This window comes from Aquarana catesbeiana, linkage group LG02 (assembly GCF_042186555.1).
Source record: "Aquarana catesbeiana isolate 2022-GZ linkage group LG02, ASM4218655v1, whole genome shotgun sequence".
NCBI lineage: Eukaryota > Metazoa > Chordata > Amphibia > Anura > Ranidae > Aquarana > Aquarana catesbeiana.
The window spans coordinates 103,163,444-103,307,622 of NC_133325.1; the positions used below are offsets into that span (position 1 = coordinate 103,163,444).

Here is a 144,179-nt window from a genome sequence, read left to right on the forward strand (position 1 = left end):
GCCATAGAGATGTTTGGAGCCATTCTGGTCTCTGATCAGCTCTATGGTCAGCTGGCTGAATCACCGGCTGCATTTTCAGGTTCCCTGTTGGGACAGGAAAGCCAGAGAAAAACATGGAAGACGGTGGGGGAGGGGGGGCATTCCCTCCCACTGCTTGCAAAAGCAGTCTAGAGGCTAATTAGCCGCTAGGATTGCTTTTACATGAAAGCCGACCGCTGGCTGAAAAGAATGATACCAAGATGATACCTAAACCTGCAGGCATCATTCTGGTATAACCACTCAAAGTCCAGCAACATACCAGTACGTTGCTGGTCCTTGTTAGGCATATATTGTAAACTTTTTTTTCATGCAGCCTGTGGGCTGAACGAAAAAAAGATATTGATCGGTGGGTATGCCCACCATTAGAATACCTCCCTTCATCCACCCACTTCTAATGATGGGCATACATGCACCATTTATATATGCCGAAGCATAGGGGCATCCTCCCACAAAAGGCAGGAGCAAATTGCTCCTCCACCCACTGCTGCCCCCACGCTTCGGCATATATGCTGAAGTATGTAACTGTGGTGGTGAAATCACCTCCGACAGCGTTGGAGTCACGGCTTTATATATCGTGGGAGCAAACGCTGTTGCTGTCAAGATAAATAAATCTGCGCTGCAACTGAATGGCGTACCTGCTAAGCAAATGATGGTTAACAATAAAACAAAGCAACATTACAGTATAACAGTAAGACTTACCATACCTGCAAAGCAAATACAAAAAAAAAATAGTAAAAAATAAAACATTTAACGCAACCTGTGCCTAAAATATATATATGCCGAAGCATGGGGGCATCCTCCCGCAAAAGGCAGGAGCAAATCGCTCCTCCACCCACTTCTGCCCCCACGCTTCGGCATATATGCTGAAGTATGTAACTGTGGTGGTGAAATCACCTCCGACAGCGTTGGAGTCACGGCTTTATATATCGTGGGAGCAAACGCTGTTGCTGTCAAGATAAATAAATCCGCGCTGCAACTGAATGGCGTACCTGCTAAGCAAATGATGGTTAACAATAAAACAAAGCAACATTACAGTATAACAGTAAGACTTACCATACCTGCAAAGCAAATACAAAAAAAAAAATAGTAAAAAATAAAACATTTAACGCAACCTGTGCCTAAAATATATATATGCCGAAGCATGGGGGCATCCTCCCGCAAAAGGCAGGAGCAAATCGCTCCTCCACCCACTTCTGCCCCCACGCTTCGGCATATATGCTGAAGTATGTAACTGTGGTGGTGAAATCACCTCCGACAGCGTTGGAGTCACGGCTTTATATATCGTGGGAGCAAACGCTGTTGCTGTCAAGATAAATAAATCCGCGCTGCAACTGAATGGCGTACCTGAAAACAATAAAATGGTTACCAACAAAACACAGTAAACGGTAAAGTATGAAAAATCTGAAAAGGAAACATGGTAAAACATAATAACAATAAAACATTGCAGAATAGAATAGAGTAAAAAAGAGAAGAACAATAGAGAGAGAATAGAGAGAGAGAGAACAATAAAACAACAACTATTTTTGGTTTTTTTATTTTATATTTTTTTTTGTGTTTTTATTTTTTTTAATTTTTTTTTATTTTTTTTTTTACACTTTTTTTTAGTAACTTTTAACTTTTGTAACTTTTGTTCCAGGTTTGGGTCTCTCAAAATGCAATGGCATCTTGGGAGACCCTGTGTTAGTGTGCCTAGTCTGTGCAGTGCTGAACCCTACGCTAATACTCAACTAATGTATGGTAGCGTTCAAAGCATTCACCCATGCAAAGACCAGGATTGCCAGGACAGGAGGGACAATAAGTCCGGGTGTCACGCCTAAATCCGCGCTTGCTGCAGACACGACATCTTTTTTGGGGGGCTCGTTGGGTAGGGGTACTCGGGATGGCATAAATAAAATGCCGCTCATGCAGCCGGCTTACTGCATTTGGTTGGGGAAGGTGAGGTAGAGCACCGTCTGGAAACAGAAGGGCTCTGACGATCTCTTCCTGGAATTTAAGGAAGGATCCAGTCTGTCCTGAAGCTCTGTATAGCACATGAGCATTCAGCAAAGCCAATTGAAATAAGTATACAGACACTTTTTTGTACCAGCGTCTGGCCTTACGGGCAACTAAGTACGGCGCCAACAACTGGTCGTTGAGGTCCACCCCTCCCATATTAAGGTTGTATTCGTGGACACAGAGGGGTTTCTCCACAACACCAGTCGCCGTAGAAATTTGGGTCATCGTGTCTGCATGAAGGGAGGTGAGAACGAAAACATTCTTCTTATCCCTCCACTTCATAGCGAGCAAATTATTATACTTCAAGCAGGCTCTCTCCCCCAGCCTAAGACGGGAATCTACAAGCCGCTGGGGAAAGCCCCGGCGATTAGGTCGCACGGTGCCACATGCTCCAATCTGCTGATCAAACAAGTGACTAAAAAGTGGCACGCTCGTATAATAATTGTCCACGTACAAGTGGTACCCCTTTCCGAATAAGGGTGACACCAAGTCCCACACTATCTTGCCAGCGCTTCCTATGTAGTCAGGGCAGTTTGTCGGCTCTACGTGACTATCTCTTCCCTCGTAAACCATAAATCTACATGTATAGCCTGTGGCCCTGTCACAGAGCTTATACATCTTGACCCCGTATCTGGCACGCTTGCTGGGAAGGTACTGTTTGAATGACAAGCGGCCAGAAAACTTAATCAGGGACTCATCAACGCAGACAACTTGATGGGGGGTAAACAAGTCTGCAAAACGTTGGTTGAAGTGGTTTACGAGGGGCCGAATTTTGTAGAGCCGATCGTATCCAGGGTCTCCACGAGGACGACAGAGTTCATTGTCGTTGAAGTGCATGAACCGCAAAATCTGCTCGTATCGTGCCCTGGTCATGGAAGCAGAGAACAAGGGTGAATGGTAAATTGGGTCAGTGGACCAATATGACCGCAACTTACTCTTTTTATTCAACCCCATGAGGAGGGAAAGGCCCAGAAAGGTCTTAAATTCGGAGACCGTAATTGGTCTCCAATCTCTGGCAAGGGAGGACTGGGGATTAGCGGCGATGTGTTGACCAGCGTACAAATTGCTTTGGTCCACAATAGATCTATAGAGATCTTCGGTGAAAAACAGTGAATAAAAATCCAGTGGCATAAAGTCAACTGTTTCCACCTGAATTCCGGGTTGGCCAGTGAAAGGGGGAAGTACGGGTGCTGCAGAAGTGGAAGGTTCCCAATTCGGATTGGCCAATGCAGCAGGAAGGGCACTATGGGCACGACGGGCCTGTGTTCGTCTTCTTGGTGGCAGCGGGACACTACTACTGCTTGCCACCTCGCCAGCTTGAACTGCACTTATGGGACTCGCCACGTCACCACGTGATACTGCAGTGCTGGATGTACGACCAGGGTGTACTAGGCCGCTGGTGCTTGCCAGTTCACCAGAAGGAATAGCGGCGCTAGTACTGCTCTGCTCCATACGAGAGCCCTGCGGTTCTTGCACTTCAAGGACAGCATAAGTTCGGGGTCTGGTACGCCTGACTCTAGCAGGGACCACAACTCTGTCGTCAGAGCTATCTGTCATGGAGCCGCTGTCCTCTACAGGTTCGTATTCTGAGCCTGAACTTGACAGATGAGTGACTTCCTCTTCACTATCTGTCATGCTCAGAATCCTGTAGGCCTCTTCACTAGTGTACCTTGGATTTGCCATTTTGGCCTCTAAATTTAGGGGTACACTAGTGAGACTCACAGGCAAAAAAGCTCCTGACTGTTGGCGACTGTATCAAAACGCTACCAAAAAACTGTTAGCGATCGCAGGGATCAGGCCTGACTCTGCGACCGCTGCAGTTATGTGTGCTTAGTGTTTTGTAAGTGTCAGTAATCGATCGATACTGCACTTGGGTGGGCTGGGCAGGGCTGGGCCGAGGAGCAAAACGCAGGTGCTAGCAGGTATCTGGGCTGATCCCGCTAACACTGCGTTTCAGGGAACCCTAAACTGCTGGGGAGTATAGATCTGATCGGATCAGATATTGATCCGTTCAGATACTATAGCACTAAGGGAGGTGTATGCTGTGTGCGTGGGTTTTAGCGGTACTGGCGCTAACCTGACGCTGCCTGGGGCGACGCAGACCTTATCTGATCCTAAAAACTTAACTTCTATCACCGCCGGGCAATTAGGGGGTTAAACCTTTATAGGGTAATAAACGGCGGGTGCCCTAAAACTATAATAAACTGTAATAAACTACAAAAAACAAACTAGCTAACCAGCGTCACCCGTAACACTTATACGGTGATCGCTGTTGAAAGGGTTAACTAGGGGGCAATCAGGGGGTTAAAACCTTTAGCAGGTAGTATATGGGGGTCCCTGTCGCTATAAAACACTGACAGCGAACCTATATACTTACCTCCCTAACTAGCGTCACCTGTGTCACTAATACAGCGATCAGAAAAACGATCGCTTAGCGACACTGGTGACGGGGGGTAATCAAGGGGTTAACTTTTATTAGGGGGGGTTAGGGGGGTACCCTGGACCTAAGGGGGGGTACCCTAGACCTAAAGGGGGCTAACCTAACTGCCCTAAAACTTCTAACTGACACAAACTGACACCAATGCAAAAAAAAAAAAAAATGCTATTGGTGTCAGAGTGACAGGGGGTACAGGGGGGTGATCGGGGGGTGATCGGGGGGTGATCGGGGGTGACAAGTGTGCCTGGCGTGTTCTACTGAATGTGTAGTGTTGTGCAGACTTACTTGGATGTCTTCTCTCCTCGGCGCGGCGACGAAAAGACCGCTCGAGGAGAGATTACATCACTTCCTTTCCCTCTGTTTACATTACAGAGGGAAAGGAAGCATTTTCATTCGCCGGGAGCGATCGGGAGGGGGTGGCCAACAATGGATGGCCTCCCCCTCACCTCTCATCGCCCGGGAACAAATGGCGACCGCCTCGGGCACCGGGGGGGGGACCGATCGGACCCCCCACCCGCGGAAGGCAAATCACGTACCCTGTACGTGATTTTGCCTGTCAGTGCCACCTTGCCGACGTACATCGGCGTGAGGCGGTCGTCAAGTGGTTAAAGTAGTAAAGGCTTTTTTGTATTTATGCCTACAGGTAAGCCTATAATAAGGCTTACCTGTAGGTACAGTAAATATCTCCTACACATGCACAGTTTAGGAGATATTTAACTTAGCAGCGCCGGTGATGTCACCGGCCATTGAGAGAGCCTCAATAGCCGCAGCTCACAAACCCGGAAGGAAGAGCGGGTGAAGATGGAAGTGCCTTTAGCGGTGACAGCATGCCCCTGGAGGGTTTCATTTTCAGGTAAGTCTTTCAAGTCTTTCATAATGTGCTAGTATGTGATGCATACTAGCACAATATGACATTAACTGGCAGGGAGATTATTTTTTTTGTTTACTACCGCTTTAAATTTTTTTAGCAATCAAGAGTTTCTTAAAGTAGAACCGTGCTAGGACTTTTAAATACCTATATTTTTTTAGCGAGCAATAATATCGTTTTAAAACAACTTGCTGCTATAGCTGCAGGCACTGTGGAGAGGTTTATCCAATATTTTTACAGCAGAGATCCCTTACACTTACATTTCAGCAGTTTAGGAAATGGGGAACAGCTGAGTGCACAGACTTAAAGTAGTTCACTGCTTCTTTTGTGAACTTTGGGGCTGAATTAAGCATTTTTACTGCTTGTTAAGAAAAAGGCACATTTTGGAATGTTCATAGCCTGAGTTTTGGCAGGGCTTAAGGCGCCCTAAAGGAGAATTCTGGAACCTTTGCTTGCTAATGTACATCTAAGCAGGCGGAGGCCATGGTTATGAGAAATCTGCATTAAGGCATCACTCCAACTTAGAAGCGAGCACATGTCGTGGCACAATGTCTCTTCCACTTCACAGCGGCCTTACACTTGACTAACCGAGCACAGTCTTCCTTACGCGGTGCAGCACTTGTGAGGGGATACCGCAGAGCCTGAATCCCGCTCTTTAGCCTAGCTCTGATATCCTCTCACTCCCAGTGAAATGTTTGTAACCTTACATTATCGTGAGAAGTTTGCTGAGGTTCTGAACTTTTGAGAATCCTCCCTTCTAAATGCTTCCCGTGACTTGCAGACAAAATACATAGGCGCTCTGTGCCACGGTTCCAGCCCTGGATTTGGGGTTCCGGTTGCTAGGGAGGGGGTTACACTCAAGACCCTGCTCGCTGCCAAAGCACTCTGTCACCCCTGCCAAGTCACTCCACACTCTTTCCATCTGGAAGCTCTAGCAACAAAACTCCCCTGGTTATTCATGGCAAGGACAAGGCGATCCTTCTCCCTATGCAGCATTCACCACTTGTTACCCTTAGTAGTGTCCATCCCCTGAAACAAGCCCTGTCTTTAATGCACCTTGTATGCATCCCATTGCAGAAACCTCAGACCAGGCATTTTGTAGCTCAAAGAACATTTACTGAACTTGGGCAGCATAGGCGTGCTCAGGGGGTGTGCCGGGTGTGCCTGAGCACACTCTAATCACCCGTGCTATCTCCCGAGATCTGCCCCAAAATGTTGTGTGTAACCGCGGCTGCCCTACCCCTGCCCTACCCCTGCTAAGTCCAATCATTGGCTGGTGTTGATAGTCCCACTCATCCCTGGCATAACTGCTGAATTGTGATCTCTCTCCCTGCAAGTAATTACATTAGATGCTGACGGTTTCATACACCGAGCGGCTCTGGCAAGCCTCACTGTCCGTTGCATGGGAAATACCCCCTCTCCCCTGCCAGTGCCAATCAATGCTGCCTAACCTATCAGTGCAAATCACTGGTGCCTATAAGTGCCAACCAATGCTGCCTGTCAGTGCCCATCACTGCTGCCTATCAGTGCCAATCAGTGCCCATAAGTGATGCCAATCAAAACCCATCAGTGCTGCCTATCAGTGCCCATAAGTGCTGCCAATCAGAGCCCATCAGTGCTCCCTATCAGTGCCCATTAGTGCTGCCTATCAGTGCTGATAATCAGTGCCCATCAGTGCCCATCAGTGCTGCCTATCAGTGCCAATCAGTGCTGCCAGTCAGTGCCGCCTATCAGTGCCAAACAGTGCTGCCAGTCAGTGCCGCCAATTAGTGCTGCCTATTAGTGCCACCAATTAGTGCCCATTAATGCTGCCAATCATTGCTGCGAATCAGTGCAGCTTATCAGTGCTGCCAATCAGTGTCCATCAGTGCTGCCAATCAGTGCCAATCAGTGTCTATAAGTGCCCATCAGTGCTGCCTATCAGTGGACATCAGTGCTGCCTATCATTCCAAATTAATGCTGCCAATCAGTGCCCATCAGTGCTGCCAATTATTGCCACCTATCAGTGTCAATCAGGGGCAGCTATTAGTGCCCATCATTACTGCCAATCAGTGCCACCTATCAGTGCCAATCAGTGCTGCCAGCCAGTGCCTATCAGTGCCCATCAGTGCTGCTAATCAGTGCCCATCAGTGCACTGAGTGCAGGGATGAGGAGACAAACTCAGCAGCCAAGCACATTATCCATGGGGGGGGGGGGCACAACTGAAATCCGTTGATTTTTATTAATGCCACATGCTGATCTTTAGTATAATAGGTAATCACCAATACAATACAATATCACCAATAATAACAATAAACTACTGGAGGTAAAATAAAGAAGTGTCAGTAAAAGGCTTGCTGCTAAGCACTGTTATGTGTTCCCACACCAGAAAAAAAAAGTGCAGCGCTAACTTGCTAATCAATAACTTAACAATAATGGTGCAACCCTCTAATGTATATAAATCTTAATAAACTTCAATTACCACAATACCGCTCTCTGTGCTATGTACTGTAATTTCACATATAATACACATCAAACTGAAAACAAGACATAACAAATTAAACTTAGCAGGGATGGTGGAAACTCCTCTACAGATAATTGCAATACAAACTATCTAATTTCAACGTTTTAGTTGGGAGGTTTACTTAATTACAGCACTTTGTACTAATTTTTTTAGACATTTTTTTACATTTAATTTTATATGTTTTAGTTACTATTATAATGTGAATTATTACACTTGAAGTTAATTCTCCCCCACCCCTGCTAAGTCCATGTCTTTATGGACCTTGCTTTGTGCACTGGTGCGCAGTCATGTTGGAACAGGATGGGGCCATCCCCAAACTATTCCCACAAAGTTGGGAGCATGAAATTTTCCAAATGTCTTGGTTTGCTGATGCCTTAAGAGTTGCCTTCACTGGAACTAAGGGGCCAAGTCCAACCCCTGAAAGACAACCCCACACCATAATCCCCCCTCCACCAAATGATTTGGACCAGTGCACAAAGCAAGGTCCATAAAGACATGGATGAGTGCATTTGGGGTGGAGGAACTTGACTGGCCTGCACAGAGTCTTGACCTCAACCCAATAGAACACCTTTGGGATGAATTAGAGCAGAGACTGCGAGCCAGGCCTTCTCGTCCAACATCAGTGCCTGACCTGACAAATGCGCTTCTGGAAGAATGGTCAAACATTCCCACAGACACACTCCTAAACCTTGTGTACAACCTTCCTAGAAGAGTTGAAGCTGTTATAGCTGCAAGGGGGGGGCAACTCAATATTGAACCCTACAGACCAAGACTGGGATGCCATTGAAGTTCATGTGCGTGTAAAAGCAGATGTCCCAATACTTTTGACAATACAATGTGCGTGTGTGTGTGTGTATGTGTGTATATATATATATATATATATATATATATATATATATATATATATATATATATATACCTATGTTGGGCACCCTGTGACACAAAAACTCATCATTAACATAGACTTTATTACAACAAAGTGCAAATTAATAACATGGGGCAGTATACACCCCAACAGTAGGCACCTGTCTACATGAGGCTGGCGCGTTAGCCACTCTAGATAGTTGTTTTTGTTTTCTTTAAATGCCTTTAAACCAATGAGCAGTCCCTGGTAAACCCAGGCAAAATACTTACTAAACAATGTGTTGAAAAGCACTCTTGTGTTGGGTAAATACCAAATGTGCCATCAAAACAATTACAATTACTTGGGAATAATTTCTCCTGTCAGAAATTTTTATTCAGAAGGTTTGTTATGAAGAATAATTAGATATTTTTGCTATGTTTTTTAAAGAATAGTTTCACCTTTGGTAACATGTAACATGTCATGCCCTGTACACACGGTCGGACTTTGTTTGGACATTCCGACAACAAAATCCTAGGATTTTTTCCGACGGATGTTGGCTCAAACTTGTCTTGCATACACACGGTCACACAAAGTTGTCGGAAAATCCGATCGTTCTGAACGCGGTGACGTAAAACACGGACCTTGTTGTCGGAAATTCCGACTGTGTGTGGGCTCCATCACACATTTCCCATAGGAATTTCTGACACACAAAGTTTGAGAGCTTGCTATAAAATTTTCCGCCAACAAAATCCGTTGTCGGAATTTCCGATCGTGTGTACACAAATCCGATGCACAAAGTGCCACGCATGCTCAGAATAGAAAGAGACGAAAGCTATTGGCTACTGCCCTGTTTATAGTCCCGATGTACGTGTTTTACGTCACCGTGTTCAGAACGATCGGATTTTCCGACAACTTTGTGTGACTGTGTGTATGCAAGACAAGTTTGAGCCAACATCCGTCTGAAAAAATCCTAGGATTTTGTTGTCAGAATGTCCGATCAATGTCCGACCGTGTGTACAGGGCATTATAGGCAGAACTTGTTTTTTCCATTTTGGATAGAGCAAGGGAGGGTTATAACCCCTGTCAATTTTTTTTCGTCCGCTGTGTCCCATTTTGGAGATTTCCCTTCACTTCCTGTCCCATAGCCAAACAGGAAGTGACAGGAAATCCCTGCAAATTAAGGAAATTCCTTGGGGACCCCAGGTCACCAGAGTTATGCCCTGTACACACGGTCGGATTTTCCGATGGAAAATGTGTGATAGGACTTTGTTGTTGGAAATTCCAACTGTGTGTGGGTGTCATGAAGATCCTGCCAGTAATCGGCGCTCCAGGCGCACTGGAACACGGCCACGGGCACTAGCGCGCTCACGGGTGCTGTCACGCACGGGCATGCGCATGCGTGCTCTCGCTGGCGTCAGGCAGGCTATTTAAACCTGCCTGTCACACTCAATCCCCGCTGTCTGCTCTACAGCGTTCTGTGTGCCAAACCTGATCTGATCTGAACCCTTCTGTTATCTGACCCGGCTTCCTGTTGTGACTATCCAGCTATCTGCCTGCATCTGACACCCTTGGCTTGCCTGACCATTCTCCTGTTTAATCCCTGGTACCTCTGCTGTCTGCCTATTATATCGACCACCGGCTTGTTTGACCATTCCTCTGCCTGATACCAGTACCCAGTCTGTTACCTGCTGCTTGTTCCTGGTTCCAGTCCAGCATTCCAGTATCCAGTCTGTTACCTACTGCTTGTTCCTGGTTCCAGTCCAGCGCCCCAGTTTCCAGTCTGTTACTTGCTGCTTGTTCCTGGTTCCAGTCCAGCGCTCCAGTATCCAGTCTGTTACCTGCTGCTTGTTCCTGGTTCCAGTCCAGTGCCCCAGTATCCACTCTGTTACTTGCTGCTTGTTCCTGGTTCCAGTCCAGCGCTCCAGTATCCAGTCTGTTACCTGCTGCTTGTTCCTGGTTCCAGTCCAGCGCTCCAGTATCCAGTGTGTTACCTGCTGCTTGTTCCTGGTTTCAGTCCAGCACTGCAGTTCCTGCCTACTTACCTGCTGCGGTTCCTGGTTCAGTCTGCATTCCAGTCTCCAGTCTTCTCTTCAGTTCCCGGTTCCAGAGGTTTCCACCACTCCTGAACTTCTGGTGACTGTTGATCCTGCCAGGCACCCATACCACTCCTTACTCCTGTGTCCTCTGTCTCCATTCCAGAGGAACGAGAGTGGGAGCCGTAGGGGAGGTCTCTCTCTGCACTTCAGGCTCAAAACCTACCAGGTACGTGACAGTAGCAGACAGCCATGTCTGAGCCTGAGCAGGGAACCTCTCCCATGGAGGAACTATGCGCACACCTGGCAGGACTGACTGAAGCAGTCAAGAATCTGCTGCAAGGATACATCCGGCTGGAAGAACGGGTATTAACTCTGTCTAACCCTACCAGGGTCCAGGGAGTCCCTCCTGCTCCCGCTTCTTCAGCTGGGCCTTCCTCAACAGTGGTGATGCTCCCTCCAGAACCCAAAGTTCCAACACCTGAACGATTCTCCGGAGATCGACATAAATTCAGGGCCTTTCGCAATTCCTGTGAACTATTCTTTGCTCTTCAGCCACGTACCTTTTCCCTGGAGGCCACCAAGGTGGGCTATGTGATTTCCCTACTTACAGGCGACCCCCAAACCTGGGCCCATCGCATTTTGGAGCAAAAAGATGTATCCCTGACCAACCTCACCACCTTCTTCGACGCATTGGCCGCCGGGCACGCGCACCGGGTCCCGAGTGACACGGCGGGCGCGCGCCGCCGGCGGCGCGCGCGCGCCCCCTAGTGGCTCGGGAAGGCGAGGACGTCATATGACGTCCTCCCAGAATAACAGAAGCCTCGTCCAGCCGTCATATGACGGTGGGCGGTGGCTTAGTGGTTAAAGGATGAGTTGGCCAGGGTGGGTATACCACAGACTCTGAATGCTTTGATCGATCTAGCCATTCAGATCGATCGACGTTTAAGGGAACGTAGGGCAGAGAGAGCTATGGGACCTTCTCGCCCAACCTGGGTGCTTCCAAAAGTTCCTAATCATGCTTCACCAACACCACCTACCTCCACGTTTAACCCACCTGAACCCATGCAGTGGGGGTCCTTCGGCCTCCTCTTACCCAGGAGGAGCGTCAATGTCGTCGGATGAATAATTTGTGTCTGTACTGCGGGGAACCTGGACACTACGTCAGGAACTGCCCTCTTAAGCTCCGTAAGTGCCTATCCCTGTCCACTGACTATGTTGCACCTCTGGCCAAGAACACTTCTCACCTTGCTCTCTCTATCCTGTTACAGCTCCCAGGAGAGACTCTGCAAATAACCGCCATTATTGACTCTGGAGCTTGCAGCTGTTTCATGGACTCCCTTTTTGCTGCAAAACATCAGATTCCCTTGTTGCCTAAGGCCCATGGACTCTCCATTCATCTGGCTGATGGAACCGCCATCAAATCCGGCCCTGTCACTCAAGAGACTGTTCCTATACCTGTTTCTATACTCAACTCTCATCAAGAATTACTACGCCTGGATATCATCGCCTCACCCTTGTTCCCCATAATCCTTGGCATGCCTTGGTTGCAAGCTCACAACCCTGACATCAACTGGGCCACAGGAGAGGTTACCTTTTCCTCTTCATATTGTCAGCAGTTCTGCAGATTTCAGGACGTTCAGGAGGCCTCTACCTTGCTCTGCCTAGACACAGATTCCAGCCTACATCAATCCATTCCCGCAGCTTATCATGACTTCCTAGATGTGTCCAGTAAACAGGGGGCAGAGACCTTACCTCCCCACCGGGCCTATGACTGTCCTATCGAGTTACTCCCCGGAGCAGAGATTCCATTCGGAAGGATTTTTCCTTTGACTGAGATAGAACAAGGGGCATTAATGGAATATATCGATGAGAACTTAAAGAAGGGCTTCATTCGCCCGTCCACATCTCCAGCAGGTGCAGGCATCTTCTTTGTGCAGAAGAAGGATAATACTCTTAGGCCATGCGTGGATTACCGTGAACTAAATAAAATTACAGTAAAAAAAGTTATCCTCTTCCTCTGGTACCAGAATTATTCCAAAGACTTGGAACTGCCACTATATTTACTAAGCTTGACCTCCGCGGAGCCTACAATTTGGTCCGTATCAGGGGTGGAGACGAGTGGAAGACCGCCTTTCGTACCCGCTATGGGCATTTCGAATACCTGGTGATGCCCTTCGGTCTGTGCAATGCCCCTGCTACATTCCAATATTTCATCAATGATGTTTTGCGAGACTTTCTAGATCTGTTTGTTATCGTCTAGCTAGATGATATATTAATCTTCTCTTGTTCCCTTGAATCTCATCGCAGGCACGTCAGAAGTGTGTTGGGCCGGCTTCGACAACATGGCTTATATGCAAAGGCAGAGAAGTGTGAATTTGAACAGGAAAGTATTCCATTTTTGGGGTTAATCATTTCTAGTAAGGGCATTAAGATGGACCCTCAAAAGATCGCTGCAATTCTAGATTGGCCAGTTCTACAGACAAAAAGGGAATCCAACGATTCGTTGGATTTGACAATTTTTACCGAAAATTTATTAAGGGGTTCTCAGCCATTATTACACCCATCACCCAGTTAACTAAACAGGGAACACGCTTCCACTGGTCTGCTGAACCCCAAAGGGCTTTTGAGACTCTCAAGACCCTCTTTACTTCTGCTTCTGTATTAAAACATCCAGATTCCTCCCTGCCGTTCGTACTTGAGGTAGACGCATCTGAAATTGCAGTAGGGGCAGTGTTGTCCCAAAGACAGGAAACTAAGGCCCTGTTATATCCGGTGGCCTTCTTCTCTCATAAGTTGTCCACGGCAGAGAGAAATTATGATGTAGGTGACAGAGAGTTGTTAGCAATTAAATCAGTGTTAGAGGAGTGGCGCTATCTTCTGGAAGGAGCCGCTCATCCAGTCTTAATTTTTACAGATCATAAGAACCTGGAGTATTTGAGATTTGCAAAGAGGTTGAAGCCACGACAGGCCAGGTGGGCACTCTTTTTCTCCAGGTTCTCTTTTCATGTCACTTACCGCCCTGGCTCCAAGAACACTAAACCCGATGCCCTATCCAGGATGTTCCACAAAACCCAAGAAGTTTCCCCTCCGGACACCATCCTGTCCCCGGGGAATTTTCTCCTGCTTCAGGGGAACCTGCTTTCGCAAACTAAGCAGGCTTCCGCGGGATTAGGATCTTGAGGGCCAGAACTCCAAGTTAAGGATGGGTTACTTTGGCACGAGAATAGGATTTTTATACCTGAAGCTCTACGAGTACCTATAGTGGAGCTCTGTCATGATCATGCACTGGCTGGGCATTTTGGTGTAGCTAAAACCACTGATTTGGTACAGCGTACCTTCTGGTGGCCTCAGTTACGTGAGCATTGTAAGAGATTTGTAGAATCCTGTACCACCTGTATTAGGAACAAGGGTTACAAAACCAAGGCATGGGGATTACTAAGACCATTGCCTGTCCCAGACAGGCCATGGAAAATGTTATCCATAGACTTTATTGTTGAACTACCTCCGGCCGGGGGCTACACCTCGATCTTTGTAATAGTGGATCGGCTATAAAAAATGGCCCACTTTGTCCCAATGAAGGGTACCCCCTCAGCTACAGAAACGGCACAAATGTTCATTAAAGAAGTCATCAGACTCCACGGGGTGCCGGCCAATATTGTTTCAGATCGGGGGGTACAGTTTACCTCCCGATTCTGGAAGTCTCTATGCAAAACACTGAACATTGAGCTTTCATTTTCATCTGCCTACCATCCCCAGACTAATGGGCAAACAGAGAGAACAAACCAAACTCTTGAACAATACTTACGCTGTTTTTCTTCTTTTGCCCAAGATGATTGGATTTCTGTACTTCCATTGGCTGAATTTGCCTACAACAATTCCATTAATTCCGCTATCAAACAGACTCCATTTTTTGCAAATTACGGCTTCCACCCTTCATTTTTACCTAATTCTCTTCCAAAATGTACAGTACCCGCAGTTCAGGAGAAATTGAATTTCTTTTCTTCCAATAATCAAGTTTTGCAGGAGACCATGACCAGAACCCAGGAATACATTAAAACAACTTTCGATAAAAGAAGGCGAGGTGAACTGTTACTTGCACCCGGTGACCAGGTATGGTTGTCTACAATAAACCTCAGGTTGGCCTGCCCTTCAAGAAAATTGGGTCCCAAGTTTTTAGGACCATTCCCTGTCAAACAGAAAATTAATGAAGTGGCATATGAACTAGAACTCCCTGATTCGTTAAAGGTTCACCCAGTGTTCCATGTATCTCTGTTCAGACCTTCCATTGCCAATCCATTTCCAGGCCGAAGTACGGATCCTCCTGATCCAATTTTGGTAGATGGCGAGGAGGAATTCGAAGTGGAATCTATCTTGGACCATAGGAGGAGAGGTAATCGGAATCAATTCCTGATAAAATGTAAGGGGTTTGGACCCAAAGAGAATTCTTGGGAACCTGAGGATAATATTCATGCTGAAGATCTGTTACAATCTTTTAAAAGATCCCATCCAGAGAAATTTCCCCAAAAGGGCATCCGGAGGCTGCCCCTTGGGGGGGGCAATGTCATGAAGATCCTGCCAGTAATCGGCACTCCACGCATGCGCACGCGTTCACGGGTGCTGTCACGCACGGGCACGCACGCGCACTCCCGCTGGCATCAGGCAGGCTATTTAAACCTGCCTGTCACACTCAATCCCCGCTGTCTGCTCTACAGCGTTCTGTGTGCCAAACCTGATCTTATCTGAACCCTTCTGTTATCTGACCCGGCTTCCTGTTGTGACTATCCAGCTATCTGCCTGCATCTGACCCCCTTGGCTTGCCTGACCATTCTCCTGTTTAATCCCTGCTGTCTGCCCAATATTGACCACCGGCTTGTTTGACCATTCCTCTGCCTGATACCAGTATCCAGTTTGTTACCTGCTTGTTCCTGGTTCCAGTTCAGCGTTCCAGTATCCAGTCTGTTACCTGCTGCTTGTTCCTGGTTCCAGTCCAGCACTCCAGTATCTAGTCTGTTACCTGCTGCTTGTTCCTGGTTCCAGTCCAGTGCCCCAGTATCCAGTCTGTTACTTGCTGCTTGTTCCTGGTTCCAGTCCAGTGCCCCAGTATCCAGTCTGTTACTTGCTGCTTGTTCCTGGTTCCAGTCCAGCGCTCCAGTATCCAGTTTGTTACCTGCTGCTTGTTCCTGGTTTCAGTCCAGCACTCCAGGTCCTGCCTACTTACCTGCTGCGGTTCCTGGTTCAGTCTGCATTCCAGTCTCCAGTCTTCTCTTCAGTTCCCAGTTCCAGAGGTTTCCACCACTCCTGAACTTCTGGTGACTGTTGATCCTGCCAGGCACCCATACCACTCCTTACTCCTGTGTCCTCTGTCTCCATTCCAGAGGAACGAGAGTGGGAGCCGTAGGGGAGATCTCTCTCTGTACTTCAGGCTCAAAACCTACCAGGTACGTGACAGTGGGCTCCATCACACATTTTCCATAGGAATTTCCGACACACAAAGTTTGAGAGCTTGCTATAAAATTTTCTGACAACAAAATCCGTTGTCGGAAATTCCGATCGTGTGTACACAAATCCGACGCACAAAGTGCCACGCATGCTCAGAATAAATTAAGAGACGAAAGCTATTTGCTACTGCCCTGTTTATAGTCCCGACGTACGTGTTTTACGTCACCGCGTTCAGAACGATCAGATTTTCCGACAACTTTGTGTGACCGTGTGTATGCAAGACAAGTTTGAGCCAACATCCGTCGAAAAAAATCCATGGATTTTGTTGTCGGAATGTCCGATTAATGTCCGACCGTGTGTACAGGGCATAAGTGTCACAATAGAAAGCATTTCCTTCTATTACTTTTCTGGGGACAACCAAAAATTTTGGATTACCTACTACTTTTATTTTCAATGAATGGTAAACAGGACAAACAGAGAGGGTGAATCTCCTTAACGGGGGCACAGACAGCAATAAGCACTGGCAGTTCTAATCCATCTCCACTCTATCCAAAACTTTAAAAAAAGGTTTGCCTTTAGTTATACTTTAAGAACCCCCTTCAACCATGCAAACCACCATAACAGAAGGCAGAGTGTTCCTCTCCCCGCATCCGCTGTCACATTTTTAAAATGGCACAGCTGTGTGGGGCTCTGCCAACATAGCTGTGCCATTCATTCACAGAGATCTGTGAATGAAAAAACTACATGTCCCATCTTCCTCCATGGAAGATAGATGTGCAGTTTTAATGAACTGGGATGGGACATGTAGGATACCTTGTAGACAAAATGCTGCGTGATTTTGGTAAGAGGGATGGTTTGGGTTATTAGGTATGGTGTATGTGACCATGCTTCATATTCTACCCTGAATATGGGTGTGACATAAAACATGGACTGATATATTAATGATTTGATATATTAATACTTTATATGTGGACTAGACAGTGGTATTAGCAATGCTGATATAGTATCATACAGTATAACTGGGATAATATTTACAGAGAATGTGCTAATACTGTTATGACAATGCACTCAACTGAGTTAAATATAAAATTTAAAAAATGGTGCCCATATACGGGATAACAATTGAACAATCAGCTATCGTAATAAGCCGATTGTTCAATTTTTATCCCGTATATGGGCACCATTTTTTAAATTTTATATTTAACTCAGTTGACTAGGGGTACTTACATTGTAACTCACCCACTCTTATGATTACGTAATATTTTTATTTTCTGTACACACCAGTTTGTTTTAATAAACGTTTTAAAAGTACTCATGCATCAGAAAATGCGCCTTCTCTTTCTTCTTGTTGGACAGGTTGTCTATATCTTACAGTCTGACACTGGGCAGAAATTTTAGTTTTTCGGGGAGCGAATACAACTAAATAACAGCATACATTCTCATCCCTGAGAGGTAGTCCTATAATATAATAACAACTTACGGCCCACTCACACTGTTGCGCTTTTGATGTGTTCCCATTGACTTTCAATGGAAGGTGCCTTTTTGGTTTGCTTTTGAATAACTGCACCAAAGATGCAGCATGCAGGACTTTTCAAATTGCAACGCACTTGCAATGTGAACAGTTACATAGTTTTAATTCGCTTTATTGCTCTGGAAAAGCAACCAAAGCGCACCAATGTGAAAGGGGCCTTAAGAATAAAGTTTCAGATGTTTATAAATGCCCATTACTGATTGGTTAATTTAAATTTATGAAAAAATGACAAAATGTATATATTTACATTTATTTTTACAGTATGTAGCACAGACAATTAAAACATTTAACATGATATTTATACATTGGTGGAGATTGTCAAAGGCACAGGATTAAGATCCATTGCAAGGCATAAAGTACTGAGGAACACTATGAGGAAAGTGATTCATTTATCACACCAGTAGCATCAAGGGATGGCGCTGTCAAATATTACTATGGTTAGTGTGCTTTTCTGAACACTTTGTAACTGGCAGCTGAATTTAAAGGTTACAATTTGAAAAATAAATGATCATCATAATTCATTGTCAAGGAATCTATTAACCAGAATACCCTGTTTTTATTGAAACGCTCATGTATGCATGTTGATATCCATTCTGTCTGGAATTTTCATCATTTTGATTTACATTATCAAGCACTGCTTAAAGTGGACCTGAACTCAAGGAGTGAAGATTTACTATATAACAGAGAACATCTAGACATATTTAATTGTGCTTAAGTTTTACACTGAGGCTGGGTTCACATTATTACACTGCAGTAACACGCACATTACCACATCATGCATAAACACACATGTTGCTGCACTGTGGTGTCACATTGGTAACGGCAGCCCAATACCTTACCAAATGCATTGCAGCACATCAGAATGCATGGTATAACACTACTATGCATTTTTGTAAAGTCTGTTAGAAAGAATAGGGCATGCACCTTTTTTGGTGCATTAGGCAGCCTGTTCAAGTGAATGCAGCATAACACATGTTAAAGCATTGCAACAGTGCAAATCCAGCCTGAAGGATCTACCTTTTGCCTTGAATTACTCCTGAAAAATAGCTGTGCCCTCCCTGACATATGTGCCTAGTCCCTAGGCACTCTTGTCCTGTACCCTCATAGATCATCTAAGGCAGAGGTCTCCAAGTCCAAACTTTTTAAACAAAGGACTGGTTTAGTGTCCTTCACACTTTAGGGGGGCCGGACTGTGGCAATCGGGAGTATAAAATGTCCCATCATCAGTAGGACTATACAATCCCCCATCATTGGCGTCAGCGGGAGGAATTGTGCCCCATCATTGGTTTCATTGGGCCCCATTGTTGGTGTCATTGGGAGGAACTGTGCCCCATCGTTGATGTCATTGGTAGGAAATGTGTCCCATCATTGATGTCATTAGGAGGAATTGTGCCCTTCATGGTGTTAGCAAATAAAATAGCATCCCAAGGGCCAGATAAAAGCAAGCTAAGGGCTGCATCTGGCTCCTGGGCCACAGTTTGGAGACCACCACTAATCTAAGGCACTGCTGAGGGCCCACAGTGCAAAGATCTTGCTGCTTCTGCTTCATGAATTTTCTGGATGTGTGCACTCTAAACTTCAACACCTGCTTCTCTGATATTTCCCCATCAGTCATCAGATCATCAGTCATTGAGGGGGGGAAAGGGGATGGGGGCTTCCCTGCTCCTTACCAAGATGGTTGCCAGAGACACAGTATGGAGCAAGCCATGTAAGTTAGTACTGTGGAAAAGATCAGTTGCTTGAAGCCTACAGACAATACTGATTTAAATAGTTATTTTCCCTTTGTTTGCATTTTTGAGCACAACTTCCATTATACAAGTTCTCTTGTCCAAGCAAAAACATTTTTATAGTTTACATATGAAGAGCTATGTTAATCTTTACTTATAACATTTTAACAATTTTGTCTTTATTTTTGGAACTGGAAAGACAGTCGATACACAAATACACACTTTAAGATCATTGGTAGCTAGTGTGAGCCCAGATGTGTCTGTGACGGCCCTCATCATTGACAGCTGTTTTAAGAACATTAACTGAACTGGTCTATAATTTTAATAACAATTTGGGTCTTCAGTGCAGCAGAAAGAGCAAACCTACCCACAAGGGAATTCATCAGAGTTTCACCTCGGTGTGGTAAAATAAAATGGTTTTATCTGGCCTCATTATAAAGCAAAGAGCACATTTGCACAATGTTCGTTGCCTTTTTATCATAAAGGTCATTTGATGTTTGTTAAGCATTTCACATATTTATGGATGATTCCCGATAAGCCGTTTTGTTGCTCTATATGGTAGGTAAGTGCCATGCTTCTGGAATGAATGTTTTGAGAGGTTTTGTGAGGTTTGCTTTGTTACAGAATTGTGCTGTTTTTGGCCCACTCACACGATGGCTCCCTTTGGTCAACCTTGCAAGATAATTATTATAGGAAAAAAAGTGCTATTGATGACAGGGTTTGTTTGAGCTTTGGAGCATCCTATGACTTCTCTGTTGTTTGAGCATTTGGAGAATCTTCACTGACTTCATGCATGCTCTAAATATTTACTGATTTACCCACAAGGGCAAGAGTTGGCCAGAAAAGAGCAGATTAAAAAAAGTAATTAAAAACTGTAATTATTGTGCTTGTGTGCTGCCAACTCTTGCCAATGGGTGCCTTAAAGAGAATACAGTTCTGACTAGAGACATTATTTTATTCACAACCTTAACTGAATGGTCCAGTCAACCAAAAACTGATACTTTGGTTATGGGTGTGTTGTGTGTGTAGACTGATTTATAAACTGGCTTCAAATAGTGATCAGGTACTCTGCACAAGGACTTACTAGAAGTTTTGAGCATTGCCCACCATTCAAGTAAGAAGTGAACAATCCAGTAGATTAAAGCAATACCTACAACCCAGATAGCAAGGATAACTGGACACAAATTTGTGTTGAATTGTAAGTCTTTCAACATGCTGCACATTTACACTGGCCAGTTGTAAACTCGCAGAGCACTTGAAGCACAAGTTCTAGTTGACATTTTACCAATTTGTAGCAAATTTGCGTGGCAAGTCTCTAGCAAGAGCAAATTTGCAGTGGTCTACAGCAAGAGCTCTGCAAGTCTACAGCATGAAAATTCAGCCACAGTGACCCCTGTGGTGGAATGACTATTGCACAACTTAACAGAACCAGTATTTGCAGAATGTTTGCAAAGAAAGTTGATCTGGAGTCATGGAATGCAGACTTGCCTCAATTCTGCAACAAACTTGTGAAGCTTGGCAAGTCTAGCAATAGCTTAGCAAGTCGTTTTCAAACTTGCAGCTCAATTGCTTGCTATCTGGGAATCAGGGCTGATAAACAGGTTCAGCTAAGCCCAACAGCATTCATTTTGGCTGGACTGTCCCTTTAAGGGGAAAGATCATTTGGTTTGGTGATACACTATTGTGTTGCTTATGTTTAACAGCTTTTTGTACAGCCCATAGTAAATAAGCCAAATTACATCTCTCAAAGTAAAGTAAATAAATGTCATGCTCAAGTACATATACTACTCTTAAACCATTGCAACATATTGTTTTCATAGCTATCCCACAGGTAAGATGTAATACTTCAGTACACATATATATTATCCCACCTTTTACCTAAAAGTATGTTAAACTTGTGCTAGTTTGGCCCTTAAATATTGTGCATGCCAAAAAGAAAAAATATAATTAGAAATATTTATCTCAAAATAATCTCTTTAAAAGTAACAAATTTACAGATGACTAGTAAATGCAAGTATAATTGCCAAGTATGATAGACATACAACGTGTGGCAGGTTATGCGCAGGAGAAAAAGCACAGGTTGGTGTTTAGATCAAGAGTTCTATAATATGAAGGACTTTGATCTCCCAGAGGGTCCTGATTAGAGACAGTACATTTGCTTGATAAGTTCATTTAACATGAGAAACATTCACGTTGACTGAAACTGGGCACAGAGCAGACGAAACGAATAAATGACAAAAGCAAAATTGAGATAAAAAGCAGCATCATATCAAACAGAATAAGGAATGTATGTTCAGATTCAAAGGTGTTATCCACATGCAAGAATTTCAGATTTCCTGTCTTTAAGAATTCAGTTTAATCTCTTTTTATGAAGAAAGGTTAGAAAAAGAAGACCTCTGGGAAGAAATACTACAAACTTCTAAGTTAGTGAAGGAGCTCCCTGCGTCACTTGTGTATTCAGGATAAGATGACGTTGAGGATATGATATTTTTTAGTCTCTGAAGAGCTATAATTAGCAGCAAAAGAAGAAAGGCCAATAGGCTAAGAAAGATGGACACGTAGACGTAAACGTTTGATAAACGGTTGGGTGTTGATGATGAGGAATCCACTGAGGTTGAGAGAGAGGTAGGGAACAATTCCAAGAATGTTCCATTCCCGATGTCTTCTGGTAGAACTGCTGAAGGACCAAATCCAGACATGGTGGCATGGGCAATGTGTTGACTTTTCAAAAAGATTCAAGTCAGGACATCTTTGAAAGACACCAGTGAAGTTATAATTCAGTCATCCACTTTAGTATGGAAGATCAACCTGAAATATATAAGGCATTTTAATTGTATAATATATGCAGTGCTAAAGAAAACCTTTTGACATTTCACTATGTTGCTTTGATAAATGCTAAACGATAGGTACATTTTACCCAGAAGCTGTTGAATTGTTAATAAAAGATACACTGCAGGGCAAAGTGACAGTGTCTCTGCAAAGTGCCTCTATGATCTCCTTACAGTATGTTTACGTTGCTGTTGCTTCCTTACTTATCCTTCCTCAGTCATTACTGACACTTAAATCGGTAATATCAGCAACAAGGGGGTATGGTGATATCACTTCATTCATTATGTGACAGTGCTCAGCTCTAGCGATTGGCTGCTAAGCCCAAGCACTGTTACAGAGCAGGAAGTCATATGCTCCCCCATACCAAGGAGCACCAACAAAGAGCAAGGTGATGCTGGTAGGTGAGTATAAGTGGGTCATTAGGGGCATTTGCAGAGACCCTGTCTCCATGAACATGGTGACAGTTTCTCTTTACCCGCTTGAGCTTTTATCCAGTATACCTCATATTGCCCACAGAATTTTTTACATTTCTGATACAGTCTTAATATTTTGGCAATAACTTAGAATAGCAGGGTAATACATATATCTTTTTTGGTGGGCAAAACTAGTGTTACTGTATATAAAAAGTGTAAATTTTATTCTATAGTTTGTCCCCTTTAAAATGACACATAAATTATGTTTCTGGTCCAAAGCATGTTGTTATTCACAAACGAAATAATGTCTTTTTTTTTTTTTTAAATGTCATGTATTTTTGGAAATTTGTTGCTACATAAATAAATTAACAGTGCAAACAATGCAAAAAACATTAACAAAACAAACACAAATGAAACATATTAATGGTAAATAAATGAATAAAAATCAGCAAAAAAATAATAGCTCAAGGAAGATGGGATTGAGGGAGTTAATCAGGTGTATACTAGGCACACCAAAGATATTTGGTTGAAATTATCTTGGGCTTACCAGGTGCTGGTCCATAATTAGTTGATGCATATTTGGTTTCTTAATGTGAACCTGTTAAGTCCCAGAAAGAATCTAAACTAACAATATAGCAGGAAGCATGTAGGGCTTTGAAGCATCTATAGTGGACTTCAAATCAATTTGTGTGGACTTTTACTTGGACAGTATTCAAGGCCCAGTGTATTAAAGAAAGTGCTTATTACTAATCGTTAACAGCTCTTGCCAAATAGGTTACATTTAAAAAATTGTATCACCATTTCTTTTTTAGGTGAGTGTTTGAGGTTACAGTTTTTTATGTTCTTTTGAGTTTGAGCTTTATTTTATTTGAGTTTTATTTTGTTAGGGTCTTGTATTTATTTCATTTTTTTAGGGGGTCAGCAGCAGCATCAGTAGCATGAATCTGTTGGTGTTAACATAAGAGTTGGCCGTTGTTTCTAGCATAACACTGCAGATCATTGAGGTGCTGTTTACTGCACCAAAACACCACAATTTACAAGGAACCCAAGCTACATAGTTTACAGCGCACCAAAGCACCACTTATACCCCATACAACTCTTCTGATAGCTACAAATAAAAATAGGGAATAAGCCCCACACTATCAGCAACATCTGGCAGGCCTACAGAGAGGCAGAAGTTCCCATTCAGCAATAAGAAAGGTGAGCAGCCTCTGTGTCCACAGGCCAAAACCGCAGTCGTGGAAGTGGTCCATCATCTATATCCTTACTGACTCCAATCATAGGACCACTTTAGTTGGCTTCAAAAATGTTTCAGCAAGATGAATTCCGAAAACTAGTGCTGGAAACCACAGCCTTGGAAAATGCTTGCATATATGACTGAACTGTATTTACAAGCGAGGCAATCTTATGTGATGTCACACTGCTGCTTGGTAACATCAATGCCTTTCAAAATGGTTGCATGCTTTCTCTTGGAATACTATAAGATTTGCTCTTGCTCCTTATTTTGCTTGTGTTCATTTAAGTATATTTAGAGCCAAAATTTTTATTTTTTTATCATATTGGATAGAATCGGAAATGGTTAAAATCACTGCCGGGTTCTTATTTGCCATTTGGGGTGGTTTTACTTTATTGTCTGCGCCAAGTGGGCCAAGGATCCGCAATGGAACATTTCTAAGCAGTAGTGATATTTGACATTCTTTGTCAAACAAAAAATTAATTGGATCATGATTAACGATAAGATGACCTGAACTTTACATAACCACCAAACTTAATTTGATAATACTAAAATTGATAACTAAAATTGACTTCACTTATACTAACGACCCCCCCTTTTTTATCTTTTCTTTATTTTTATTTTTATTTTAGTTACATTTTATTATAACTGGACTTTGAAAAACCAAAATCTAAATTCATGATCATTTGAAGAAACCTTGATTTATAACGTCAAGCCTGTTTTGTATGATGTTCCTCTTACAATATCGCCAAACAACATATTAGCTCAATTATATATTTTTGCTATCATTTCTATATTTGCATTGGTCTCCTCCATAATGGTTATGTCCCTACAATTACTAGGGATATTACTCATCTATGGTCATATTAATGAATAATTTATCTTTGTTTGTTGTATATCCTGGATATGTTTTTGTGAATATGTTTTATTATTAATAATATGTTAATTATTTCCATATCTGTTATCATTTTTATATCTTTGTCCTATGACATGAAAACCAATAAAAAGATTAAATACAGAAGATTTCCCCATTATTCCAGTTGTAGGGACAACTTGAAATTCTGTATTTTTCCCTTACTTTCTGTCTCTGTGTCAATGGTCACCAGGATAAACTATAATATAGATAATAACGTGAACTTTCCCAGCAGGGACACAGGCAGCAATAAACATCTAACAAGAGTTCTTTCTCTTCCCAACTCTATCCAGAATTAAAAAGAAAACCTTTGGCTTTAGATATTCTTTAAATCCTTCATCATAACATTCTATCAGCTCCTCCGTATATTGAACTCTATTTACCAGTGCCTTACTAATACTAAAAAAATAATAACCATAATCATCATCACCATCATCATATCAAAGGTTATTATCAGTATAAACATAAATGATAACTAAAAAATGTTAAATGCTGTACTATAAAACCACAACGGCAAAAAAAAAAAAAAAAACTCCCTAAAGCTGGGTACACATAGGCCGAATGTCAGGAGACACTGGCAGGTTAAATAAAAACTGTCCGACATTCAGCCTGTGTGTATGTCAGTCTGTCCGGCCGGCCGACTTCTGTCGGATGTGCATGCCAACCAGCTCCCGATTAGCGCTCTCAGCCAATCGCAGAGAGTGCTGATCAGAGTGTTCTGGCAGGGGGGCCATTCCCCTGTCAGAACACAACAGCTCAGCAGAGGGGAGATCGCTGTATTATTGTTGGATGGTTAGTACAGCATCTCCGACCAGAGCTGACAGTTTTTTTTCATGGTGTATGTACTGTATGCTTATATAATTAGGTTATATCTTTTATGTGTGTAGCAATTGTGAAGGCTTGTCCAGAAAAGATAAGGAGTGTTAAATTAAAGATTTATTCATTAGAGAGGTATGAAGGAGGGTAGTCCTGTCCATTGGCTCTTGTAGACATTCTACTTTTGTAGATAAAGATAAAACTAAAACAAATGGAACTGTCAGAAATTGTATCAACCTAATTGGTGAAAAATGCTAAACATTTACAAAAAGATTGCAAACATTACACATTTTGAGCATTTTTCATTAATACAGTCTTATTTAAAACATCATTAAGCTATCATATTTTAGTTTTGTTTTTGGTCTAAGCTGCATAAAGCATTTTTTCAGCCAAGGAACAAAAAAATAAAAGTCAGCAGTTGCGAATACTATAAAAGGACACTTACCTATCCAAGGATCCAACGCCGTTTTCACTCGTGCCGGTTCTTCACTGGTCTTTGGGTCCCCGGAGCCAGGATGTTTACTGTGGGAAGCTGTGCTTTGTGAATGGTCCCGTAGTCTTCTGGGATCTGTGATATGTCCCAGAGGGTTGCAGGCAGGGGATAGGGTTAGGGGAACATTTGGTGGATCCACAACAGCAATCCAACCGAAAGTGGGAGCAGGTACCTGTCAAAACCAGATACTCGCTCCTCCCCAACTAAAAAAAAGTTCCAAAAATGGTAGGGGGGATAGGTGGCGGAAAAACAAAACTTTCCCTCTTGGATATGTCAAAATATATACATTTATTAAAGCTCTTTCAGCACTTAAAGTCCATTTCCAGTTCTGTAAAAGAGACTCCCTGGCCACACGCAGAGCCTTAAAGTATAACAAAAGGCAAAACTTTTTTTTTGTTTTGGATAGAGTGAAGAGGGATTTGAATACCTGTCAGTTTTTCTTGCTGTCTGTGCCCCCCGTTAAGGAGATCCCAAATATTGGGTTGTCCCCAGAAAAGTAATAGAGGGGAAATCTTCCAATGGGGGCACACTTTTTTGTTGACCTGGGGGTCCCCAAATAATTCCCTTAATTTGCAAGGATTTCCTCTCACTTCCTGTTTGGCTATGGGACAGGAAGTTAAGGGAAATCTCTCCAATAGGACACAGATGGCGAAAAAGTTTTGCCTATAGTTCTACTTTAAATCCAGCAGTCTAAGTGTCTGATGACAATTCATGTTCCTCATCTTCTTCTTCAGCAGTATATTGTCTTAACTGCTGCACAAAACTCACATAATGACATCTAAATGATGTACTGTGCTGCAGTATGGGAACCTAGATTGATGTGATGATGCACCATCAGGGTGTGCAGGTGGCAGCCTGGGCTCACAGGAAACATGAATGATGCTGGCCATCATTCAGTCTAAAAGAGGAGGGACATCTAGTGGCAGAGGGGGATTTCTGCAGGGGCAGAGGTATAAAAGAAGGACTCCTTTATTTAAAACTGTTCAGTCACTGAACCTTTTTGCTGTGCATCTAATCAGAAATCTTTAACTGAAGGCAAAGGCTGCTATATCCCACCTTCTGTAAACCTATTTGAAATGTATACATTTGTTATTGGTTTTGCAAGCCCTGAAATTCTCAGATGCAATTCCACAGCTATTTGTCTTTCACTCTGCAGGTCTCTGTGAGTTCACGGACTGCAGAATTTCCTTATTACGGCAGTCCTATCACATTGCTCACTTCATATTCTGGCAGCCTAAAGGCCAAACTCATCTTTTGTAGCAGTTGTCACTAGAACAAATTAAGTATTCATTGTGATGAGTCTGCATTCTATGGATGTGCTTCGAATTACAACTTCTATCTTTAGGGCTTCTAATGAAATTTTAGCAGGCTCCACATTCACTGCTACGCATTGTTTTTAGAATATCAATAAATAAAAATCTGAGTTATTATTTACACTATTTCAAAATTCTAAATGTAGCCAAACGGTAAATGAAAGTGGAACTTTTAGTAACAGCAAATGTTTGAATTATTAACTTCCTCATAACACAATTTACAACAACAGTGTTTTATTGTCTGTTTTTTTTTTTTAGTTTCAGTTTTTTCAATAAAGCACAATCCTTGAGCTCTTTCCAAATTACTTTTAAGCTGAGATGATGGCATCAGTCTGCTGCAGACAAGGGGAAGCGTTTCCTCAGTCTCCTTTTTCCCAGTGGTCAGACTATGAGGGCCGATTCACATCTGTTTGGTGCATTCGCACTTTTTTTTTTAAAAAAAATCACTTTTTTGAATAAAAAAATTAGACAGCAGTAAAGTTAGCCCATTTTTTTTTAATATTGTGAAATATAATGTTACGCCAAGTAAATCGATATCCAACATGTCATGCTTCAAAATTTCGCCCACTCGTGGAATGGCGTCAAACTTTTATCCTTAAAAATCTCCATAGGCGATGTTTAAAAAAATTCTACAGGTTGCATGTTTTACGTTACAGAGGAAGTCTAGGGCTAGAATTATTGCTCTCCCTCTACCGATCGCGGCAACACCTCACATGTGTGGTTTGACCACCGTTTTCATATGCGGGCGCTACTCACGTATGCGTTCACTTCTGCGCGCGAGCTTGTCAGGACAGGGCGCTTTAAAAAAAAAAAAAATTCTTATTTATTTTACTTTATTTTATTTCTTTTTACTGTTTTTTTTTTTTTTTTTTTTTTAAATTTGGATCACTTTTATTCCTATTACAAGGAATGTAAACATCCCTTGTAATAGAAAAAAGCGTGACAGGTCCTCTTAAATATGAGATCTGGGGTCAAAAAGTCCTCAGATCTCATATTTGGACTTTAATGCAAAAAAAAAAAAAAAAAGTCGTTTAAAAAAATGCCTTTAAGACAAATGGGCGGAGCTGACGTTATGACGTCACGTCCGCCCTCCTATGGTATGGAGACGGGTGGGGGCCATCTTAGCCTCACTCGTCTCCATACCTAGGAAGTGAGAGGACCGTGGGAGAGCGGCAGGAGGGGGGTGGAACCTCTCCCGCCGCCGATAACAGTGATCTCGCGGTGAACCCGCTGCAGAGACGACCATTATCGTGTACAGAACCGCCGGCCCCAAAGATGGATACCTCGGTTGTGGCAGCAGCTGCTGCCGTTACCGAAATATCCATCTTTAAAGTAATAACGTATATATACAGTGGCCGGTCGGTAAGTGGTTAAAGGCAAGCAGAAGTCAATATTTGGTGAAAAAAGTTTTATGATTTTCTTTTTTACATTTAAAGAACTCATTTTGTTCTTTTATTTGCTCCATTTATTTTGTCAGCAGGTCCTGGCAACTTCACTTGAGGTGACAGGTACAGCAGAAAAAGCCTTCAGGACTTGGAAACATTTGTACATATATTGAAAATTGACTTTATAGGCACACCCATACACATCAAGTTTCTTAAAATATAGTGTATACAGTCAGGCCCATAAATATTGGGACATTGACACAATTCTAATCTTTTTGGCTCTATACACCACCACAATGGATTTGAAATGAAACGAACAAGATGTGCTTTAACTGCATACTTTCAGCTTTAATTTTAGGGTATTTACATCCAAATCAGGTCAACGGTGTAGGAATTAAAATAGTTTGTATACGTGCCTTCCACTTTTTAAGAGACCAAAAGTAATGGGACAATTGGCTGCTCAGCTGTTCCATGGCCAGGTGTGTGTTATTCCTTCATTATCCCATTTACAAGGAGCAGATAAAAGGTCCAGAGTTCATTTCAAGTGTGCTATTTGCATTTGGAATCTGTTGCTGTCAACTCTCAATATGAGATCCAAAGAGCTGTCACTATCAGTGAAGCAAGCCATCATTAGGCTGAAAAAACAAAACAAACCCATCAGAGAGATAGCAAAAACATTAGGTGTGGCCAAATCAACTGCTTGGAACATCCTTAAAAAGAAAGAATGCATCGGTGAGCTCAGCAACACGAAAAGACCCGGAAGACCATGGAAAACAACTGTGGTGGATGACCGAAAAATTCTTTCCCTGGTGAAGAAAACACCCTTCACAACAGTAAATACAGAGGGTTCACCACAAGATGTAAACCATTGGTGAGCCTCAAAAACAGAAAGGCCAGATTAAATTTTGCCAAACAACATCTCAAAAAGCCTTCACAGTTCTGGAACAACATCCTATGGACAGATGAGACCAAGATCAACTTGTACCAGAGTGATGGGAAGAGAAGAGTATGGAGAAGGAAAGGAACTGCTCATGATCCAAAGCATACCACCTCATCAGTGAAGCATGGTGGTGGTAGTGTCATGGCGTGGGCATGTATGGCTGCCAATAGAACTGGTTCTCTCATATTTATTGATGATGTGGCGGCTGACAAAAGCAGCAGCATGAATTCTGAAGTGTTACGGGCAATATTATCTGCTCATATTCAGCAAAATGCTTCAGAACTCATTGGACGGCACTTCACAGTGCAGATGGACAATGACCCGAAGCATACTGCGAAAGCAACCAAAGGGTTTTTTAAGGGAAAGAAGTGGAATGTTATGCAATGGCCAAGTCAATCACCTGACCTGTATCGGATTGTGCATGCATTTCACTTGCTGAAGACAAAACTGAAGGGAAAATGTCCCAAGAACAAGCAGGAACTGAAGACAGTTGCAGTAGAGGCCTGGCAGAGCATCACCAGGGATGAAACCCAGCATCTGGTAATGTCTATGCGTTCCAGACTTCAGGCTGTAATTAACTGCAAAGGATTTGCAACCAAGTATTAAAAAGTGAAAGTTTGATGGATGATTGTTAATCTGTCCCATTACTTTTGGTCCCTTAAAAAGTGGGAGGCACATATACAAACTGTTGTAATTCCTACACCGTTCACCTGATTTGGATGTAAATACCCTCAAATTAAAGCTGAAAGTCTGCAGCACATCTTGTTCGTTTCATTTCAAATCTATTGTGGTGGTGTATAGAGCCAAATAGATTAGAATTGTGTCGATGTCCCAATATTTATGGACCTGACTGTATATAAGTCTCATGTACATATCCTTGCACAGCAGTGTGTGTTGTCAAGCACACAAAAGATTCACATGTTTGTGATATGGTCGCCTGGTCTTTACCTGGCTGCTGTCCCCGGTTTGGATGGGATTCCTCACCTCGGGGAGATCTTCATCCCTGTCCTTCGTCTTCCCTTGTATATAGGTTGAGCGTCGCTATTGGACCATTTTGTAAGTTATAGACCCCCCCCTTTTTTGAGAGGTGGTTCCCTTTTTAAAGGGTATCCTATATTTATAGATATGTTATTGATTTCATTTCAGAGCATCTTACTCCTGATGAGAGGCGTGAGCCATGAAACGTGTGTCGAGTACACTTTGAACTGATGCCCAGACAAGTTTGGCTCACTAAGAGCAAGTGCTTATGTTTATTATTGATGGATGAATGATCTATGAAATTGTACTGCTAATCATGTTGTATTTTACTTTGTATAATAATTGTATGTGTATACAAGTGAACTGTTATTTACAGTATATCATGTCTTTTACCAAAGATTACTGATACGTTTTAACTTGATTTGGAATTAATAAACAATTTAATGATAAATATAAACTAGATATTTATTCAGTGACATGCCTCATACAAAGTCCCATTCTTTCCTCTTCCTTTTTTGTTAAAAACATTTCTTCCCAACATCTTGAACTAAGAAACATAATGACCAATCACTGGCATGTTTTACAGGAAGATCCTACTGTAAGAAAATATATCGGCCAACGCCCAGAGATTATCTTTAGGCGAGCAAGATAACTGCATGATTAAACTTGTGTCTAGTCACTATTGTGGCACTTCCAACTCTTCTAGGCTTCCCAAAGGTATACACAGATGTGGCAAATGTACTTTTTGCCCCTGGATTAACCCAGGTACTAATTTTATACTCCCTAATGGAGAACGGTTCACCCAGGGGTGGAACTAACGCCATAGCGACCCACGCGGGCGCTATGGGGCACGCAGCCGAGTGGGGCCCGGTGAGGATGAGAGCACCACCGGCACAGTCTCCCAGCCAGGGGAAGAGAGAGGAGAGAAAGAGGCGAGCTGTCCGTATCAGCAGAGAGCGGAATTGCCCACTATAATAGCTTTCATGAGAACTTCCAGTGTTCCCAGGGCTCACGTCACATAGCTCCACCTCTTGGCCCGGCGCCTTTGATAGACAGAACGCCGGTCCAATGGGGGACGTGTGACGTCATCAAAAGCGTCGGGCCAAGAGGTGGGACTTTGTGACGATGAGCCCCGGGAAGGCAGGAAATTCAAATGAAAGCTATTACAGCAGGCAATCTGCTGATCCAGGCGACTTGCCTCTTCCTCTGCACAGGTGAGGCTGTATGGGGCACAGGCAGGCCAGGCTGTATTGGGCACAGGCAACGTTGTATTGGGCACAGGTCATGCTGCATTGGGCACAGGCAGGCCATGCTGTATTGGGCACAGGTCACGCTGTATGGGGCACAGGTCACGCTGTATGGGGCACAGGTTACACTGTATGGGGCACAGGTCACGCTGTATGGGGCACAGGTCATGCTGCATTGGGCATAGGTCACGCTGTATTGGGCACAGGTCACACTGTATGGGGCACAGGTCACGCTGTATGGGGCATAGGTCACGCTGTATGGGGCACAGGTCACGCTGCATTGTGCGCAGGTCACGCTGTATGGGGCACAGGTCACGCTGTATGGGGCACAGGTCACGCTGCATTGGGCAGGGGTCACGCTGTAAGGGGCACAGGCCATGCTGTGTGGGGCACAGGTCACGCTGTGTGGGGCACAGGTCACGCTGTGTGGGGCACAGGTCACACTGCATTGTGCACAGGTCACGCTGTATGGGGCACAGGTCACGCTGCATTGGGCACAGGTCACGCTGTATGGGGCACAGGTCACGCTGCATTGTGCACAGGTCACACTGTATGGGGCACAGGTCAGGCTGCATTGGGCACAGGTCACGCTGTATGGGGCACAGTTCACACTATATGGGTCACAAGTCACGCTGTATGGGGCACAGGTCACACTGTATGGGGCACAGGTTACGCTGCATAGGGCACAGGTCACACTGCATTGGGCACAGGTCACGCTGCATTGTGCACAGGTCACGCTGTATGGGGCACAGGTCACGCTGTATGGGGCACAGGTTACACTGTATGGGGCACAGGTCACGCTGTATGGGGCACAGGTCACGCTGTATGGGGCACAGGTCACGCTGTATGGAGCACAGGTCACGCTGTATGGGGCACAGGTCACGCTGTATGGGGCACAGGTTACGCTGCATTGGGCACAGGTCACGCTGCATTGGGCACAGGTCACGCTGCATTGGGCACAGGTCACGCTGTATGGGGCACAGGTTACACTGTATGGGGCACAGGTCACGCTGTATGGGGCACAGGTCACGCTGCATTGGGCATAGGTCACGCTGTATTGGGCACAGGTCACACTGTATGGGGCACAGGTCACGCTGCATTGGGCACAGGTCACGCTGTATGGGGCACAGGTCATGCTGTATGTGACACAGGTTACACTGTATGGGGCACAGGTCATGCTGTATGGGGCACAGGTCACGCTGTATTGGGCATAGGTCATGCTGTATTGGGCACAGGTCACACTGTATGGGGCACAGGTCACGCTGCATTGGGCACAGGTCACGCTGTATGGGGCACAGGTCATGCTGCATGGGGCACAGGTCACGCTGTATGGGACACAGGTCACGCTGTATGGGACACATGTCACGCTGTATGGAGCACAGGTCACACTGTATGGAGCACAGGTCACACTGTATGGGGCACAGGTCACGCTGTATGGAGCACAGGTTACGCTGCATTGGGCACAGGTCACGCTGTATGGAGCACAGGTCATGCTGTATGGGGCACAGGTCATGCTGCATTGGGCACATGTCACGCTGCATTGTGCACAGGTCATGCTGTATGGGGCACAGGTCACGCTGCATTGGGCACAGGTCACGCTGTATGGGGCACAGGTCACGCTATATGGGTCATAAGTCATGCTGTATGGGGCACAGGTCACGCTGCATTGTGCACAGGGGCACAGGTCATGCTGTATGGGACACAGGTCATGCTGTATGGAGCACAGGTCGCGCTGTATGGGGCACAGGTCACGCTGTATGGGGCACAGGTTACACTGCATTGGGCACAGGTCATGCTGCATTGGGCACAGGTCACTCTGCATTGTGCACAGATCACACTGTATGGGGCACAGGTCACGCTATATGGGGCACAGGTCACGCTATATGGGGCACAGGTCACGCTGTATGGGGCACAGGTCATGCTGCATTGTGCACAGGTCACGCTGTATGGGGCACAGGTCATGCTGCATTGGGCACAGGTCAGGCTTTATGGGACACAGGTCATGCTGTATGGAGCACAGGTCACACTGTATGGGGCACAGGTCACTTTGTATGGGGCACAGGTCATGCTGTATGGAGCACAGGTTACCCTGCATTGGGCACAGGTCACGCTGCATTGCGCACAGGTCACGCTGCATTGACACTAGGGCGGCTGTGGGGGGGGGGCTGTTTGTAGGGGGAGCCCCATACAACATTTTGCTATGGGGCCCTGTGATTTTGATGTCTAGTTACGCCCCTGGGTTCACCCTTAACTTTTTTGCTAACTGCGCAACACAAGATATTCTTTGTTTAATGCTCTGCAAATGCGGGGAATTTTATGTGGGGAAGACAGACAGACAATTTAAGCAGAGGATAAATGATCATATATATTATCCGGCCAATAGGAAAATGCTTACCCCGGTAAGCCACCATTCGGACCTTTATCCCAAATCGGTATATCCTTTGTTTAATTTATTGCTCTGGCTGTCATCCCCAAAAATCCAAGAGGTGGTGAATGGGATAAGTTGATCCTCCAAAGGGAAACGCTATGGATTGAACACCTTGATGCCATACATGCTCCTGGCATAAATGAAATACAGTCCTATAAACCCTTTTTATAAGAACGGTAACAGTACTTCAAACTATATACTATATACATTGACTTGGGTTCTCAGTCTATGTGTCAGGGCTGGCTCAGCCCTTCCTTCTCTGAGCTGGCCACTCAGCTGTCTGCTAATTGCCAGCTCTCATCTCTCACCACAGTTAACCAGCTGTTGTGGATCTGCTCGTCAGTCCAGCCTACTTAAAGATCTCCAACTCACTTCATTCCTGCCTTCGCCTTGGTCACATCACAGGAAACCATATCCTGCGTTCCTGTTTAAAGACTGGCTTTGCTGACATCCCTTCTGGCTCCTTATCCTGCTTGCTGTTCCTCTACTTGGATCCCTGACTTCTGGCCTGGCTGATTACCCGATCTGGTTACTGAACTCTGGCTTGGCTGATTACCAGATCTGGTTACTGAACTCTGGCTTGGCTGACTACCCGATCCGGTTACTGGACTCTGGCTATGCTTTGACTACGCTTACTCTATTTACCTTTTTATTTTTATTAATAAACAAGTGTGATTTTACTGTACTTCTGTCTCGGTCTGGTTCATGGTTTCTGACAGTAGGCGAAGGCCATGAATTCAGAAGATACAGTCAATCCACTGGTAATATTTTTTCCAGATTGGATGAGCAAGATCACAAACTCTCCTGAGTCGCACGGCTCACCTGGAATCCCCCACTGTGGCTGCTCCGGTACAACCTGAGTTGCAGTCCGTTCCTGCTGCTGTACCAGTTTCTGTGCAGGCACCCGACTTGAGTATTACCTCTATAAGAGGCATGTCTGGTTCCGCCCGCGCCTCCCCAGCGATTTGGGGGTGATCCAGTTCAATGCAAAGGGTTTATCAACCAAGTTTAGATATACTTTGTGATGCTGCCCCAGGCATTTCCCACGGACAGAAGCAAAGTAGGGTTTGTGATATCTTTGCTTTCTGGGAGAGCCTTGGCCTGGGCTATCCCTCTATGGGAGATGCAAAAACCTGTTGTCTTGAGTTACCCTGAGTTTGTGGCCTCCTTTAAAAGGGTATTTGACGTTCCCGCACGCTCCGCTTCTGCTGCCAAGTGCCTCATGTCCATCAAACAGAGTACGAGAACTGTTGCCGACTACGCCATTGAGTTCCGTACTCTGGCAGCAGAGGTTGCTTGGAACAATGAGGCCCTCGTGGCTGCTTTTTTCTCATGGTCTCTCAGATTCCATCAAGGATGAGATAGCAGCCCAAGATATACCCACTGAGCTGGAGAGCTTGATCTTGTTTGCCATCCTCATTGACTCCAGACTCAGAGAAAGACTTTCTTTTAAGGAGCGCTTGCGGAAGCCTCCTGTACATTTGCCTCCGAGCTTTGCAGTCCTACCCGTGGCCTCCCTCACCTCCCATGCCTCCTGGTACTGAGTCGGTCAGGTCATTCGGTCACCATTTCTTGGGCTAAGTCGTCTATCGAGATACAGGCTCTAATCGACTCTGGGGCTGCAGGCCTGTTCATTAATGCTGCCTTTGTATCAAAGCACTTGATTTCACTGCAGCTGCGTGACACTCCACTTGCCATTGTGGCTCTTGACGGGAGACCTCTACAGCCTGCCAATGTGACTCATGAGACGGTTCCGTTGTCCATGGCTGTAGGGGCTCTTCACCATGAGATAATCCAATTCCAAGTGATTTCCTCTCTTAAGTTTCCGCTGGTTATTGGTTATCCTTGGTTACAGAGGCACAACCCCTCTTTTGATTGGCTCCGTGCTGAGGTTCTCTCCTGGTCACCACAATGCAGTGAAACATGCTTCAGGAAGGTAGCCAAGGTTCTGTATACCTCTTCACTCTCCTCCCTGCCAGAGGAGTACCGTGATTTTAGCAATGTCTTTGACAGAGGTCAAGCCGGTAGTTTGCCTCCACACCAGCCATATGGTTGCGCAATTGACCTTCAACCTAGTGCCACTCCCCCTGGTGGCCGGGTTTACCCTTTGTCGGTCTTGGAGGATAAAACCATGGAGGAGTATGTTGCAGACGCACTTTCTCAGGGTTTCATCTGCAAATCCTCGTCTCCTTCTGGTGCTGGTTTCTTCTTTGTGAAGAAGAGGAGCGGTGAACTGAGACCTTGTATTGATTATAGGGTTTTCAATCGTTTCACGATTGAGAATGCCTACCCGATCCTGTTGATTACAGAGTTATTTGACCGCCTCAAGGGAGCAACGGTTTTCATTAAGCTTGATCTGAGAGGGGCTTACAATCTCGTGAGGATTAAGGAGGGCGACGAGTGGAAAACTGAGTTTAATATCAGAACAGGCCATTATGAGTATCTCCTAATGCCTTTTGGCCTTTGTAATGCCCCGGCAGTTTTCCAGAAATTTATTAACAATGTCCTCCGAGATTTGTTGTAGTTATGTGTGGTGGTTTATCTCGATGATATCCTCATATTTTCCAACTCCCTGGAGAGCCACCACACAGATGTCTGCCATGTGCTTCAGAAATTAAGAGAGAACAATCTCTATTGTAAACTGGAGAAGTGTGAATTCCATCCGGAACAGGATAAATTCCTGGGCTGTCATTTCCACTGCTGGTTTTTCGATGGACCCAGATAAACTTTCATCAGTCCTACAGTGGCCTTGACCCATTGAGTTACGTCCTCTGCAGCGTTTCCTGGGTTTTGCCAATTATTATCGGAAGTTTATTCGTAACTTCTCGTCTCTGGTCAAGCCCCTAACCGATATGACCAGAAAGAACGGTAACTCAGAAAATAAATGGTTCATAGGGGGATGGGCGTGTGACGTCCGCACGAGGGAGGAGCCCAGCGTCAGCTCTGGCGGAGGTGTAATGACAGAGCGCCCGGATGCTTCGCCGTGTGAGAGACGGCTGAGACACGGACCGGGCTAGGCACAGTGGCCGCTTCCTGGGCTGTTCCGCCTCGCCTCCCGTCCCCCCCCTCCCCCTGACCCCCCCCTCCACTGAGGAGACAGAGGAAGACGCCATCCACGGGCCACTCTCCCGTCCATGCTGAGGAGCAGAGTTTAGGCTGCACACACACAAGCAACATTCCTGGCAGATGATCTCCCTAGAGACTGACACCGTGAAAAGACTCAGAGGCTGGGGATCCTAACTCCTAACTCAGGACGTGTTCCCGTGACTCACCATTGGTACGGTAGGGAAACAACGCATCTGATTGAACCCCTAGTCACATGTAATACAAATTGGAAAACTGTGGACAAAAGAAACAATGACTGAAATGCTGTAAAACTAACAATATAACCCCGGTCTCTTAAATCCAGCACTAGCAGCTTGATATTTGACAACTGCCTGACCAATGAACTGTGTTTTCTCTCATTAACACAAGAATAGAGTATCAGTAGGAATTAGAGGAAAATTAGAGGATGTCTGATTTTTCCAACAAGGCTGGGTACAGATAACTTTCTTCCCGGGTGGTAAAAAGTGGGCCAAGAGCCTGCTCTTCATTCCTACTTTCCCTCATTTGACTTTTTGGTGCGAATAAAACCCCACAGGCTATCTTTTTTTTGGAGAGGGGGAGGCCTGGAGGAGGCGGGGACAAGGGAGAGAGGAAGGAGGTGGTTAGGAAAGAAAGGGGGAATGTAAAATGCACAGCAGCCAAAGCAGAGGAGCAACTAAATCCCCCTTATACATAACATCCCCTGTGAATCGTACCAAGGCCAGCTGTGAGTGGGACCATCTCTCCCTGGACTGTAGACTGGTCAGACGTTTGGAGCTCTGAGCTTTGTGGACGACACGGGGCGGTGGGGTGTATTACCCCCCCCCTTTTCTTTTTTTTTACTCCCCTCTCCCCCTCTCCTGAACACCACACTTGGACCGTCCCACCACCCACCTATACAGTGAGGGTATATACAGGACAATTTCAGCCCTCTGGGCGGACATTAGGCCCAGGGCAAATAGACCTGATCAAGGGGTAGCTGTAAACGGCAGCAGGAGGAGAAAGCATGAAAGGCCGCTCAACGCGAACATCTGAACCCCAGAGTACCAGAGAAAGCCTTAACACCAGCTCCATCCAAAAATATTTAAAAGAAGCAAGCGCCAAAAGTCCTAGTATGGAGACAAAACAAACAGGGTCAAAAGAAAAAAAGAAAGAGCAACAGAAGCAAAAAGGGGGCCAGGGGGACAAAGCCCGCGAAGAATTGGATATGGAGGGGGCATCTGTCTGGAGCTCGACGGAAGAACAAAGGATAATGGCGCTCGTACCGAGTAAAACAGATCTCATAGAAATGTTTACCAAGTTAGAAAGTGTGATAAAATCTGAAATATCTAATGTCCGAGCAGACATGGGTCACCTCCTGCGTCGGGTGGAGGAGGTGGAGGAGGTCACAGAGCGCCACACCAAAGAAATCTCCGAAATAAAAGATCAACTTAACAAATTGCGAATTGAAAACCGCAACATGATATTTCGACTGGAGGAACAGGAGAATCAAAGTCGGCGACAAAACCTACGCATCAGGTCAATACCAGAGCAACAGGGCGAGGATCTAGGGGAAAAGATGAAAAAAATCTTTAACCCTATAATGGGAAAGCGAATAGAAGAGCCCATCTTGATAGACCGGGTACACAGAGTAAGAAGGCCTATGCATGTAAAACAGGACTCTCCTAGAGATGTGATAGTTAAATTCCACCAATACGAAGATAAGGAGAAAATATGGAAGATCTTAAAGGGAGCCCCCCCCATAATGTTTGAAGATAAAGAGCTACAGATATTTTCCGACCTCTCTGCAGGAACACTTGCCCGTAGAAGACAGATGAGACCAATCCTGGAACAGTTAAGGAAAGCAAATATCAAATACAGCTGGGGGTTCCCAACATCCCTGGTTGTCTTAAAGGACGGTAGATCGAGCAGGATGAGATATATGGAGGAAGCACGGGACTTCTGTGACAGCCTGGGCATCCCCATCCCAGATATGTCTCAGGTTAAATTTGATTGAGAGACTTAGAGGACTAAAACACTAGAATGTTCTGACCTGTGGTTGGGGTGGCGGGGGGGGGGGGGTGCGGGATGGTGGAGAGGGTTTTTTTTTTTTTTTTTTTTTCTTTTTCCTTCTCCCGGTCGCCCCCCCCCCTCCCTTCTCTTGTCTCTTCCCCTCTCCCGTCTGGTATGCAGCAGGGGGAGTGCCTTGAGCCTTAAGCTAAAATGGGAGCCGGGGGGGTGCTGGGTGGTGTTGTGACTTGTTGTACTTGGGGGGTGTGGGGGGGGGTGGGGGTTCAGGGGCGGTTCTACCATACTAAGGAGACAAGATACCTCTCATACACTTCCCTCCATCGGGAGGGAGTGTAAATGCTAGAGCTCTCGTTGGAGCTTCACCCAGAGGAGGGAGTTCTGAAGATTGGAACGAGAGAAGTTCCAACCTGGGGGACTCAGGGTGTCAATTTCACCACGGGGGGGGGGGGGGGGAGGGGGGGAGGGTATTGGGTGGGGGAGAGGGGGGGAGGGTATTGGGTGGGTGGGAGGAGGGGGGGGGGAATGGGGAGGGTTTCGCAGGACGTGCTAGGATTATGGGAGGTCTTTATAGATGAGCCAATCCCCAGTTATGCTGGAACTTAAATTCATCTCATATAATGTGAAAGGCCTAAACTCGCCCTGTAAAAGACATAAAATTTTAAAAGAGCTGGAACGACTAAGGGGAGATGTAATCTTTCTACAAGAGACTCACCTGACTCTCGACACTAGAATTAGGCTCTTCTCAACTAGGTTCCCTCAGTGGTTCTATGGGGACTCCCCAGATAGGGGGTCGAGGGGAGTCGCCATTGGGCTTTCAAAGAACATAAACTTCTCCCTAAGAGAAAGATTGGTAGATCCTGATGGCCGCTTTATCTTTTTAAAAGGCAACCTAGGTCCTAAACTGGTCACCCTAGTAAACGTCTACTGCCCCAATAAGAAACCGACGGTCTTTCTGGGTCAGATCTTGAAAAAACTGTCTGAGTTCGGAGAGGGAGTGGTGATCTTGGGAGGGGACTTAAACTTTTGTTTGGAACCGGAATTGGATGGTACGTCCCGTGCACAGGGGACAGGGAAGGTGTCACTCAGGGTTATCAGGCACAAGCTACACCAATGTCAGTTAATGGATGTCTGGAGGCTTCAGCATCCTAAAGAGAGAGACTACACGTTCTTCTCCCCTGTGCACGGGACCTACTCCAGGCTGGACTATTTCCTTATTGATCATAGCCTGTTAGATTGGATCAAGGAAACAAAAATAGAAGTAACGACTCTATCAGACCACTCCCCGATCGCTATGCAGATTAGAATACCGGACGGGCAAGGGCGCCCCTATTCATGGAAACTGAACGAGGATCTATTGAGAGATCCCGAAATTATAGAGAGACTTCAAGAAGAGGCAGACTTTTTCTTTAAAGCAAATGATACGGGGGATGTGTCACCAGCCTTACTATGGGACACACACAAAGCCTATATAAGGGGTATCCTAATCTCAATAGGCGCAGGTCTGAAAAAAAAGAAAAGAGAAGCCAGAGGAAAATTGTTAGAGGAAATCTTTACCTTGGAACAATCACATAAAAAAACTAAGGGCCGGGATCTAGACAGCTACCATGCACTAGTTGCCAAGAGGGAGGAGTTAAGAGACACGATGGACCTAGAAGCCAAGAGAGCTATAAATGCTATAACTAGGAACAACTATTTCTGGGCCAACAAGCCCAGTAAACACTTGGCCAGGATACTTAGGAAAAAGAAAAGCAGGAACTTTGTGGAGAAAATACTTAGCAAAGAAGGGGCAGTAAGAGTGACGAACAATGCCATAGCAGACGAATTTCAAAAGTATTACAGGGATCTATACTCTTTAGGGCAACGGGGAGTAGAAGATTTATCTCGTTTGGACAGGAGCAGGGAGTTCTTGAAGGAGGCGGGACTAGGGGGTCTGTCAGCAGAGGATAGGGAACTGCTGGATAGACCATTTGTAGAAGAAGAAATCTTGGCAGCACTAAGGGAGTCTCCGAAGGGGAAAAGTCCGGGCCCGGATGGTTTCACCTCTCTTTACCTTAAGAAGATGGAACATATCCTGGTCCCGAGGCTTTGCCACTTTTGGAACGGCCTTGGAACAGGTGATGAACTGACTATAGAGGCTTTGACAGCTACAATTACACTTATTCAGAAGGAAGGGAAGGACGTCAGGTTGTGTTCTAGTTATAGACCAATCTCCCTTCTGAATGCAGATGTCAAACTCTACGCAAAAGTTTTAGCAAACAGGCTTAAAGAAAAAATGACAGACCTTGTGCACCCGGACCAGGCAGGATTTGTCAAAGGGAGACAGTGTAGGGACAATGGGGTTAGGGCGGTGCTCCTATCAGAAGTATGTAAACAAGGTGGACCCCCAGCTCTATTCCTGTCAATCGATGCTGAAAAAGCTTTTGACAGGGTAGACTGGGGGTTCATGTTAAACACTCTAGAGGCCCTAGGGTTTGGCCAGAGGTTCATCTCCTGGGTCAGGGCTTTATACAGTAACCCGGCAGGGACGGTGAGAGTAAATGGGACTACTTCTAAGCCATTCAGGATGCTCAATGGAACAAGGCAGGGCTGCCCCCTGTCCCCTCTCTTGTTCGTCCTGACCCTTGAACCGCTGCTGTCTACCATCCGCAAAAATGTGGATTGTGGAGGAGTAAGGGTTGGAACGGAGGAGCACAAACTAGCGGCTTTTGCTGACGATATTGTGTTCTTCGTTACCAACCCTAGAATAACGCTTCCCAATTTACTCCACATTATTAAAAAATATGGAGAAGTTTCGAATTTCAAAATTAATTCCAGTAAATCCGAATGTTTAAACATAAACATAAGCAAACAAGAAGAAAGCCACTTGGCTGCAGTTTTCCCTTTCCCATGGAAAGAGGAGATGGAATATCTGGGGATAAAACTTGCCAACTCCTTCAATAGAATATTTGTAAAAAATTTTTTACCTATGCTTGACGATACCAGACGAGAAGCGAGAAGACTCCAGACTAGACCTCTCTCATGGTTTGGGCGAGTCAATGCGATAAAAATGAGCTTAACACCCAAGATCCTGTTTAAATTTCAAATGCTGCCCATCCCTCTACCCGGGTATTTTCTGAAGGCCCTTAGGAGGCTAATAAGTGGGGCAGTTTGGGGGGGTAAAAAACCACGCATTGCCTACACAGTTCTTAGTAGGGGGAAGAAAAAAGGGGGAATTGCTTTACCGGATTTTAATAGATATTACAGTGCAGTAGTGCTATCTAGGATCACGGAATGGAACAAAAAAGACACAGACAAACGTTGGGTTCACATTGAACACTTTTTGAGCAACACAAACTTAGGACAGGCACTTTGGAATCCCCCAAAACTTAGAACACTGAGCACTCACACATCACAATTAACGCAAAACACATTTAAACATTGGGATAGGATACACTGTAAAAATAAATGGTCATATAACTCACCACTGATACACATGAAAGATAATATTTTTTTCGAGCCAGGGAGGAGGGAGGTAGGAGGAAACTGGCTAAAGGGTGACACGGTTCAATTGAAACACTTTTTACACAAGGGGCAAATTCGCACATTTTCAGAACTAAGTACAGAATCTAATCTTTGGGTAATGAACAGATGGAGGTTTCTTCAGCTCTCCCATTTCATAGAGAAACTTCCCAAGCCCCTTAGGAGTATGGAAGAACTTAGACCTTTTGAGCAGCTCTGTATAAAGGAACAGACAGGAAGGGCAATAACACAAATTTATAAGATCTTGGGAACTGAGGAGGAATTGGAGACACCCCCCTATATTAAAAAGTGGGAACTGGAATTGGGGTCTCAATGCAGCGAAGTGGGGATAGAAAAGATCCTGAAGATGGCCCACTATGTAGCAACAGACACCAGAAGAACAGAAAGCCACTTTAAATGCCTAGCGAGATGGTACGCTACCCCAGATAGGGTCAGTAAAATGGACAGGACTAAACCAAACACCTGCTGGAGAGGCTGCCCAGTTTTAGGAACAATGGCCCATATCTGGTGGGAGTGTCCCGTTATAAAAACATTCTGGGGAAAAGTACTTAGGTTAATAAAAGTCATTACTGGAATAACAATAGACGAGGACCCATGGGTCTGTCTTCTCCACAAGACCTCGGACTCGGTAAAAAACTATAAGTCTTCCCTAGTCCCTATTTTGTTGGATGAAGCCAAGAGACAGATATCTTTGAACTGGATGAATGTCTCGAGGCCTTGTACTCGAGATTGGTTGATCAGTCTCAATGATATATATAACATCGAACAGCTAGACAAGGGAGGAATTGAACCTAAAGAAGAAGAGCAAGCAGGGAGATGGGCCGCCTGGACCAAGTTCAAAGGGACTTGGGATTATCTGAAGGAGATTGCAGAATTATCATAAGTGAAGGTATTTGGATTCATACTCCATTGAACTAGCACGGTCCGGGGGGGGGGGCGGGGGGGGTTTTGGTAGGGTTAAGATGGGTTGGGGGGTAAGAGGGGATATTGAGTTTTGTTTATAAATTTTACAGCGGTTTTGTCCAATGACTCTTCCCCATGGGGATTGTATTGTTATATTTATACAAAATAATAAATAAAGAATTAAAAAAAAAAAAAAAAAAGAAAGAACGGTAACCCACAGAGTTGGTCTCCGGAGTCCATTAGGCCTTTGAACGTCTCAAGGCCGCCTTTCTTTCTGCTCCTGTGTTGGCACATCTTGATCCTACGTTACCTTTTATCCTGCAGGTTGATGCTTCTGAGACTGGTGTTGGCACCCTAAAAATTTTTATAAATAAACAAGTGTGATTTTACGGTACTTCTGTCTCGGTCTTGTTCATGGTTTCTGACACTATGTCAGTATCTGTGATATTTCCCTTTTGTTTTCTTTTCCATTTTTGTCATCTGTCATTATTTTTTTCTTGGCTCAATTTACACTTTTTAAAGTTTTCTATATTTAGCTGAAAGGTGTAGAGGAATATGCTTGGTACTGTTGGTTTCCTATACAAGAAAGGGGCCCCAGTTCATTGACTGTATCTTTAAAAGTCCAATATAAAGATATCATGTAATTTGTAAATTGAAGCTATTCTTGTTTTGGGCATTTGTTTTGTCTATATAACATTATTGTTACTGTTGCTTATGTTGTTTATTATAATGCTGTTGTACATGATGATGGTGACTGTCCTTTCTCTACGTGTTGGTTTTGCAGTATGGTTCACAACTCCAGCAGAGGCTATATCCCCCAGCTATGTGGCCACCTAGCGCCACTGTCTCTAATCACTTCCCATGCTTGGAGCTGCGGCGATTGGAGGATCAGTTGCTGCGTTGGCCTGGGGCCTCCGCGTCCGGCGCATTAGCAGCAGCCTGTGGCCAGTCTGGACCATGTAATTTCTAGGCATCCAGTATGAAGTATGTCCGGTCGGACGTGTATACAAATAGATGCATTGGTGTCCAGTATATCTGTCATTACCACATGGAGGTTCCACAAACGATGAAGCTATAGCCAAACGTTCTTTTTAATGGGAAGGTTTTGAAGATTTTCCTTTAGTTTTGACTCAGTATTTCCCTCTGGGTGGAGGAGTACTATAATTTTATCCTTTCATCTTATTCCCACCAGCTTTAAACAACAAATTCTTTATAGGCTATACTGCAGCCATACTAGCTGCTTGATAACCTGTTATTTCTATATATTAGCGTTTCCGGGTGGTCATGCGTTCCCTCACCGTCCCAAAGGCTTAACATGTGGGTTGTATATATTCTTAACACTAATGTGTGAGTTTCTTGGTAAGTATATACATTCTTCACTTTTTGAGATATGACCAATGGTTTGGTGTACTTATTATTGAAATTTTGAGTGCACTTTATCCGTATATATACATTGAGAGTCACTTTATCTCATTTATAGATATACTTTTCAACCTTCTTCTATTAAGATATTGATACAGCCGTGGGACCATGGGTATGTGCTATCTGCTTTTATCCTCTAGCTTTGATGTTTGTTGCAATGTGTGCAATGTAAATGTTAAGCTCCACAAGAACACACAATGTATGCTACTACCCATAGTATTTATAGACTAAATTAGGAGTACAATGTTATATACGCCCCATAGCTGGGTTGTGCTTCTCTGTAGTTGGGCTGTGCTGTTTATGGACCATCTACGCATTGAGTCATGGACAATCACTATATAACTTACCATATATTGTTTACTGTTTGTTTTTTTGTTTTGTTTTAATATACGTTAAGCTTATTACCTGTTTTTCATGCATGATAGATTTTCAAGCTCCTGAAGAAGCGCTGACGCGCAACATGTAGAGCAAACCTACAATACGCCTCAACCATAAACTGCATCTAAGTATCTGGAACATTATCTGTCCATCCTAGGACACTTTATATTTCTGTATATGGCACAATTGAGGTGTGAGTGCTATGTAGGCATTTTGTCATAATGTGTTTTTTCATTTGATTATATATGTACTGTATACATAATGTTTTTAACAATATTTAAATAAACTACACTATATTTGAAGAACCTTGATGTGTATGGGTGTGCCTATAAAGTTCATTTTCAATATATATACAAATATGTGAAAGTGGTTCTAAAGCCCAAACATTTTTTTAACTTAACGCATTCCTTGCATTAAGGTAAAAAATGTATAGGCATCAGTATCCTCCCTCACCCCCCCCCCCCCCCTTTACTTACCAGAGCCTTCATTCGATCCAGCACTGTGCACATCTGCATCTGCTGTCAATCAAAACCATTGATGAGGGGGTGGGGCTGAGTCCCGCTGTCTGTGTCTAAAGACGCAGACAGCGAGGCTCAGGAGAAAGCTGCTTTCTAAGGGGGCACTCACCGAAGCCAGAATTGCCAGAGGGGGACTCGAGAAGAGGAGATTTGGGCCACTTTTTGGAATTCCATTGCACAGAGCAGGTAAGTATAAACCTGTTTGGTATTAAAAAAAAAAAAACAATCACTTGTTAAACAACTTGTTAAACTGGTACACAAAGGGGCATTGTTATGCTCTGGCACTAGGGCTAACCATGCCACTTGTATAAGAGTTTGGATTGTTGCCTGCTTTGAGATATTTTTCTGTTTACTGTATTAATTGCTCCACAAAGTCAGAATTTGTTTCCAATGGGATCTATCAATTTTTAAACTGGTATTGTCAATGTGATAATAACTTGTAAAAAAAATAGTCTCCTGTTAATACTGAACCCAAACTAGTTTTTATTCACTCCATTATACTAACTTCATTCCCTAACATTTTTTTTCTGCTGATATCTTTTTTTGTATGGAAAATTTTAAATTACATTTTGTGTTAGCTCAGGTTTGTTGCATCACATTTTTAAAAATACTTTGTATCAGAATTCTAATGCCTTAATAAAATGGACAAATTACTGAACAAAATTGAAGTTGATCCTAATTTTAAAGTTCTGTAACAAAAAAATTAAAAAGCACTTTGGCACCCTTGCCTTGGGCGCCAGAGAACCTTGTCCCAGGTCTAACCTATGTTCATCTTGAATAGGAAGTCTTGTGCCAGCAAAAAACAGTTTCTTTTATTTCCTTCACACTAGATTGGGTATTCAAATTAAACATTGGCTCACCTCTTTTTCCACCATTGACTCTACAAAGTGAACGTCAAGTTTGCTAATTAAACAGCCTTTACCTCTATGGTAAAGCAAAGCCTCTCACTTTCAGCTTCATTGCAGAAAGCCATGCACATAAAACAAAACTATTATGAATAATGTCTTTCAGGCCTCTGGCACACTGAATGTTTGCTCAGCTCCTTTAAATGCTTTTTCCTTTGGCAAGAGAAAAGCTGCTTAAAAAAATGTTTAGGCACATCAGGCATTTGAGCATTTATGGATTTCATTGACCATATTATTGGCAATATTAGTTGGCCATTGGAATGAACGAACGCTCAAGCATCAACTGCGCCTAGTGTTTAGATGCATTTACATTTGTTTACATGCATTTAGGCATGTTCTGCATTTTTTCTGCTCTTCAGTTCCGCTCCTGAACGTGCTGGTGATGCATTTTTTTTCTGCCTGTAAACTCTTCTTTTCTAATATGCCTGCAAATGTCTATGTGTGCATGTCTATGTGTGCATGGACACATAAGCTAATATAGAGGTGCAATTACAGGCAGAAAAAATAAAAGCAGAGTTTTTTTAAGCCTTGTGTACACGAGGCCTATTATTTAGACCAGTGTTTCTCAACTCCAGTCTTCAAGGCACTCCAACAGGTCATGTTTTCAGGATTTCCCTCAGATTAAACAGCTGTGGTAATTACTAAGGCAGTGAAACAGATCAAATCACCTGTGCAAAATAATGGAAAGCCTGAAAATATGACCTGTTGGGGTGCCTTGTGGACTCGAGTTGAGAAACACTGATTTAGCAATACACAACTTGTGATGGTGTGGTATACAACTGATCACACTTTGGGAAATACTGCATAGCATAGGTAATATGTCTTTCATGTCATGAAAATCTGATATGCAACAAGGAAATAGAAAAGTGATGGCAGAAAAAAGACCAAGTGGTCCATCGACACTGCCCCCTTTTTTTTTGTAATAAGTTTTTTTTGTTACATTTTTGTCTGAGTATAGATCTATGTTTGTCTCAGGCATGTTTTAAGCCATTTACTGATGACTGTCTCACTATCTTTGCTGGAAGTTTATTCCAAGCATCAACTACCCTTTCAGTAAAATAACACTTTCTAAGATTAGTTTTGAACTTTCCTCCAGTTAGTTTCAGCTCATGTCCTTGTGTTCTTGATTTTGATTTCATATTGAAAAAACTGCCCTCTTGAACCTTATTCACCCCTTGATGTATTTGAAGGTTTCAACCCTGTCTCCTCTTTCACTACTTTCCTTCAGACTGTACATATTAAAATCCTGAAGTCTCTCTTGATATGTGTTATCCCTCAGACCTTTCACCGTTTCTGTTACCCGTCTCTGGACTCGTGTTATCTCTATCTTGATCTTATCAATATCTTTCTGAAAATGAGGTCTCCAGAACTGGACAAAATATTCTAAATGAGGTCTCACTAAAGATCTATATAGAGGAATCAGGACCTCCTTCCTCCTATGGGTGATCCCTCTAGTGATGCATCCTGTATTATATTTTTCCATGTATAAAACACTACTTTTTTCTAAAATCATTAGACTGAAAATCGAGGGGCGTCTTATACACAGAAGTCAGCCGAGGAGAGAGTCGCGTGGATGCATAGCTGCCCATAACTTGTCAAACAGGCTTCCTCCAATCACGAGCCTTATGTTACTGACGTCAGCTGATGCCGTAATTGGAGGTGGATAGTGTGCAGATGCGATCCTATTGGAGGTGGAGAGTGCGCAGATGTAACAGGGACCGGAGCATTCTGAGCCCATAAAGATGTCATATATATATATAAGTGTATATATATAAAAAAGTATATATATATATATATATATATATATATATATATATATATATATATATACACACACGTGAGTACACCTCTCCCTTTTTTGTAAATATTTTATTATAACTTTTCATGTGACAACACTGAAGAAATTGCACTTTGCTACAATGTAATGTAGTGAGTGTACAGCTTGTATATAACAGTGTAAATTTGCTGTCCCCTCTAAATAGCTTAACACACACCCATTAATGTCTAAACTGCTGGCAACAAAAGTGAGTACACCACTAAGTGAAAATATCCAAATTGGGCCCAATTAGCCAATTATGCCCTCTCCAATGTCATGTGACAAGTTTGTGTTACAAGGTCTCAGGTGTGAATGGGGAGCAGTTGTGTTAAATTTGGTGTTATCTCAGTCTCTCATCCTGGTCACTGGAAGTTCAACATGGCACCTCATGCCAAAGAACTCTCTGAGGATCTAAAAAAAAGAATTGTTGCTCTACATAAAGATGGCCTAGGCCAGCTGTTGCAAAACTACAAGTCCCATCATGCCTCTGCCTCTGGGTGTCATGCTTGTGGCTGTCAGAGTCTTGCTATGCCTCATGGGAATTGTAGCTCTGCAACAGCTGAAGGTCCACTAATTGCATATCCCTGGCCTAGGCTATAAGAAGATCGCCAAGACCCTGAAACTGAGCTGCAGCATGGTGGCCAAGACCATACAGCAGTTTAATAGGACAGGTTCCACTCAGAACAGGCCTCGCCATGGTAGACCAAAGAAGTTGAGTGCACATGCTCAGCATCATATCCAGAGGTTGTCTTTGGGAAATAGACCTATGAATGCTGCCAGCATTGCTGCAGAGGTTAAAGGGGTGGGGGATCAGCCTGTCAGTGCTCAGACCATACGCCGCACACTGCATCAAATTGATCTGCATGGCTGTAGTCCAGAAAGAAGCCTCTTCTAAAGATGATGCACAAGAAAGCCTGCAAACAGTTTGCTGAAAACAAGCAGACTAAGGACATGGATTACTGGAACCAAGATAAACTTATTTGGTTCAGATGGTGTCAAGTGTATGTGGCGGCAACCAGGTGAGGAGTACAAAGACAAGTGTGTCTTGCCTACAGTCAAGCATGGTGGTGGGAGTGTCATGGTCTGGGGCTGCATGATTGCTGCCAAAACGAGGGAGCTACAGTTCATTGAGGGAACCATGAATGCCAACATAAACTGTGACATACTGAAGCAGAGCATGATCCCCTCCCTTCAGAGACTGGGCCCCAGGACAGTATTCTAACATGATAACAACCCCAAACACACCTCCAAGACAACCAAAGCCTCGCTAAAGATGCTGAGGGTAAAGGTGATGGACTTTCCAAGTGTGTCTCCAGACCTAAACCCTATTGAGCATCTGTGGGACATCCTCAAATAGAAGGTGGAGGAGTGGCAGGTCTCTAACATCCACCAGCTCCGTGATGTCATCATGGAGGAGTGGAAGAGGACTCCAGTGGCAACCTGTGAAGTTCTGTGAACTCCATGTCCAACAGGGTTAAGGCAGTGCTGAAAAATAATGGTGGCCACACAAAATATTGACACTTTGGGGCCTAATTTGGAAATTTTCACTTAGGGGTGTACTCACTTTTGTTGCCAGAGGTTTAGACCTTAATGGCTGTGTGTTGAGTTATTTTGAGAGAACAGTAAATTTACACTGTTATACAAGCTGTACACTCACTACTTTACATTGTAGCAGTAGTGTAATTTCTTCAGTGTTGTCACATGAAAAGATATAATGAAATATTTACAAAAATGTGAGGTGTGTACTCACTTTTGTGAGATACTGTATACACACTTTTTTTTTTACGTATAAGTGATTACATGACCTCTGTTCTCAGCTGCATAAACAGTTTAGAGTGGTAGGGGTGGAGACTGCAAGGTAGCATGTCAGCAGGAGGCAGAGAAACAGCAGCACACTGATCGTTTCAGTGATTAGTTGTACAAGGGGTGTGTCAGAACAAGTCTGACAATTGGATTTACAGACAGGCTATGCTCCCAAGTATAATACAATGGATGGATGTGCTTTCTTGCCAGAAATAGGAAAGCAGGGGGCAGTGGTATATTTAGGTTTTGTGCTGCCCTAGGCCTGACTAAACTCATGCACCCACCTAATTTAAATATGGCCCACCCCTTCCTGTCGAGGCCACACACCTTCCTGTTTAAGACCCACCCTATCATCTGTAAACCACACGCCTTCCTCTTTAGGCTCATTTGGCACCTTTCAGGGGGGAGGGGAGAACAGGTACCTGTTTTTGATAGGCACCCTTCCCCACTCCCGGGAGACTGAGCTGCCCCCTCTGAAGTTCAGCCCCCCTCCTTCTTCCTCCACTGGGACATTCAGAAAGTGCAACGCGCTTCGCACATGTGCAGTAGGGAACCGGCCATTTTCCCTTACCATGAATGATGGTGGCAAAACCCAAGAGCCAATCCGAAAATCGGCTGAGGTGTCGACATCGCAGGATCCCTGGACAGGTAAGTGTTGTAATAATAAAAATCAGCAGCTACAGTATTTGTAGCTGCTGAGTTTGCATCTTTTCAGGGGTGGGGGGCGGAACTCCTCTTTAATGAGTTTGATTTTAGCATGCATGGAACACTTTGCACATGCCAGTGGAGGCTGGTGCTCAAAATTTTTTGGGGGGCGCAAACAAACTAAAAAATTCAGAAAAAAAGACATCAATTGCAGCCTCACTGTGCCCCATCAAACGCAGCCACTGTTCCATCAAACGCAGCCACTGTGCCATCAAATGCAGCCACTGTGCCGTCAAACGCAGCCACTGTGCCCATCAATTGTAGCCACTGTGTCATCAAATGCAGCCACTGTGCCCCATCAAACCCAACCACTGTGCCCTCAAACAAAGCCACTGTGCCCTCCACTGTGCCCTCAAACGCAACCACTGTACCCTCAAACGCTGCCACTGTGCCCATCAAACGCTGCCACTGTGCCCTCAAACGCTGCCACTGTGCCCATCAAACGCAGCCACTGTGCCCTCAAACGCAGCCACTGTGCCCATCAAATGCTGCCACTGTGCCCATCAATTGTAGCCATTGTGCCATCAAATGTCACCATTGTACCCATCAAATGCTGCTACTGTGCCCATAACACTGATATAATTTATTCAATAAATTTTACCTGCTGCTGTCTTGGGGGTTTCCCTCATGCTCCTCTCTCTCTCCTCCTCCTGATGTCAAAGCCAGACCCCGCCCCGAGGTGCAGAGGAGAAGGAAAGTAGTGCAGAGGAGGGTAGGTGGAGCATAAGGCTCCACCTCCGCCAGTCATCGGCTGCTTATGGGGGGCGTGTGCCTCACGCCCCCCCACACTCTGCCAAACACGCCCATACACAGCGACGCCGCTACAGCAAGCCACCCTCTGTGGGCTGCATGTGTGCCTTGTCGGCCTAGGCCAAAAGACAGCCCTGGCAGGGGGACTGGAAGGATCGCTAGGTGTTTCACACATGGGAAGCAATGCAAAGAAAACTGGATAGTTTTCATACAAGTACATGGTACAACAGACACGTATCAGGAATATGAAATGTTGGGATACACTTTAAGGATAAAGTTTCAGCCTCTATTTAACAGACCTGTCTGTACTGCTTTCTGTAATATTTATAAATACAAATAAATTGTCAAAGTCGTGTTAAAGTCTCATATCTTTTTATGTCTTTTCAGTCCAGTACCCCTGCATGTTATAATTTATAACTGATTTTGGCTAGGTAAGAGCCTAGAATATCCTTTCTTCCAGTGGTAATGTTGCTTCCTGCACTCTCACATCAGTGAAAGAAAGCTCTATGTCTTTATATCAGAGGATGTGTGTATGCAACACTGAACGCTTGTGTACAGCATTGCATGACCGCGCAATCACCAGTTAAAATAGCACAGTGCCAAATAGCAAAAAATGGCCTGGTCATGAAGGGGGGTGAACTCTTCCAGAGCTGAAGTGGATATCTATTTTTGTGACTTCAAATGACCTAACTCGTCCACCAGTTAACCTGCTAGAGCTGCCATTGTAACAAGTAAATGGTATGGAGGAACACCAGACTTTAAAATGTTACTAAACCCAAGACCCTGCATTCACTATATTTGGTCTCCCACAGTACACAGAACATGGACATGCAATTATTTTAGTAAATATAAACTGCTAAATACCTTTTCTCATCAGCAGTATCAGCAGGCTTCTATCAGTGTCTAGTTAAAGCTTGTAGGAGGAGTTTTCATTCTGCTCTCACTGTCCTATAAGCCTGCAGGACCCCTGATACTCGGTCTGGACAGTGCTGATTGGCCCTGTGCTGATCACATGCACCCTCCCAAGAAAAAAAATCTCTCTAGCAATACACACCAAACTGAGCATGTGCAGCTTGTCCCCTTCCGTCTATAATATCCAGAGATGAGTTGGAGATACTGGAAGAAGGAGAGGATCAGAGAAGACAGGATAAAACAGTCTTTTTACACAATGCACAGGATTAACCCCTTAGGTTCCACAGTGAATATAACAAGCATGCTTTACTGCATATACAGACACTTTAATTGGCCTTAGACTTGGAAGTTAGTTAAAATATATCTAATGTCAAATATTTCATGTGTTTCTCCAGACAAGATCAGGCTCCGCACTCCACAATCATATCTCAGGTGCTGGCTCAGCTTGTTTCCACCAAAGCAATTGATTGTACCAGTGGCGGCTGGTGCTCCATCAGTCTGGGAGGCAGCAGACAGACCTGACCATGGACCCCCATCACTCCAGCCCACCAGCATGCACCCCCCCTCTCTTACCATATAACTGTGGTGGTCATGGCTCAGCAGACAGATTGCTGGTGTGATCAGTGCAGGGAGCTCCCCTCCATCAGTGCACAGCGCAGGATGACAGCATGCAGCACTTCGACTACAATGACAGATGTGTGATCCTCACACCTACTGCAGAGGACTGCATTGAGGACAGGATCCCAGCAGAGGGTGGGCCTGGGGAGGACAGATCCACAGAACAGTGTGGGAATGCCTGCTGCTGAAAGGACCCGGGCAGAGCAGGGAGAGGGAAATCGGCTCTCCCCCGTGTTTGCATCCATCCAGCAGCGGCTTGCCTCCTCTACGTCCCGGCTTCCCTCCTCCATGTCCCGGCTTCCGTGTCCCCCTTCGCCTTCTCCTCCCGGCCAATGAGGTCTTCGGACTCCCTGCCAATGGGGTCTTCGGACTCCCGGCAAATGGGGTCTTAGGACTCCTGGCCAATGGGGTCTCAGGAGCCAATTCCTGATTGGCCCGGGAGGAGAAACAGGAAGACATTAGCAAATATTATTTTGCTAATGTCACACAACTAGGTGGGCTCAGGGCACAGTGCTCTGCGCCAAGAGCCCACCTTTTTTTGAAGCCAATTAGAGCCTCAGGTTTTAATCATGGGCTTCTAAAAAAAATAAAAAAATAAAAACCCTATTGAAATCCATGCGTCCGCTGCCCCGCATGTAGATTAGGGGGCCAGACGCATGGATGGGGAGGGGGGCAGTGCCTGTGTGCCCCCTATGGACGGGCTGTCACTGAATTGTACCATTAACAGGAAGGTTGCACACTGAGATAAAATAGCCAGAAGGAACAAGTTCTATTCTCACATATTTCACGCTAGGCACAACACTTTTTAAAGCAGGAAAGCGCTATGCCTAGCATGAAACATGTCAAATAGAGCTTGTTCCTGCTGGCTATTTTGATAAAGTAAGAATATTATTTTGTATGTGTGGCATTCCTATTACTTGTACAATTTAGTAAAAATACACTAAAATCTTTATCTGGAAATCACATAACATTCTTAATTCTATTAATCACTAGTGCAGTTTTGGTACATATGTTTACAAATGGCCCCATATCAAACCAGTCAAATTACTTGCTATGGGCATTGTCGATATTCCATATTGTGTTTATACTGTTTAAATATGGATTTTCTTCATTTTAATCTAATTTTTCAGGTTGTCAGTAAAAAATGCTGCGGGAGGTTGGCAACAATGCATAGTACTTGTGCATTTTATTTGACTGCTTAGCATGCAGTGACTACTCTATCGATATAAGATCATATTAGGGTGAAATGAGCCGCTGTATATGCAGAGAAACAAATGACGCAAGCCTTTGTTCTTTCTTTGGAACACTAAATCAAAAATAAATTAAACATGGAAACGAAGGTGTGAATGTCTTCCAAATGTGCTTCAGATTCCCGCACACTCAGATGCACCCATGTACAGAGTATAGGGGAGTGATGATGTATGATGGTGTTTATTGTTTTGACAAGTCATGTCTCTTTGGTAATAATCGTAAATGATTCATTAAAAGACTTGCATCAAGACAAGCTAGTTTTAGACTGAAGCAGGGAACAGCAGAGCTAGCAAAAGTCTGACAATATTTCAGTGGGCTGAGGACTCTGCTGACTATGTAGATATTTCAGGAGTTATAGAAGGAAGGTTAGTAATAGATGGAGAAATAGATCTTTCTTAATGTTGGTGGTGTTCAATCACCACTGGGGGTTTTTTATTATATAAACGAAAAAAAGACCAAAATTATTGAAAAAAAAAAAACAATATTTTTTACTTTCTGTTATAAAAAATTACCAATAAAAAAAATCTAGAAAATCAAATTTATTCATGAATTTAGGCCAAAATGTAAAAAAAAATCACAATAAGTATATATTAATTGGTTTGCTTGAAAGTTAGATCGTCTACATATACTGGAATTTTTTTTTAATTATTTCTTTTTTAAAATAGTAATGACAGTGATCAGCAACTTATAGTCGGACTGTGATCGTGCGGTGGCCAATCTGACACTAACTGATACTTTGTGGGAACTGACTAACTGACACTGACATCACCAGTGACACTAATACAGTAATCAGTGCTAATAATATACACTGTCACTGTACAAATGACACTGGCTGGAAAGGGGTTAACGTTTAGGGGAGATCAAAGAGTTAACTGTGTATCTAACAATACTGCTCAACCCTCCCTATCTTCCAAATCCTATATCAGCCTTTCTTCACCTTTTCAACACAGAGGAACCTTTGAAATAACTTTCCGGGACCGGGAACCCCTGCTAAAAATTACTAGATCTACAACTTATATTCAGTGGAAGAATGCTCCTTAAACTTGTGGTTATTGGAAAGAATTGCTTCTTTACAGAAAGCTACAAAAGATCAATAGTGGCAGTGGGAACATATCTGAGAAATTTCTAATTGCTCAAGAAACCCCTACCAACCTCTGGAGGAACCTCAGGGTTTTATGGAACCCTGGTTGAGAAACCCTGTCTTATATTCAGCCTCCTTTACTCTGCTGAGAAAAGCAATATGTATATTTATTTCATAGACATGATTTTCCTATTTCATAGACATGATTTCCTATCATATACCTAAAACATGTTGTTTACAGAAACTAGAATATAACAGTACTACTTATCTTTGGATAACATCAAACAGAAAGAACTCTCTGCTCCAAGTAGCTTTTTCCTGCTGCCGAACTCCAGGTACTAGAGGCCACCTGAACTGTCTACGCACATTAACCAAAAGCAAAGAAAAAAATGCTGCACACTGGATGTGTCACAAAAGTCTTCATTTGTTGTATAAATTATCCACCACAAGCATGGCAATAACAGTCTCCACCCTATGACTGATGCATTTCACCCAATCAGGGCTTAATCATAGAGATCATCTATGATTAAGCCCTGATTGGGTGAAACACGTCAGCTTTCTTTGCTTATACTACCTATCCTTATTATAATAATTACAGGAAAACAAACCTCTACTACTATAACATAACTTCATGAATGCTGTTGTTAGCACTAGCAGATAGAAAATTCACCACCATTGCACTTCTGCCACAGAATAGGTTCTTGTTTATGTGGCCTGATCCCAGGTTTGATCTTTTTGCATGTAACTATGAACTGGCTACTAGCATTCCAACACAATTACATTTCTTTGGGTTTGTATTTAGCAGTGAGCTTTATCATGCTGGTCAGGCCTTTCCCTTCAACACAAAAAAAGCTTACAGTCAAGAGAGCAGTTAAAGAGGTAGGACTACCACCACTGACCACTTAAATGAGCTGGTCTTGAGTCTCACTGCAATACATGCTTCATTATGGAAGAATCAATAACAGCCAGCTAGGTACACTAGTGGTGCTTGTGCCCTTCTCTATTTGAGTCATTTTCTAGAGGAAGGATAAGAAAGACCAGGCCAGGGCAATATATCAGTATTCATCTACCCTTAATCCTGCAGGCCACTGTATAAGTGAGTCCCCTACTAACTTACTAGGGTACTATCAATGCAAAGTTTTGTGCATGTTTTATATGTATTGTTCATGTGAATATTTTTACAACTATTTTTATGGTACATTTGCAGCCAGCAGAAAACCTGCCCTAGTGTCTACAACAATATACATAGTTACACAATTGGTAATATTGAATAAAGACACCAGTCCATCCAGCTCAACCTGTGTAGGTGTGCTTGTTCATAATCATTTCCCATATCCCTGTATACTGTGCTCGCTAACATACACATCCAAGAGTTTTTTTTAAATTATCAATACTTGCTGGTGAATTCAATATCCTTACCGCCCTGACAGTGAAAAACTCTCTACATAGTTTAGGGTTAAACCGTTTCCCCTACAGTTTAATTAAATGGCACGTGTCTCCTTACACTCCCTGAGACTGAATAGTTTCACTATTCACTATTTCACTATGCCAGAATCGCCATTGAGGTATTTGTATATTGCTATCATATCTACTCTCACGCGTCTCTTCTCCAGGGAGAATACGTTTAGTGCTTGTAGTCGAACCCTGTAGCTGAGGTCTTCCAGTCTCATTAACTTTGTTGCCCTTCTCTGGACTCTCTCCAGTTCCCGCACCTCCGTCCTAAAGATTGGTGACCAATACTGGACGGAATATTACAGATGTGGTTGAACCATAGTTTTATAAAGTGGCAGGATTATAGTTTAATCTCTGGAGCAAATTCCCTTTTTTATGCATACTAATATTCTGCTAGCTTTGCTTGCTGCAGCTTGACATTACATGCCATTGCTGAGTCTGTCATCTACTAGGACCCCCAGATCTTTTTCTGTCCTGGAATCCCTCAGAGGTTCTCCCCCTAGTGAGTAACTAGTATTCATATTTTTAGCCCCAAGTTCATTACTTTTGGACACACCCCTGTAACCAATACTATATATAAAAGGATGTACTGTAATATAACAATTTTAAAGATGATTTATGAAAACTAGAGAAAACAGAGTTCCTAATAGACATGTGCATTCGTTTTCGTCCGAATGCATTTTCATTCGAATTTCGGGCATTTTCGTTATTGTCTTAACAAACGATAACGGATTGGCGCAGAATGCGAAAACTGAAAGATCCGACATAAACAAATGCTTTATTTTCATTTTCGTTGTGACAACAGTTCGATATGGATAGAAGATTCAACATGACGCTGACAATAGTGATCTGTGTCCATCGAACCTGTGGTCAAATGTGCCTAACCTTAGCTCTATTAGTCCAAGATTATTCCACATAGAGAGAAAAGATTCGACACAGAGAGAAAAGATTCGATATTATTGAGACAATAGCAAAAAAGGTCGAATGTGCCTAACCTAACTCTATTAGTCCAAGATTATTCGACATAGAGAGAAAAGATTCGACATAGAGAGAAAAGATTCGACATTATAGAGACAATAGCAAAAAAGGTCGACTGTGCCTAACCTAACTCTATTAGTTCAAGATTATTCGACATAGAGAGAAAAGATTCAACATGAAGATTCGACGAAGCAGTCGCCGCGAGCAGACATTTATGGTCAAATGCTCCACCCATAGGCTATAGAAGAATTCTAATGTTGGTTGACTAGTAATAATAATTAATAAATATAATTATTACCAGTGTCATACAACATTAGAATTCTACTATAGCTTGTAGGCGGGACATTCGACCGGAAATGTACGATTGCGACGTCGTACAGTTTAGCTGCTCCGTCGAATCTTCTTAGAACATTCGACAGACACTATAAGCCTTCAAAGACAGATTTAACCTTAATTATTTCAGATTTTCCGACAAATACATGTTTTAACTAAACAAAATAAATAAAAACAAATTTCGGAAGTAACTAAATACATTTATTTTTCGGACGAAAACGAAATTCCGAAACAAAATATTTCAGTGTGCACATGTCTAGTTCCTAATACAATAAAGAAATTTGTCTTTTTTATTTTTTTCATGGATTAACATTTACAGTACAGTACATAAAATCAGTATGATGTCTAAAAATCGTATTAGTATGAAAACATATTTCAATTATGTATTAATGATCTTTCTGTGCACTGAAATGAAGTCCCAAGCAATCTAAACAGCCTCCACAGCTATTATCTGTGAATTACAAGGCACTTTTCCCCAAATTATAGAGAAGAGCAGAAGATAGGAGGTTTGTAGTCCAAATGGGGAAAACGGCCCAATATGACAATGCTATTCCTCCATAGATACAGTACGGTAAGTGAGTGTTGACACCGTAGGACAGGAAGTGTGTTGCTGGCAGGATCAGCGCGTGAAAATAAAATAAAAACCCTGAAAACATTCAGCCACCACATCCAAGGACTGCAACATATTACATTTTTGGATTTAGGTAAACATTAAACATAGCTGTTCCCCCTTGCTATAGCTTTATACATATACCTCTCTGAATTGGACTTTGAGTAGATTTACAAAAGTTCTCTGTACTTCAAATATAATCAAATCTAAACATCCAGACTGTAGCAGAAATCAGATAGTCACTACTCAAATGCTTAGGAATCAGGGACAGAGCAGAATTATAACAAGTTCTCACATAGCTACGCATAATAAATGACTGCTATAACGTCAGTGCTGATGATATAACAATGAATTTTAAAACTGCTGAAGAAAAATGATTCAGCTTCCATTTTTGAGCACTCCTTCTGGAATATCTATGCTGAAACGTATATAAGGGACTTAATACTAGAATAAAAGCATTATTACTATTTCTGCAGTCATTAAAGAGAATCTTCTCTGTATCTGTAGCATTTTATATAACATAATACCGTTCACAGCATCTTTCTTTGAAAAACCGTCTACAGTCAAATACTTCCAGAAGCTCAAAGCAATATAATTCCTCTTCAAAACTCTCTAGCCAAGTAGGGAAGGATTAGACTCTTTATTAAGTTGTTATTGCTGTCTGTGTTGGAGAATTTCACCCTCTCTTTTTGGACCTTTGACAGAAACTGAGGGCAATTTAAAAAAATGTAGGTTGTCACAAGCAAAAGCAAAAGTTCTCCATTGGAGACACCTGTTTATATGAAAACCCTCTAGGATGGGAATTCTTTATACTTTGGAGAGATTTCCTCTAATTTATTGTTGCATCTCCAGGACAGGGAGTGAAGGAGAATCTCTCCAGTGGGAATGTGATAGAGGTTTTAAATCTTCCTCACTCTATAAAAAAAAAAAAACTACAAAAAAATTATTTGATATAGCAATGTGCTGCTGGGTCACTAGATAACATGTAATCATAACCTCTAACTTTATAACAGTACAATACAGAGGGCTAAGGCCCCATTCACACCTGAGCATTTTGTAGTTGAAAGCTCCAAAATGTTCAACATCCAAAATCCCAATGATGTCTGTTCACACCTGAGAGGATTATTGCTTGAAGCTTGTAGCTCAAAAATGTAGCTTCCTTTGAGCTACAAACTTCAAGCTGCACGCTCTTTTGGCCCCAACAGACTTCAATGGGAGCATCTAAAGAACCCAAATCATAGAAAATAAACAAATTAGGCAAATTACAGGGATAATTCATGATATCTGTATGAATTCTTGAGACATTTGCACAGTGCCTTTTTTATTTATGAATCCACTTGGATATATACAGTATCTCACAAAAGTAAGTACACCCCTCACATTTTTGTAAATATTTTATTCTTTTCATGTGACAGCACTGAAGAAATGACACTTTGATACAATGTAAAGTAGTGAGTGTACAGATTGTATAACAGTGTAAATTTGCTGTCCCCTCAAAATAACTCAACACACAGCCATTAATTTCTAAACCGCTGGCAACAAAAGTGAGTACACCCCTAAGTGAAAATCTCCAAATTTGATCCCAAACTTTCAAAATTTTGTGTGTCCACTATTATTTTCCAGCACTGCCTTAACCATCTTGGACATAGAGTTCACCAGAGCTTCACAGGTTGCCACTGGAGTCCTCTTCCACTCCTCCATGACGACATCACGGAGCTGGTGGATGTTAGAGACATGCCGCTCCTCCACCTTCCCTTTGAGGATGCCCCACAGATGCTCAATATGGTTTAGGTCTGGAGACATGCTTGGCCAGTCCATAATTTTTACCCTCAGCTTCTTTAGCAAGGCAGTGGTTGTCTTGGAGGTGTGTTTGGGGTCGTTATCATGTTGGAATACTGCCATGCAGCCTAGTCTCCAAAGGAAGGGGATCATGCTCTGCTTCAGTATGTCACAGTACATGTTGGCATTCATGGTTCCCTCAATGAACTGTAGCTCCCCAGTGCCAGCAGCACTCATGCAGCCCCAGACCATGACACTCCCACCAGCATGCTTGACTGTAGGCAAGACACAATGGTCTTTGTACTCCTCACCTTGTTGCCGCCACATTTCCAGTAATCCATTTCCTTAGTTTGCTTGTCTTCGGAAAACTGTTTGCAGGCTTTCTTGTGCATCATCGTTAGAAGATGTTAGACCTCTGGATATGACGCTAAGCATGTGCACTCAACTTATTTGGTTGACCATGGCGAGGCCTGTTCTGAGTGGAACCTGTCCTGTTAAGCCACTGTATGGTCTTGGCCACTGTGCTGCAGCTCAGTTTCAGGGTCTTGGCAATCTTCTTATAGCCTAGGTCATTTTTAAGTAGAGCAACAATTCTTTTTTTCACATCCTCAGAGAGTTCTTTGCCATGAGGTGCTATGTTGAACTTCCAGTAACCAGTATGAGAGAGTGAGAGCGATAACACCAAATTTAACGCACTTGCTCCCCAGTCACACCTGAGACCTTGTAACACTAATGAGCCACATAACACCGGGGAGGGAAAATGGCTAATTAGGCCCAATTTGGACATTTTCACTTAGGGGTGTACTCACTTTTGTTGCCAGCGGTTTAGACATTAATGGCTGTGTGTTGAGTTATTTTGAGGGGACAGCAAATTTACACTGTTATACAAGCTGTACACTCACTACTTTACATTGTCGCAAAGTGTCATTTCTTTAGTGTTGTCACATGAAAAGATAGAATAAAATATCTACAAAAATGTGAGGGGTGTACTCACTTTTGTGAGATACTGGATATCTATATATCTATATCTAGATATATCCATCTAGATATAGATATATCTATATCTAGATAGATATATCTAGATATAGATATATCTATATATCCTCTAGAGTCTAGCCAGAAAGGCTTTGTAAATGTATGTTTTGGATTATTTCAATTTTAGCTATTATTTTGGATAAGTCAGTACCAGCACTACTATATAACCATACGAATCATTAAGATTGTTCAAACTAAGGTTTATAAACTATACTTCGAAGGCACATTTAAAAAGCTACCAGCACATTCAGGAACATTTGCTGGTCTGCTTTCAGTGGCATTCATTGCACATCTGTCAACAGTAAACAAATTACTGTCACCAAAAGTTCAACCCGGCAAATGTCAATGAATGTTTTAAGTTCAGTAACTACCAGCACTCTCCACAGTGCTGAACCTGTGTTTTACTTGAATTGTTGCCTGACTATAGCTCTGAATAGGAGATGTGCTATAAGACTAGCTGAAAAGTTACTGGATAGTTTGCTAAATGTAAAACATTTAATTGTGTGCTGAATGCGTGTGCTTTTGCTTTTCACACACCAGTGCAATGGTTGCATATACACCCCAACCTGATGACACCATCCCTAGACAGCTGGAGGTCCCAAAGAGTCCACTGCCCATCAGCATTGGCTACTGATGCTTTGGGAGGGACACTTTTTTAGGACCCCTTTAAGCCATCCTGAATGCTAACCAAAATTGTGTGCTGAAATTCACATGCAAAAGGGGACCTCCCCTAGGGGTAAAAGCCCACATAACTGGTCTGTTGGGCTGGAAGTTATATCAGAGGTACTGTATTTCTCTTCATATGCAAAATTATGTCCTGAAACAAGATATATATATATATATATATATATATATATATATATACAGTATCTCACAAAAGTGAGTACACCCCCTCACATTTTTGTAAATATTTTATTATATCTTTTCATGTGACAACACTGAAGAAATGACACTTTGCTACAATGTAAAGTAGTGAGTGTACAGCTTGTATAACAGTGTAAATTTGCTGACCCCTCAAAATAACTCAAGACACAACCATTAATGTCCAAACCACTGGCAACAAAAGTAAGTACACCCCTAAGTGAAAATGTCCAAATTGGGCCCAATTAGCCATTAACCTTCCCCGGTGTCATGTGACTCGTTAGTGTTACAAGATCTCAGGTGTGAATGGGGAACAGGTGTGTTAAATTTGGTGTTATCACTCTCACTCTCTCATACTGGTCACTGAAAGTTCAAAATGGCACCTCATGGCAAAGAACTCTCTGAGGATCTGAAAAAAAGAATTGTTGCTCTACATAAAGATTGCCTAGGTTATAAAAAGATTTACAAGATCCTGAAAGTGAGCTGCAGCACAGAGACTAAGACCATACAGTGGTTTAACAGGACAGGTTCCACTCAGAACAGGCCTCGCCATGGTCGACCAAAATAGCTGAGTGCACATGCTCAGAGTAATATGCAGAGGTTGTCTTTGGGAAATAGACGTATGAAATTGATCTGCATAGCTGTCGTCCCAGAAGGAAGCCTCTTCTAAGGATGATGCACAAGAAAGCCCGAAAACAGTTTTCTGAAGACAAGCAGGCTAAGGACATGGGTTGCTGAAACCATGTCCAGTGGTCTGATGAGACAAAGATAAACTTATTTGGTTCAGATGGTGTCAAGCATGTGTGGCGGCAACCAGGTGAGGAGTACAAAGACAAGTGTGTCTTGCCTACAGTCAAGTATGGTGGGGGGAGTGTCATGGTCTGGGGCTGCATGAATGTTGCCGGCACTGGGGAGCTACAGTTCATTGAGGGAACCATGAATGGCAACATGTACTGTGACATACTAAAGCAGAGCATGATCCCCTCCCTTCGGAGACTGGGCTACAAGGCAGTATTCCAACATGATAACGACCCCAAACACACCTCTAAGACGACCACTGCCTTGCTAAAGAAGCTGAGGGTAAAGGTGATGGACTGGCCAAGCATTTCTCCAGACCTAAACCCTATTGAGCATCTGTGGGGCATCTTCAAATGGAAGGTGGAGGAGTGCAAGGTCTCTAACATCCACCAGCTCCATGATGTTGTCATGCATGAGTAGAAGAGGACTCCAGTGGTAACCTGTGAAGCTCTGGTGAACTCCATGCCCAAGAGGGTTAAGGCAGTGCTGGAAAATAATGGTAGCCACACAAAATATTGACAAATTGGGCCCAATTTGGATATTTTCACTTAGGGGTGTACTCACTTTTGTTGCCAGCGGTTTAGACATTAATGGCTGTGTGTTGAGTTATCTTGAGGGAACAGCAAATTTACACAGTTACAAGCTGTACACTCACTACTTTACATTGTAGCAAAGTGTAATTTCTTCAGTGTTGTCACATGAAAAAGATAATAAAATATTTACAAAAATGTGAGGGGTGTACTCACTTTTGTGAGATACTGTGTATATATATATATATATATATATATATATAAGGAAAAACGTGGATGGATGCTTGATGCAAAAATATCCTTTACTTGAAAGTTTCAATCATATAAACATAGAAAGTGCAGACGTGCAAGCCACTGTACAGTATCGAGCGTGAGTCGCTCTTCATCAGGCTTCTCAGCCAGAGAAACCTGATGAAGATCGACTCACGCTCAATACTGTACAGTGGCTTGCACGTCTGCACTTTCTATGTTTATATGATTAAAACTTTCAAGTAAAGGATATTTTTGCATCAAGCATCCATCCACGTTTTTCTTTATTAATCTATGGTGGAAGATTGGGAGTCCACCCTGATGGTGCTGTGATTTGAGTAAGGATTAAAGAAAAGAAGGTAACCCACCTGAAGTTTATATATATATATATATATATATATATATATATATATATATATATATATATATATATATATATATATACACACACATAGTACTGTGCAAACGTTTTAGGCAGGTGTGAAAAAATGCTGTAAATTGAAAGTAAGAGTAAGTAAGAATGCTTTCAGAAATAGAAGTGTTAATAGTTTATTTTTATGAATTAACAAAATGGAAAGTTAATGAACAGAAGAGAAATCCAAATCAAATCAATATTTGGTGTGACCACGGTTTGCCTTGCCCATTGATCAACCAGCCTGTCGGGTTTTTTCCTGAAGGATCATTGCCACCAGCTATAGTTGGCAGCACTGATCATTGTAATCTGTTGGCAGGAAGGCTCCCTGCCATCAGAATACAATAACACAGTGGGTATGATCCTTGCATCCACATTGAATGTGTGGTTGGGGGAATCAGTTCATTTTCTTTGTTCATCCCTCTGGTTGAATGAAAAAAAACAATGAATCATGTATGGCCAGTCTTAGTAGCCTTCTTACTTACTTGGTGATTTTACTGACAAGTGGCCTTACTCTTGTCTTGCCAAGTTGTTGCTTGACTTCCTGTCAGGGCACTCCTTGTAGTTATATATATTATTTCTATGGTAATATGGGTTCTTACTGGCTGTTTTGGCTTCTTCTTACAAACCAAAATCATAATTAGGTTAACTAGCTTCTGCCTAAACTTACTCTAGTAGCACTGTAGGGACATCAAATTGCTGACTTCTCTGAGGCAGTGAATAATGTGAAAGAGTCCAGTTATGAAATGAAAAACATTTTTAGTCTCTTGTTTACTGAGCATTGTTTTTTCCCACCTATTTTTTAAAAACTAAAAGATGGAATTCATATCTGCTAAAATGTTAAAAATCAAGTTTTGTAACAAGAAGGACCATACCCCAAGTAGACATTATATACAACCATTTCCAATCACCCCCTGTAATTTAGAAACTCTGCAATCAGTTTCAAGTCTGAGAAATTCAGAATTATTGACAAGCATACACTTCGGGCTCTAAGTCCACTAGAAAAGGTCAAAAAGATTTTGGTGTATCAAGTCATGTACAGTATGGATCAGGACCCTCCAGAGGCATTCTTAGGAAGTTGTAACCAGTGTAAAGGAAGTAAAGGAAATAATAATACTTGCTGCACAGAACCCAGACGTAATTATGTAAGTCTTCCAACTCACAAGAAAAACTGTCAATATTCAAAATGGGATACTCTGTTTACTGCCTGCTAGAAGTTAAAAAATAGTTTAAACTGATAAATGAGCAGTGTATTTTTGTTTTAGTATAAACATGTACAGTACACTTCCAAAGTATTTAAATCACAAAATAATTGTGCATAAAAAGGGGCCTTTAATTTGAAAACCCAGACATTTTTTAAAAATACATTATTGCATAATTTTCCTAGCTTCCAGTCCATACTAATTTGTATAACCATCCAATAATATATATTTTATGTAGAAACATGTAAATGCCTGGGGATCTGCCAAGATTTTTGAACAGCTTCACCATAAATCTATATTCTATATGCTATTGTTTTTTTTGCTCCCAAAATACTATAGGAGCAAGTTTTACTTTTGATTGAAGTACATTACATGAAGGAGGTGACACTGGGATTATCAGTAATATGTAACTTGTATATTTCTATTTCACGGTTTCTGATATTAAAGAGTGCCATGTAGGCTGCTGGAAAATTTCTCAGACATTCAGAGCAACCTTGATAGAAACTGCAGTAATGAATTACTGACTACAAAACCTTGATGTTGGTCAACAGCTACCCATAAAGCTTTTGATTTTCATGGCCTGTAATCACTGTGATTGGAATGTTTGGCTCCTCACTGTACTGTGTCAGACTTTAAATTCTTGAGAACATTGAATTGGAAACTGAGACTAGATCTCAGGGGAGCCTGCGTCAGCTGATACAAGTTAAAGTGTATTGCCTGAAGGGGTTTCCTGCTTTTTTCTGTTAATTACCAGATATTGATGGTGCTTTGTCATTGTCATTTGTTCCTACAGCCTAGACCTAATGATATTTGACAATTTTTCACATACCTCTTGGCTGGGCCTACTCTTATGAATTAAAGGAAGGCCAATTTTTAGAAAGTGAAAAATAAAAAACAGTCGGCTCTAGGATAAACAGTGAACTAACAAAAACTTTATGCAGCAGCTGTTTCAATCTAGTGATAAAGGTGAAAACGGTGTCTTAGGAAAATCCTACAAACAAAACAGTGCTAGCAAGGTGCCTAATATTATATAAAAGTAAATAGTGAAACAATCCTCTAAAAAAAAAAAGAATTGTAATTTAACAATCCAAACACAATTGTATATACAATGGGTATAAAATATGTGCATAAAAAATGTGCAGACCCACATTGCAAAGACAAGTCGTAGCCTAGTCTAATGCTGGAGTAATGCTGAGAAGAGGAAGAAGTGAAAAAGCTGCTGGGAAGGAGAGAGCTGAGATGCTGCCCACTCACACTGTGTACCTACACTATCCACAGTGTGTACCCACACAGATATCCGAGCAATGGGCATCTTCTTTGAGGGGAATCAAAGAAGGACTGGCCTTCTTAAAATGGAGATGGGAGGGTTTAACGGCAGCTATAAGATGGCAGGAAGAGCAGCACCGTAAAAGATGGTATTACTGGCACGATTTCAAATATTCCGGTGACTACAACAGTTACGTGTCCTCTGCGCTTCCTTAGATCGTGCTACCGGTGACTGAGCGTCAATAGAGTGGCTTGTGTGGGTCACGACGTGGTGGCCTGGCCTCTAGCATCCCTGCTATATTTTATATATATATATATATATATATATATATATATACTATATATATATATATACTGTGTATATATATATATATATATATATATATATATATATATATATATATATATATATAATATATATATATATATATATATATAGTATATATATATATATAGTATATATATATATATATATATACTGTGTATATATATATATATATATATATATATATATATATATATATATATATATATATATTGTATATATATATTCTTTCCCTCCACCCCTCCTACGTAAGCAAGACTTGGCTTAAGAGGTATTGTAATCTCGTGTCTACATGACCTACTGTTACGGCAAGCATTTATAGTAAGGGGGTTCTCCCATTATGGTATGATATTTTTGGTCTTGTTGCTACCGTTTTATTTCATGCTGGATAAGCTATGTCTCCATTTATCGTTTGGTATCATTATTCAATATTTATATAATTATGCAATAAAAATTTAACTTTCAAAAAAATGGAGATGAGAGGACTATTACTCCACTTTCCTTCAGCAACTTTGGGACATATTACCTTCCACTGACGAGCAAGAAAGGGACCATTTTTAGTGATTTACTGCACTCTGTACACAATGCTGCATCTTACATAATCCTGACCCCTGCTCTGCCTTTACTATGTTGTACATAATACTTCTGACCCTAGCACTGCATTCTATATTATGTACATTATACTTGTGATCCCTGCACTGCATACACTATGTTGCATATTATACTTCTGACCCCTGCAATTTATAGGTTGTGTTGTTCATTAGAGTACTGTCCCCTGCACTGTATACACTATGTTGCACCTTATACTCCTGACCCTTACTCTATATACATTATGTTGTGTATTATAGTAAGCTAGTACTAACTAATTTTAGCCACCTACAAAAACCTTTACCTGATCAGCAGCCACAACAAGTGTTGTGGTACTGACCAGAAAGGTCAATGTCAAATGATGGTTTCAAAATATTTTATGCCAAATATATTTGCAGTGTAATTGATCACTGTATTTGCTGCAAAAGCTGTTGCCTTACTTTAACCCAGGGGTGGGCAACCCCTAGCACGGGTGCCGCAAGCGGCACGCAAAGCCTCTTTTGCCGGCACTCGACTCCCTCCCCATCAGCAGCGCAGGGAAGTGTCAGTGAGACACTAATGCATTCCAACTTCAGAATTCCCCACACCGCACCTGCACTGAGGGGGAGGCACTGTGCCCCCACACATTGTAAAAGATGGGAAACATTGTTTGGTTCTCTAACTTTGCTGTAGCTGCGATCGTCAGCTTTTGTGATAGGGAAGAGATTGAGTGCAGTTCTGCTAGGGGGAGGTGGTCCCTGTTTCCAGGAGTAGGAGGACTTTCATTGGCCACTGCTAAAGCCAATCAAAGTCCTGTTAGCCCCGTCCACCATCTGGGGAAGATGACTCGCTTGGTTGCCACTACCAATCTCAGAAAGAAGGGATTTCACTGTGATTGAGAAAACCCCAATCAGGTGACAGTTTGTGGAATTACTGTTTGTTGAGCTTCTGGGAACTTTATTGAAATTATTCCTGAACCTTTGCATCACTTACTACTGAACCCCTGTACTCTGTGTCCCTTTAAGCCACAGCCAGTATTAAGCACAATGAAAATCACACCAAACATTTACTGCGGCGCTAAGCGCCGCACTTTTTCTCAGCTGCGGGGGCTTAACTTATGATCCTGGAGGGGGTACAGAGATGGGGCAGATGTACAGGGGGGTAGAGTGGCAGGTCAGAGGAGAAAGGAGATACATTGGTGGGACAGATGAGCAGGGGGTTATAGTGGTGAAGCAGGGGGGTACAGAGGTGGGGCAGATGTGCAGAGGAGAAAGGAGGTACATCGGTGGAACACATGAGCAGTGGTGTACAGTGGTGGGGCAGATTTGCAGGGGGGACAGTGATTATAGTTGTGAAGGTGCATGAATTGGGGCTGATCTGAGGCGTGAGAGTGCAGGATATTAATTTCTCACTACTAAAGTAGTTTACAGCATTTACTTTATAAAAAATCATTTTCGTGATTGAGAGTATGAAGTTGACATTTTTTTGTTAAAAAATTGGCATGCTTAATTTCTTTGAAAACATTTTTCGGCACACTGTGCTCAAAAGGTTGCCTACCCCTGCTTTAAATAGACTGTACAAGCTAAAAGATGTAGCTAGCTTAGCTAGTTAAAGAGATACATAAATGACTGCACTATTGAGCAATACCTTCTTGGCTGTATTTTTGTCCTTAAAAGGATAGTTCACCTTTACAAAAAACCTGTAGATTAAAACAAACTGTGCAGCTCTGACTAAAGATGAATAATACCCTTGCTATAGGTGTAGGCCATTTACATACCTTGTGAAGCCTGAATTGAATACTCCCAGGACGTTGCCAATTACTCCCAAGACGTTGCTAAGTGAAGCCTAGTCATTACTGATCACCTCCTCTATCACAGGAGTGAGACCTTTCTCTGATTCAAACCCCCCCCCCCACATACTCTCTCTCTCCCCTGATGCAGTAGCTCAGAGCTCAGCATTTGAGGGCTCACTCCTGTGATGGAGGAGGTGAGCAGTGATGACTAGGCCTCATTTAGCAACGTCCTGGGAGTGTCCTGGCAGCATTCCAGTCAGGTTTCATAATCTCTATAAATGGACTACACCTAAATCAAGGACTTTATTCAACTTTAGTCAGAGCTGCATAGTTTTTTTTAATCTATAGATGCTCCTTATCTGCATAGGCAGTTTTGTAGTAAAGGTGAACTATCACTTTAACTACTTCTGGGCTGCACACCGCACATATACTGCAGCAGGGCAGCCTGGCTGCACGGAACAGAGTATCTGTACATTGTTCGCGCTTCCTGGTCTCGGAAGCGCGTGCCACTGGCGACCCTCTCCCGCTCTGATTGGACACAGTGGGAGCCAATCAGCCGTGATCGTTTGGGGAATGACAGAATGGAGATCTGCCTATGTAAACAAGGCAGACCGTCCTTCTGTCACAGAGGAAGAGAGAGATCTGTGATTCCTACTAATCAGGAACACCAATCTCTCTCTTTGTCTAGTGTCAGCATCCCCCACATAGTTATAAAGCACACATAGGGAACACATTTAACCCTTTGATTGCCCCTGATAACCCCTTCCCTGCTAGTGTCATTCATACAGTGTCGATGCATTTTTTTTAGCACTGATCACTGTATTGGTGTCACTGGTCCCCAAAAAGTGTCACTTAGTGTCCAATTTGTCCGCCGCAATGTCACAGTCCCGCTAAAAATCGCTGATCGCCGCCATTACTGATAAAAAATAGAAAATAAATAAAAAGTCTCTACATCTATCCCATAGTTTGTAGACGTGATACCTTTTGCGCAAACCAATCAATATACGCTAATTGGGAATTTTTTTTACCAAAAAATATGTAGCAGAATACAAATTGGCCTAAATTGATGAAGAAATTACATTTTTTTACATATTTTTATTGGATATGTTTTATAGCAGAAAGTAAAAAATATTGGGGTTTTTTCAAATACCACCAAAAGAAAGCTCTATTTGTGGGCAAAAAAGAAAAAGAGAATTTTGTTTCGGTACAACCCTACATGGTTGCACAACTGCGCAATTGTCAGTTAAAATAACACAGTGCCATATCGTAAAAAAATGGCCTGGTCATTAACGGGGTAAATCATTCTGGGGCTGAAGTGGTTAATATGATAAATCTTCCTGTATATACAGTATTTTCAAATGAAAATGTACAGCAGATTTACAATATGCCTCTTGTAGAACCCACCCATAATTAAAGTACATTAAAATAGTTTGATTAACACAAGGTGTGGCGCTATTTGTCCTCTAGTGTCAAATCAAACCAATATTACGTTAATCATATACAGTATAGATAAATGCATATGAAAATAAAAAAAAATATTTTCATATGTATTTATGTGTATATGATTAATGTAATATTGTGATTTTACACTAAAGGACAAACAGCGCCACACCTTGGCAACCCTCTGACTGGGCATTTCTCCCCCTCCCTTCTGATGCTGGCTCTGTGCTGCTTCTCACTGCTGCTTACTCAACCAACAACATAGACCTACAGTATGCTCCCCATTATAACACACCAATTATGTCAAATCTTTGCTGTACTACTTAAATAAATAAATTCCACCGCTCTCCTAAAAACGACCAAATACAATAACTAGTGACAATACTATTTGTGCTGCTACTTAATATATAAAGCACATAAAAGAAGGTGAAATAATCATCAGTGACACACTAATAATAATCCACAGAAGTGCAAAAAATCTTTCAAAATGTAAACATAAAAAAGTTCCAAAAAATGAATCCTTTAAGTAAAAGTCCATACAAGTGTCACACACACATGTTACATCTTGCTAAAGACGATACCCCTTGAATCCACCACCAAAGTGACAAAAATGTGTCCTATTATGCCCCGTACACATGGTCGGATTTTCCGAGGGAAAATGTACATTTGCAGCGTGTTGTCGGAAATTCCGACCGTGTGTGGGCTCCATCGGACATTTTCCATCAGATTTTCCAACACACAAAGTTTAAGAGCAGGCTATAAAATTTTTCGACAACAAAATCCGATCGCGTCAATTCCGACCGTGTGCCACGCATGCTCAGAAGAAATTCCGAGACGGAACAGCTCGGTCTGGTAAAATTAGCGTTCGGAATGGATACAGCACTTTCGTCACGCCGCAATGTTTTAAATAGTTTAATACAGCGCACTCTCTTCATCTTTATAATGTGAGAAGAATGAAGTAGTTTTGCTGCTCATATTCACACAGACTTATCACAAACTTCACTAAAAATTCTACATCTTGGAACTCTGCCAAAATAGAAAATTGTACCCCACTTTCAAGCAATGTTTCACATTTATAGTTCTGCCATCAAATATCTGTGTGCTAAATATACCATCTTTTTTCTTCATAGGGGAGAAAAGACTTGGAGGACACCCCTCATCCGAGGAGACCACAGACCCCCCACCTCTGGAAGAAGGGGAAATCCACCCAAGACAAGCAGAGCAGGAGGAGGAAGACGTGGTAAAAATTGGCACCACAACAGGTGAGTGTCTGCGACCACAGGCTCAGGTAATAGATGGATGCCGGCATATTTATAATACATGGTGTTTTTTGGTTTCTATCTTTTTAGGTGATCGTGATGTTGTGGATCCAGATTCTTTCACCTCGGAAAGTGCACAGATCCTGATCGGGGAGATCATGGGGTGTAACAGGGACTTTGAAAACATCAAGAAAAACATCAATGATGTTCTTCAAAAAATGAAGAACATCATTGATGTTTTAGGAAGAGTTTAAAACCCCTACAAATCCCTTTGTTTTTTTGTGTGCTACAAATTTTTGACATTTTTTGACAAATTTGAGAAAAGCCAAATTTTGAAGAGGCCCACAGTGTGTCAACATGTGCTATCTGCCATCACGGGAGATCAATGGACGCATTTTGGGGGTGCAACCCCTTCCTCAATAATAAAGTAGCTGTGAGGAAGGGGTTGCACCCCCCAAACACGTCCCTTGATCCCCCGTGATGGCATGTAACACATGTTGACATTCGTAAATTTGTGTCCATCTTCAAAATTTGGCTTTTCCTGGGGTGACTTCACCCCATCTGAACGCAATATCAAACACAGTTTGTAAATACTCATGTCTGATATTGCCTTCAAGTTCTACCAAATGTGAACTTTGTAAGTTCAAGATTTGTGTCTTTCTTGTTGGTTTTAAACATGCCTGTTTTATCTTAAATGGACATATCTACTTTTTCTAATATGACCCCAAAAATTGTTATACAACATGTTGGTTTGTTTTAAAAAACCTTTTCTAAATGCACATGTGATTGTGCTGGTATTAAAAAGATTGTTAATCAAGAATGTGTGGATTATTGTCTCAACGCTACAACACTTTTGTGGTGCTCTAATTGGTGTTTTCTGTGACAATGGGTGTTATTTCCTAAGGGCAAATCCACTTTGCACTACACGTGCAGTTTCAGTGCAGTTTCAAGTGCACTTGTAGTGCAAAGTGTTTTTGCCTTTAGTAAATAACGCCCAACAGTGCTTTGTAAGGTTACACAATCACGCCATTTTCAGGACTTACCCCATTTCTGTCAGGGTCAGCTAAAACAAACACAAGCAGTAAATGTCACCAAAGATTTGAGTAGTTTTTTTTTTTAATTTGAAAAAGGTTTTAGACATTGTCTGGCATATTGATAGCCCCCCTACCCGCAAAGAATTCAAGGTATCTTAGGGGGGGCAAGCCAGGACGGCCACTTTCAAGCGCCGTCAGGGTTGGTTCATTTGGAATTCCAGCCTCAGGCCCAACTGAGCCAGCATAGTTGGCAGAATGTTGCCGTAAAAAGTTGTATAGAACACAGCACGCCAGGATAATATGATTCAGTTTGTACTCCGCCATGTGTATGGGTGTAAGAAATAGGCGGAACTGGCTGGCCATGATTCCAAACGTGTTCTCCACCACTCTTCTGGCTCTGGCCAGCCGGTAATTAAAAACCCTCTGGTCCGGGGTGAGGGTCCTCATCGGAAATGGCCGCATAAGATGGTCCCCCAACGCAAATGCTTCATCCGCAACGAAGATGAATGGGAGTCCTTCCACATTGTCTTCTGGAGGTGGCAAGTCCAAGCTGCCATTCTGGAGACGCCTGTAGAACTCCGTCTGGGCGATGACTCCACCATCGGACATCCAGCCATTCTTCCCCACGTCCACATACAGGAACTCATAAGTAGCCGACACCACCGCCAACATCACAATACTATTGAACCCCTTATAATTATAATAGTACGACCCCGAGTTGGGTGGTGGGACGATGTGGACCTGTTTCCCATCAATTGCCCCTCTGCAGTTAGGAAAGTCCCACCGCTGGGCAAAGTGGGAGGCCACAGTCTGCCATTCCTGTGGCGTGGAAGGAAACTGTGGAGTCAAACCAAAAAAAAACAATTATTCATTTTGCACATAAACAGGAAAAGCAGATTAGACACAAACATTCTTGGCCAACATCAAGATAAAATTTATTTGAGGGAGTTTTTAACCACTTCAGCCCCGGAAGGTTTTACCCCCTTCCTGACCAGAGCACTTTTTACAATTTGGCACTGCGTCGCTTTAACTGCTAATTGCGCGGTCATGCAATGCTGTACCCAAACGAAATTTGCGTCCTTTTCTTCCCACAAATAGAGCTTTCTTTTGATGGTATTTGATCACCTCTGCCGTTTTTATTTTTTGCGCTATACACGGAAAAAGACCGAAAATTTTGAAAAAAAATGATATTTTCTACTTTTTGTTCTAAAAAAAATCCAATAAACTCAATTTTAGTCATACATTTAGGCCAAAATGTATTCGGCCACATGTCTTTGGTAGAAAAAATGTCAATAAGTGTATATTTATTGGTTTGCGCAAAAGTTATAGCGCCTACAAACTAGGGTACATTTTCTGGAATTTACACAGCCATTAATTTATGACTGCCTATGTCGTTTCTTGAGGTGCTAAAATGGCAGGGCAGTACAAAACCCCCACAAATGACCCCATTTTGGAAAGTAGACACCCCAAGGAATTTGCTGAGAGGCATGTTGAGCCCATTGAATATTCATTTTTTTTGTCCCAAGTGATTGAATAATGACAAAAAAAAAAAAAAATTACAAAAAGTTGTCACTAAATGATATATTGCTCACACAGGCCATGGGCATATGTGGAATTGCACCCCAAAATACATTTAGCTGCTTCTCCTGAGTATGGAGATATCACATGTGTGGGACTTTTTGGGAGCCTAGCCGCGTACGGGGCCCCAAAAACCAATCACTGCCTTCAGGATTTCTAAGGGCGTACATTTTTGATTTTACTCCTCACTACCTATCACAGTTTTGAAGGCCATAAAATGCCCAGATGGCATAAAACCCCCCCAAATGACCCCATTTTGGAAAGTAGACACCCCAAGCTATTTGCTTTGAGGCATGTTGAGTCCATGGAATGTTTTATATTTTGACACAAGTTGCGGGAAAGTGACAAATTTTTTTTTTTTTTTTTTGCACAAAGTTGTCACTAAATGATATATTGCTCACACAGGCCATGGGCATATGTGGAATTGCACCCCAAAATACATTTAGCTGCTTCTCCTGAGTATGGGGATACCACATGTGTGGGACTTTTTGGGAGCCTAGCCGCGTACGGGGCCCCGAAAACCAATCACTGCCTTCAGGATTTCTAAGGGCGTACATTTTTGATTTTACTCCTCACTACCTATCACAGTTTCGGAGGCCATGGAATGCCCAGGTGGCACAAACCCCCCCCAAATGACCCTATTTTGGAAAGTAGACACCCCAAGCTATTTGCTGAGAGGCATGGTGAGTATTTTGCAGCTCTCATTTGTTTTTGAAAATAAAGAAAGACGAGAAAAAAAAATTTTTTTTTTCTTTTTTCAATTTTCAAAACTTTGTGACAAAAAGTGAGGTCTGCAAAATACTCACTATACCTCTCATCAAATAGCTTGGGGTGTCTACTTTCCAAAATGGGGTCATTTGGGGGGGGGGGTTTGCCACCTGGGCATTCCATGGCCTCAAAAACTGTGATAGGCAGTGAAGAGTGAAATCAAAAATTTACGGCCTTAGAAAGCCTGAAGGCGGTGCTTGGTTTTCGGGGTCCCGTACGCAGCTAGGCTCCCAAAAAGTCTCACACGTGTGGTATCCCCGTACTCAGGAGAAGCAACAGAATGTATTTTGGGGTGTAATTTCACATATTCCCATGGCATGTTTGAGCAATATATCATTTAGTGACAACTTTGCGCAAAAAAAAATTAAAAAAATAAAAAATTGTCTCTTTCCCGCAACTTGTGTCACAATATAAAATATTCCATGGACTCGACATGCCTCTCAGCAAATAGCTTGGGGTGTCTACTTTCCAAAATGGGGTCATTTGGGGGGGTTTTGAACTGTCCTGGCATTTTATGCACAACATCTAGAAGCTTATGTCACACATCACCCACTCTTCTAACCACTTGAAGACAAAGCCCTTTCTGACACTTTTTGATTACATAAAAAAATAATTTTTTTTTGCAAGAAAATTACTTTGAACCCCCAAACATTATATATTTTTTTAAAGCAAATGCCATACAGATTAAAATGGTGGGTGTTTCATTTTTTTTTTTCACACAGTATTTGCGCAGCGATTTTTCAAACGCATTTTTTGGGGAAAAAACACACTTTTTTAAATTTTAATGCACTAAAACACACTATATTGCCCAAATGTTTGATGAAATAAAAAAGATGATCTTAGGCCGAGTACATGGATACCAAACATGACATGCTTTAAAATTGTGCACAAACGAGCAGTGGCGACAAACTAAATACATTTTTAAAAGCCTTTAAAAGCCTTTACAGGTTACCACTTTAGATTTACAGAGGAGGTCTACTGCTAAAATTACTGCCCTCGATCTGACGTTCGCGGTGATACCTCACATGCATGGTGCAATTGCTGTTTACATTTGACGCCAGACCGACGCTTGAGTTCGCCTTAGCGCGAGAGCAGGGGGGACAGGGGTGCTTTTTTTTTTTTTTTTTTTTTTTTTCTTTATTATTATTATTTTTTTATCTTATTTTTAAACTGTTCCTTTCATTTTTTTTTTTTTTTAAATCATTTTTATTGTTATCTCAGGGAATGTAAATATCCCCTATCATAGCAATAGGTAGTGACAGGTACTCTTTTTTGCAAAAATTGGGGTCTATTAGACCCTAGATTTCTCCTCTGCCCTCAAAGCATCTGACCACACCAAGATCGGTGTGATAAAATGCTTTCCCAATTTCCCAATGACGCTGTTTACATCCGGCGAAATCTAAGTCATAAAATGCTCGTAGCTTCCGGTTTCTTAGGCCATAGAGATGTTTGGAGCCACTCTGGTCTCTGATCAGCTCTATGGTCAGCTGGCTGAATCACCGGCTGCATTCTCAGGTTCCCTGTTGAGACAGGAGAGCCAGAGAAAAACACGGAAGACGTGGGGGGGGGGCATTCCCTCCCACTGCTTGTAAAAGCAGTCTAGAGGCTAATTAGCTGCTAGGATTGCTTTTACATGAAAGCCGATCGCTGGCTGAAAAGAATGATACCAAGATGATACCTAAACCTGCAGGCATCATTCTGGTATAACCACTCAAAGTCGTGAATGGCGTACCTGAAGACAAAAAAATGGTTAACAATAAAGCACAGTAAACGGTAAGGTATAAAAAATTGCATATCTGAAAAGCAAGCATGATAAAACATAACAACAATAAAACATTGCAGAATAGAATACAGTAAAAAAGAGCAGAACAATAGAGAGAGAATAGAGAGAGAGAGAACAATAAAACGACAACTATTTTTTTTTATTTTATATTTTTGTTTGTGTTTTTTTTTTTACACTTTTTTTTGTAACTAACTTTTATAACTGTAACCGGTTCCAGGTTCGGGTCTCTCAAAATGCGATGGCATCTTGGGAGACCCTGTGAAAGTGTGCCTAGTCTGTGCAATGCTGTACCCTACGCTAATACTCAACTAGTGAATGGTAGCGTTCAAAACATTCACCAATGCAAAGACCAGGATTGTCAGGACAGGAGGGACAATAATAGTGGGTGTCACGCCTATATCCGCGCTTGCTGCAGACACAACATCTTTTTTGGGGGGGTTCGTTGGGTAGGGGTACTCGGGAGGACATAAAGAAAATGCCTCTCATGCAGCCGACTGCATTTGGTTGGGGATGTGAATGGGGGAAGTACGGGCGCTGCAGAAGCGGTGGGTTCCCAATTAGGATTGGCGAATGCAGCAGGAAGGGCACTATGGGCACGACGGGTCTGTGTTTGTCTTCTTGGTGGCAGCGGGACACTACTTGTGCTTGCCACCTCACCAGCTTGAACTGCATTTATGGGACTCGCCACGTCACCAAGTGTTACTGCAGTGCTGGTTTGACTACGACCGGGGTGTACTAGGCCGCTGATGCTTGCCAGTTCACCAAAACGCTACCAAAAAAACTGTTAGCGATCGCAGGGATCAGGCCTGACTCTGCGAACGCTGTAGTTATGCGTTTAGTGTTTTGTAAGTGTCAGTGATCGATCGATACTGCACTTGGGTGGGCTAGGCTGGGCCGGGCGGAGGGGCAAAACGCAGGTGCTAGCAGGTATCTGGGCTGATCCCGCTAACACTGCGTTTGTGGGAACCCTAAACTGCTGGGGACGCTAGTATAGATCTGATCAGATCAGATATTGATCCGATCAGATACTATACCACTAATGGAGGTGTACGGTGCGTGCGTGGGTGTTAGCGGTACTGGCGCTAACCTGACGCTGCCTGGGGCTGGTGCTTGCCAGTTCACCAAAACGCTACCAAGAAAACTGTTAGCGATCGCAGGGATCAGGCCTGACTCTGTGAACGCTGCAGTTATGCGTTTAGTGTTTTGTAAGTGACAGTGATCGATCGATACTGCACTTGGGTGGGCTGGGCCGGGCAGAGGGGAAAAACGCAGGTGCTAGCGGATATCTGGGCTGATCCCGCTAACACTGCGTTTTTGGGAACCCTAAACTGCTGGGGACACTAATATAGATCTGATCGGATCAGATATTGATCCGTACAGATACTATACCACTAAGGGAGGCGTATGCTGCGTGCGTGGGTGTTAGCGGTACTGGCGCTAATCTGACGCTGCCTGGGGCGACGCATATCACCGCCAGGCGATCAGGGGGCTAAACCTTTATTAGGTAATAAACGGCGGGTGCCCTGACACTATAAAAAATAAACGAACTAACCAGCGTCACCCGTAACGGTTATACGGTGATCAGTGGGGAAAGGGTTAACTAGGGGGCAATCAAGGGGTTAAAACATTTATTAGGTAGTATATGGGGGTCCCTGTCACTATAAAACGCTGACGGCGAACCTAAATATTTACCTCCCTAACTAGCGTCACCAGCGACACTAATACAGCGATCAGAAAAATGATTGCTTAGTGACACTGGTGACAGGGGGTGATCAAGGGGTTAAAACTTTATTAGGGGGGGTTAGGGGGGTATCCTAGACCTAAAGGGGGGTAATACTCACTGCCCTAACACTGTAACTGTCACAAACTGACACCAATCAGTAATCAGAAAAAAAAAAAAAATACTGCTTGCTGTCAGTTTGTGACAGGGGGGGGGTGATTGGGGGGGGATCGAGGGGCGATCGGGGGGGGATCGGGGGTGTAAAGTATGCCTGGCATGTTCTACTGTGTGTGTGTGTGTGTTGTGCACTCACATGTCTTCTCTCCTCGGCGCTGGGACGGAAACTGCCAAGCCGAGGAGAGATGACATCACATCCTCTGCCTGTGTGAAACTACACACAGGCAGGGGAGGATTCCGATTGGCTGGGAGCGATCGCGAGGGGGGGCCACGATCGGATGGTCTCCCCCTCGCCTCCCAGCGCTCCCAGTCAAATGCCGACAGCCGCTGGCACCGGGGGGGGTCCAATCGGACCCCCCGCCCGCGGGAGGCAGATCACGTATGGGTACGTGATTCTGCCTGCCCGTGCCATTCTGCCGCCGTATATGTGCGTTAGGCGGTCGGCAAGTGGTTAAAGACCAAAGTATAAGGTACACCTATCAGATTCCCCCTCCCCCCCTCTCATGCGCCATTTCTAACATTATAAGGTGGAGCTCTTGGACAGGTAACCCTCTCCACTTCATTGAGAGATGAATGCCTAAATAATGGGTATTGCTTTGAACAGCCCCTCCTTAGTTACACTATTGGCAGCCCACTGGACAGGTAAGAAGTGTCATAATACAAAGATATAAATACACACTGTACACATTTGAGCACATTTGGACATTCTGCTATTACCTATAATAATAGGATACGAAAACTTTAAACAGTACCATTTGAAAGTATACAGGCAGGCCCTTGCACTACATGCTTTGGGGAATTCATCCATAAATCTGACCACAAAAGAGATGTGTATAGTGTTATGGGTTTGCCAAAGTCAGCAGATAGATGACTGAGGATAGATAGAGAATTGGTATCAGCTGACTTAGCAGTTGGGGGGAGGGAGGGTTAAAAATGATTTGGGGACACCCAAAAAAAGCTTCTGGCACTCTGCCTGAATTTAAAGCACACATCACACTACTATGGAGCTGAGAAAATACATTGTTAAGTGACTACATAAGGTGAATATAGGGCCATGCAGCATGCTGGGGAGGTAAGTGAAGGCAAATATGTATGAAGGACAAAAAAATAATTACATAAAAATCCAGCATGCATGAGGACAAAGGGGACATTCACAGCATATTACAATCATGGTAATTAGGGAATGTGGAAAGAAATACAATATATTATCAAACATTATATACAATAAAATGTGATGTTAAAGGATAAAAATCTTACCTTAATATACTCCTTCTACAGGACCTGGATGATGGCAGAACAGGTCTCTGGGATAATGATCCCCAGAGCCTGGGGGGAGATGCCTGTCGAGAACTTGAGGTCCTGCAGGCTTCTCCCAGTCGCCAAGTACCGCAGGGTGGCGACGAGCCTCTGCTCCGGAGTGATGGCTTGCCTCATGCAGGTATCCTGCCTGCTGATATAAGGGGTCAGCAAAGCCAACAAACGGTGAAATACGGGGTCCGTCATCCGGAGAAAGTTCCTGAAATCATCAGGATTATTCTCACGGATCTCACGGAATTGTCTCTCACCAAACTTTTACTAAGACGAGATTAGCAAAAAGAGCCCAAAGGGTGCCGCGCTTGGTTCTGAACTGGCCTTTTCTAGTCTCGTCATACGTGGTGTACGTCACCGCGTTCTTGGCGAGCGGAAATTCCGACAACTTTGTGCGACCGTGTGTACGCAAAACAAGTTTGAGCCAACATCCGTCGGAAAAAATCCATGGATTTTGTTGTCAGAATGTCCGATCAATGTCCGATCGTGTGTACGGGGCATTAGAGTAATGCTGCGTACAGACAATCGAACTTTCCGACAACCAAACCGTGGATTTTTTTCCGCCGGATGTTGGCTCAAACTTGTCTTGTATACACACGGTCACACAAATGTTCTCGGAAATTTGTCAAGAGCGCGGTAACGTACAACACGTACGACGAGCCGAGAAAAGTGAAATTCAATAGCCAGTGAGGCTCTTCTGCTTGATTCCGAGCATGCATGGACTTTTGTGCGTCGGAATTGTGTACACACGATCGGAATTTCCGATAACAAGTCTTGTTGTCGGAAAATTTGAGAACCTGCTCTCAAACAGTCGTTGTCCGAAATTCCGACAGCAAATGTCCGATGAAGCATACACACGGTCGGAAATTCCGACAACAAGCTCACATCGAACATTTGTTGTTGGAAATTCCGATCGTCTGTATGGGGTATAACACTTACCAAACCCAATTCCCCTCGTTCTCATGAGTGACAATAGTGCTTTAACAGTTGTTCAACTCCACTTTGAAAATTCCAAATTGACTCTCTTAATTCCTTATTTCATTAGATCTCATCTCACCACACATATGCAGACAAAAGAGACAAAATAGCCTCCAACAGTGTATTACTTCCAACCACGGGCTTTTTTTATTAAAAAAAAAATCCACTCACATTTAAAACCAAAATGACAAGCATTAAGCATAAAAGGCAGTCTGGTAACGATCCTGCAGCAATCTCACCACCTCCATGCTGGTTGCTATAGCTGCTAGAGTCCTCCTGATGTTACAATGTCATATCTGGTTGCCGCATAACCAAGCCTGACGCGATTCGTCACATCCGACTTTGTCACAGGGGGTGGTTACACAGCGTGCCAGTCCAGCTTTTCTATCCTCCTCCTCCACATGCTTAACCCTCCTTAACTGCTCTGACATGGCTGCAATATAATACTCACTCGAGCATTTATCCATCTAGGCCATTAACCCTTAATCATCTGACCATATCGGGTTTACTTATTGTCCCTTTAGCCACATATACTATTAACACCTTAAGTGCCAATTCTAATAAGTGTGTCCAACATAACCAGTACAAATGACACAAATTAATGACAATCCGGTCGCTTGTACCATTACCATAAATACGCCAATTAGAAAAGCCTAGCGCATCCAAATTTACTTAATTTACAGGACACAACTCAAAAAGTGGTATACCCAAATACACTATATTGTCAAATGTATTGGGACGCCTGCCTTTACACGTACATGAACTTTAATGGCATCACAGTCTTAATCCGTAGGGTTCAATATTGAGTTGGCCCACCCTTTGCAGCTATAACAGCTTCAACTCTTCTGGGAGGGCTGTCCACAAGGTTTAGGGGTGTGTCTGTGGGAATGTTTGACCATTCTTCCAGAAGCACATTTGTGAAGTCAGGCACTGACGTGAATGAGAAGGCCTGGCTCACAGTCTCTGCTTTGTGCACTTGTGTGCAGTCATGTTCGAACAGGAAGGGGGCATCCCCAAACTGTTCCCACAAAGTTGGGAGCATGAAATTGTCAAAAATGTCTTGGTATGCTGATGTCTTAAGAGTTACCTTCACTGGAACTAAGGGACCAAGTCCAACCCCTAAAAAAACAACCCTACACCATAATCCCCCTCCACCAAATAATTTGGACCCGTGCACAAAGCAAGGTCCACAATGATATGGATGAGCGAGTTTGGGGTGGAGGAACTTTACTGGCCTGCACAGAGTCCTGGCCTAAACCGGATACCTTTGGGATGAATTAGAGCGGAGACTGCAAGCCAGGTCTTCTCGTCCACATCAGTGCCTGACCTCACAAATGCACTTCTGAAAAAATGGTCATACATTCACATAAACCTTGTGGACAGACTTCCCAGAAGAGTTGAAGCTGTTATAGCTGCAAAGGGTGGGCCAACTCAATATTGAACCCTACGGACTAAAAGACTAATGCCCTGTGCACACAGTCGGACTTTCCAATGGAAAATGGGCGATCGGAGCTTGTTGTTGGAAATTCCGACCGTGTGTGGGCTCCATCTGACTTTTTCCATCGGAATTTCCGACACAAAAACTTTGAGAGCTGGCTCTAAAATTTTCTGACAACAAAATCCGATCATTGTCATAAAAAGTGTTTGAGGACCCTGGTCCTGCCCCAGGGGACATGTATCAATGCAAAATTTTTTTTTAAAAACGTCAGTTTTTTCGGGAGCAGTGATTTTTTTATTGCTTAAAGTGAAACAATAAAAATGAAATATTCCTTTAAATTTCGTGCCTGGGGGGGGGGGGGGTGTTCTAGAGTATGCCTGTAAAGTGGCGCAAATTTCTAGTGTTTAGAACAGTACCACAGCAAAATGACATTTCTAAAGGAAAAATTGTCATTTAAAATTGATCGCGGCTAGGGCAGGAGGCGGAGCCTAGCAGAGCAGACATGCATTGTTAGAGCTCCACACCGCTGAGGAGAGAAGAGAAGGACAAAGCGGAGCCTGCAGGCTCAAAAGGTATCCATTTGAACCTTTTTGCCCCAGGGAACAAACTGTGAAAGTTTGGGCAGGAAATATGGTACTGGGAGGAAACCGTGGCAGAAATAAAAATCACCTCACAAAGAGCTCACAGGCACTCACTGCAGCTGAAGCAGCTCCAGTCACCTCACAAGATACAGCATCAGGGCGCTCTCACAGACAGAAAATGTCACAGCAAGACTCTCCATTTGAGTCAGATACAGAACAAATCCTCTCACAAACTTCTCCACAAGCCTCCTCAGTATCCCCAGTAATATTATTACAATTTGAAAAGATGCTTCATAAGGCTTTAAAACAAACCTCAGACCAAATAACAAAAAGCCTAACCAAAGAAATAAGAGAGCTGGGAAACCGCACCGCAGCCTTAGAAATAAAAATGGATGAAATTGAAATTACAACCCAAGAAAATATAACCGAATTGGAACAATTAAAAAAAGAGAATTTAATACTTCAAACTAAGCTCGAAGATTACGAAAATAGAGCCAGACGTTCAAACTTGCGCATAAGGGGAATACCTGAAACTGTGACAGACCTGCAATCTACTATTACTGCTCTATTACAAGAACTAAAGCCAGATATCCCTATTGAACGTTTAGAACTGGACAGAGTACACAGAGCCCTCACAGCCAAAAAGAAAGATGGACCCCCACGTGATATAATCACAAAATTTCATTATTACAGAACGAAAGAACAAATACTAATTGCTGCAAGAGAAAAAAAGGAACTTAATTTTCAAGGACACAATTATCAAATTTTTGCTGACCTATCCCAACTTACTATTACTAAAAGACGATCCATGAAACCCCAACTAATGGAACTGCAACGCCACAACATTATGTATCAATGGGGCTTCCCCTTTTCAGTCAGATTTAACTACCAAGGTACAATTTACAGAAGCAGATCAGCAGATGAACTACAACAAACCCTTTTAAAATTAAATCTGACAGAACCCACAAGCAGCAACACTCCCACACGCAGAAGAATAGCGTCATCTTCACCTTCAGGCAGCACCCAGAAAATTTCAGAACAAAATGGGAATCATCATTCTCACAAAAGAGGCCGTTATGCCACATCATCCATGGACCAAGAAGATTCAATGGACTGACATCCTAATTCCTGATATCTCTTCATTTATTATACTAAGAGATGGTTCTCTATAAAAAACCTATATTTATAACTGAATGTAACTGCATTCTGATAGTCACACACTGTGTGGGATCATGTTACATTCCAGTTATATTTCTTATTACTTCTGATTCATATAGCCTTAGAATATATAAGTGAAATAGGGAAATTCTTGTTCAGTTATATATTATCAGGTAATAACAATAGATTTATTACTTTTTAGGACAAATATGTTCAATAATCCAGAAGTAATGGAAGCTTTTTCTTTCTTTTCTTAAAACAAATATATTATTACCTAACTAGTTCCTAGAATTATGTTTTTGTTTATTCTAATCTGAAGCAATACAACCTCAATGTTATGAGTTAACATATCTAAACAGTTACATATGAATAAAATATGTAATTGTTTACTCTAAAAGGGTTAAAATCCCAAAATAATTCAAACTATCTTCATCAATACCAAAGTTATTAACAGTACCTTTCTAACTGAATTATTTAGCCTAGGGCAAGACTAACCATATACAACCACCCTGGAATAAATAATTTCAACAAAAACTATATTCTGCACTCCACTTAATGAAACATCATTTTGATGTCTTTTGACATAGCACTTCTCTCCTGTAAGTGGAAGATCCGTGTACCCCCATTAGCCCTCCTCATTCTCCCAACCATATTATGTGGGAGTGTGACGAAGGCACTTATTCCCCTGAGAGAGATATTTATTCTCTTTCACGGGTAAATTGTGATTACTTGCAAAAAATAATTTATACAATGTATCATCTAATCTCATATGTTTTTTGTTTACTCTTTACTCCAGATTTCACTGGTTTCTTTTCTATCTATTCATCTCTTCAGTCCACACAGGTTGATCTGCGCAGTCAGCTCTGCATAACAAAAAGTAAGTCAAAACTATTTGATCTATTGCCATGGCACCACTGAATATACTTTCCCTGAATGTTCAGGGAATAAATGTCCCTCAAAAAAGGACCAAAGCCTTCCGTACTTTCCATAACAAGAAGGCTCACATAGTATGCCTCCAAGAAACACACTTCACCAAAGATTCTACTCCAAAATATATTTCTCCTTTTTATCAACAAATTTACACGGCTTCTGCCTGTACCAAGCAAAGGGGAACTCTAATTGCATTTCACCGATCCACACCATTCACCTTATCATCAGAAATTAAAGACCCAGAAGGTAGATACCTGATACTCATGGGTTATATAATGGATACAGCAATCACGGTGATTTCCTACTACGCTCCTAACAAACAACCTACACCATTCCTCTCACATATATTACAAGTGATTAATACACACAAAATAGGAACAGTGATAATGTGTGGGGATTCGAACCAGGTCCTCCTCCCATTTCTAGATAAATCACCTTTTACACCATCCAAAATAACCTCTAGATTACCTTTTTCTCAACTTCTTTCCAAATACAATCTGGTAGATTCATGGAGAGAAAGTAACCCAATGAAAAAGAAATTCACTTATTTCTCGCACCCTCATCAAACCTTCACCAGAATAGATCATATTTTTCTAACAATAGGAATGATACCAGAAATTATTGCATCAGATATAATTCCGATTCCGTGGTCTGACCATAATGCAGTATACACTACTATAGCCTCAGCCATACCAAAAGCGCATGACCCATCGTGGTACTTACCAGACATAATGCTCAAACACCCACTACATCAGATGGCCATTGAACAAGCTTTAAAGGAATACATATCAATTAATAATACAACAGACATCTCCCCAATAACACTGTGGGAAGCTCATAAGCCTGTCTTGCGTGGTACAATACAAAGACAAATGGCACTATTTAAACAGGAACGCAAAAATCTAGCAAAAAAACTAGAACTCAATTTTAATGCAGCCTACATATCATTTCAAGATAATCCATCTCAGAGTACAAAATCTCATCTGGAAAAATCTAGATTGGAATACAATCTATTTCTCACTGAGTCAGTTGATAAATCCCTCAAACGCTCCAAACACAATTTCTACATGAATACAAACAAACCAGGTACATATTTGGCTCGGGCATTAAATTCAACTAACAAATCTTTCAAACCAATACGTTTGAAATTATCAAAAAATGTTTACACTTGTAATCCAGTTAAAATAGTCCATAAATTTCACTCACATCTCGCAACTTTATACAAGACAAACAATGAATTTAATCCTACAGAAGCTGAATCCTTCTTCTCAAAAATAACCTTACCTGAGTTATCTCAGAATCAAAAAAGCAGTTTGGATGAGCCTATAACTATAGATGAAGTTGCTAACGCCATAAAAGACCTAAAACTTAACAAAAGACCAGGCCCAGACGGCTACACGGCTTTATACTATAAAACATTCTCAGAAATACTCTCTCCCATTCTCACTGAAACTTTTAACAAACTTCTAGATGGACATTCTTTTCGGCAAGAAACACTAATGGCAATTGTTTGTATGATCCCAAAACCCCTTTCTGATGATACTTCCTGTGTGAATTATCAGCCTCTCTGTTAAACCTCGATATTAAATTATTAGCAAAAATAATAGCAAAACGCCTCAATAGCATTATAGGAAAATTAATACATAGAGATCAAGTAGGCTTCATGCCAAATAGACAGGCAGGCGATAATATACGTAGGGCAGTGTTATTGGCACATATTGCTAAAAAACGGAAAATCCCTTTATGTTTTCTATCTCTCGATATTAAGAGGGCATTTGACACAGTATCCTGGCAATATATGCAATATTCATTACAAAAATGGGGTTTTGGACCCCACTTTTTAACATGGATCAAAGCATTATATAATAAACCCAAAGCCTATATAAAATATGCTGGATACAAATCTGAAGCCTTTAATATCGAAAGAGGTACCCGACAGGGTTGCCCATTATCTCCCTTATTATTTGCCCTTATACTCGAACCCATGGCCCAATACATCAGAACAAACCAAACTATAGCTGGCATTGAAGTAGGAGGTATTACACACAAATTATGTATATTTGCAGACGCTATATTACTTTTTCTATCATCACCACAGGTCTCTGGTCCTAACTTAATACCAGCTCTTGATGGATTTGCAGCCCTATCCGGCCTTATGATTAATCCTAAGAAATGCCTAGTGCTTAATATTTCACTCACAAACATGGAATTGATCCCGGCTAGGGCTGCACTCCCATTCACATGGGCAGAAAAATCAATCCCATATCTTGGAATTCATTTAACAGCATCTCATTCTGACTTATTCTCAACCAATTATCCTCCTGTATTAAGACAGATCACAAATCTAATAAAACAATGGTCGCAACTTCCTTTATCCTGGATAGGGAAGATTAATGCAATCAAAATGACTATTCTACCCAAATTGCTTTATCTATTCAGAGTCCTCCCTATTCCAATTCCTTCCTATTTTTTGAGAATAGTACAAAAAAGAGCAACTTCGTTTATATGGGGATCTTCTAAATCACGTATACCTATACACACACTACATCTTCCCAAAAATAAAGGAGGCCTGGGATACCCTAATTTTACTAACTACTACAGAGCAGCACATTTGGCCAGTCTGTCCAAATACCATGCAAAACAGGAAATCCCATTATGGGTATTTATAGAGGCTTCAGAAAATGACCCTCTATTAATATCAAATTTATTATGGCTTGATCCTAAAGACCGCTTTAAAATTCATAATCCCATAACTAAACACTTCTTATCTCTCTGGGATAAACTAAAAACCAAATATCAGTTACAATCTCCACACAATCCTCTCCTTTCTTTTATCAGAAATCCGGCCTTTTATCCGGCATGGATCTACCCAAATTCTTTTAAAGCTTGGACAACATCAGGCATTCAGACACTAAATGACTTCATAGCATCTAAATCATTCCTTTCATTCCCATCGCTTAGAGAAAAATATGATCTACCAAACTCTGAGATATTTAGATATCTCCAAATCAAAAATTTCTATACACCATTCCTAAAGGGGGATACACCATTATCCCAAATATCCATTTTTGAATCAATCTGTACAAAAGATCCATTTGCTAAAGGTACAATTTCATCACTTTATAATCAATTATATGGAGTAGCAAATCTTAATAGACCCTCTTACGTTCGGAGGTGGGAGGAGGACCTGGGACGAACTTTAGAAGACACGGACTGGTCTAATATATGGCTCACATCTAAGTCATCTTCACCCAACATCTTGGCACTGGAGACAAATTATAAAGTCCTAACTCGCTGGTACCTTGTACCCGCTAGAGTGGCAAAATATTCACCTAATACCTCAACTCTTTGTTTTCGAGGATGCCCAGAAATAGGCACATATTTACACAAATGGTGGACGTGCCCAGTAATCCAAACCTTCTGGAAGGAAGTCTTCGTGATTGCATCTAAAATATTTAAAAAAATAATACAACCAGATCCATATTTAACTTTACTTAATCTAAAACCGGAATGGTTAACACTCTCTCAATTCAAACTAATGATCCAACTAATAACGGCTGCAAAACAAACAGTGGCCAAGGCATGGAAATCTCCTACATTGGTACTAGCAGAAACAATTCACAGAATGAATAATACAATGTCCCATGCTAAGATGGGAGCCATCGATCAAAATCAAATTCCAAAATTTGAAAAACTTTGGCATCCTTGGATAAAACAACAGTTCCTGTCAAATTTCAATGACTCTGTCCTGTTGCCATGGTAACGGATTAAATGACTTACAGAGACACCCATTCTAAGGCTTCAAAGAGAACTAAAAAGAATAATAAACTGACGAGCGGGACAACCTTGTGGACCATACCTCTACCTTTCAACCCTTTTTCTTCTTTCTCTTTCCTTTTCTCCACCTTACGATTAAAGCTCATTATCAGAATTTATTTGACCTATATACACTCTACTTGTAAACAATATGTATAGTAGGTATAAATCATTTAAATACCTACAAAAGTAACTAAGGAAATGATATATATCTTTAATTTAGGTTTATGTGAACCCAATGTTTAATATTTGAAATTTCATGATATTTACCTATATAAACCCTACTGTAAAACAATGAGCTTACTTTATAGATCCTTGTAAACTTACTTTATGTATCTTTATGTATCTTTATAACATTGTATACTCAATAAACTTCTTTTGACAAGGAAAAATTGATCGCGGCTGTAATGAATTGTCGGGTCTCGGCAATATTGATAGAACTCATTGAAAAAAAGAGCATGGGATCCCCCCCAGTCCATTACCAGGCCCTTTGGGTCTGGTATGAATATTAAGGGGAACCCCGAACCAAAATTAAAAAAAAAAATTGCATGGGGGTCCCCCTCAAAATCCATAGCAGGCCCTTCGGGTCTGATATGGAAATTAAGGGGAAAACTGCGCCAATTTAAAAAAAAAATCCATACCAGACCCTTATCCGAGCACGCAACCTGGCAGGCCGCAGGAAAAGAGGGGGGCGAGAGAGCGCCCCCCTGAACCGTATCAGGCCACATGCCCTCAACATGGGGAGCACCTTGTCCCCATGTTGATGGGGACAAGGGCCTCATCCCCACAACCCTTGCCCGGTGTTTGTGGGGGTCTGCGGGCAGGGGGCTTATCGAAATTTGGAAGCCCCCTTTAACAAGGGGACCCCCAGATCCCGGCCTCCTCCCCATGTGAAATGGTAACGGGGTACATATGTACCCCTACCATTTCACAAAAAAGTATCAAAATGTTAAAAATGACAAAACACAGCTTGGGACAAGTCCTTTATTAAAAAATAAAAAAGTAAAAATGTCCTACGATGTCCATTCATCTTCTTCTATCACGCTGCCTGGACCGAAAAAAAAAAAGCCACCTCCATGCTCCTGCCATCTGGCGCTTCTTGGCTTGTGACAGCTCTTATATAACTGAGGGCGGGGCCACCCGGTGATGTAAGTGGGTGACCCCGCCCACTCTGAAGTATAGGGACTTCCCCATGGCTTCCCTGTGGCATCAGAGGGGGGCAGGGCAACCCAGTTACATCAACGGGTGACCCTGCCCCCCTCTGATGCCACGGGGAAGCCATGGGGAAGTCCTGTGGCATCAGAGGGGGGCGGGTTCACCGGGTGGCCCCGCTCTCAGTTATATAAGAGCTGTCAAAAGCCAAGACGCGTCAGACAAAGGGAGCCTCCCATGGGGGCGAATCGGTGGCGGATTTTTTTTTTCTTTTTCGGTCCAGGCGGCGTGATAGAAGAAGATGAATGGACATTGTGGGACATTTTAATTTTTTTATTTTTCCCCTTTGTTAAAGGGGACTTCCAGATTCCAATAAGCCTCCTGCCCGCAGACCCCCATAACCACTGGGCAAGGGTTGTGGGGATGAGGCCCTTGTCCCCATCAACATGGGGACAAGGTGCTTTGGAGGGCTACCCCAAAGCACCCTCCCTATGTGGAGGGCATGTGGGCTGGTACGTTTCAGGAGGGGGGGCGCTCACTTGTCTCCCCCTCTTTTCCACACAACCTTGCATAAGGATCTGGTATGGATTTTGGGGGGACCCCTACGCCATTTTTTTAAAATTGTGGCGCAGGGTTCCCCTTAATTTCCATATCAGACCTGAAGGGCCTGGTATGGATTTTAGGGGGACCCCCCACGCATTTTTTTTTTTAATTTTGGTTCGGGTTTTCCCTTAATATTCGTACCAGAGCCAAAGGGCCTGGTAATGGACTGGGGGAGGTCCCATGCTCTTTTTTCAATGAGTTTTATCTATATTGCCGAGACCCAACAATTCATTACAGCCGCAATCAGTTTTGAATGACAATTTTTTCCTTTAGAAATGTAATTTTGCTGTGGTACTGTTCTAAACACGGGAAAAATGAGCCACTTTACAGGCATACTATAGACACCCCCCAGGCACAATATTTAAAGGAATATTTCATTTTTATCGTTTCACTTTAAGCATTAAAAAAATCACTGCTCCCATAAAAACGACCATTTAAAAAAAAAAAAATTTGCATAGATACCCCCTGGGGCAGGACCCGGGTCCCCAAACACTTTTTATGACAATAACTTGCATACAAGCCTTTAAAATGAGCACTTTTGATTATTCATGTTCGTGTCCCATAGGCTTTAACAATGTTCGTGTGTTCTGCCGATTTTTTTTCCTGTTTGCATGTTCTGCTGCGAACCGAACCAGGGGTTGTTCAGCTCATCTTTTGTCTTGATGACAGTCTGTGTTCCAAATGTTTCCTGTGCCACTATTGTGCTGTATCTTTCCCTGCATCAATTTTGTTGTCCAGAACATGTTCGTTAATCCAGTATCCCAGCCAAATCATTTTATCATTTCCTTGTACAGTTTCCAGGCATGTGGCACAGTCTTACAAGTCTTTTCCATTTAAAAATCTTGAGTCTAGATTCTGTAGTTAGTGAGCAAAGGAGTATACAAACAAACCAATAGAAAACTAAATGACTCATTAACACATAAAAAATGTCAGTTTTATGAATAAAAGTAATTGCATCTTGCTATATAGTTTTGCCACCATTACATAACATATAAAGGAAGGATAATTCAAGTCACAGCTGTCTTTATACCAAGCTCAGTTACCAAACTGTACCCCCAACACTGAAATGTGCTATTCCCCGCAGTAACTCATTGGAGGGCATTTATATAAGACAAATGCAGGCTGATAAGTGGGTGGTAGCTTTGGCTCAGAAAAAAAAGCACAACTTGCTAATTATTTACCCAGCAAAGTAAAATGTCTTATCAAAAGCCTTCAATTCAGAAAAATATACACTAAAGAGAGAATTTGCCCAGCAGCACAGAATTTGCTTCCAACCTGCGCTAGTTTAATAAATGTCCCCTAATATATATTTTATGCACACAGATCCTGTGGGAAAATGAGCATGGATCTGTCAAGATTTGACAACTGCTGCTACGTGAAAGTTTCGTTTTTCACCAATTCATGCTCTTCCTTTTTTATTCAAATATCACAAGGGCAAGCTACATTTTTCTTGACATAAATTATACAAAATAGATGACACTGGGATTGTCCAAGTATTGTATATTCCAGTATTTGTATTACAATGTCTGAAATTGAAGGGCTTGTGTCAGGCTGATACACACATGCTAGTGCCCACAAATCTATTTATCTATCTATCATATGTCTATTTATCTGGATTTTGCCTCTCATATGCCCTAGGGCACATGCGTCAAACATAAGGCCCAGGGGGGGAGGGGCATTTCATGTGGCCCTCTCCTGCAGCTGAGGAAACCCCCTCATTGTTGTCCTCACCTTGTCTTGGTAGTTGATGGCAGAGAGGAGGACAGAACTCCTTGACCAGATCTTGCATTCCTCCATGCAGTCACGGAGAGGCTCGTATCTGCCCCCCCCCCCCCATCTTAGCAGTTGGTAGCAGAAAGGAAGATAGAACTCCAACTACAGAACCTGCGCCTCTCTGTGCAGCCGCAGCACCCTCTCCTCTACACCTTCCCTGGTCTCAGCATTCAGCAGACTCCCGCCCTCCTCTGGTCCTCCTCCAGACTCCGCACTTTCTGCTTCCCAGCTCTGCCCCTAGCTTCTTTCCTGCATCAGAACAAGGTAAGGTGGTGCACTGTGATGTAAGGGAGGATGAGGGACTCTAGACTTCTGATGGGGGGGGGGCTCTTGACACCTGTTGTAAGGGGAATGGGGTGCTCTGAACATCTAGTTTTACAGATACAACTGGCCATTTGAGGGCAACCATAATGCTGGCGCTGCCCACAATGAAAATGAGTTTGACTCCCCTGCCCTAGGCCATAGGCATTTAAATAGTGAGTATTACATTTTGTTTTCCCTGTCTCTTTTTTTGTGTATTTTCATGTGTTTGTTACTTATCTGTTTTCATTTTTAGGATGTCCTTGACATGGGGTTGATCATTGCCATCCTAAGTGCAATTCCCACCAAGTAATTGCAAATGCGTTGGTTAGATTGTAAAGTGGCAGGCCATAGTTCAGGCAGTGTTTTGGGCTGTCGACCTTGGCAGCTCATTTGATATTTCCTATGCCTCATATTTTTCCAGCATAACTGTTAGCACGGTTCTTTGCAGAAAACACAAAAAAATTTCCATCTTTACAAATTTTGTGTGATTTTTTTTTATTTGTCAGCATCTTGATAGAACATAGTAGCCTTAAAGTAGGTAGAGGGGAGACAAGGGTGGCTCTGGGATGAGGTGAACAATTGGGAGAGAGTTAAAAAGGCATTTGTGATCCCTAAGCCCGGGTAAAAATCAGTTGTTCAGAGGTTCCTCTGCGTTTTAGCTGTGGATCAGTGAGCAGGGAGAGGGGGGGAGAGGGGGGAGGTGTAGTGAGGAGAAGAAGAGAATTCATGTTCAGAACGGAATGCATCTGCAAATCAAATGCGTTCCAATAGAAGATAATGGCTTGTAATTCGCACCACAATGCCCAGAAAACACACACTTTTTTGTGCAATGCGCAGTGTGAATGCAATGCACATATGTGAACCAGATACATTCAAATGAATGTATTTTAAAATGTCCTGCAAATTGGATGCGGTGTAAACCGCATCTAATTCGCATAGGTGTGAACGGGGGCTAAATGTTTGTTTGTCCTGAGCAAAGGAATATAAAATCCATAGCTTTCTAATATCTGTGGGTGGACACACCATTGGTGAACACTGTGCAGCTGTACAAGGGCCTTTTGAGACTCATTGGCCCATTAATGCTGAGACCACCTGGACACTGCTCAGTTTTAGGACATGTAAAAAGTGGGTCACATTTTTTAATGCTCTAACCATGATTCTGGTCTGTAATATCGTATGCAATTACTGGACTCTGTTTTTAATTATTATATTATTATGCATACTTAAGAGCTGGGAAACAGCATGTAATGTCATGTTATCAGAATAGCATCCGTCAGACTTGTATCCTTTTACTATAAGAATTAAAAGACCATGGACGACACAACAGTATGAAACTGGCCAACAGCAGAACAATTTTAAAAAGCTAAGCTAGACATAAATTTATTACAGACAAAGGGCTATACTACACGAATTAAGATACTGCAGAGGATAGAGCAATGCAAAACTGGCCAGCAGCAGGACAGTTGTAATCATGGATACTAGGCCTAACTGGTGTATGCCTAACTTTTATATTATCTATTGGGATAGGGGTGCTGTGAATGTTAGTGACATCATTTGAGGTAGTTTAGGTGCACACTGTTCTTGCACTTAGTTTTTTTCTTTCAAAAGATGCAGTGACATGCTGCAAACAAAAAGGCAGCTCAAAGAGCAGACGGTCATAAACAAGTAAATGCTCCACATTAGGCAGCCTAAATGAAAAAAAGCCTTATCAGAACAAAATAAAAAATGAAAACCCCAAAAGCAAAAGCACACTTTTTTTTAAGCAGTTTAACCTAAAAAGGACCTATCAACAAGAATACCAATATACCCCAAAAATAAACAAAAAAAACAAATAATACCCCTTGAAACAAAAGCCCAATTTCTTTTAAGCAATGCATTGGCAGAAAAAAAGTAATTTAAACCAAAATAAAGGCCCTACCAACATAGAATAATAAACAATATATCCCTAAGCAAATAAAAAACACAAAATACCACCACCCGAAAAAAAAATGCATTTTTTAAAGAAAAGCATTGCAGCAAAAAAAGAAAAAAATGAACCAGACAGCAGGTAAAAGTAAAAGTAAACACTGATCTCAAATGAACTAGAAAATAAAATAGAAGAAAGCCTCCAAAAAATAATTGAAATAAATTAAAAAAAAAAGCAAAGGTGTTGATTGCCCGAAGAGCTAGCAATCAGATTTTAAGTAGTTTCCTAACTGACGCCACTTTCTCCCTATGCAGTTTGCCAGCTTTCCCTATTCTTCCCTACAACAGCTTCCAATTCACTGATACCACAGCCCCTTTATTCATGAAGACCATGCAGTGCATTATGGTTTAAAAAGTTCTTCCAGACAAATCTTCACAGATCTTGAAACCACAGAATTCTACTTAAACTCATGGTAGCAACAACCCTGAGCCTGGTCCCTATTCACTGCCTGCCTAACAACTTCCAATAAAACATGCAGAAAACTTCTCCTTTTTCCTTTGACACCATTAAACTAGAAGTGAAGGGATGTTTCCAGCCTGATTCCAGTTGTATATTGTGATCTATGAGTGATTTAAAGGTATCACAAATGCTATTCTTCATCTGCATCAATCTACTTATCAATTTGTCTACCAGAATGAGTTCAGGATGTCATCTGCATCAATCCATTTGACTATCTGTCTAGCTGAGCGAGTTCAGGGTGTCATCCACATCTATCTATTTATCTGTCTACTAGAGCAAGTTCAGAGTGTCATCTGCATCTAATTACTTATTTATCTCCCTATCTTTCTAAATGCATTAAACACACATTTGTATTTCAGCAGTACGGAGGGTTTATTTGGTGACTTTGTATACCACCCCGCCTTCTAAACTGAGGAGCATATCATGTATGGATTAAAAATTTTTACCATATCCAGACACTTATAATAATAAGAATAATCTGATTTGCTGATCAGTTATAAATGCACAAGCAAATCCTCCATCTAGTACCATAGGGAGGAACTTGCAAACCTCACCCCTACTTATACTGTAAACAGATGTGTCTTTTTTGTTCACAACCCCTTATTTATGCCAGTTTAAAGTAGGGAAAGATAAACTCTCGTTTTTCTGTGAAAATATCACTCCTTTATTGTGGCCCCTGACAAATGCTGACATGCATGCAGACACCTACAATGTCATTTAGGCAAGAGTGCAGTCCAAAAACAAGCAGTGATCAGGGCATGGAGTGTTTAGCCAGAGTAATAACACAGGAACAGTTCAGAGCAGAAAAACAGAAGAATACAGTACACAGATCAGGGTTATAGCCAAACTAGCAGTAATAATTTCAAGACAGAATTCCAAGGTGTGAAAGTAAACCACCAGGAACCTTAACACTGTCTTAGCACACTACAACAGCCTTTTTCAACCAGTGTGCCCAGGCATCCTGGGGTGCCTTCAAGTTTCTTCAGGGGTTACTTGGTAAAATGCCTAAAAAAATGTTCAAAAATTGTATACAAGCCATCAGATTGATCAAGCCATAGTTTTTCATTGTGCACCATTACAACCTTCCAGCTGCTGGCGTCATAACAGCCAATGAGGTTGTCATGGTTATGCAGTAATGTTTGTCTGTCAGCTTACCTCTCCATGTGTTCAGATTAAGAGGCCAGCCACTCTCACCTAGCTGCTTAAGTAATCTCTCCTCAAATCATGGCTTCACCACAGCCCCTATCAGGGAACTCTATATTAATCTGTGCACTGCAAGCCAGCGCTGCTGATCAACATTGTGTGTTTAGCTTTCGTGTCTTCTATGTCTGATTCCAGTTACCACTCTTGGTTTGTTCTTGACTATCCTTACCTGCTTCTTACCCCGATCTTTGACTATCCTTTGTTGTTGCAGTCTGCTGCTTCCTCTCTACCTCCCTGTAGTGTACCATGAGCATGAGCTGGGAGGCCTTAGGGGTGGCAACCTGGAGCCAGACTGCAGCTAAATCCATCCCCACCACTAGGGGCTTCTGGTGAACACCCGCTGGCTCTTATGCCATTTACACACGAGCGGAATGTCCGACAGAAAAAGCCCAAAGGGAGCTTTTCATCATATATTCTGATTGTGTGTATGCCCCATCAGACTTTTTACGTTGAAAATTCTGATGGACCTAGAAAGAGAACATGTTCTAAATTTTTCCGACGGAACCAATTCCTATCGGGAAAACCGATCATCTGTATGCTGTTCTGACGTACCAAAAATGACGTGTTCTCTGAAGCAAATACGAGACGGAAGCTATTGGCTACTGGCTATTGAACTTCCATCTTCTAGTTCCATCGTACATGTTGTATGTCACCACGTTCTGGACGGTCAGAATTTAGTGTGACCGTGTGTATGCAAGACAGCTTGAGCGGAATTCCATTGGAACTCCATCAGAAAAACCTTCAGAGTTTATTCCGACGGGAAAACCGGTCATGTGTACAGGGCATTAGACTCCGCGCCCTGGGAAATCTCATGCTTTAGCTCCCAGTGTCATCTGTGTAGGTACTACAGAGTACCTGCTCTCCTGTATATCCTAGAGCTCCATCTGCAGCAGTCAGCCGTAGAGTCCACTACCTTACCTTGCACTCCAGACTCCAATGGGGTGCATCTGTCACCTGGACTCAAGTGACCTGACAGAGGTCATCGTTTGATATAAAGGGCATTGGGCTACTACACAGCATCCTTGTGTTCCCCTTCCCTGTCCCCCTCTGTCAGCACTTGGGTCATATAAGCTAAATTAGGAAGAGAAACTGAGGGAGAAGAGGAACATTGGAATACTAGTCAGTACCAGTGTGCAAAGATGTGTTTGCTTTGAAAGGATAAATCACCTCCAATGTTGAGTGTCCTATGTATGTGGATGTTGCTGCATTCTGTAAAACCATTAGTTTATTGTTTTGCATTTTTTGATGGTGTGGCTCAAGATTGTGCAGGATTTTAAAGGGTGACTTGACTGAAGAAAGTTTGTGAAACACTGCACTACAATATGTCGTCCACTGACTTCACAATTACACTTGATTGTACTTATGCTGCATTCTGCATTTCAGCCTGCAGATGGCACCGACACATGCCGGGGAACTGTACACCACTGAGAAATCTGCCTGGGCCATGGCTGACCGCAAGAAGAAAATAGACATGGTTTAGACAATAGTTTATCATATTTATATTAAAGGGTTGTATAACCGTAAAAAACATGAATTTTAGTCACACTCAATTTTCCATGCTTGGATAAAACAGGAAAAATTTATCCTATGATTTAATTAGTGTTCTTGCAATATTTTCATCTTTTCACAGAAATAAAATCTCTAGTGATTACAGGTGCCTATTGAAGTTCCAGGTATCTGATTAATAATTCAAAGTTGAAAGAGGTAAGCTAGCCCCTGAGACCTATGGTGAGCTCATCCAGAGTTGACATATTGCTGACCTCCTATACCCTGACAAAATATGGCAGACTCCAAAGCAGATGTCTCTGCTCCAAGTCTTGTTCTCTATGGCTCTGTGGGAAGCCCAACGAATCCTATAAAACAAATCTATTCCAACTCAAACTGCTGAGGATGCTAATTAGACTTAACACAGCCTGACAATTATATCAAATCTTATCTCCAAAACAAAGCACATGTTTTCTGTGCCAGAGAACATTTTCTGGGGTCTAATCGAGCTGAGTATGCTAAAATAACAATTGCTGCAAAATATATGTATGGACGCATATAAGCACTGACACTTCCGCTGCCTAGCCCAGTACACTCTATTTATACGTATAGATGTTTAATATCCCACCAGGCTTTCTTCTCTAATTATAGTAATTCTCTTCTAAAGAGATTGCCATTGATACAAAAGATATGCCTTGAGTGATTTCACCAAAGGTAGACAAAACAGGAAACATGGGGTGGCTATTATACTGAACAGTGAGAACATTCAAAAACCTCTTCTCTTCTCCTTCTTAGCAGAAAGAACATGTCTATTCAGCAAGGTGTAATGAGTTTGGAACCACTGAGGTTAGCAGGAAGGAACTCAGTTCCCCAGACACAGAAACATGATCTGATACATTGAGGCTCTCCAGTTCTTTCTTGTCATTTAAGGGTCATTTCTAAAGGGTGAGTTGACCATCAGCTGGTGATTCAGTTTTCAGATGCCAGCTTGCTGAATCACACAACTGACATACTTCCCATCTCCAGACACAGTCATGGTCAGAGAATCATTCATGGACGGACTTTTGCAAAAATTGGAATATTCTTTCCTAAAATAAAGCTTAACTCCGGACACATATTTAAAAAAACTAAAAATGAGGCAATTATGTATTCTTTTTGGAATAAAGTATTTTTTTTTAATGCAGCTTGTGTAATTTCTTGATGTCAGGCTCCTGTAATCCTCTGTACAGCAGAACGTAGACTGATAGAGGAACCAGCATCTCTAGGAGATCAGGTGTGCTGCATTCACATGTGCTGACAGGAAGAAAATACAGAGGGAACAGAGGGGCTAGCCTGATGCTGCTCCTCCACTGTGTTCACATGCTGGAACAGAGGTGACATAGCCAAAATCCCAAACGTGGTAAGGTTGTGTGCATCCCAGGACTGGGTGGACATAAATACAAATCCTTTGGCAAGTAAACCGATTGCATATACTGTATTTATTTCCAATATATATATTTAGCTTTTTTTGCTGGCGTTCAGCTTTAATAACTGTACAAGCTTACCTATAAACGATGTATACTTGCCCCTATATTAACTTTACTTACCTTACCTGAGCCTGAGGCTTGCAGAGAGTTAGGGGTCAAAGGTTGCTTGAAGTTTGACAGCTGCTGCCCACTAAACCTACAAACAAATGGCCACTGCCCCAACCTATAACTGGACTTCGCAGCAAGGAGCACATGGGAGGGTGACGCATTTCAAACAAAACCAAAGAAAATTCCCAGCTCAACTTACTGACCAGTCTGCAACCAACCATATTATTCTGTCTAACAGCATGCGTTAAAAACAGAGGTTTAGTTTGCACAGATTTGCAAATACATGCATAAGCTGCAGAGCCACTTCACCGCACCCTGTATTACCTGCAGTCCTAACTCTAAATTTTAAGAGCCTCCACAGTGATAGAGGGCAGGTGAGCCTGTAGGGGGCCCGCCTCTCCTTAAAGGCACAGGAGCACACTGGACACCCAGCATATAGCACAATGGCTGAGAAGGTATTCAGTGCGTCCCCTCGCTAGTATTCCAATAGTACAAACAAATTTGTTTGTACTGTGAAAACCCCTGTTTTTAACGCATACTGTTAGACAGGATAATTTGGTTGGTTGCAGACTAGTCGGTAAGTTGAGCTGGAAATTTTCTTTGGTTTTGCCCAGTCAACTTGCCTGCTTTCCGACTCACAATTCACAAGCATGGATAATAGCCTCCGACAACAGAACCAATTCAGAGTAGTGTTGGCAATTACCAGTTATTTGTGATTAGAATCTGGAAGACAGTATGTGATGTTATCAGAACAACACCTATCACAATCTCATCCCTAAAACTTCAGTCCCCTTTAGCTTCGAGCTCCGCCCCATCTTTTTCAGACTGGCACATATACAAATGTGGCGAAGGACTCTGACCGGTCTTTGGGTCCTGGCAGAGCCCCGTGGCACATCTGCTCATGCGCGGGAGCTTAAGGCTCTGACCAGGGGAGCACAAAGCTCTAACTGGCCTTTGGGTCCTGGCAGAGCCCTGCAGCACATCTGCGTACATGGGAGGGTAGATTTTTGTGCATGCACAGAAAAGCAGAATGTGGGAATTTCCAAATGGGCTCCATCTTCACACTTGCATGGGAAACCCACACATGCAAAGATGTGCTGTAAGACTTTCCTGGGACCCAAGTCTGCGCACGCACAGAATCTAGGGACAAATGTCATTCTTCATTTAGGTAAGAAAGGTGGAAATGCTGCATTGCAGCAAAAGGGCACTATAAAGTTAAAAAACAATATCCAAATGTGGGAGAGAAAAGGGGGAGAAGGCAGGGAAAGATACGTTTTTAACTTGAGGTCTGCTTTAAGCAGGAAAAGTCAGACATAGGCAAGATAAAGTAAGATAAATAAGAGAGCAAATATAAATCTATTGTAAGGCACACCTATACAATTTTAATAAAAGACTGTGTGCAGAAACCCTATCATAACCGGTTGTTTTTGAAGAGTAGCTCAGTCCTCAAACCAAGCGTTTCAGTTGGATGATATTGCAGGGATTGAGACTCAAGAAGCACAAGAGGAATGAGACTTGATGCCAAGGGTTGGCAGAGCTGGAATTTTAGCACCAGTCTTAGAATAATATAAAAAGCCAAATAATTCACCTTGCCATCTATTTGACCTTTTATCCAAAAAGTTTCTTGTAGGACATCTATTTTCCTTTATAGTTCTCAGATGGAATGGCTAAACTAAAAAAAACTACACTATATGCTGTAAAAATGGCACTATATTTTTCTCTTATAATACATCTGGTCAGTTTTTCTGGACTATTAACAAGTCATCTTCTACAGAATGGAAAGAAGTTGTTTAAAGTGTACATAAAATGTGGCAAACTTGAAGTGCTGCCTGCATTCTGATTGTCACCAAGGAATACACTCTCCTTTTAAAAGCTTGTAATTGATTCACAGAGTCTAACATTAAACCCATTAGGAGGATGAAGAAGATCAGACAGTAAAATCACATCAACAAGCTTCCTGGAGGCATCCATTTCAACTGACAAGTGTTTGTAAATAATTCACAAATCTATCTGGAAAGTAGTACCATGGCCGATAATACCCTTCCTCCCCCATGTTTCCCCCTTAATAACCCTGAAAATATGGCTAAATTCAAACCAAACTGTAAAAGATTGCATCTCCCCTCAAGAACGCTTCTACAAATCCATCCACTCAAGAGGCAATCCGAGTTCTGCATTTTACAGGTGCGGAGGGTATATTTATCCCTCAGAGGAAGTCTTGGAAGCAATATACTGCAAATGAAGGCATTTCAATCCCATACAAAACATAAAAAATAACTGTGATGGACTAATATTAATCATAATAAAAATCATAATGAAAAAAAAGAATAAAGCAAGAAATAAAGATAATAATGGTTATACCGGTGATAATATTAATACTATTGGGCCTGGGAAAATCCCAAGAGCAAGGTTACAACTTAAAAGTGACAGCTGCCACCTAACTTTTTAGTGCCTTTTTTTATTGTTGTTAGTAGCATACGGGGCCAAAAAAATGCACAATGGCCCCAATGCGCAGAATGATCCGTGAATTCTAGATTCATTTTGACACTCATAATAATATGAAAATAATACAAATTTTGCTTCTAAAGATATTATATATCAGATGATATTATTATGTCATTTTATTTGCATATTTGATACAACTTAAAAGATAAAATATAATATATAAATATTCAATTCTAATACAATTTGTGCAATGTGTAAAAGAAAAAAAAAAGATAGTTATATTGCACATTGTAGATATGATCAAAGATATTAAGAAAAAAAAATAAGAAAAAAAAAAAGTAATAACTCAATCATTGTTATACTAATACTCAAAAAAGGCTACAATGTAGAAATGAGTTAATAGCCAAGAAAAATAGGAGAGGATGAGCAGTTGTTTACAAAGAATGACTGTACCTGTCTTTTTCTTGTTTTCCTGCAGTTCCTCAGTATGATGGTTGGGTTGGAGCATGAGACAAAAGGCAGCATTGATCTGCGCTAGCTCTCTCCCTGCAACTAACAGCCCAGTATAAGCAGATCCAGAGTGGAATGGGAGAGGGTGGGTTATACCTAGCAGAACACGTGGAGCAGAAGGAGGAGGCAGATGCTGATGCAGGGGTTCAGTGAGGGACTGCTGCAGTATTTCAATCCGCTATCTGTGTGTGAAGAAGAGACGCTGCTTTATAATGAACTTGCATGTGGGCTTCTGCTGCTGTCATTGTTGGATGGACAGGCAGTGCTCCTGCTGTGCATCTGTACAGTGACAGAGAAAAGCACAGATTGCAAGAAGTTCTCCCTGTAAGTAGGCTCAGAATTTGAGTGGCAAAGGAAGTGTGACCGCTGGGGATCAGTCTGTGTTGTGTTTTTTTTTTTTTACAGGGAAAACAAATTTATTCATACAGGTATACTCCAATCCCATATAGAAATACATATTCCAAACCACATATTATATATACAAAAAAATAGAAAGAGTGGAAACCAAAAGGAAAGTTCTCATTCATTGGTATCTTGTGCAAAATATAGGTGCAGCGCAATTACATATTAAATACAATATAAATGAAACAATTAACAAAACACATCAGCTCAAATAGCCAATGTAGCAAATACAGTGTCTGACTCCCATGTATTAGAACGCCATCGCTATATAAACATAAAGTGACAGTTCATATTGTAATGTCCAATGTGTTCGTTGCCCACCACCGAATAAAGTGCCTGCCCACCTCCAATATCTGACCCCACTACAGAGTCATTGTAGCCTTAGTTAACTCCACTCTAGATCAGTGGCGGCTGGTGCTATATTTTTTTTTGGGGGGTGGGGGGGCGGCAAACAATCAGCCGCACTCTCCCAGTCAGTCAGATCACCTGCACTTACCCCCTCTAGGTCATGGGCAGCGCTTCCTCCCTGCATCTCCTTCTCTTTGGCTTCACGGCGGCTTCCCCTGCGTTTCCTCCTCCTCCTCGGTGGAAAAAAGGATCGCTTCCCCTCTCGGCCAATCAGGTCTCAGGTCCTGCTTCCTGATTGGCCAAGAGGAGAATCAGGAAGACAATAGCGAATATTAATTTTGCTATTGTCACACAACTGGGTACGCTCAGGGTGCAGTGCTTTGCGCCCCGAGCCCACCATTTTTTTTAAGCCAATCAGATCCTCAGGCTCTAATCACGTGCTTCTAAAAAAAATTAAATAAATAAATAAAACCCATTGGAATCCATGCGTCTGGCACTCTGCATGTAGATTAGGGGCCGGGCGCATGGATTAGGGGGGCTGCGATCCTGCGCCCCATATGGATGGCCCGCCACTGCTCTACTGTACTGGATCACTCCTCCTACTATCGTCCCTGAATCACGCTACTCCACTTCTTGGTTCCCGATCAACAATAACACATGTCATAGAATAGAAATGGAGAAACCATAGTGCTCTCTGCTTCCAAATATTTATTAAAACTAACTCAAGGGATTAAAAACACTCATGTAGATGTGTAAAAATACAAGCATATAATCGGCTCACCATGCTGACACAAACGGTTAGCTGTGATGTCACAGGCTACGGCTCCTCCCACCGTGGACACATTTCGTGCACACGCATGTCTTCATCGATATTTTGTTTTAAATTATAGACAGTATATCTGTTTAGAAGCCCAAATGTGTGCACCATAAACAGCTAATCTGACCATTGCTACAGTGAACACCAGTGCCTTTTGTTGTTAATCTGGAAGATAATACAGTAAGAAGAAAAGGTTGAAGGTAAAATGTATCTTTAGGTAAAACTTTTTTCTCTTTTAGTTTTGAATAGAGTGGGGATAAGATAGGCCGGCCTTTTTTCAACCAGGTTGCCCAGGCAGACAGAAACAAATCTCTCTCCTGCACTTGTGAGGAGGGCCTAAGAAAAAAGGTGTTAGTATTTCTGTTTGTGTTATTGATCATGCACATCCTGCTGCCTCGGCCGACTGGGGGAAGTCCAAAATGTTAAGGAGAAAATAGAAATGAAAGGCGCGTAGCCTGATGCATATAGTCTTTAAAAAGTTTATATAAAGCAAGATCGTATTTTTTCTTTTCTACTTTTACTATCTTGTTTTAAATAAACTTTTAAAAGGATATATGCATCAGGCCATGTGCCTTCCATTTCTTTTTTCTGCTTAGCAGGTTGCCCAGGCACCCTGGGGTGCCTTCAGGTTTCCTCAATGGTGCCTCGGCAAAATGCCCAAAAATTGCCCAAAAAAATATTTACAAGCCACAAAGACACAGTCGTGGCCATTGAAGAGAATCAGTCACTGGTTTTCCATGTGCAGCCTGCTAGCTGCCCGTGTCCTAACAACCAATTATGTCATTGGTTGATAAGGAGGACATCGGGCGCCTGCCTGTTTGCCCCTCCCCATCCCTCTCCATCAGCACTGGGGCCACATTAGCTGAGTGAGGGAAAGAAACTGAGGGAGTAGAGAAACATTGGAATACTAGTCAGTACCAGTATGCAGAGGTGAGTTTGCTTTGGAAGAATAAATCACCTCTAACGTTGGGTGTCCTATGCGTGTGAATGATGCTGCATTATGTAAAACTGTTAGTTTGGTTTTTTACATTTTAGAATGGGGTGCCTCAAGATTTTGGAGAATTTTAAAGGGTTGAGAAACACTGGGTTAGATCCTCTGTGAAGAAGTTCTATATTAAAGTCTGTGTCTCCGTTGGGGAGTTTCACCCCTCTGGTTTTACTGGAGATCATTGTTGCCAAGAATGAATGTGAAGGGAATTCCAAAATTTTAGATTTTTCCCAGAACAAGAGGCAAGGAGATATCTTCCAATTGAGATATCTGTTCCAGAGACAGCTGTCTAGGAAGGGAATTCCTCTCACTTTGGGAGATTTCCTCTAACTTGCTGTGTCTCTGGGACAGAGTATTAAGAAAATCTCCCCATTAGGATACATACAGCAAAAATGAACTGGCAGGGGTTTTAACGCTTATTCTACCTAAATTAAAGCCGGCCATACATGGATCAAAATTCAGCCAGTTCAGCATGGACTGGGTGAGTTTTGATTCATGTAGGGGCACTGAGATTATACAGATGATCTGCCGATCGACACTGCAGGCTATAGTCTGCAATTCTGATCAGTGTATTCTGATGGCGGGGAAGGGTGTTGTACTGTGTTAGTAATTGACATCTCCACTCCCTCTAAACCACCAGTCAACACCATGTATTTTTTAAATGGCTTGGACACAGAAAGGCTTTGCCTTGAATGGTGATAGTATACTTTTAGCGCTGCTCCAGTGTTTGCTGGATAGCATTAGTAGATCACTGATTATTTTCACTTGTTGTCCTTACCATTCATCCAGGAGCATTGCTAGACACTGACACCCAGGCACGTTTACCAAGTGTCCCAGGTGCCCTGTGCAGTAATTGTTGCCATGATGCCAAGTATGACAAACACACTTTGATCTGCACTCAGTCTTTGCTTGTGAGATTTGGTTTTTACATTCATTCTCACACCCCCACCATTCACTGCATTTTTCTCACAGTTATTTGGAATTATGTTGAGTAGATAATTCAGTGAAATGTAGATAGGCTTGTTTCATTAAGCACTAGGTTTTCTTAGTTACCAGCACTATGCATTGCATGTTTCTTTTGCAAAAACAGTTAACCTGTGCTCTGCCCATTTTGAGTTTAGCCTAATTGCTGTACTGGTTAGTGTGCATTGCTATGACACAACACAAGGTAGTTGTTTAACTTACTTCTTGCATCTCATCTACCTCATATACAAATGGCAATGCTGGAATGGAGGCTAGGTTCGGAAGTGGTGGCAAGTAAACTATCAGCAGTAACCCAAAAGTTCTTTTCACAATGTATCTATTATGCAAAGATTGTCATCTGCTTAGTTATCTTCTTAGAAGTTGTTGCAAACAACCAGCAGGCATGATAGCCCCAAATGGCCACCTAAATTTATATGGATTGCTTGCTTGCTCCCTTTGCAGTCTTAGCACACAGGTGACACTGCTGGACAATAATGTTCATCGGATTAGGGCGAGAGTTAGCGTGAGCAGGGAGCACTAGATGCACAACAAATTCTGCATTCGAAACATCAGTTGATGGTGAGGGGGGAACACAACTGATGATGGAATGGTAGTTTTCAGGATGAGGGAGCCATATCAGGGGTATCAGGAGAAGGCTAATTCAACAAAGGAGAAGGGCAAAAGTAAATTTCCACACTTTTCTTTTTTAATACCATTACCAATGGCATTGGCCACAATCATTTTGCCTTCCTTGGTCTGGACTATCTGGTACACACCACTGCTGTCAGACAATCAAAACCACCACATACACAACACACCTCTACTGCATCTGTCTAAGGAAAGCTATATAAATTCCTCTTAACTTTGTTTCTGTTGATCTGTTAGTGAAATAATTAGCTAATAGTTGTGTTAATTCTCTTTCTCCATAGCGTATAAAAAGGACCTACACCTTTCCAGAGAAGTTCACAGAGTAGGTCATACCAGGCTAGAGAAGCAAGTCAAGTCAAGTCAAAAGAAGCAAGGAAGGCAAGTGTTTCTCTAGCCTACTGGAAAGGTATTAGTGCTTTAGAGCCCTGACTTGCAGCTTTATCTTGAAATGCCCACTTTGCAAACGTCTCTGGAAAGGTGTCAGTCCTTTATGGTAGCTGGATTGGAAGGCAATGGTTTATCTACACTACTTTATGCATAATTAAGAAATCCATGAATTATTGAACCTGGTGACAAGAATAGTGGCCAGAAGAATGATATATGCTTTTTCTCGAACCTCCTGTCCCTGCCAGCATCTTTTTACAAAAATAAATCACCACACCCTCCCCCAGCTGATGAAGAATATATCTAAAATAGAGGATTGCTCACCTCACTGCTCAGCCCTATGACAACCAACACTCCAGTGCCAGAAAGTGGGCGTGAACGCTTACATCATCATGTACTATGTAGGACCAGCTAGGGTTGCCACCTCATCCCTTTAGACCCAGTTCACAATAGAGGGGTTTTTCAGGAATTTTAGTGCTAAAAATAGTGCCTGTAAAGCACCTGAAAAACATCTCTCAATGCTCCCCAGTGTGAAAGCCCGAGTGCTTTCACACTGGGGCGCTGCACTGGCAGGACGTTAAAAAAAGTCCTGCAAGCAGCATCTTTGGGGCACTTTAGGAGCGGTGTATACACCGCTCCTAAAGCGCCCCTGCCCATTGAAATCTTGGCATTGGTGCTTTGCGGGCGCTTTTAACCCTTTATTCGGCCGCTTCGAGGTACTAGTTGTCACAATCAAAGCCATTGGAGATAAAGATTACTGGACCATAAAAAGTAAGTCATATTCTGTTTTTAGATTATCCCCTAAAAAGATAAGCATTTTATTCTTTATCAGTTGGGGGATGGGGCAGTTTTGTTTGCTGCTTACCAGTAGTTAGGTTGATTAAAAAAAACAAAAAAAACCCACAAAGACTAATTCTGGCATTTTGCTGATTTATAAAACAGTTATTCATTGGTGACCAAAGTTTTGAGTCAAGTTCCTTTAATTGGAGGAAGAGCAAATTTTGATGAATTCATGCACCTTTAAGCCACGCACACACGAGCAGAATGTCCGACAGAAAAAGTCTGACGGAAGCTTTTCATCGTCTATTCCGATTGTGTGTATGCCTCATTGGACTTTTTTTTCGAAAATTCTGACAGACCTAGAAATGGAACATGTTCTAAATATTTCCGACGGAACCAATTCCTATCGGGAAAACCGCTCGTCTGTATGCTGTTCTGACGGACCAAAAACGACGCATGCTCTGAAGCAAGTACGAGACGGAAGCTATTGGCTACTGGCTATTGAACTTCCTTTTTCTAGTCCTGTCGTACGTGTTGTACGTCACCGCGTTCTGGACGGTCGGACTTTGGTGTTACCGTTTGTATGCAAGACCGCTTGAGCGGAATTCCGTCGGAGTTCCATCAGAGAAACCTTCGGAGTTTATTCCGACGGCAAAACCGGTCGTGTGTACGCGGCATTAGTTGTTAGTATGGAGTTTCTACCTGCAAGCACCATGTTTGCATTTACAACATACAAGAAAAAAAAGGACATAAAAAATAAAAAAGGATACATTCAAATCTTTAAAAGCTCCCATGGGCAATAGAGAGGTATAGGAAAAGTGAGCACAAGTTAATAAACTTTTTTATAAAACATTATAAAGAAAGTTTAGTGTTGATTTGAGAAAGATAGGTCTATTTGATGGAAGACTAGAAGTAGGAAATGAAAATGAAATAATAATAGCTTTGCTAGTAATGTGACAGCAGCAGCAGCAGCAGATAAGAAGAGTATAGGCTGTAGGGCTTTATACTGGAAAGGTAATGTTGCAGAGTACTCTTTCTTATACAGTGTCTGGTCTAGGAGAGCAATTTGGGATGCCGCCAAAATCTATTTCCCCCTGGGATATAGCAGCAGCACCTTTTCTAGAAAATGGCCTGTATCTCTTTCTGCAGTGCTCGACTCACTCTTATTACTGTATTATCTCAGTGATAAAAGAGGTGAGGTGAATATATGAAAGAGCACCTGTCATGCAGCTTTCAAATTCTAACAGCTCATAGCAAATATTACAACTTTTTTTTAATTACAACATATACCCATATCAAGTGATTAGCCTCATGTGATACAAGGAGATGAACAAAAATCCTCTTACATAAGTCGGACCTGTCTATCTGCAGGCATCTCTTCTCTACAGCCAAAGTGCAGAATTTATGCAGCTTGTTTGAGATTTCAGAAAGCAGGGGTTCAGGGAACTGAAGTTTCACATTGCAGCGCTAAGTTAGGAGAGCCGATTGGAGGGAAGGGACACCCTCCCCTTGATGTCAGGAAACCGTGCCAGAAGCAACACATGCAGATAGCAAAGGAATAAGGCAGCAGAAAGAAATCACACTTAGTTCTGTGGATTCAGACAAGTATACACTATAGAGGGATATGCTGTGTTAATATTTCATGTCTGTGGTTTACAACCACTTTAAAGTATAATTAAAAGCAAACATTTTTTTAAATTTTGGATAGAGTGGGGAAGGATTAGAACACCTGTCGGGTTTTATTGCTGTCTGTGCCCCCGTTAGGGAGATTCACCATCTCTATTGGTCCTGTTTATCACTGAAAGTGAAAGTTAAATATAATCACAAATTTTGGGTTGACATCAAAACAGTAATAGAGGGGAAATCTTCCAATGGGGACAATAATTCTGGTGACCCTGGTGACACTCCGGGATTTCCTCACTTGATGCACATCTGCATCAGTTTACAACTCAAATTAAAGTGACACTTATTTTCTTAAAATAATCCATACACATCCACTATTTAATGGCCCTGTAATCTATTTTTAATAAAATGGTTTCTTACTGTGTTTTTCTGCCTCCTTATAAAGCCCTGTGTGAGCTCCCACACCTCTCCAGTTGGAATTAACCCATAGTCCCTAGTCCATCTTTCGAGTGAGCAAGAAAAGGAAATTACATTCCTACATATGGTGGCACCATGGAGAATAAACATAGCCATCCTTTAAGAATTTGGGGATTAGGAAGAGGCTAAAAGCAATAGAAGGGATTTTTTGAGTTGAGAACACATAGAATGCTTTTTTTTAATCACAGGATTCTTTTTCTTGTCTTTGGTGATCCTAGTTGTGGGCGTGGCTTAGGGCGTCCTAGCAGGGACACTCTGAACTGCGCTAACGAATTGCCTAAACCTAGGCAGGGAGCCATGGTCATGTGAAATCAACATTAAGGCATGGCTCCCAACTTAAGAAGCTAATGGCGATTGCTCAGTTGACTCTTTGTAATCCGTAGCAGACTTCATTACCCTGATAACATTTGAGCATTTCAAACACACTCTCTGTCAGAGAACACCATTTCCCAGGTGTGCAGCATTTAGAGACTGGTACCGATGAGCCCGGACAAGTGTCCACAAATCCAGCATTAGCCTCACCTCTCTTCCAGTCTTCCTCTAACTCAGTCCCCTTGTTGTTTTGCAAGCCCCATTATTTTAATAAGCTATGCATGCACCCCCTTTAAGACACAGACCAGGTAAAGCAAGTAAACAAACAATATCCTTTACTGAGACAGATGGTAACAGAACAGTTCTCAAAAGACATTTGCAACACAGTTCCTATACAAAACTCTCTCAAGTGCCCCATAAAGTGTGCATACCTTATGCAGAAGGAAAGCCATTAAAGCAATCCTCCTTAAGGCAGTCTATTTAGGCAAATAATCCACATAAGGTAGTGCAAGTTTTTAGAGTCCATGATTGGTAATACCCCACAAAGACAGTAAGTCCACTACTGGCAGCTATGAGTCCATGAGGGTCTCTAGGCTCAAGACCCCATCAGGAACCCCGACTGGGCTCCTATCACACCTCCAAAGGGGTTGATCACTCCAGCAGAGTAACAGGCTACATTTAGGTAATATTCCCTGCCAGCTCCTATCTGGAACTCAACCCAGGAGATTGGAGCCAGCCCCTTTTATGAGGGTTGACACAGACAGGAAAAACAAGAAATTACACAGGAAGACACATTAACCCTCTTGGAGGCACTTGCCTGCTTGCAAGTACAGCCCACCAGTGGAACTTCTAGGGTGACAACACAGTCTTACTGTGAAATTAAAGAGGTCCAGACTTGTCATTCTAGGATGCTGTAGTAAAATCAGTTTTTTTAATAGATTTGGCTCCTTTTCATTTTGGCAGAACAATGGCATCTGGATTGCCCAGCTTCTCTAAGGTGCACATCCCACATCATCATGAATGGCTGTGCGTCAACTTAGGCAAGTGCACAAACTGTAGAGCCAGCTTTAGGAGCTGTAGTGACATAATTGTTGCAATCATTTTAACCATTTCCCCCTATATAACTGTAAAGTAAGAGAAGACACTGACAAGTTTATTTAAACCTTTGCAGGCCACATCTCCAGCCAACTGCCACAGTCTGAATCTTTTCCTCTTAGAGGCCAAACGTATCTGCTGTTTTGCAGCCTTGAGCCCTGTTTAGATACTTACTCTAAGTTTCACAGTATCTTACCTCCAGCACAAGTAATGAGGACCCTTTACCCTGACCTTTTGGACTCTATTTTAAAGTCTCCATCTAGTGTATCTTCCCAGTTTACCCCCTGGAAGCTGTTGGTTTCCCTCCACCTTCAAAGTGGAGGGAAACCAAAAAGTCAAGCCCTCTGGATTACCCCTACCTTAGCCTGTCCCTAAACGTCCTTGGACGCACATCCAAGCTAACTTGTCCTCAAGTTCATCTGCCTCTTCACCAGTTATTCCTATCCCGCCCATGCCAATTGAGCCTCCTGCTTTTTTATATTCAGGACCCTGGCCTCAACTTACTTCAACTATATCTGTTCAAACTTGTCTAAGAAGTTCCATCCATCCTTTACTCTAACTATTCTGAAACTTCCCTGCCTTGTAACTGGACTGTCATTGAACCGCTCTGCCTGTCTGCCAACCGCAAGTACCTGTTTGCTGTGCTCAGTTTGTGCCTGCTCTGGCGTGGTAGCCAGACATTATAGCATTGTGTATAAGTCCTGGGGGCAACCGAGTACTGGTAGACCTGCTTTCCCTATGGGAAAGGGGACTGCTATAGGTGAATAACACAGAAGCCAGCTATCGTGTCTAGCCACCTGTGTTAGGGGTAAGCGTGACAAGGCAACAGAGAAGCATTGTGGAGGTTCCTTGCAAGTTTGGGGCTGCATTCCCGCAAATAAAGTTGGAGATTTGGTCAGGATCAGTGGCGTCTCCAAAGATGAGAAATACAGGCAGATACTTATGCATCATGGCATACCATCAGAGGGGAGTGTGATTAGTGAAAAAATGGAAAAATGCAGCGCTCAACAAATATATGTATAATCGCCCAACGTAAACCTTGGGGCAAAACATTCACTAAAGAAAACTTGTGAGTAATAATTGTACATACTGTTTAGTGAAGTGCTAAAAAGTGCTCCTTACATGTGAAACAATGTATATGCAAATATAATCGCATGGACGCATAATCCGTCTATAAACTACACATAAGGTGTTAATCAGACCAAAATGCTCAGATGAAATAATCAAGGTTTGAACGAATGTTCACAAAAGTTCATAAAGGCAGAAAATAAAAATAAAATAAAAAGTATGATCCTTCTTATATGCCAAAATGTCAGGTGAACATTATGTAGGTGACTTCACACATAACATTCTGGAATATACATAATAAGGGTGACTTCACACATAACACTCTGGGATGTGCATCCAACATCAAAGAAGGGGAGTGGGTACTCTTACCCCAAAGAGTGGACACACATGCCGTACTTCGGTGGGTAAATCAGGCATGGATTATCCTCCAAAGAAGATCCTCCAAACCGAACCTCCACAAGCCGAGCAGTGCTCACCAACATCCACACCCAAGGGGTCTGTGACGAGAAATCCCAATAGGAACTCCAGAGGGAAGATATTTGTAGTCGTCACACCAGCAGCATGGATCATGGGAGAAAAAATAAAACAAAAAAAAGGCCTCAACATAGAGCAGATAAATCTAATAAAAAAGATTTATTCAGATAAAAAATAGATAAAAAATGTACAGGACATCACTCAAAATGTGTACAGACCTAATTGCACAATAAGATAAAAAAAGCGTGGTATATTAAGCCTAGCAGGCTATGTACCCGACATGTTTCGTACTAGAGGTACTTCTACTGGGGCATAAAACTGCTAATGGAAACCACGCTAATATATAGTACTCCTTGTGGATAGTGTAATTATCTTAAATTGTATCAGATGGTGTTTGCACTCTGTTTCAAATGCTTCATCCAATAGGAAGCATAAAGAGGTGTGCGCCCCATCATACACTTCCTGTGGGTCTGGCAATACAGTCCCCAGCCAATCACAGCTATGGAGCGTCCCATGGGTCTGGTACTATGGTCCTCAGCCAATCCCTACCGCGGAGCAATGATGTTGCGTCATCGCATAACAGCGGTGTATATCGCAAACATCACAATCCATAGGTCTGGCATCATGCCACCTAGTCAATCCACAGCGTGGAGCGTCATTGCCATATCATCACACTGCCGCCTGATGATGTCATCACGCACCGCTGAAGTCAGCGCTTGCATTCCAAGCCTCCTTGTGACACCGAATAACCGGAAACTCACACAGAGAACAGACACGGCATCTGACTGCTCACAGCTAAGACGTCCACATTGTTGACACATCTTTAATAACACAAGATCATCAAGATCATCAAATAGCTATATGCAGTGCAGAAACATATTGTTGATATAAGCATAGGTGTCGTCTAAAAAATAGCCAAATACTGTACAATCACTACGTGATATGACAAAGCATCACTACACCCATGATCACTACAAAGCAGGGCTAAAATATACAGCTGAAAGCAATATAATAGAATTAGACGTGCACTAACCGAACCAAATATAAAGGAAATATAAAAAGAAAGGAGATGACATAGCAACGTAGTGATGTAATACAGAGGTGGAATATAATAAACCCTGAAGGTCTATATCTATATTAATACCTCCAATTAAATATGCATATGAATATTTAGGGGTGCATGACATCTATAGGTTGCACCATAAAGATAAAAGAGGCTGAACACCCTACCAAAACCGTAAAGGCCCTAGAAAAAATATATATACCATAGCACCTCCTAATTGCATCATCATGTATTGCTATGCCTTCAACCATATCACCATATATATAATAAATCCAAAACAATTCAAAAATAATAAAAAAATATTAAAAAGCAAGTGAAAGTCCCAGGTATATAGGAGAACTTATACCATATTTAATGACTTATTGATAAAGGAATTGATATCCCAGTCAATGTTCAACTCGTAAGGGGAGTAGCACTTGAGCTGGTATATCCAGAAGGTCTCTAGCTTAGAAACCCCTCTGATACGTGACTCTTCCCTCCGGTGCGGGATGAATTTATCGATCACCTGAAATTTGGTACCTAAAGGGTTCTTATTATGAAAGCTTAAGTAGTGTCTTGGTACACTGTGATTCGTAAGACCCTGTTTAATGCAAGCAATATGCTCATTCACTCATTCAGAAAATGACCTAATTGTGCGTCCCGCATATTGCTTTTTGCATGGGCATGTGATCAAATAAACAATGAATCGTGTTACGCATGTAGTAAAATACTTCATCTGATAGATCACGGATGTGGTGGTAGATTCAAAATGTATGCAGACGTTACACTTCCTACAGGGGTAGTATCCCTTAAGGTCGTGGAAAAAAGTGGGCCTCGTAGGAGGATTGATCACGTTCGGGGCAATTTGATTCCTCAAGGATGGAGCTCCCCTATAAATGACCCCAGCCTTATCGGGGAGAACTAGACCTAAAAGGGGATCGCTTTTCAAAATATTGATTTGGGCGTGTGATTGGCCCAAAATTTATGCTGAAGTAGGACAACTACCCAAACACACAGCCAATGTCAATAAGAACTATCTTCAGTGTAAAAGGGAACAAGGAGTCCAGGAAGTAATGATGAGGAATCTCAACATCATCGAGTCTATCTGGGATTACATGAAGAGACAGAAGGATTTCAGGCAGGCTACATCCGTAGAGGATCTGTGGTTAGTTCTTCAAGATGTTTGGAACAACCTACCTGCAGAGTTCCTTCAAAAACTGTGTACAAGTGTATTTAGAATTGATGCTGTCTTGAAGGCAAAGGGCTGTCACACCAAATATTGATTTGATTTGGATTGCTCTTCTGTTCATTTACATTCCATTTTGTTAATTGATAAAAATAAACTATTATCACTTCTATTTCTGAAATCACTCCTAATTTACAGATTTTTTTCACACCTACCTAAAACTTATGCACAACACTGTATATTTTATATATTTCTACCAGTCCGTCTATTGCTTTATCTTGATCATGTTCAGAAAATGCAAATATAAATTTTGCATTTGCACCTTTGTATCCAGTGATTCCCACTTGCTCTGATTATTTATACACAATATCTATGAAACAATCATAGAAAGCTTATCTTTATAGTAATCCGTTCTTAGTAATAAAGAAACACTTTGAATACTGAAAATATGTAAATAATTTTATATAAGGGATTTGGATCAAGGATGCTGGTTTTGTAATATAATATGAAATGTACATTGTATTTATTTTTAAGCTTTTGTGTCTGTTATAGGTACAAAATTCTATAAAGCCTTATTTTACATTTCAAGAAGTGCATCGAAAAAATCAAACTCTGGTCAATCATCATTAATATACTTCTTACAGATTTTTTGTTATCTCTAGTATTTAGGTTAGAACTAGATGAATTTGTCCTCATTTTTCTCAAGCTGATCTACTGTGCACATACTTGTAAAAATGTTCAATTAAAACAAGCTTTGTCTCTGGGCTTGCTGTGTTTTTCCATTTGAATCAGCTGTGCTATTATTCTTGCATTCAGATGGAACAGGACATGAACACAGCGGGCAATAAGAGACACACCAATTTGCAGGCCCCTCTATATTTCCCTTTAAATAATCTTAATACAGATTTTTAATATTAGATAAACTAATGAGATAATACACTATGCATATCTGCTTACTTAATGGTCATAATAACAACCCTTAAAAATATTTTGTCATTACATCAAAAAAGAAACAGTCTGTAAAAGAAAGGCAATATGTTTTTGTCCTTCTGTCCTGCTGCCTGTGCTCTTTGTCTGTGATCTTCGCTCTGTTGCACAACTACACCATGCGAACAATCATCACTATATAACACACCAGGTGTATCGTCAATAGTGTACCCTGGGTTTGTTTATGACCCTTTAAAGCTGATCTCCATCATTACTCTCACTTTAAGTAGATTGTTTGGGCCAAGGTGGGCCTCAAGAACAATAAATAATCATGAGCAAAACCCACAAAAGACACCTCTACCAAACACACAAAAACAATAAACAAACAATAGAAAAAATACTACAAAAAACTGTCAACATCCAATTAACACTTGAAACAAACTAGGTAGTTACTACCTTGTAAGGACAATAGCAGAAGATAACGTGCTATTGGAGTCTACTTGGGTTCCAACATTCCAGAAAAAGCCTATCCCTCAAATTGTATCATGGGAGTATGGGACTTTCATTCCTCACCAAATTCTTCCCACAACAGAGCTTTAAGCATTGGCATTGTAATGCCCATACAGGCACCTTATTACACATTTTTTGGGTTGGTGCTTGATGAGCCTTTCCTGGCAAAAGGTCTCCCAAATCATAACATAACATACGAACATCTCTCTTTCTAACAGCCTTGCGGCTTTTGATCAGACTCTGCTGTCAAGGAAATGTTATAAAAAATCCCAGTGCCTGTAGACAAACAAACCCAACCATGTTGAGTCAGTGTTTTGCCAGGGTGAATGGTATAGAGATTATGGAGAAAGTCACTTCTGCACTTAGGAACAAGCTAGAGCACGTGTCTATTTAGTTCTAAAGGGAACAGTTAGATGTTGCTGAGTGTTTGCAATATGCTGTACATGAGAAATTACTTCTGTCCCAAAGGCCTGCCGAGGCCATACTGTGTCCTCCTGGTCACTTGTTCCCTAACCAACCCCCCCCCCCTTTTTTTTTCTTCCTTCCTTTTTAAACTCTTTCTTTCTTTTGTCCTTCCTTCTTCCCTACCGTTTTCTCACCCTACCTTACCTACACCCCACCACCCTGGTTATCCTTCCTTCCCTACCCTCACCTTCCATGATTTGCACTTAAAGTGATTTAAATTTTTTTTTTTTTTAATAACAAACATATCATACTTACCTGCTCTGTGTAACGGTTTTGCACAGAACAGCCCCAATTCTTCTTTTCTCGGGTACCCCGCTGATGCTCTTGGTTCCTGCCCCTGCTCAGTGCCCCCAGAGCAAGTTGCAGTCATGCGTGCCTGCTCCCAAGCCGCCTCTGTGTGTCTATGAGAGCGTGGCTCAGCCACGCCCCCGCTCCCTCCTTACTGGCTTTGATTGACTGCCAAATGGCTCCTGCTGCTGTGTCTCAGCCAATGAGGAGGGAGAGACTGAGATGGGGGATCAGGTAAATATTAGGTTGGCTGAGGGGGGAGCTGGACACTGAAGGTTCTTTACCTTTATGCATATAATGCATGAAGGTAAAGAACCTTCAGCCTTTACAACCCCTTTAAACCTAAAAGCAAACATTTCTTTTATTGCAGCTCACCATTTTGTACAGTAGATGTGATGGCTGCATTTATTTTCTTTTTCAGTATTGTTTTCTTCTATTTTCATTTGTTGATCCAGCTAGTAAAACAGGCCATAGGCAATTTTTTGTTTCGTTCAACCAGTGGGGCCAAAAAATGATTTAATTCCCTCATCAACACTTTCGATGTTGATGGTGGAATCCCTTCATCAGAACTATTGTATTCTGACAGAGGGGAGAGTTCCCCACCGTCAGAATACAATAATCAGTGTTGCCGGCTATAGCCAACGGCAGTGATGAAGTGAAAAAACCTGACAGGCTGGTGGTACAGAAGTCCCCCTGTCAGAACACAACAGCTCAGCAGGGGAGATTGTTGTACTAACGTCAGTTTGTTAGTACAGTGGCTACGACCAGAGCTGTCAGTTTCTCAGGTTGAACGAAAAAAAACTATTAGTGTGTACCAGGCTTTAGCTGGAGTTGGGCTTCAGTTTGTTAGAATATGTAAGTCTGCTGGTACATCTAACACTCCCTTCCCCCCAGATTGACAATACTGCTGACCAAATGTGGCCCCTGTGCATATGCATCCAGACTGGGGGCACTCTAATGCTGCATACACATAATTTCCGTCAAAAAAAGCGTGATGGGAGCTTTTGGTCGGATATTCCGACTGTGTGTATGCTCCATCCAACTTTTTATGTCTGAATTTCCACCAGCAAAAGATTGAGAGCTGGTTCTCTATTTTTCCGACAGAAAAAGTTCCTACCGGAAATTCTGTTCGTCTGTATGCAATTCCGACACGCAAAAAAAAACACGCATGCTCAGAAACAATTTGACACATGCTCGGAAGCATTGAACTTCATTTTCTCGGCTCGTCGTAGTGTTGTACATCACCGCGTTCTTGACAGTCGAAAATTCAGAGAACTTTTGTGTGACCGTGTGTATGCAAGCCAAGCTTGAGCGGAATTCCGTTAGAAAAACCTTCCAAGATTTTTCCGACGGAAATTCCACTCGTGTGTACGGGGCATTATACAGGTGGTGTGTGATGCCGCATAGACACGATTGGAATTTCGGCCCGCAAAAGACCGAGAGTTTTTCATCTGAAAATGCGACCGTGTGTATGCTCCATCTGACTTTTGCTGGCGGAATTCCAGCCAGCCAAAGATTGAGAGCATGCTCTCAATTTTTCGGTCGGGAAAAGTTCCTATCCGAAAATGCGATCGTCTGTGGCAATTCCGACGTGCAAAATCCCTACGCATGCTTGGAAACAATTCGACGCATGCTCGGAAGCATTGAACTTAATTTTCTTGGCTTGTCGTAGTGTTGTAAGTCACCGCGTTCTTGACGGTCCTAATTTCAGCAAACTTTTGCGTAACCGTGTGTATGCAAGGCAAACTTGAGCAGAATCCGGTTGGAAAAGCCATCATATCTTTTTCCGATGAGAAATCCGCTTGTGTGTACGCGGCATTACTGGACAGATCAGCAGGTAAAAACAGAGGGAGAAAAACCAAAGAAAAGAAAACTGATGCAACCATCACATCTAATGATTGGCAAGCTGCAATATATTATATTTTAGATTTAGAGTTTAATACCAGTTTAACACTCTTTAGCACCTCCCCTGAATGACCCCCAAGTAGCTGCTTGGTTTTCATGCAGACCCTGTATATATTCATATACTGTATATTGCTAGTGAGGAGAAAAAAAACATGTATCATTTATATATAAAAAAATACAACATGCACAGAAACACATTTATACACACATACACAATCCTTGCAATAAATTCTAAATCAACAGCTTATAAGGAGAATGTCTGCCCGTGAAGTTTTTTCAGTTGCAAATTAAATGTCAATTAATTACATTTCCTGAAAACTATAATTATCAGCGATGTCTTTTAAAATCCAGGCTGCCTCTAGGGAGCTGTGAAGGTTAATTGACCATGCAAACTGAATTACAATTAAAATGGTGTGATAAGAGTTTTTTAAAATATATTTACGAAAAAGTCTTCATCAAGAAGTGATCACATGTATTTCACTTGAAATATAAATGTCAAGAACAAAAATCAATTGCATAAATATTGATAGAGTTCTTTATAAAGAAACTGAGGATTAAGTGGAATTTTAAACCTTTCAGTTCTGTGGAAGCTGAATTGTACATTCTGGAACAGTAGCATTAAACCACGATGTTCACCTTCAAATCCTAGGAAGAGGTTCTATAGTTTATGGACTTGATGAGAAAACAATATTTGGTAATATGGCTTTGCTTTATTTCAAATGTCAAGAAAAAAAAAACTTTGGACCCTTGCTACCACTAGGCAAACTAGGCGGCCGCCTAGGGCGCACTGCTGCCTAGGGTGCCCAGCCACTGGTTTCCCTGCTCTCCATCTCCACGCTATGTAAGTTTTCTGTGCTGTATTATAAATACCTGCTGGGATAAAGTGTGCACATCTAGGGGGAAGCAGGGGATGCCTCTGCTGCATGTTACTCAGGCAGCCGCTCTGTAGTATCATTATAGAGCTGTAGCACTGGAGGGCAGGTCCTGATGGAACGGAAGAAAACATCCCCTGCACGCCTCTATGATCATTGCTCTCTACTGCAGCCACCCAGACAGCCGACCAGGTGGCACAGAACTTCGATCACTTGACTCCATCCAAATAAATAGGCTCTCCCAGCAGGCCAAGGGACCCAAGAAAGTCCCTGCCCATTGACTGAGACACCCCATTCATTGCTAATCTGTCCTTGCAATGCCCTTGTCTTATCTAATGCCACCAGATACCCGGCCATCTAGTGACAGAAGAGAGAAGTGCAGCAATTCCAGAATTAGCTACATCCTCCCCCTGCCTACAAAAACTATGTCCAAACTGTGTTGATCTTGCCTTCATCAGATGGGGTGATGTAACCCCTGTAAAAGCCAAATTTTGAAGATGCACAAAAATTGGGAGTGAAAATGTGAATTTCCCTCCTGATCCCATGTCTAATGTCAACATGTGCTAGCTCCCATCATGGGGGATCAATGGAGCAGGAAAACTCTCACCGCACAGGCATTGATCCACTCCAGGTGTCAACTCAATTTGTCTCCCAGAATAAAGAGCCCCAGGTGCTGGCTAGTGCTGAATCATGTTGAAGGTGAATAAGAAAATCCGGACAGCTGCACTCCAGGAAGATGTAGTTCAAAGATTATTTATTGTAAATTCTTGAGCATATAGCATACAAAACACTGTGGCAGAAAGTACAGGCAATCAGCTAACGCGTTTCGCACTTATGCTAAGTGCTTACTCATGAGTAAGCACTTAGCATAAGTGTGAAACGCGTTAGCTGATTTCCTGTACTTTCTGCCACAGTGTTTTGTATGCTATATGCTCAAGAATTATTAGTGAGCGAATGAACTATGTTTACTACGAACGATTACTGTGACCACGAATCTGAAACTTGCCATTTTAAACTGTACAACAGTAAAGAAAAGCACATGGAGCATCACAAAGGTAATAATAATAATAGGAACACACAGCAAAATACTTTCTTTTTTGCAGCACTCTCTTGATTCTTCTGTACTGATCCTGCTCTCTCAATTTGAGATCTGACCATGGTTTCCTCACTTGATCCTTGGATCGCCGTACTCCAAAATTCTTCTGCAGACTCTAGCCATGATCTTGGCCTTTCTCACATTTGGGTTTGGGTAAGGTTCATGCTTCCCATTATAGTCGGCCCTCTTCAAGATGTCCACCATCTCCACCTGCTGCACTTGCTCTTTCTTCGCCATGTGCTCTCCCACTGTGCCGAAAGAGAAGGGGCGGGGAATATACTTGAAAGAAGGTCAGGGGCGGCCGGAGTTTCACACATGCGCAGTGTATATAATGCGTAACACGCGTGCGTCGTACGTACGATCTGTGAGTGGAGGATGGAGTAGCGTAAGCGCTGATCATGCTAACAAAAGGTACCATTTTAAGTTGGGGCATCAGTGGCCTATACTGCTTATAGATTGAGGCCTATTGTCAGGAAAGAAGCAAGTACCAGTCTCGCCAATATCGCTGCCTTCCTTCGCACATGCGCGGTAGAGCGACACTCCGGCGCATCCCTGGGCACAATACAGCGAAACGGCTAATGCGCGTGCACAATTCAGCTAAATAGCTAATGTGTGTGCAATTCAGCGAAACAGCTAATGCGCGTGTGAGATTCAGCGGAGCAGCGAAGGCGCGTACGCAATAGCACGCGCAAAACATTAGCCTCCCACTGGCCTATAAAGCCACTCTGTGCCATGACCAGATTTCTGGTTTGTCTATCAGCTTCCCGTGTGTTACCTGCTTGTATCCTGATTCTTGATTACATGTTGTGACCCGGATTGACCTTGACCTACTCTGATCTCTTCCTGCATCTGACCCTCGGCTTGCCTCTCGGACTTCTCCACTTGCTTCCTGTGTTTGACAAAGTCCAGCCTGCTCCTGGACTTTGCAATTGTCTTCTGTGCTCGACCCCTGGCTTGCTCACAGACTTTGCCTCCAGTTACCTGTGTTTGACCCTTGGCCTGTTTACGGACTTTGCTATCAATCTTCACTACTAAGTCATCAGCCTGCTGACAGACCTGTTAACAGTCCTTTGCACTAGACTGTTTTGCCTATCTAAAAGACTCTTACCAGTCATCGGTGTTTGACCCCCGGCCTGTTGTTGGATTAGCTGTTCATCTTCCTTCTTGAGCTTCAGCATCTTCCAGTCCTGCACAGCTGTCTCCCTGCCGGTGACCTTCACGCAAGACCTGCCCTGCCTGCTGGTGACCCGTGCCTCTTTGTGCCCTTCACCCCCTATACCATCTCCAGGAGTGGAGTCCGCTTAGTCGCAAGAGGTTACTGCTCTCAGCATCTCGGCTTCGGTGAGTGCCCTTATCTGACACCTATATTGGGACAAGATTAGGAGAGTTTAGCCTGACATTAGGGTTTGTCTTGTGTTGTGTCTGGCAGATAAAATGGATCGATTCAATGATCACGACTTCCTCCCCTAATTCATTGATATGTACAGAGAGCTGCCCTGTCTGTGGCAAACAAAACGCCCCTTTTATACTAATAGAATAAAGAAGCAGGCAGCGCTGGGTCAACTGTTGGAATTTGTGAACCTGCAGATCCCCAAGGCAAACATCAACTATTTGAAGTGCAAAATTGGTGGCCAGAGGAGCACATATAATAGGGAGCGCAAAAAGGTCCATGATTCCCAGAGATCAGGAGCAGCAGCAGATGATATTTATGTCCCCAGGCTGTGGTACTATGACAGACTGCGATTTCTGTCAGACCAGACTGAAATCAGACAATCACTCTCAACCCTTCCTTTCACTCTTCTTTCCACGCTTCCTTACACCCCAGCTGAGGCTTCCGACATCCAACCTGGGCCTTCTACCCAGAAAGAAGTGGAGGAGCCCAGCTTGAGTCAGGTATAGCATTGTTCAACATATTTCTCAAAATTGTGTGTGATTGATGAACAATAAACTAAAACTATGCTCCATTTTCATACACAGGAAAGCCTCAGCCAGGAGGAGGCTGTGGAAAGTGGGAGCCAGGAGGTGGCGGGGGAAATGGCAGCCAGGAGGTGGCCGGGCCCAGTAGACTGACCGAATCCCAGCTTCCTCCCCTACACCTTCCAACAAAAAGGAAGGGGAGGAACGTGCAGAAGTCAGCGCTTTCTTTGATTCAGGAGGCTACTGCGGCCCTCAGAACCACCCCCAATATTCAAGAGGCCTATGCCTGCATGGCTGCCAGGAAAATGCAGGAAATGGAGGTGGGCCAACGCCATTTCCGAGGAAGTGATGTATCTGGCCCTAAATAAGGGGTTGAGGGGTGAACTCACAAGCAAAACCCACCTGTGTGAGTTGAACCATCCTCCTCCTCCTCCACCTCCTGCCACAACTCCAACACCAGAGCCACAGCCTGGAAGCATGCGTGGAAGCAAGCATGGAAGGAAGACAAGAGTGTGGTGGCCTAGGTTCGGTCTGGTCTGACAAAAGACGCAGGCTGTTGTATGACCACAGCCTGGGGACATATATGTCATCTGCTGCTGTTCCTGATCTCTCCGAGTCCTGGACCGGATTGTGCTCCCTATTAAATGGACTCCTCAGGCTACCAATTTTGCCTGCCAAATAATTGATGTGTGCTCTGGCTTCTCCAATTTCACCAGCTTTGCCTTCCTCTTTATTTTGTTATGACCCCTAATAAATGTCTATTTTTTATCACAAATACTTGGCTATGTGTTTTAGTTAAAAAAAGACAGTTTGTTTGTGAGACAGGTACGTTTCAAAAATACTATGTCAAATTAACAAGGGACACCAACACCAACCAAACTCCTTGAGGTTAAAAAATATAAGATAATAATGGTGTTGTGGTAACTTGACACACAAAACGAAAAAAAAATATTATGAAGATCACTATAAAAATAAATAAATAAATAAATAAAATCAAGAGATCATGATAAAAACATTTAAAAAAAAGTAGATCACTATAAAAAAAAAATATAAACATTATTCTGGAGATCTGGCAAAAAAAAATGATAAACATTATTCATGAGATCACGAGAAAAAATAAAGAAATCAGTTTGTCAGAACTCTGTGTGAATATCAGCAGCAAAACAACTTCATTATTCTAGCATTATAAAGAAGAAGAGAATGCGCTGCATTAAAAGATTAAAAACTTTGCAGCGTGACGAATGTGCTATCTCCATTACGAACGCTAGTTTTACCAGACCGAACACTTCCGTCTCGTACTTGATTCAGAGCATGTGTGGAATTTTGTGCGTCGGAGTTGTCTATACACGCTCGGAATTTACGACAACGGATTTTGTTGTCGGAAAATTTGAGAACCAGTTCTCAAATTTTGTTTGTCGGAAATTCCGACAAAAAATGTCCGATGGAGCCTACACACGGTCAAAATTTCTGACAACAAGCTCACATTGAACATTTGTTGTCGGAAATTTCGAACGTGTGTACGCGGCATAAGAAGTTAATTGTCCTCAGCCGAGAACAACATAGCAGTGTAAATACACACTATAATGTGTCTAAACTACACACATGTAAATGAAAGTGTGCCCCATCCTTGTCCAAAGATGCCACCCCCTTCCACAACTAGTCTACAGAAACTTTCCTTAACATGCTCTATCAGATATTCACATAATATGAATAAAGGCTCACTCAGGTTGGCACCACACACGCCACTGGTTGACCAGCATAGGAAACAAATGACCAGCATAGGAAACAATCCTGGTACATTGAATAGTCCATCATTCAAAGGTAAGGTGAGAATTTGCCTCTTTGCCACAGCTCATTCTACCTAATTAGCTAAGCACCCCAGTGTCCTTGAGGTTTCACAATCCATCAAGAATTTTTATTTTTCACTCGGGGTAGAATCATATTTCCCAGCAGTCTCCTTTCTTCTCAGGGACAACTTCGGGAACAGGAGGCATGGCTGCAATAAGGCAACAAGCAGCCAGACCATGGTGCAAGGGACTGCACTTTTGAACACAGGTCCCCTTGCAATGGCAATCTCAGTCTGTCCATACAACAGCCAGGGACTGAGAAAGAGTTTCTCATTGGTTGAAGAACTAACATGTTGAATGTCATGTCAACAGGTTACTTTTCAGAGGGAGACGCACTGTCAATTCAGCAGCACTAGCCAGCGCGACTAAAGTGGGCACTCCCTGTATCTGCCGGCAGGATTCAGTCCAGCACAGTCTTAGCAGTGTGCTAACAGGAATGTTCTCCACTAGCAACAATTTTCTGTACAAAGGTGGAGTGGCTTTCTAGCATAGCATCCTAACTCAACAAAGCACACATTTGTAATCCACATGGGGTCAGTGAAACACAATTTGACATGTTCTATCCGGGATCAGGTAACTTCAAGGCCTCCCCTTTGGCATTTACCGTATACCGATTTTGCAACCATAGCCCCAGGCGTGTAGCACTGAAATATACTTTTCAGCTATCTTAGTTGACAGCTTTGGAAAGTCCACCCGTAGAGGGATTCAGAGGAAACTTTGCACCATTGGGTTTCTTTGTCCAGGATTTCTTCCTCTAAATGAGCCGGTATATAAGGATACAGATATCCGTATTCCTCAGCAACTTTCTTAATGATGATGAGCTGTACCTTGGACAGCCTGGGCAGGGTCTTAGGGTCTCCATACCCTGACAGAACCCACGTGTCTGGAGCACGCAGACCCGGGTACCTTGCAACAGTTTGCAATCAAATTTGGTTGCCTCCACCTGCTTAGCGGGAATCACGTTAGGGACCCAATGCACCCAACGACTCTCTTCAAAAGATTTGGTAATTCGCACAGTTGGTGCGGTATTGGCAGACAGTTCTATCTTTACACTTGTATTAGGCCCCGGAGGAATCTCATCCTCTTCCAAGTCACACAACTGCTCCTCTTCACTCTCACTCCCACTCCCCTTTCCAGTCCAGGACAAAGTGTCTGAAAACAGTTCAGAGATCCTGTCGGAGAGGATGTCTCAACCGGAAATGGTGGAGCATTCTTCGGCTGGGAGACAGCTGTGCTTGTCACTGGCTTTAACTGGCTCAACCGTGCTGTCTCCCTTAATGGCCACAGGTATCACCTCCCCTACTGGCACACTGCTTTCACTCCTTGCAGGCTTACCCGACTCCGGTACCCTTTTCCTCAGTGACTCTGACATCAAAGTGAGCAGATGGGCCCAACCGCGGCCTCGAGGAGCGACTGAAGTGCTGGGTCCTGGGGCAGCCATCAAGACAGGAGGAGCAGCTTCCCATATGATTCGGGTGATGGCAGGTGGGCTCTTGATATCACTCCCAGCTGGTATAGTGACATTCTTATCCCAATCCACTTGCAGTGTTCGCGGAGGTTGGGCTGGTGAGACTACCTCGAGGAGAGGTTCCCCGCAGCATCCACAGACGATCCAAGGCCTCAGAGGTGTGGCCAAGCCAGAACACTTCCCACAGATCAGTCTCAAAGCCTCATAGCCTCCAGCGGTGTACAGGGCAAAACTACCCTTAGGTGTATACCGCACTCTGGTGTCAGTCAGATCGTTTTTTGACTCGCTCAGACCAAAGCCAAAACCCGGAGCATATATCTTCCAATCCGCCATTGCACTTCCAAACTGCGCCATCTTCTCCAACCCACAACTAGGCTCACGTGGCAGCATTTCCTTATCCTCTTCTGCAGAGTGGGGACTCCTCCCGCTGCCAACGGATTGGTGCAGATACATTCTGGAAACTTCATCGCCCACCCTTTTCCTTCTGGAGCGCGCCAAATCTGTAATGGAGTCCATTTTAACCCTAGCAGCGCTGGCAGGAAGTGTCAAAAGACAAGGCTGGTACTCTTCCATGAGCAATGAGACTTGCTGGTTCTTCCCCACATTGTCGGAATGCAAAATAACAGTCTATAAGAAGATGTTACCTGCCACCTTCCCTCTGAGTCAGACAAAATCCCGATGTAGCTGTAGCCGGTTGCCATGGGCGACTGCTGCAAGGATAACGCCTTTGTCCAAATGGGCACCAAATATAGCCAAGTCCTGGGGCCCCTGAGGCCTAATGGTGACATCCAGGGTTAGGGACAGCTGACATCCTTCTGTGTAGAGTGGGTTACAAGGCATGGTGGGTGTAATGCAAAGTAGATTGAAGGGCGCCAGGCACTTCTTGAATGCAAAGAGATTTATTGTCTCTTAAACAGAACTGTGGGAGAGAGGGTTGGGGCCAGGACACCCTTAAGTAGATGCAATGTTAATTGGAAGACTCCGAGAGAGACTTCTATAGGTAGACAGCCATGCAGGGAAAGGTATCTAGCCAGACACCACATCTGCATGAGTAGGAATGCTGTCTCCTATGGCAACAGTCTTGTAACAGTTTCTAACAAAGGTTGCAATGAAATCTTTCACTTCTTCTACAATCTCCTATTGTAGAACTTTACTCCACTGAGCTCTTAGTCTTTCACTAGACTTACTGATCCACTGCCACTGGATCCCCTGAGCTCTTTCAATCTAATACTCAGTATTTTCCTCAAGCGTCACCCCCCCCCCCCTTCACCGCTGGGTCCCTGGCTTGGCACTCACAGAAAATCCTCAAGCTTCATCCTTGCTGACACATTAGATCCCTGGCCTGGCACTCCACAAACGTCACCTCTGCTGTCCTGCTGGGTCCCTGACTTGGCACTTGCTAAAGTTTTCCCACTTCTTCACCGTCCCCAGCTGGCGAGAAGTTTGCTGTCGTACTGGCCTCAGCTTACTCACAGTGGTCTTCAGTAGTAAGGTGGATGGTCTCTCAGTGGTGACAGCTTTCCTTCTAATTCCGAGCACAACTGGTTCCCCGATCAGCGAAACCGTTACTTCTAGTTGGACTGCAAGCTGCAGTCCCAACACTGTGCTACTCTCTTGCTTCTGGATAGGCCCTCAGACAGCCTAGCAGCCAAATGTCCCCGGGATAGGCCCAAGGCTTATGGCCTAGCAGCCCGGGGCATTACAACATGCGTCCACCCAGACAGCCGACCAGGTGGCACAGAACCCTGATCACCTGACTCTACCCAAATAAATAGGCTCTCCCAGCAGGCCAAGGGACCAAAGAAAATCCCTGCCCTTTGGCTGAGACACCACATTCATTCCTAATCTGTCTTTGCAATGCACTTGTCTTATCTAATGCCACCAGATACCTGGCCATCTAGTGACAGAAAAGAGATGTGCAACAATTCCAGAATTAGGGTGAAATCAATTGCCCTTCTATCAATTGGCCAAGGCAACTATCACTTGGCAGATAAATTTAATAGCCACCCTGCCTAAACATCGGGTGCTACATTAATAAAGAAGAAACTTAGACCTGACAAAGCTCATGTGTATGGCACACACTTAATCAAAGATAGAAAAATAGCTTAACTCCTTCATGCCGACTGTACGCAAATATGCGGCCTCTTGGCTGTGGGCCTTGGTGCCAAGTGCCCACATATTTGGGTACCACACTGCAGACACAGCTGTGCCAAAAGTGTGCCCTGCATGCTCCAGCCACGGTTACTGGCAGCTACCGGAAAGTTTCAGATCGCTGCTTGCTGATCAGGAGCTTTTTCGATCATGTAACCACCGTGACAGCCAATCACAGCAGTCACATGATCATAAACCCCACCCTGCCGGCATCAGAAACCCCTTAAAGGGCCCGGAGGAACCAGGTTAAAGGGGTTAAAGTATATCAAAAACCTAAATAGGGAAGTATTAAATTCCCTTTCAGTTTTTTGTGTCATCTGTTTCCCATTGGGGAGATTTCCCCTTACGTGTAAGACACAAAGTGAGGGAAATGACCTCTTAGATAGTTAAAGAGGAGTTCCACCCAGGGGGGCCGTCAAAAAAAAAAAAAAATTAAAAGTCAGCAGCTACAAATACTGCAGCTGCTGACTTTTAATTGGACACTCACCTGTGCCTGGGTCCAGCGATGCGGGGGAATCGAGGCCCCGCTCGTCCCCCCCCTCCGCTCGTCGGCGCTGGCATTTCAACTGTGGGCGCCGGGCTGTGGCTTCACAGCCTGGCACCCACTGCGCATGCGCGAGCGGCGCTGCGCGCCGTGATTGGCCGCTCAATCACCTGGGACCTGTAATGGGTCCCAGATGATTGACAGGAGGGAGGGAGCAGAGCGGAGCCCTTCCTGTGCCGAGGGGGAAGTGATGTCACCAGCACAGGCAAAGGAACAGGCAGACTACGAGGGACCACCTAGCAACAGGCATTTAGAGGTAAGTGAAAAAAAAAATATCCAAATGTTTTTTTGGGGTTTTTTTTAGATTTTTTCCAGGTATTTTTGTTTTTTGGGTGGAACCCCACTTTAACACACAAAAAAAGACCTCACATTGGAAGATTTCCCTTTTATTCATATTATGGTGACCAATAGAAAGAGTGAATCTACTTAGCAATATAACCCTGACAAGGGTTCTAACAAAACTGTACTGTGCCTTGTACCTGTTACATGGATTGAACTTGCATGCAAAGACCATTCCTACCACAAAGAGCAGCCAGGAAAAATTCTTGACTTTCCACATTCCTTTTCTGTAGGCAACAATCATTGACATTACACCAAAGCCAGTGTTATCATAATGGATATACAGTGGGGACGGAAAGTATTCAGACCCCCTTAAATTTTTCACTCTTTGTTATATCGCAGCCATTTGCTAAAATCATTTAAGTTCATTTTTTTTCCTCATTAATCTACACACAGCACCCCATATTGACAGAAAAACACAAAATTGTTGACATTTTTGCAGATTTATTAAAAAAGAAAAACTTAAATATCACATGGTCCTAAGTATTCAGACCCTTTGCTCAGTATTTAGTAGAAGCACCCTTTTGATTTAATACAGCCATGAGTCTTTTTGGTCAAGATGCACAGCACCCCATATTGACAGAAAAACACAGAATTGTTGACATTTTTGCAGATTTATTAAAAAAAAAAAAACTTAAATATCACATGGTCCTAAGTATTCAGACCCTTTGCTCAGTATTTAGTAGAAGCACCCTTTTGATTTAATACAGCCATGAGTCTTTTTGGTCAAGATGCAACAAGTTTTTCACACCTGGATTTGGGGATCCTCTGCCATTCCTCCTTGCAGATCCTCTCCAGTTCTGTCAGGTTGGATGGTAAACGTTGGTGGACAGACATTTTTAGGTCTCTTCAGAGATGCTCAATTGGGTTTAAGTCAGGGCTCTGGCTGGGCCATTCAAGAACAGTCACAGAGTTATGAAGCCACTCCTTCATTATTTTAGCTGTGTGCTTAGGGTCATTGTCTTGTTGGAAGGTAAACCTTCGGGCCAGTCTGAGGTCCTGAGCACTCTGGAGAAAGTTTTCGTCCAGGATATCCCTGTACTTGGCCACAATCATCTTTCCCTCGATTGCAACCAGTCGTCCTGTCCCTGCAGCTGAAAAACACCCCCACAGTATGATGCTGCCACCACCATGCTTCACTGTTGGGACTGTATTGGACAGATAATGAGCAGTGCCTGGTTATCTCCACACATACCGCTTAGAATTAAGGCCAAAAAGTTCTATCTTGGTCTCATCAGACCAGAGAATCTTGTTTCTCACCATCTTGGAGTCCTTCAGGTGTTTTTTTTAGCAAACTCCATGTGGGCTTTCATGTGTCTTGCACTGAGGAGAGGCTTCCGTCGGGCCAATCTGTCATAAAGCCCTGACTGGTGGAGGGCTGTAGTGATGGTTGACTTTCTACAACTTTCTCCCATCTCCCGACTGCATCTCGAGCTCAGCCACAGTGATCTTTGGGTTCTTTTTTACCTCTCTTACCAAGGCTCTTCTCCCCCGATAGCTCAGTTTGGCCGGACGGCCAGCTCTAGGAAGGGTTCTGGTCGTCCCAAACGTCTTCCATTTAAGGATTATGGAGGCCACTGTGCTCTTAGGAACCTTAAGTGCAGCAGAAATTTTTTGTAACCTTGGCCAGATCTGTGCCTTGCCACAATTCTGTCTCTGAGCTCTTCAGGCAGTTCCTTTGACCTCATGATTCTCATTTGCTCTGACATGCACTGTGTGCTGTAAGGTCTTATATAGACAGGTGTGTGGCTTTCCTAATCAAGTCCAATCAGTATAATCAAACACATCTGGACTCAAAAGAAGGTGTAGAACCATCTCAAGCATGATCAGAAGAATAGGACAACACCTGAGTTAAATATATGAGTGTCACAGCAAAGGGTCTGAATACTTAGTACCATGTGATATTTCAGTTTTTCTTTTTTAATGAATCTGCAAAAATGTCAACAATTCTGTGTTTTTCTGTCAATATGGGGTGCTGTGTGTACATTAATGAGGAAAAAATGAACTTAGATGATTTTAGCAAATGGCTGCAATATAACAAAACAGCGAAAATTTTAAGGGGGTCTGAATACTTTCTGTCCCCACTGTATAAAGATTCTTTGTAGTCGCTGTGAGGCTCATTTCAGAGAGCAAACACAGCCAGAGGTCTTTGGATCTTAATCTTGTACACCAATCATGTCAAACTTTCATTTTTAAATTGCATACAACTCTCTCGCCTCTTCCGTATAGCCCTTGGCCATATCAACAATTCAAGTTGAACGAAGCCCCAAATGGTTCAGTGGCTTCTTAATGTTAAGATTTCATATATCATTTTGCACTTTTGGTAAGACATTCAAAAACCTTTTCTTTTTATTTAACCAAAATGTAGTGTTAAAATCTGCATATTGCTCCTAATAATATCACACATACAATCCGTTGGTAAATAATTTATATGTGTACGTGGTGGGTGACCTAACACTTATATACTGTATGAATGTGTGCATAACATAATTATATATTGCAATGGAAATTTCTGTAGTGCCATAGTGGATTATTCATTAGAGTAAGTTTCCAATCCAAAGGTAATTGCTGAACTATCACACTAAATAATCCTGTTCATTTCAGGTTGTTTATTTTTTCCAAGCTGGCCTGCCTGGTGTATGCATTACACTAGGATAGACATACAGAAAATTGTGTATATCGAGCTTGCAGCTCAATTTACAAAGGAACTCCTATGGGTCTGTCCAGCAAATATACAGTGTTTTTTTGGTCAACAGATTTTATTGATTTTTAGAGAAAAGGAAGGAAAATAGAAAAGTGACAAGCCGGGGAAAGCAAATCTATGTTTTTCTCCAGGATTTGGTTTTAAAGTAAACCTGCTATGAGAAAACTACAATGTCTGATATTCCTGACATACATGTGAAAATTCTTGTTGCCTACTGTGCAGATCCTCTGGCTTCAGTGCTTTCCGGGTCACTGACCTGGAACAAGTAGACAACACAGGAAAGTCATGGAGAAGTCAAGGGTTCTGATATACAGTATCTCACAAAAGTGAGTACACCCCTCACATTTTTGTAAATATTTTATTATGTCTTTTCATGTGACAACACTGAAGAAGTGAAACTTTGCTACAATGTAAAGTAGTGAGTATACAGCTTGTATAACAGTGTAAATTTGCTGTCAAAATAACTCAACACACAGCCATTAATGTCTAAACCGCTGGCAACAAAAGTGAGTACACCCTAAGTGAAAATGTCCAAAGTGTCAATATTTTGTGTGGCCACCATTATTTTCCAGCACTGCCTTAACCCTCTTGGGCATAGAGTTCACCACCAGTTCACAGGTTGCCACTCTTCCACTCCTCCATGTCGACATCACAGAGCTGGTGGATGTTAGAGACCTTGCACTCAGTTTTAGGGTCCTGGCAATCTTCTTATAGCTTAGGCCATCTTTATGTGAGCAACAATTCTTTTTTTCAGATCCTTAGAGAGTTCTTTGCCATAAGGTGCCATGTTGAACTTCCAGTAACCAGTATGAGAGAGTGATAACACCAAATTTAACACACCTTCACACCTGAGACCTTGTAACACTAACGAGTCACATGACACCGGGAAGGGAAAATGGCTAATTGGACCCAATTTGGACATTTTCACTTAGAGGTGTACTCACTTTTGTTGCCAGCGGTTTAGACATTAATGGCTGTGTGAATAAAGGGTTAATAGTGGGTGTGGCACTGTACTAAATAAAACGAATGGATACCATATGAATCGCATATAAACCAAATAACCATATGAAAGGTGATCCACTTGAGTGGGGGTGGAAGAGGGGGGGGAGGGGAAGTGGAAGGGATAGGGAAAATCTCAATTGGCAACGTCCAAAGTGACTGTGCTACATATATTCAATAAAGTTTCAAAACCACATATAATACGTGACTTGTGCTCAGTGCGGTTGAAATAGTATATATATAATACTTATAAATTGTTTGACATAAAAAATTAATTGACATAAAAAATTATTTATCAGACACTTTTAATAAACTGGATGAAATAAACCGTGACTGGTGCTCAGTGCAACATAAGTGATTTTAAATTGTTTGACATAAAAAATTAATTGACATAAAAAATTATTTATCAGACACTTGTAATAAACTGGATGAAATAAACCGTGACTGGTGCTCAGTGCAACATAAGTGATTTTAAACAGTCCTTGTAAAATTCTTGGTGTTTCTTTAGACCTAGGCAGGTGTAACCATACATGCATCTGCTGCCTGTATTAATTTTGGTGACCGGGTGCTCGTGTCTTGTCTTGTGATCATGCAGACACTCACCAGCTTCTTTAACCCCTGCGGGGGTAACACGCAGTCACAGTGTATGCCACTGTGCGGCAGTCCTTAGCAATTTCTCCTCAGGAGATTTACAGCCTATATGGGAGGGGGGTCTTCTGAATTGGGAGAGGTTGAACCCGACAGGATGGATGGAGAAGAGAAAATAAATAAAAATAAACTTTAAAAGGTGTCTTGAGCGAGGACGAAAAAAGAACGTTAATTAATGGCTGTGTGTTGAGTTATTTTGAGGGTACAGAAAATTTACACTGTTATACAAGCTGTATACTCACTACTTTACATTGTAGCAAAGTGTCATTTCTTCAGTGTTGTCACATGAAAAGATATGATCAAAAAATTTACAAATAGCTGTGGTAAAGTGGTATTAAAGCTTAATTTATTTTTTTTTTTTTAACCAAACATGTTATACTTACTTGCTCTGTGCAGTGGTTTTGCACAGAGCAGCTCCAATCCAATTCTTTACGGGTCCCCTGCAGACACTCTTCCCCCTTGAGCAGTACCCCAAGAAAAGCCACTCCTGTTCCGCTGCTCTATGTGTCTATACACCCCCCCATGTTCTCTCCTCATTGGCTTACTGGCTGTGATTGACAGCAGTGGGAGCCAATGGGCTCACACTGCTGTCTCAGCCAATGAGGAGGGAGGGTCCCGGCATAGCCAAAGCTATTGTGAACATTGCTGGATCAAAGGGAGCTCAGGAAAGGATTGGGGGCTAGTGGAATTCACTGCACATAGAAGGTTTTTTACCTTTAGAACCACTTTAAGTATTGTTGGAGATAGAGGGGCAAGCCAGTCACTCTGAGACTCTATAAAAGCAGTGACAGTCTTGTAGCAACCTCTGGTGTTATACCCTACTGGCATCCTTGAAGAAGTAGGTAAAAAGTCCTGTCTTCCAGCAACTTCTTTTAAATCCAAGTTCCTCCAAGGTCCTCAGCCAAGAACATGCTGAGGCCTAACAGCTCTTCTGTAACACACAGGCTGCCTCCCAGGGAGGAGTCCCCAGGAGAGAAAGCTCTGATCAGATTCTCCCAAACATTTATCATCTCCCCAGCCATACCCTCTGGGGCTCCCTCCCAGGGATTGGCTGGGGTCAGATAAATATTCATAATACAGTGGCTAACCTTCCGACTCTATTTAGGGAAGCTTCTTCTAGAGGCAGACAGGATCTATCAACCTCCGGGCTTAGGGTTAGACCTCACCAGACCTGGAAAAAAAATTGCTGCTCAACTGAGTATAGCAGAGCCAAAAAACTAAATTGAGCTAGCCTAGGGCAGGGGCACTACATTAGCTCCATAGGCAGCTAGAGTACCATTTTAAACTTGACCGACTGAGTTTGAAGATTTAGAGAGCTATGGCCCCTTTAGAAGCTTACAGAGCCCCCCCCTTACCTGTCATCTGGAGTTGTCCTCAATTCACACACTCACCTGCCTCGCAGTTCCAGTGCTGACCTACTATGATCCACCATACCTTTGCCACACGCCTTGTCCAACACCACCATCTTTGTTCATGATGCCATTGGGTGCCAGGTGCCTCTTCCTGGTTCAATCAACATGGCCATTTTCTAATGAAGCAATTCTCTATACTATCAACTGAAATAGATTAATATTTGTAAATGAAGCTTCCCAAAGTCTTTGCAATATTTCCACTGCATGTAAGCTTATAAGCTTAGTTCAAAGTAATAACAAGCACTAACGCACACTGGATTCGATTTTAAGTGCTTTAATTAAGAGCTAGTTGACCATTTGTTTGACAAGTGATGAGTGTATAATGTAAAATTTCCTCCACCAGTATAATGTGGGATCCTTACCACTTGGATTTTAAGAGGTTTTAAAGAGTTTTTCTCTGTATATGCAGCCTGCCTTCTCCCATCTTACTCATGACCTTTGTCGTGTACACCGCAGATCATGTTTAAAGAATTCTTGTTTGCTGAAAAGCATGCATCTTACTCCCTTTTTTATTGCATCATGCTTGGCACTTGAGTCTGTAATGTCTCCATAAAAGGTACAGATGAAAATTAAGAGGGGGGGGGGGGGGTTATCCAGCAAGCCTTGTATAAGAAAAAAAATACAAAAAAAAAAAGATCGCTAGACAGCTATATAACTGCTTGAGGCTGGGTTCACACTGGTCCGACAAACGCTCCGACATTGGGAGTTCATGTCGCATGACGTGTGAAATTTAATGTTTCCCTATGGGAGCCGTCCTAACTGGTCCGACACAAGTCGTTCCGACTTTAGAAATGCTCCCTGTACTACTTTGGTCCGACTTTGATCCTACTTCAGCCTATTGACTATCATTGAAGTCGGATCAAAGTCGGATTGCCATCTTGCATGATCCCACTTCGGCACGCGACTTGTGCTCAGATGTTCTTGAGGGGGAACTCCGCGCCAAATTTTAAATAAAAAACCGGCGTGGGTTCCCCCTCCAAGAGCATACCAGGCCCTTGGGTCTGGTATGGACCTTGAGGGGAACCCCCTACGCTGATAAGAACGGCGTGGGGGTCCCCCCCAATCCATACCAGACCCTTATCCGAGCACGCAGCCCGGCCGGACAGGAATGGGGGTGGGGACGAGCAAACGCCCCCCCCTCCTGAACCGTACCAGGCCGCATGCCCTCAACATGGGGGGTTGGTGCCTTGGGGGAGGGGGCGCGCTGCGGCCCCCCCACCCCAAAGCACCTTGTCCCCATGTTGATGAGGACAAGGGCCTCTTCCCGACAACCCTGGCCGTTGGTTGTCGGGGTCTGCGGGCGGAGGGCTTATCGGAATCCAGGAGCCCCCTTTAATAAGGGGGCCCCCAGATCCCGGCCCCCCACCCTATGTGAATGAGTATGGGGTACATGGTACCCCTACCCATTCACCTAGGGAAGTGTCAATAAAAAAAACCACAGTACACAGGTTTCAAAATTAATTTATTGGGCAGCTCCGGTATGTTCTTCCGACTTCTCCCGGTGTTCCGCCTCTTCTCCCGGGCCCCGCCGCTATCTTCTTCCAGCTCTATTGCCAGCGAGGGGCCCGGTCTGCTGCCGCTGTCTTGTCGCCGCTGTCTCGCCGCTTCTTCTCTTCATCTCTTCTTCCGATGTTGACACGACGCTCTCCCCGGCTGGAATGCTCTCTGTGCGCTCTGCTCTGACTTATATAGGCGGTGACCCCGCCCCCTTATGCCGTCACAGTCTCTGGGCATGCTGGGACTGTGACGGCATAAGGGGGCGTGGTCATCGGGTGATGACCACGCCCCCTAAAACGTCACAGTCCCAGCATGACCAGAGACTGTGATGGCATAAGGGGGCGGGGTCACCGCCTATATAAGTCAGAGCAGAGCGCACAGAGAGCATTCCAGCCGGGGAGAGCGTCGTGTCAACATCGGAAGAAGAGATGAAGAGAAGAAGCGGCGAGACAGCGGCGACAAGACAGCGGCAGCAGACCGGGCCCCTCGCTGGCAATAGAGCTGGAAGAAGATAGCGGCGGGGCCCGGGAGAAGAGGCGGAACACCGGGAGAAGTCGGAAGAACATACCGGAGCTGCCCAATAAATTAATTTTGAAACCTGTGTACTGTGGTTTTTTTTATTGACACTTCCCTAGGTGAATGGGTAGGGGTACCATGTACCCCATACTCATTCACATAGGGTGGGGGGCCGGGATCTGGGGGCCCCCTTATTAAAGGGGGCTCCTGGATTCCGATAAGCCCTCCGCCCGCAGACCCCGACAACCAACGGCCAGGGTTGTCGGGAAGAGGCCCTTGTCCTCATCAACATGGGGACAAGGTGCTTTGGGGTGGGGGGCCGCAGCGCGCCCCCTCCCCCAAGGCACCAACCCCCCATGTTGAGGGCATGCGGCCTGGTACGGTTCAGGAGGGGGGGGGCGCTCGCTCGTCCCCACCCCCATTCCTGTCCGGCCGGGCTGCGTGCTCGGATAAGGGTCTGGTATGGATTGGGGGGGACCCCCACGCCGTTTTTATCGGCGTAGGGGGTTCCCCTCAAGGTCCATACCAGACCCAAGGGCCTGGTATGCCCCTGAAGGGGGAACCCATGCCGGTTTTTTATTTAAAATTTGGCGCGGAGTTCCCCCTAAAGATTCATACCAAACACAGTGCCGGGCATTGGCGGGGATCCAAGTCGGATCCCCGTTCATTGAAAGTTGGACACATGCCGGCTTCATGTCGCAGGGCAAAGTCGGATCCAAAGTAGGACGGCTGTCGTGTCGCACCAGTGTGAACCCAGCCTGAAGCAGAGTTCCACCCAAAAGTGGAACTTCCGTTCATTTGTCTCCACACCCCCTCCGGTGCCACATTTGGCACCTTTTTGGGGGGAGCGGATAACTGTCTTTGACTGGGCCACGGCAAATTACATTAGCAGCTTGGCTCCCTACTCCTCCCTCCTCCTTCCCCCGCTGCTGGGCCAGTAGGAGAAGTCAGCAGCTGCAGTATGTGTAGCTACTGGCTTTTAATGTTTGCAGGGGTGGGTGGGCCTCCGATTTAAAGTGTGACTAAGCTCAATATCAAAAATGTAATATATTGCATCTTATCAATTCTTAGATGCTGTGGCTGCATTTGTATTTCCAGGCTTTTTTTTCTTTATTTTCACCTGGTGATCCTGCCATGGCATGGCAAACTTTTATTAGGTATATTAAAATAGTGTTCTCATACAAATAAAAATAGCAGACAATAACAAGCTGAAGCAATTTCATAGTTTTACAAGCTGACATAAACTGAATAAATCCTAATTTAAACTGACCTCCTGTCTGGAGTAGTAGGGCATGTCATTTGTCCTACTGGCTATAATACAGCCATGTCACAGAATCCTTGCAGACTTGTTGGGCTCAGAGCAGTTACCAGAGAGTTGTGCTGGTTGGAAATACAATCAGAAAGGAATTTTATAATCAGCTACAGAAAACGATGCTGTAAAAATAGGATTTTATGTACAGGACAGAGCATGAGTCACAGAGCTCAGCCCAGAGGCTGCTGGGAAGTAAGATTAAGAGTAAATGATAAAATAATTTGCCTATTATATATATATATATATTTATATTTAGTGTAACATTACATGCAACAATAATTTAGTTATTTGAATGTTTGCTATATGATATTACCTGTGATATTTTGTGTTTTAAAAAAAAACTATGGTTTATTTGCAGGGCAAGTCACGCTGTGCAAGGAATTTTCCCCAAAGCTTAATGAGTGTGGTGACATTTCATTTTTCAAAGAATACCAAATCAAGTGCATGGAGAAAAAAAACTGCATTTTTGCTTGCATGTGATTGGATGATGGAGGCCAGCTGAGCTTCACCTCATTCACTAAGCTCTGGGAAAACTTCATTACAAAGTGCAACTTCCCTTGCAAAGTGAATGGTCTATTAGCCTTTAGTAACTACACTGTCACTTGCCCTTTCAGGATAAAGTGACAGTGAGGTTGATTTACAAAAATTTTGAGTGCAAAATCTGGTGCAACTCTGCATAAAAACCAATCAGCTTCTAGGTTTTAGGGTACATTCACACTGAACGCAGGTTTGAAATCCTTCAAGTTCAGCTGAACTCGCACAATTTCAAAACCACATTTCAGTGTGAATTCGGAGGTGATTTAAAAGACAACTGTGCGGGTTCATGCAGGAACTACTTTTGGAAATCGGTGCGACCCCGCAAAATCTGCATCGCACCGATTGAGACAGAGTCTTTGCCGGCAATATACTGCGATTTGGCATGTTATTTGACAAGTCAAATCGCATGTCAAATCGCGATGATGTGAATTAAGCTTAATTGAACAAGCTGAAGTTAAAAGCTGGCTACCATGCACAGCTGCACCAGATTCCAAGTGCACCTGTTTAGTAAATCTCCCCCAGTGTCTGCTAACAGCCCACCTCCCAAGCAAAGCAAATTCCACAGTCCACACTCACTCTTCGCCTCCCTCCTGCAAAAGTAAATTGTGAATAAGCTCTAGTGTCAGATGATGTTGGAACTTGCCCAGGTAGATGGTGTCACTGTATACCTATAATCTGAAGTGTTCGGGCCTGGTGATTGGTGAGACACAGCTTTCCTACTAATTGTAGCAAGGTCCCAGGGCCCCTGGGGCCTAAAGGTGATTTCCAGAGTTAGGGACAGCTGACATCCTTCTATGTAGAATGGGTTACGAGGCATGGTGGGTGTAGTGCAAGGTAGATTCATGGGCGCCAGACACTTCTTGAATGCAAAGAGATTTATTTTCTCTTAAACAGAACTGTGGGAGAGAGAGTTAGGGCCAGCACACCCTTTAGTAGTTGCAATATTAATTAGCAGACTCTGAGACTTCTATAGGTAGACAGCCATGCAGGGGAAGGCACCCAGCTGGACACGGCGTCTGCATGTGTAAACACGCTGTCTCCTATGGCAACAAACAGTTTCTAACACAATTTGTAATGAACTCTTTCACTTCTTCCAAAATCTCCCTTTTAGCTCTTTACTCAACTGAGCTCCCAGTCTATCACTTAGACACGCTCATCCACTGCCACTGGATCTCCTGAGCTCTTCCAATCTTCTCACTGAGTATCTTCCTCAAGCGTCACCCCGTGTCCCTGCTCGGTCCCTGGCTTGGCACACAAGGCTGCTCTGCAAGCAGAACCCCGATCACCTGACCTCACTCAAATAAATAGGCTCTCCCAGCAGGCCAAGGGACCCATGAAGAGCTGCCCCCGCCCCAGTGTGAAAGGGCTCTCAGACAAGGGCATTGCAAGGACAGATTAGGAATAGATGGGGTATCTCAGCCTATGGCATAGGCTGAGATACCCCATCTATTCCTAATCTGTCCTTGCAATGCCCTTGTCTGAGAGCCCTTTCACACTGGGGCGGGGGTGGCGTCGGCGGTAAAACGCCGCTATTATTAGCTGCGTTTTACCGTCGGTATGCGGCCACTAGCGGGGAGGTTTTACCCCCGCTAGCGGCCGAGAAAGGGTTAAATACCACCGCAAAGCGGCTCTGCAGAGGCGCTTTGACGGCGGTATAGCCACGCCGTCCCATTGATTTCAATGGGCAGGAGCGGTAAAGGAGCGGTATACACACCGCTCCTTCACTGCTCCGAAGATGCTGCTGGCAGGACTTTTTTTACCGTCCTGCCAGCGCATCGCTCCAGTGTGAAAGCCCTCGGGGCTTTCACACTGGAATGAAAGTAGCGGCACCTTCGGGTCGGTTTGCAGGCGCTATTATTAGCGCAATAGCGCCTGCAAACCACTCCAGTGGGCTCTTATCTAGTGCCACTAGATACCCAGCCATCTAGTGACAGAAGAGAGAAGTGCAGCAATTAGGGTGGAATCAATTGATCTCCTACTAGCAACCCTGCCTAAACAACAGGGTGCTACATTTCATTTCAATCTTGGCATTCATTTATTGCACCAGGCTTCCCTGCTGCCTAAAAACCTGTAGGAACAACTATCAATTGCACATTTGGTCATGAAAATGGTAAGGCCTCTTTCCTCTTCATTTTGGTCTGATCTATATAGTTATATATAAAATGCCCTTTTTATCTTTCAAGTGCTAAACCTTTCATCAAATTTATAAATTGATGCATTTGTAAGTTTCAAAAGCCAGTATAAAGGAATAGTAGTGGCAAAAAAAGCACTTGTGGGTTCAACTAATAATATTTTTTTTGTATAATTCTTCTTTAAAGGGGCGTGGCAGGGTGTGTGTCCTATGCCTACATACTTTTGCTAATAGGTGTCCCTCGTTCTCATCTCAAAAAGTTGGGAGCTATGGACTTGTAGTTCTGCAACAGCTGGAGGGCCACAGGTTGAGCACCCATGCTGTAAGCTCTATCAAGAGAAAATGAAATTCTGTTCTGGAACTCCATGACAATCTCGCTAAAGATATATGGATAGGGACTTCTGACTCTGCATTGTTATTTTGGAACAGTGAATCTGAAAGCATTAAAAATCAGAACATAACAGCCAGTACATTTACATTTTCAAGAGAAAGTCAGCAAAGACAGCCCCATATTTCACTCCAGACAGGTTTTTCTTTAAAGCAGAACTTTTGCACCCTGACCAGGGCTTTTTTTTCTCAAACAATAGGTGTTGGAACTTAACCACGGCCCCACAAAACACCTCCCCTACACACACCCTCCAAATCATATCACATAGTGGGTGTATTCAGTCAAATTTCACGAAAACAGTAGGATGGTCTTAAAGGGGCATTAAATACCAGGAATGCATTACATACAGAGTGCAGAGCTGTCACTTACCAGACTTCTGTGAGTTACAAGTGATTGTGGTGAGCAGGCACCAAAGGGTCTGAGCCAGAGGTGGTGGAACTGAGTTCCACCAAGTTCCCCCTGAAAAAAAGCCCTGACCCTGACCATTACCTTCTCCCTGAACACCCGGCCATAGATATATTTTAAAACTTTCCTTTAGTTTAGGTTTAAATCTGTGCAGTTGTTTCCATGGGCACAGCAGCCTATTTATTTGAATGGGCTGCTGTACCAGCGGGACATACGGGAAAAAAAGTCCCTGACCCTTTTTTAACCACTTCAATACCAGGCACTTATACACCTTCCTGCCCAAGCCAATTTTCACCTTTCAGCCCTGTCGTAATTTGAATGACAATTGCGCGGTCATGCTACACTGTACCTAAACAAATTTTTTATCATTTTGTTCCAACAAATAGAGCTTTCTTTTGGTGGTATTTGATCACCTCTGCAATTTTTATTTTTTGCGCAACGAATAAAAAAAGACCAGAAATTTTGATTAAAAAAAGTTTTTCTTTGTTTCTGTGAAATTTTTTGTAAATAAGTAAGTTTTCTTCTTCAGTGACGGGCACTGATATGGCTGCACTGACGGGCACTGATAAGGCGGCACTGATGGGCACCGATGAGATGGCACTGATGATGGGCACGGATAGGTGGCACTTATGGGCACTGATAGGTGGCACTGGTATGCGGCACTGATGGGCACTCATAGGTGGCATTGATGGGCACTCGTAGGCGGCACTGATGGGTTCTTATGGGTGGCACTGATAGGTACTTATAGGTGGCACTGATAGGTGGCACGGATGGGCACTGATGGGCACTGATAGGTGGGCACGGATGGGCACTGATAGGTGGCACTGATGACACTAATGGGTGGCATTGCTTGGCATCACTGATTTTTTTTTCATAATGCTGCAAGTCAGTGCCCATTTGTGGGCAATGATTGACATTGATTGGCATATGTTGGCACATGTGGATGGCCATGGGGGATATACCTGGCCATCCACATATTAAGT

General features: G+C 42.8%; 1 protein-coding gene across 1 annotated transcript; it reads right to left on the reverse strand.

The window, feature by feature from the left end:
• Positions 1–17,907: 17,907 nt before the first annotated feature.
• Positions 17,908–104,051, reverse strand: SERTM1 (serine rich and transmembrane domain containing 1). Its single transcript, XM_073613304.1, has 2 exons — positions 103,655–104,051; positions 17,908–22,228 (listed from the first exon to the last, which is right to left on the reverse strand). Exon 2 carries the CDS (start codon positions 22,117–22,119, stop codon positions 21,787–21,789), a length of 333 nt encoding a protein of 110 aa, XP_073469405.1. The 5' UTR covers positions 22,120–22,228; positions 103,655–104,051; the 3' UTR covers positions 17,908–21,786.
• Positions 104,052–144,179: the final 40,128 nt, after the last annotated feature.

Excerpts from the sequence above, each read along its gene's own strand:
- SERTM1 (XM_073613304.1), bottom strand. The coding sequence starts at position 22,119 with ATGTCTGGATTTGGTCCTTCAGCAGTTCTACCAGAAGACATCGGGAAT.